This window comes from Oryctolagus cuniculus, chromosome 5 (assembly GCF_964237555.1).
Source record: "Oryctolagus cuniculus chromosome 5, mOryCun1.1, whole genome shotgun sequence".
In the NCBI taxonomy this organism is placed as follows: Eukaryota; Metazoa; Chordata; class Mammalia; order Lagomorpha; family Leporidae; genus Oryctolagus; species Oryctolagus cuniculus.
Genome location: NC_091436.1, coordinates 90,213,569 through 90,357,747, shown reverse-complemented (window position 1 = coordinate 90,357,747; position 144,179 = coordinate 90,213,569). Strand labels below are relative to the sequence as shown.

Here is a 144,179-nt window from a genome sequence, read left to right as displayed (position 1 = left end):
GAAAAGCACAAAAGCTGTCTGTGGTTTATAAAAGCAATACTTCACTTCTCATTCACTTCACACGGCAGCTACTGCCTGTGGCTCTGTTCAGCACTTTCTTCATTCTTGGATCAAGGCTAAAAGAGCAGTTTCCACCTGGCTATGTCAGATCTCCTGGGAGAGGCAAAGGACGATGATAGAACCATGTAATGGTCTTGAGGCTTTTGCTGGAAACGGCATCTAGCCCCTTGGATACCATTTCATTGGCTGAGGTATCAGGTGGCCAAGCCTGATCTAAATAGGGTGGAGGTCTGTAATCTTCCCACAGGAAGCTTCAGCAGCACTGGTTCCAGGAACGCACTCTGAGAAGCCCTCCAGGAGGCATGGACCATCTCTGGGCTTAGGGCACCCTGTGCTGCCCATGGTAGAGGAAGCAATCAGAACCACAGGGCGGAGCAAAATTAGACCACATAGCAGTGGAAGACTTCATCCCAAATCTGCTATCCTTGCAGTTTATGCTTTTTCTCCATTTGAGAAAAACAAAAAAACAAAGTAAAGATGGTATTTCACTTCTTTAGCTTGATATGCTTAAATATTTTTTTAGTCAAACTTCCGTGTAAAAGGTCTGCTTATCAGTCATATCCAAGAGAAACTACAGAGCTGCCTGCTTCTCTTGGACAGACACAGGTTTGCTTGATTTTGTGCCTTATGCTGCTGTGCGCTGGAGTGAGTGCCTTGCATTCGAGGTTCCAGTCGGACACCAGGCTGTCTCCTCATCCTCAGCTCATCTTTGCTGACAGCGCTGCCCGTGCACGCTTTCCCACTGGGTCCTGCCGATGTGTCACTGCAGATAGGTCCGAATGACTTGATGAAAAGCAAATAGTTTGTCCAAATAACTCCTTGACTCTGGGCTATGTCTGAACCAATTACAAAGCTGACGAAAGGCTTCAAAATCCCAGCGCTAGAGCACAGCATTCTCCTACTGGGAAAAAGAGGGCTGGAGAGAAAAGGCACACGTTCAACGTTAATGACTAGGACTCTAGTTTTGTTTTGTTTTGTTTTGTTTTGTTTTGTTTTTTTCTTTCTTTCTCATGCTCTTCTCTCCTTTACCTCTGCTTACTAGACAGAGGACATAGGTAAATTGTCCCAAGTAAAAAGTGAAAAATAGGCATATTAATTACTGACTGGCTACTTACCAATGCTAAATGTCACTCTCTTGATTGCAACCTGAAAGCACATTAAACATTTTAGTAATAATTCCCACAAATAACTCCATCCCAACAAACCAAAACAAAGTATTTCTAGAGAAAGAATTACTTGGTAAGTTTCACTTAAGCAACACCTGTACACTTATTATTGGGAGCTACTGACTCACTGCGTGTAGTAAGAGAACCACTTGCAAAGTCAGCTTCCAAAATCTGAGCTCAGTAATTCAGACTCTATTTCACCTCCAAAAAAAACGAACCTCTGAATTAAAAGTTACATATGGGGGTGGATATGTGGTGTGGCCGAGCATTTAAGCCACTGCTTGGGATGCCTGCGTCCCATTTCAGAGCACATGGTTTTAGACCAGGCTGCTCCACTTCCAACCAGCTTCCTGCTAATGTACATCCTGGGAGGCAGCAGGTTGGCTTGGGCACTTAAATCCCTGCCACACATTTGGATACCTGAATGAAGTGCCTGGTTCCTGACTTCTGCCTGGCACAGCCCAGGCGGTTGCAGGCATCTGGGGAGTGAATCAGCAGATCTCTCTCTCTCTCTTTCTCTATCACTCTCTTTCAAACAGCATGGAAATATAAATAAACAAAAGTTACATATACACTACACATTCATATATGTATGTACATGTATATATATGAGTTCTTTAAAAAGTTTATGAAAATGAAATTAAAATATATATTTGTTTTGGTACAAAAATTTTGAAATTCATGTATAGCATTTCTTTTTTTTTATTTTTTATTTGACAGATAGAATTATAGACAGTGAGAGAGAGAGACAAAGAGAAAGGTCTTCCTTCCATTGGTTCACTCCCCAAATGGCCACCACAGCCGGTGCTGTGCCAATCCGAAGCCAGGAGCCAGGTGCTTCTTCCTGGTCTCCCATGGGGTGCAGGGCCCAAGCACTTGGGCCATCCTTCACTGCCCTCCTGGGCCACAGCAGAGAGCTGGTCTGGAAGAGGAGCAACCAGGACTAGAACCCGGAGCCCATGTGGGATGCTGGCACCGCAGGCAGAGGATTAACCAAGTGAGTCACGGCGCTGGCTCCCAGCATTTCTTATTATATGAATTTTTCATGAATTTTTGAAAACCCTATAAATGCGCAATTTTAAATGCAAATAGCTATATATTGATGGCTAGAGGGGTCGTGATTGAAATCTTCTATTAAAGCAAAACAGCTTTCAGGGAGTTTTAAGGGATGCCCTTTCAAAAAACCAGGAACTGGCCCTGTGACTGTGGTTTCATTCTCTTCTGGAGAATATGTTGTAAGCAACATAGTTAATAAACCTTGTATTTTCATCCTTTCCCAAAGCTTCTTTTGTTTTTGGATAATGGGACTGACCTGAATGTGGCTTCGCTTGAATGAAACTAGTCCTTGTTCTCAGCAATCAGGATTTGAAACCAATTTTGCAGGTAGGGATGGACACGCTGGCTTTTCAGAAATGGACAGCTAGAGAGGTTGCCTACAAAAGAAATTTATTTCAAGTCCCTTCAATGGCTTTATGCAAATCAAGCTATTTTGCGCTGTATAAAATAAACACAGACCCATTAGAGTGTTCACAAAACAATAAACAACACTCTTTCCTCCTCCAGATAGCCTTGATAACAGTCTAATTAAATTATTTTGTTAGCCAAAACCTATAACTGAGATGTAATGAGAACCACCCATTAACTTATAACTAGAAATCATAGCTAATCATCTTGAGACATTGTGCAGTTTCTCAACTTGAAGCTTATTATAAAACTGTCCAGAGAAATTGAATATGATATTTTTTTCTAAGTTATTATATCTATAGTATCTATAATATATACAATTAATTATATACTAATAACTATTAGTATATGATATATAATATATATTTAGTTATAGCATTGAATAATTGTTATAAATTATTTTTCCAACTGTTAACAAAGTTCTTCTGACTAAATAATTGGAGGAAATTTAAAGAAAGAAGAAAAGGCTGAGGCTGGGTCAATGAAGATCATGGTGTACCTGACTCCCTGCTCCGCCCCGATCACAGAGAAACTCCTGAAACTTGTATCCCTTCACTTCCTAACCTCCTTCACCTCAGCCTTCCCTTGCCAGTCTTTCTTCCTATCCTCAACTGACATCAACAAGCTCCCTGTTGCATTTCCAAGGGTTACTTTCTGTTTTCTTGATAGCCAAACCGCTAACAACTTACAACAAGGTAACCACTCCTTCCTTCTAGAAGCATTTTCTTCTGCAGGAGTCCCTAACTCCATTTTTTTCCTCATTCTTCTACAAAAGCACTTAAAAAGATTCATGGAGAAATGGAACTAAAAGATAAGTCAATTTTGGTAGAAAAGTATTTTGAAGTCCATTCATAGTTTTTTCATAATATGCATTTTCTACTAACTATTTGAAGATCTTAAAAATTTTGGCACCAAAATAAAACTTTTCTTCTAATTCCATTTTACACAAGCTTTTTGAAGTTCTCTCATATGTACCTGCTTATTTCATGTCTCTGTGCCCCACTTCTTCAGCCTAGTCTCTTGGGTTAGACTGCCTCAGGAATCAGCCTTCCTTCTTGGGTTATCTCATGCTGTCCTGTGATGTAACATGCTATTTATATGCCAATGACTTAAGAAAGATCAATTAGGACTCTCACATTGCAAAATAATTAAAAATAATCTTTGTCAAATAATAAAGGGGTATTGGCTCACATAACTGAAAATTCCAGAAGCAAATTCTTTGAGGGTCAATGATCACCAAGAGATCAGTTTCTGGTGCTGACGCTGTGCTGTGGAACATCAAGCCTCTGCCCACAGTGCTGGCATCCTATATTGACATGGATTCAAGACTCGGCTGCTCCACATCTAATCCAGCTCCCTGCTATTGCACCTGGGAAAGTAGCAGAAGATGGCTCAAGTACTTGGGCCCCTGCACCCATGTGTGAGACCCAGAAGAACCTCTGGCTCTTCATGTAAGCCTGGCATAGCCTCAGCCATTGCGACATTTGGGGCGTGAACCGGCAGATGAAAGATATTCTCTCTCTCTCTCTTTCTTCTCCCCTTCTTTCTCTGTGTCTCTGACTTTCACATAAATAAATAAATCTTCAAATAAGAGAGAGAGAGAGAGAGGTCAGTTTCTTTTCAACCCTCCGTCTTGCCCTTTGTGCTGACAAAGTGACTGAGGCAGTTTCAGACTTCACATCCACCAGCTATGCCATCCAAAATGAGAGCGAAGGTTGATTTATAGTAGCTTTCTCAGTGCTCTCAAAGGTATAGAATCAATATTTCCTTATCATGAAATGGTACCACTATCAACCAATTTGCTAAAGACAGGAATTTAAAGATTACCTTTGAGTTTTTGCTTTTCTTTACCCCATAATCTAATCCATCAGTCAGTTGTATTGGTTCTGTCTCCTAACTGTATGTAAAGGAATTTATTTCTCTGTCTGCCTTCACTGTCATCTCCTCGATTTTTATGTCATATAGACTTTTCTCTCCTTTGTGTCTTTTTTTTTTTTCCTTTGGACAGGTAGAGTTAGACAGTGAGAGAGAGAGAGACAGAGAGAAAGGTCCTTTGTGTCTTAAAAGCAATTTCAGGCTATTTTACAACTATAATCACTATAATCAGAATCTTTTTGCACTTAAACATTAACAAGGCATGAAAATATGATTGCCTACGAGGGGATGAATAAACTTTTCATGTAATTTTTCTCAAAAAACTACACATCAAAAATCATATAGTTATTAAATTCAGCTCCAAGTAAATAAGGAAAAGGCATGCCTAAATTATGTCAAACTCAGGGAGAATGCAAATATGCATAATTACAGGAATGACTAAAGAATAAATGTCAAATTTGGGCTGTTTTGTGGAAAAGTTAATTTTCAAAATCTGCATCAATTATTATTTTATTTTACACTTCACATTTCTTTAAGGAATTATTTGAAATATTTTGGACTCCTAAGAAATGGGGTCATTTTATACTCACGTTACTTAAAACTTCTTGATTGGTAATCTACTTGGTGAAAAGTTAATAGCATGGCCATTTACCATTTTGACTTTCTTCACCCGAAGGAGAGTCTCCTTAAAGAGAGTGCAGACCTAACAGAGTTAAAATTAAGATTAAATAGATACAATTTTTGTAGTGCTTATGAATAGAGCTTTGCAAATTACAGATATTATGAAATAAATGAAGTTTTAACAAAATTTTATCCCAGCTCAGTACACAAAAAGGAATAAGAAAAAAAAAGTAGTTCTGACTCTTCAACTTGTCTGTCTTGAATTCTCCCAAGATAGAGAGTTATCCAAACTTCTTTTTCATGTAATTATCCCCAGATGGAGATGGAATAGGACTTGTGCTCTGAGATTTCCTTTTGGAGAGTGGAAGAGGGATTCACGGGAAGAATTTGGGATGAAGAGAGATGGGGAAGGAGAGAGAAGGGAACTCCTCTAAAACTTATAAATATTAAGACACCACCCCATAAACCTCATGACAACAAATGGGAATAAAAACTATATTCTATTTAATGTCATACAATATCCTCTCATGTCTTCTGTCTCCCCTGTCAAGGAGAGATCATGTATACTTAATACTGTTGACTGGTGACTATGTAGAAGGGTGTGGGGTTAGAAAAGAAGAGGATAGTAAATATCACCATGTGTCCTAAAGCCTCATAGATCCATACTCTGTTGGTAGATTTTTGTTTGTTTTCAAACTAGAAGAAAAAACTAAGACTATGAGATTAAAACACTGATTGGTTTATCCTACTGTTCAGAGTAGACAAGTAGTGGCAGTGGAGATAAGGAGAAGAAATACCTTTGTGATACAATTTAGAAGTAGATCCACATATCTTGTGGTTGGGGTAACAGTAAATAAGAAAAGAACCAATCAACTACCCTGAGAATATTTTTTTCAGTGGCTTAGTTGATGGTGCATGCTGCTGATGGAGAAAGAGAAAAATATCAAGAAACAGATTTCAATAAAGAATGAAAATTAAGGGGTCGGCAATGTGACAAAGTGGATTAAGACACCACCTGAGACACTAGCATCCCATATGTCCACTGGCTCATGGTCCAGCTGCTCCACACATGATCCAGCTCCCTACTAATGGTCTAGGAAATCAGCAAAAGACACCCCAAGTGTTTGGGCCCCTGCTACCCACATGAGAAACCCACATAAAGATCCTGGCTCCTGGCTTCAGCCTGGCTCAGTGTAGACCATTGCAGCCATCTGGGAAACCAGTATATGGAAAAATCTCTCTCTCCCTCTGTCTCTCTCACTTTCTCTGTAACTCTAACTTTCAAAATAAATAAATAAATGTTAAAGGAAAAAAAAGATGAAAAAATTAAGAGTTCTGATTTGTCCATGTTGACTTTATAAGGTCTAGTAGTTTTAGTGAGTGCAGACCTCACCTCATAGGCTCCAGTTCTGCATATAGGCTGCTGTATTCCTAATCTCAGAGGAATGTAACTACCCCCTGCTCTTTTCTCCAGAATGGAAAGCTTGAATGTCATCCAAGACCATGTCTTCCCCCACCTGCCACTCGCCTCTAATCAGTTCAAATTCTCTACATTTTGCCACCCAGTTATTATATCTGAATTCTCATACTCTTCAATGTAATTCCCACTATTAAGTAATCCTTCCAATCATTAGCACCACAAGAGTATGGTTGCCTAACTGCTACTGTGTGGTACTCATAATAGAACAAGACACAACCCGACATATGATGAATATTGTTATCTGGAGTTTAATAGAATTTTGTAATTTCAAGACTTTCTTTTTGCATCCTTTCTATGCATCCTAGTTCCAGTTTATTGCCTGCATGCTCCAATAATTATTAGGTGACATCTACTGCATTGCTCATTGGTTTACTTGACCAGGGAAATGGAGGATGATGGTAGATAGTATTGCTGAGAGCCCAGCAGAAGTCTGATTAACCAGAGCTTCAGTTAAGACATCAAAATTAGTTTCAAAGTTTGAAAAATCTCAGCATTATCCAGCTCAGTACAGTTATTCCAGCCCAGGTTTTCCTAGGCCAGCTCCACCTTCGCCTAGTATTTCCCTTATCATTCTTTATCACTTTCATACTATGAGGTGGTAGAATGAGGAGGGGTAGAGAGGAAGAAAGAGAAGAAATGTTATGTGTATGCCACCTTCTTTCTACTCTCTCAAACATTATTATCATTTTGCCACAGTGTGGTCTCCAGAGCAGTTTCCTGTTCCAAGGACTATCAAAATGGATCTCCCAAGAACACCAATGGTTTGCCTTATATATGTGAGGACTTTAAAAAAAATTCATGGAAAATGGAATTAAAAGATGCATTTATTTTGGTGCAAACATTTTGGAAAGTCATGCATAACTGTTTCATGATAGACATTTTCCATGAACTTTTTGAAGATCCTTTGTCTAATGAATGTCATTTACAGAACAAAAAGAGAAGAGGCGAGCATAAGGGATTAGAAATGGTTCAGATTTCTTTGGAACATGTTCTTGGAAACGAACATTGGATTGACATGCGAAACAGAGACACAGGACAAGGCAGAAAGGAAAATAGAAATTAGAACAGTTCTTGAGATGAAACCAGTCAGATTAGAAGCATGAGAAGGGGTACATTAAGAGATAGGGGCACTAAAATAAAGGCTGGTGTGGGTATTCAATGAAAGTCATTAGAACCCATGAGCAGAAATTTCAATTTCATGCCTAAGATAGTTGGAAAATCCTCAGAACAAATTTCTCCCATTACAACTAACCCTATTGGACCAGCCAGGGTCAGAGATACACTCCCACTCTGTTTTCCAGATTTCATCTCCATCAGAAGTGACTCTGCATTGCACAACCCCAGTGTTCTGGTTTAGACAGAAATATTTCGTTTTTTTAGAAATTAGCAAAAATATTTATAGTTTGACTAAGCTAATTTAAAACACACAGCAAAACATGCCATGCCTTAGGTTCTCTGGACTGCAGCTGTGGGAGTGGCTGCCCATCTCGAAGCCAGGGATGGCTGGGTCTGGAACACTGTTAAAAGCAACGCTCGCCATTCATCAGAACTGCTGCAGCGGCTACAGAGGACCTCTTTTATCCATGAGGTAACTGTCTAGCATGGAAATCCAATTGTTTCCAGCCACGTTTTCTTCAGAACCTAAACTTTCGAGGTATTTGGGACTTGGACAAGGGCCTGAGCTCATCTCACGATGAGGTCTTTTTGTGTCCTGACCCAACAAAATATTTTACGATCCATATCCTAATCCAGGAAAAGCTGAGTCTTACCCTTGTATAAACCTAAAATTTGCCCTGAAAAACAAATGCGATTAAATAAAACAATTGGAAAAAGATTTCCTTTGTTCTGCTGAGAATATTCAACATTCGCCCCAGGGTCACAGGCAGCTTGGCCATCAAGGATCACGGCCAAGGTATGAAAGCCGCGAAGCTTGCCCTGAACGCCCGAAACAGACGGCACACATGCCTACGCGTCTTCTCCTGACCCTTCCACAGAATCAGTGGCTGTTAGTAGCTTCTTTAATATCCTGAGACACCAGAAGATCCTCAAATCCCCACAGAATATGAAGTGTATCACTTACAGGTTAAGGGACAAAGTCTTTTTTTTTTTTTTTCTGATTTAACAGGCAATACTTCTAAAAGAACTATTTCATCATAAATGAGAAATAAAGAATTTTTTTTTTTTGCTCCAAAATGTACATGGAGAAACTGGAGAAATAGAAATGGAAGAAGGGAGGAGAAGGGAGGTTATTAGGAAAGGGGAACGACCACCAGCCATAATGGTTCTGGAAACTTCCTTAAGCAGATGTTGACTTCGCGTTCTGCATTTGATGCACATATGTCCCTTGATAAAAGCAAAGGGAACAAAATTACAAAGTCCAATATTGTCATCACCCTAAAGCAATATGCAAATGAAGGTCTTAAAATAAGTTTCTGACAGGCCTGGGTAGTTTCACCCACACCAAGGCAATTCCTTTGTCATCTTCTTATTGTTTAATTACACTAATCTGCAGTGAAGCAAGCATGGGGCTGCTACAAAGTGCAATGTTGTGATCCATGACATTTAACAGATGAGGAAAGGCCCTCTCCAGAAACGAGCCACTGGGCTGAGGCTGGGCAGAAAATAGCCTGAAATGAGTCACACAACGTAAGACGGCACAAAAGATGATTCACTAGGTCCCAAGGAAAATAAATACGGTGGAATAAATAGGCCTGTGTACCCAGGGAAACTCAGTCCCAGTGGGCAGAGTTTATTGGTCTGCATCACACTGAGCCCCGTCTGAGCTGATGGCATGAGGCGATGGTGCAAGATGCGGCGGATGGGGGCGAGGGAGCGGCTCTCTTTGGGGAGGGAGCAGTGCAGTGGCTGCTTGTTTGCACTTACAGAGCTTAGCGGCAGAGGCGTACGTCTGTGTGACATGTTCTGAAGGGTCTGTGTGAAATGATTTATCCAGAAGGCTGCACAGCTGGCATCAGATAAACCATGTGGAGTCGTTTGCATTGTATGTTACCTAGAGGCAGCATTCCCTACCCGATGCTAAATTTAAACCATTCTTGTCATTTCAGACTCTCTAATGAAGTCTGTTTCTCATAGGATGTCTCTGTCCTGGAAATAGCATGTGATACCCCTCCCTTCAAAATAGAAGGGGATTTGAAGTAGAAAAACCACCTGTTCTCCCTACACGCGTGCAGGTACACACACACACATAGACACACATGAACACACACACCTCTTTTAAGAAAAAAATTTCCAAACAGACGAAGCAACACATGAAAGTGATAAAGCTGCATTTCCCAGGATAAGGAAAGGGGAGGAGGGGGGACTGGTGCCTGCCAAAAGCTCACAAGCAGCCACGCTGACTGCTGCCTGACTCATGCAAAAACCCCAGAGGGAACGCTTTCCTCAGTCGCCCTTTAGGGGAAGAGGGACAGAAAATGTGATATTATAAATGTTCCCACAGAGCAACAGCTCTCTGCCAGATGCAGGGCAGCCACAGGCTTAGCCCGCCGCTCCCCACGCGGGAGTGTAAATATGCTGATATGCCCCACATAGCTGAAAACCTAGCAGAAAACATTCAAAGCACACACGCACAAGAGTCCAGATCCAGTGGGAAGAGGGACACAGTCAGCTGTATCTATCCTGTTGTATGCTTAACTAGTAAAATAAGCTTTAAACCTTTCAAATGTGGAGAAACTTTTAAGTTAGGGAAAATTGAATTAAAAGACAATTTTATGTTGGTGCAACACAATTTTGAAATTCATGCACAGTTTTTAATAATATGAATTTTCTATTATCTCTCAGAAGATCCCTTGTATGCATGAGTTTTGAAAGTTTTTGTGCCAAAATAAACACATCTCAATTCCATTTTCCATGAACTTTTTGAAGTATCTTGGTATTTCTTGATGCAACTTAAAAGCAAAATAAATATTATGATATTAACATCCTTATCTCAACTATAGATCCCAAAACTATTTCAGGAAATCAAAAACCAAATTTATGCAGAACCCAGAAGGAGTTCCAATTTGAAGTCCAAGCACAGATTATCTTTGCTATTGGTAAATAAGGGCTTATTCACATTGATTATAACCCATAGTCACAAGAACACCACATCTGTAATTGTTCTCATATGGATTGGTTTAGTATGGTGGCAATGCTACTGCTTACCAGAGTTCTCCACCTCGCCTGGAACTAGTTAGCCAAAGAATTGGATGCTATTTCAAGCATGCCAGGAAAGATGCTTAAGATTCTGCCTAATTAGGAACAGTGCTTATAAATGCCCCCAAGTGCATGAAAGAGTTAGCGAGCCATGTTTTGTCCGGGTGACTCTCCCTCCTCATGGTGTGGCTCAGAAAGAGCAGTTTCCCTGCCCCTCTTTCTAGGTGAGCAGGCAGGCAGGACACCAGCAGCCCTTCTCAATGATGATTCAGTAGAGGTGGAAAAGTCACTGGTTATTAAATGCCCAAAGCAGTGGACTCCTTTGAGAGTGCAAACCATTTGAGATGCTTGGGTTCTTGCATTTCCAGGGTTTTCTACCAAGGTTTTAACCAAACCTGTTGTAACCACCATGCAAGGTGAGATTACAGTGCTCAAATAGTTAATGTGGCTATAAGCTTCCACTTGACATTTTGTGGGAAGTGGTATAAAAACACTGGGGAAGAAACTGGTTGTTCCTAGGAAGTCCTACATCATAAATCACATCAAGTGTCAGAATGGCCTCTTCCTAAGCCACATCATCAATGCTTCTGGCCTTAATTAACGTGGAAAAACACCTGCAGTCCTGACAGCCAAAACTAACAGCCATAGTCTTCCTGAAGTTCTACCATGTTTTTCATCCATATCAAATATGGCTGTAAAACCTAATACCTCACACATTTCTGAATGTAGGATTTGCCACGCTTATGAAAAGCCAGGCAGCTATTGATAACACAGTGTTTGTCAGTATAGACAAGTGGAAGTAAATTACTGTTTCATAGTATTTTTAAATTTCTTATAAAGAATTTGAATTGATAACTGTGGTTAGTCTAGCCCATGTGCTAAAAGCATAGGCTCCTGCTGAAGTATCGCATCATGCTTTCATGCAACATACTTTCCATGGTTTGGATTTATCCTCCAGAAGTTCATGTGTTGGAACCTTGGTCCCCAGTGCAGCTGTGTTGAGAGGTCTGACCTTTGGGAAATGATTGGCAGAGCCCTCATGACTCAACAGATTAAACTATTCAAGAATGAATTGATGGGGGCTGGCACTGTGCTGTAGCGGTTAAAGCCACTGGCTGCAGTGCCAGTTGGAGTCCCAGTTGCTCCTCTTCCAATCCAGCTCCTTGCTGATGCACTTGGGAAAGCAGTGGAGGATGGCCCAAGTCCTTGGGCCTCTGCACCCACTTGGGAGACCCAGAGGAGGCTCCTGGCTCCTGACTTCCGGTCGGCCCAGCTCTGGACATTGCGGCCATTTGGAGAGTTTATCAGTGGATGGAGGACCTCTCTCCCTCTCTCTGTGACTCTTTCAAATAAATAAAATATACCATTTAAAAAAGAGAATTAATTGATATATTAGTGAGTTATTGTGGGAGTTGACTTTGTCATAAAGCTGAACTCTCCCTGGTTTACTTGCTCTGCTTGCCATGTCCTGCCCTTTGCTATGCTTTGATGTAACAAGATATTTTCTTCAGATGTCAGCTCCATGCTCTTGGATTTTCCAGCCCCCAACCCATGAGGGCGTCTTCAAAAATAATAGAAGCTGTATATTATGCAAAAAAATTATGCATGGATTTAAAAACTTTTTATACCAAAATAAATTTATATTTATTTCCATTTTCCATGCATTTTTGAGTACTCTCATGAATCTCTATAAATTACCTGGTCTCAAATATTTTTTGCTATATAACAATAGAAAACAGACTAAGACAACATCTTTTAAATAAGTGGAACTAAATTCAGTATCATCTCCCTGTTAAATTAGTGTTTAAATCTTTTGCAAATGGAAATCCTAGCTCTTATAGTCACATTGTTGAAGTACAGCTATGTGATGTTTGGCACTACAGAATTTCATTCTAATGGAAATACCTATATGAAATAAATGCCAAATTTGAAAGTTGCAAGTTCAATTGAGCAAATGCATTTCTCACTAAAAAGTATTATTTATAATTGCTTTAGGTTTTATTCTTCCAGATGTTCAACTCACTGGTATATTGGACCAATCCAAGATTTCAAAGCATTTTTTTATTCAGTAGCTAATGACACTCATCTGTTCATTTTTCTCATATGTGTGGAAAAATTAACTGTCAAGTTGATTTTTATCTCTAGAATTAAAATTAGTTACTAAAAAACATTTGGCTGATTTGAATATGTTTACATGTTATTCTGATAGATACTTTTGTGTGCAGAACTTTCCAGTAACAGAAATAACACAATTCCATTTTCTGTATGTGTTTTGGAAAAACTTGGTATAGGAGAAGTGGCTGCCAAGGACAGAAGGTAGCATGAGGTCACAGAAAAAGCACGAATCCAAGATTATACAGAGTGTAACTCATGAGGGCCTTACAAACAGAAGCTTGGTCATGGGCAGCCGCAAGGCAACGGCACTCCATGCAAGGCAGAAGGAATGCAGTTTTACAGGCGAAGGTCACTAATGGCTAACTTGAATGCACCTGTGCTTTCCCAGGAGCTATTAACACTCTGCATATTAGTTAAGAGACATTCCAAGCATCAGATGAGAATAGCAGGTTATCTTCATGTGTGTATTTACCCATAGAACTTGGAAGGATCTCCAGTGTCACTTGGTGGGTAAGGTGGTGATTATGAACGAGACAATGACAGTCAAGTTAAGCTGCCTCCTGTGATCTATGAATACATACAGTACATTTACTTTCCAAGCAAGGGTAAGAAACAGCCTGAGAAGTAGAGGATTACATCAGGTGGTGTGGGAGCAGACCAAGTTGTCTCAGCCATCTCATGGCACTGGTGGCTGCAACAGAGCAAGAACACATTCATTCTCCTCCATGTCCTGTTCACATATTCTTTCTGCCCTACTCTCCTCTCCATAGAATATAGTAAGGTGGAGAAGCTTGGAAAGTTTCTGGACACATTCCCTTCTGCGTTTATGCTTACTGACACTTGTCCAGTGCAAAAAATGCATGCCTAGTACTTAACGTTACTATTATTTAGGCAGGAATAGGGGTTTATGTCTCAGCTGTATGGGCATAAAGATCACAGTGTTGGGCAACTGTAGATCCATGGAGATTTTTTAAGAGTTATTTATTTATTTATTTAAATAAATTTATTTGAAAGGCAGAGTGACACAGAGGAAGATATATATAGAAAGATATCTTCCATCCACTGGCTCACTCCCCAAATGTCTTCAATGGCTGGGGCAGAACAAGGTAGAAGCCAGGAGCCTGGAACTCCATCCAAGTCTCTCACATGGGTGGCAAGGGCCCAAATACTTGGGTCATCTTCCACTGCTCTCCCAGGAACATTAGCAGGGAGCTGGGTCAGAGGCCACGCAGCCAGGACACAAACCTGAGCTCCAGTATGGGCAGCCAGCATTGCAAGCAGAGTCCTAATCCAGTGTGCCACAGTGCTGGCCCCATGGAGTTTGTTCTATACAGCATTTCTTCTCAACAAAGGAATGAAACAGAAAAGACTGTGACAATCAACATTTATTCACATGAACATTCACAGTTTAGCATAACCACTCACAATTACTGGAAACACTAATTCAACCTATCTGGTGGTCTACTCCCAGTATCCTGGGATATAGAGCCTGAAAATACAAGTAATTCACCTTTTTATTATTTTTGGAAGTGAACAAAAAAGAGGTTTGAAAAATTTTAAGTCCAAACACTTAAATGTAACAAAATAGTTCACATTGAGATGTGATCCTTTAACATCCTTTAACATGTGCTTCTTTTCTTGTTAGTTTAAAGAAAAAGGGACGGTGACCATAAAGCAACTCTCTTGTAGTAAATCCTCCTCCCCTAAAGAAATAGAATGACCTCATCATCATGTATGTTTGATTCCATCTAAACATGATCTTAACATTTCTTAGTTAAGCAGTATTTGAATTCTGTAAAAAGAAGGATGGTACTTTGCAGTCATTTCTTAATCAAAAATGTGTAAGAGATGCAATGGTAAAGAAAAGGAGGTAAAATAGGTTTCCTTGGGAAAAAGAAAGTGTCTATTTTCTCCCTTTGCATCAACTCTTGCTTGACTTTCATTGTCTGCATTCAAGAGCCCATTACCACATCTTCTGGGAGCCCCAGCCTGTCCCAGTTCCAGAGCTCTTTCTAGAGTCTGTGCATTTTGTATACTTCTGAAGCTCACATTGTAGGACTTGGTAATAAGTCACACAGACCAACACAGTATCTACTAGCTCATATTCCCCCTACTGAGTTAACTTGCTGCCAAAACTCAAGTCTAGATAACCCTTGAGTTTCCTGTTTCTTTATATAATTTGACCTTGTTCTCAAGACTGGGTCTCTTCCTAGATTCCCCTCTAAATTTCACCAGATAAGGGCTCCATCAGTAGATTCTTCACCTTCAAAGACAGGTGCTGATGGAATTAACGGAAATGGGACCCTAATGGTTCTTGCCAACCAATATCTAGAGCTGGCTTGTGTCCCCTACACACACTGAACAAAATAAGGACACATCATCAGAGATTATTCTTGTTTCTCAGCTTCAGATCACAAGTTCTTGGTCTCTGTACCATGACTGACTTACCCTGGAGGACTGAGAAACTTGTCTCCAAGATGGTGGAATAATACTTCCCATCTCATGCAACTTTAGAAAACACTTTTATTTTGTAATAATTATAGACTCACAGGAAGGTGCAAAATAGTTGTCCTAGGTGGCCTTCAACAAACTTCCATCAGTATGTGTGTGTATATGTATGTATGTGGATCTGTATCTCCCAGGAAGTTAGTATCAGTATATTACTGGTAAATAGAACACAAACCTTAACACTTTCAATTTTAATCCATATTTCACCTGTATATATGTGCATATTGGTCTATGAAATTTTATACCAAGTATATTTTCATATAAAAACCACCACAATTAAGATACAGAACTGTCCCATTATCACCAAAGAATTCCATTGTATTTGTATTCCCTTCTCCCTCCACTGGCTAAAATTAATTTACTAAAAATTTTAAAATAAAGCGTGTTGTCAAACTCCATTCATGAGAGTCTATATATTGAAGTTTATAAGAAGTCCTACAAAGAGAAAGCTTTGTTTAACCCAGCATTTCCAAAATTAACCAGAGTTGTTAAGAAAAATAAAACAGAGTAATCCCTAATTAACATTTTGGGGAATAGGGATTCCTGCACTGAACGTATATACATTCTGTGTATTTTAAAATACTTTGGTATTTCTGTAAATTATCTGATTCTGATGTGGTACCAAAGTGTTATAGTTTAAAAAAACACTATAAATAGTTTAATTTATGGCATTATAACACATTATTAATTTCAATAATATTTCCTGTTACAAATTTAGTGGGATGTAAAAGATTTATATATAAATGTAATATTTATATATATGTAATCTTATGGATTATTAAAATAACACTAGAATTGTAGTAGCAAGTTTACAACACAGACTGAAGTCAAATGATCTTAAAGAGTACAAAAATCTCCCTAATTAGCCTGATTTTCATTCTGAATGTGTACTTCTGAAAAGTTTAAAATCACAAGGTCATTTTAAGGCCTCTATGTAAATAATAATGCAAAATGAAAAATAAGCTTGTTTTCTTTCAATCTCAGTCACTGGCTTTAATTCTAGTACTTACTGCCTGTATATCAACGTGGCTTTTAGAGCACTACGTTGTATTATTTCCTGCCTAAATATAACTCCCTACATAGTCCCCACACTTTCTATTCCCTGTCCTTAAATTCTATCCTCCACAGAATGGCCATTTAAACAAATGCTTTATAATGAGTGTGATGATGATGGTGGTGGTTATAGTTACAATGTGCTGCACATACATCCAACATGGAATCATACCAAATGCCTTTTTTTTTCCTAAAAGCTTTCCATTTCTAGTATGATTGTAAAGTGAGTCGAATACACTATTCTATTTTATAGTAACAGCATTAGTAGAAGGAGCAAAGCTGGGCTGGTCACTGCTATGTTACTCTTAAAAGGAAAAGGAAAATTCAGCTTTTCTTTCCAGCTCACTGGTATTTCCATTTTGCTAGGTGGAAATAAAATGGACATGAAAGTTCTAAAACTTGAATGCTTTTCTCCTGGTATTGATAAGTGCAGTTGGTTGATTTGTTTTAAAGATATTTTTAAAACCCTCAAATTATTTAGTTGGAACAAAAAAAACCATTTATAGAAACAGAAATAGCTACAAAATATTCATTTTTCTAAAAATTAACTGAAGACACGTTTTATCCTCTACATGCAATAAAAGCTAAATTGAGTTAAAATCACTAAAACAATACTTTGGTATTTTTAATAGAATTATTTGTAATTTCTACCTATACAACACTTTATGAAGGTCTAAACTAATGTACTTAATAATGTTAAGCATAGATTGTTATAAGTTGAACTTAAGACCCTTTTATTTTCTATTTCATTATTAAATATTTTTTCTACTAATAATCATTACTTTCTCTTTGTCTTAAACTACTTAAATTACATTAATACACTTTTTAAAGTGTTTCTTTTCTTTTTTTTTTTTTAACTTATTTGACAGGTAGAATTAGACAGTGAGAGATAGAGAGACAGAAAGAAAGGTCTTCCTTCCATTGGTTCACCCCCCAAATGGCCGCTACAGCCAGCGCTGTGCCGATCCGAAGCCAGGAGCCAGGTGCTTCTTCTGGTCTCCCATGCAAGTGCAGGGTCAAAGCACTTGGGCCATCTTCCACTGCCTTCCCGGGCCACAGCAGAGAGCTGGACTGGAAGAAGAGCAGCTGGGACTAGAACCCAGCGCCCATATGGGATGCCAGCACTGCAGGCAGAGGATTAGCCAAGAGAGCCATGGTGCAGACCCCTAAAGTGTTTATTTTCATCTACTTGAAATACAGAGCAAAGAGAGAGATGTTTCATTTACTGGTACACTCCCCAAATGCCCAGAACAGCAAAGTCTGGGCCAAGCCAAAATCAGAAGCCTGGAATTCTATTTGGCTCTCCCTCTTGGATGGTGGGAGCATTGGCACTTGAGCCAGCATCTTCTGCCTCTCAAGATGCATTAGCAGGAAGCTGGATTGGATACAGAGTAGCTGGGACTTGAACAGCACTCTGATAGGGGATGTAGGTGTCCCAGGTTACAGCATAACTTGCTACATCACAACACCTGCCCCCATAAAACACACTTCTACAATATTCCAGGACTTACTATTTCCGAGAACTCTAAGATTGGGTCATAAGATTAAGCCACATGCTAGAGTGGAACAAAAATCTACTTCAATTTGAAATTCATGATTTGGCTTAAAGATATAAAAATTCATTTTGACCTGTAATATTTTAAATTTGTAAGGCTTATTTGGATCACAATAGCATTAAAACAAAGAAAAAAATTGAAAAATGTACTTTATATAATTGTTTAAACACGCATCCAGGAAATTGAGACATTTTCATATAGAATACAAACATGTTGTTACCTTTCCAATTCTCAAGCTAACAATTGTAATACAATTCACAAGTTAGAAATCTAAATTCACATGCCTCTGTTGCTATGAGGCTAAGTGAAAGATATTGTCTTATTTGAAAATTCGTATTAAAGCATGCAAATTTGATCTATTGAACACCCAGCAATCTGTAAAAAGAGCTCTGATTTCAAAGATGAGAATACCTTTAGAATTCATATGTTCCAATGACTCCAAAGAGTTTGAGTCTCAAATGAAGCACAAAATTAAAACCAATTTTAAAAATGTTCAAAAGAAATCAACACAAACATTCATAAATCTTACCTGATTTGGATTAACTTTCTTTACTGATTCGTAGATCATATAAGGAGACTCAGCAACTAATGTTTATTAGAAATGGGTTTATTCAAATCTGCTATAACTATATGACATATCTGGGTCATTATTCAGATCATACAATCTGTTTTTACAAATTTCTAATACATGGTACTAGGATTCAAGACCTTACCTTTGCCAGGGCTATGAAATAAGATATATCCAACCTCAATACTTTACATTTTACCACAGATTTTGGGTCAAAATATCTGATAGTTACAAGATACAAGACAGGTGTATTTTCTAAAACTGAGACTTACTTTATGAAGGAAATTTGGCTTAATAAATGCGGCTTTCCTGTTAACCAAATTCAGGTATGTAATAGCCATAAACTCATTTCATATTAAAGATTGTATTGATTTATTTGAAAGGTAGAGTGACTTGTGGGTGGGAGTAGTGGGAATCTTTCATCCCTTAGTTCATTTCCCAAATACCCAATGGCCAGGTCTTCTACCTGGGTGGTAAGGATTCAGATACTTGGGCTACCATCCACTGCCTTCTCAGGCACAATAGTAGGAAGCTAGATTGGAAGTGAAGTAGCGAGGACTCAATCTCAGGCACTCCACTATGGGATATGGGTATCCCAAGTGGAGGCTTAACCCACTGCACCACAGTGCCCACCCCCAGACTCAAATTTTAAGATTAAAACAATAATTTAAATCAATATTTATATTCAGAATTATATAGAGTTCCCTTGTCAATAACGACATCTATTTCTTCATTATTTTATTTCTTCATTTCTTCCTCCAGTAGCCCTTCAAGAAAGGATATATGGTAGGTTTACTAGAGATCTTCTTTATTTGAAAATATCTTTATTTCACCTTTATACCTAAAGAAAAGCTCAGCAAAATGCAAAATTAAAATTGGAGAAATTAGTATTTTTCCTCCAAATCAAGGTGGAAATTCCATAATGCCCAGTACTGTTGTTAAAATGTCCAAATCTGAATCCTCACATTTTTTTTCTAGTGCTTTCACTCACCTCTTGCTCTAAGTTCTAAAAACAAACCTTAAAAAAAAAAAAGAACAAATCTTTTTATTCCTGGTATTCTAAAAATTCGCAGTATTGGTCTTGACGTCAGTCTTTTTTATTATGCGATTCCCCTCAGCAAGCTCTCCCAATCTGAAGAATCACACCCTTCAGTTCTTGAAATATTTTCTGTTTTCCCTGATAATTTATTCTCTGTTGCTTTCTCTGTTCTCTTTCTGAAGAGAGTAGGATGCTATACCTCTTAGGTTGATAATCTAATTTTCTTACAATTTGCTCATATTAATACATCTTGTCTGGTTTTTTTCCTACTGAGAGGATATTAATTTAAATTTTTTAGCTTTTTATTTATTTAAAAAAATCAGTTACCAAAATTTATTCATTCCCCAAGAATTCATTCTTGTTTCAGAAAAATGCAACGTATTAGAACCAGTTGCTAAGGACAGAAGGCACCAAAGAAGGAGACCATAAGAAGGAGGCAATTATTGAGACCAAAGAAGGAGGCATTAAAGTTCAGGAGTCCAGAGTGTAATATATTAGGAACTTATTAACAGAAGTGTGTCTTGGGCAGCGGCAAGACTAAGGGATCCTTCTGTTTATTTCATAGGGTTCGGGATGACTGCCAGAGTCACCTGGAGGTAAGATGGTAATTACCACAAAGAGGGCTACAAGTATGTCAACCAGCAGTACTATATTTCATCTGTCATAACTGGCTCTTATAGTCTCATGTGCCTCCCTTCTTCTGCAATGTGCTCTGAGCCTGTGAGGGTTTCTTCAACATTATCTTGGGTGTACCCTGAGGCCATTTGTCCAACTTATAAGCAAAGTCCACAGCAGTAAGAGAGGCACATGCATGAAAAGAGACAAAAGATGATTATTCCCACAACAGATACAGTCAACATTTCCTATTAGGAGTATCAGGAACCCAATCAACAATTTAGCATATCTTCTAAAGAAGGTATAGAGTGAGAAAGAACATTGATTTAGGTCTTCATGTGTCACATGAGCATTGTAACATTAGTGTTGTCATCAGGTATGTACACACAACTGTCTTAGTACAGGTTCCTCCTTGGGATATGGTTATAATATCAAGGCTATGCGATTTTGTGGCACCACTTTTCTCGTTTGAGTTACCAGATCATTGATCATAAGCACTGCCTATCCACAATCACTGAGAGTGTGCTCTAGAAAAGTAGTTAGGGCCTCAATATATACAATGACATCTTTAAGTTCCAACATGCAATAACCACTTTGTGCATAAAGGCAAGAATATTGAAGGAAAATATTGGCTTTTAAAAGCAGATAACAGCAAAAAGAACAGTGATAACAGCATCTGGTCACAGCTATGGATGAAAAAACAAATGTTTAGTGAGACTTGTGATGACAAATCAGCACAGTACAGCAAAACAATACTATAAGCATCATCTGTGCTTGACAATACAGCGGCAGCAATGTGCAGTGGGGTGTAGTACAAATATGTTGGCCAACAAGATGGATTCATCAGTGATTCCTAAAATTAACACCCAAAGGATATGCCAGACCAAGTGGCTTGAGGTATTTCCTTTAGCCCACTAAGGGGATAAAACATAACCATAGGTACCGAGATCAAGAGAATCAGTGAAGACCAATTTAGGCGGGACAGACACTCTTCACACCCTGGCAAGAAATAACTGATCCACCCTAGGGGAAAAAGCCAGTTGAATCTCACTTTAATTATGCTCTCCCTTGGGCTTAGCATATGTAGTGTTCAAACAGCATTGCTTGAGGCAGGTGTTACGGCACAATGGATTAAGCCAATGTTTGGGACACTCACATCCCATATCAGAGTACCAGTTCTAGTCCCAGCTCCTTCAATTGCAATCCAGCTTCTTTCTCATGCATCCTGGGAAGCAGAAGAAGATGGCTCCTGCCACCATGTGAGAAACCCTATAGTTCTGTGCTTCTGGCTTTGGACTATCCCAGCCTTGGCTGTTGCAGGCATATGGGGAGCAAACCAGCCAATGGATTCTCTCTCTCAGTGCACATATCAAGTAGATGAAAATAAATAAGCATTTAAAAAGCACCAGCAAACAGCAATGTTCTCGGTCCATTTAACAACTTGGACTGCATGGCATCTGGATGTTCAGCTTAGACACATAGTGTTCAAGGCTGGAGCTGGAGCCTCCCAGGGGCTCATAAGGGGTAAGCAGGCCAGCCATGAATATTTAAATTCACTAATCTTCTCCAAGGAATACACTCCTCCAAGCATTTGGGTTTACCTAACAAGTCCTGTGTTGAGGTGGATTCATTCTGAGAGGAGGAGTATGGTGGGGGCAAGAGGTGCGGAATCACCACACAGACCCTGGGAGGCAGGTGAAAGCAGGCCAGAGGCAAGCAGCCCGCAGACTCATTTATTTCAGTTGGTACCGCAGCTTATATAGCCAAGGCAGCCAATCCAGTCAAGGGGTGGTCTATGCCCTAACCAATCACAGCCTGTTGCCAGGCAGGCTCCATTGTCATGTGGTTTCCAAAGCCATCCAATCACAGCCTGTTGCCAGGCAGGCTCCATTGTCAGCGGCCATCTTGGCATGGCCTTCTCATTCCACCACAGTCCTGTATTTGTTGCTTTACCAAGCCTTTATTTCTCTCTACCAACGCTGCTGCTGCCTGGGGGTAATAAAGCAGATGCAAGTGCCATGATATAACATGAGTTTGAGCCCGATCTTAGACAGTAAGTCATGTAAAATGGATGTTTTTGTTACTATTGTACTGCAAGGGTATCTTTACATCACACTTAACATTGGGACATCTAATGATGGCAGTTTAGTTAGCTCTCTTGCCAGGCTAGGCTTGTATAAGGCCAGTAGCTGATTCCACCCAGGTCAAAGTGAACAAAGGCATGTCAAAAAGTTCCTGGGAGCATGGAATTAAATGAAGTTTATTTTGGTGCAAAACAACTCTGAAATCCATGCAGTTTTTAAAAAATATTTTATTTATTTATTTCATAAGTAGAGTTACAGTGAGAGGGAGAGTCAGAGAGAAAGGTCTTCCTTCCATTGGTTCACTCCCCCAGATGGCTGCAACGGCTGGAGCTGCGCTGATCTGAAGCCAGGAGCCAAGTGCTTCTTCCTGGTCTCCCACGCAGGTGCAGGGGCCCAAGGACTTGGGACATCTTCCATTACTTTCCCAGGCCATAGCAGAGGGCTGGATCAGAAGAGGGGCAGCCAGGACTAGAACTGGCGACCATATGGGATGCCAGTGCTGCAAGCAGAGTATTAACCTACTGCACCACAGAGCCAGCCCCAACAGTTTTTTTGGCAATACACATTTTTCATAGAATTTTGAAGTCCCCTGGTATTTGTGTCCCTTACAAAGAAGCAAGGTAATCAATGTTCCAGTCCTGCACAGGTTGGATGGCTTGGTGTATCTGTAACTGCATGTGAGCCAAGCAACAGAGCCAGAGGCAGGAACTTGCTGACACTGGGTCACAGATGGCACCAAGTCACTGTATCTTAGGGGTAATCCTGCCCCCTTCACTCTGCTCTACTCTGCTTTAACACTGCTACATCAATTCTTGTTATGCAACCACAGGAACCATCAGCTGCTTGGGTCAGGATCAGGGCCAGCACTTTAGTCAAGGTGTCTATCTTCATGTTCCCAAGGTCAGAGATTTTTCTCTTGAATAGATAGACGCTTCCCAGGTTTGTGTAGCTGTTCCTGTAAAGGTCTCAATGGAGACCTTTCCATGAATAGACCATTATCCTACTTGTCCCTGTGCTATCCACAATGGGAGGCCTTGATTACAAACAGCGACTATGGCTCATTAGTTACTATCAGTCATACTGCCCACTGGCTATTCTGATCTCCCCGCCCAGCCTCATTTCAAACCAGATAGTATCAGCGAAGGTTGTATGAGCAGTGGGAGTCTCCCTGTTGGACCAACCTGTTTACCAATTTGGAATGTGTGGGCCACTTCTCCTTGAATTTGTGAAAGAATAGGCACTGGGTAGCCAGCCAGGATGGTGAAGTGGTTTCATAAGGAATTGGGCCCAAAAGCAGCCACAGCTTAAGAGTCAATAAGCTGTTGGATAGGACACTTACTGTTGTAAATATTTATGCTACTTATTTAAGGAAGGGGTTTGTACTATAATGGACTAAGGCTGATGAGACAGGCCATCTACCCATGCCTTTTTTTTTTTTTTTAACAGGCAGAGTGGACAGTGAGAGAAAGAGACAGAGAGAAAGGTCTTCCTTTTGCCGTTGGTTCATCCTCCAATGGCCGCCACGGCTGGCGCGCTGTGGCTGGCGCATCGCGCTGATCTGAAGCCAGGACCAGGTGCTTCTCCTGGCCTCCCATGGGGTGCAGGGCCCAAGCACTTGGGCCATTCTCCACTGCACTCCCGGACCACAGCAGAGAGCTGGCCTGGAAGAGGGGCAACCGGGACAGAATCCGGTGCCCCGACCTGGACTAGAACCCGGTGTGCCGGCGACGCAAGGCGGAGGATTAGCCTAGTGAGCCGCGGCGCCGGCCATACCCATGCCTTTATAGGTAGGCCAGTGTGCTCTGTGCCTGTAATATGGCATTGAACACCAGTAGGAACTGTCACTCTAAAGGGAAGATTCAGTTCCCTTCCAGAGCTGAGACCAAGAACTCAGAGGTAACTTTTTCCTTTTTTGCTCTTCACAGAGGGTCCAACTCATCTACCTGTTACACTGGTAATATCTAATGGCATTGGCACATCTGGTAGAGAGGTATCCAAGTGTGTGCCTGTACTATTTTTTCCTTTTGAATATTAGCTGTTGGGAGACATCCCAGTCCCATGTGCTCCCCTTGCTAATGCTGATATAGTGAGGGTGGACATTGTGCTAAAAGAGAATGAATGCCCACCAGTGACCCAAGAGCCCTCCAAATGCCTGTACATCCTTTACTGTATGGGGTATAGGGAAAGTCTGCACTTGAAAATCATTGCAGGTACTGACAATGGGTCTCACCAGACCAGAGCATCCTCCCAAAAAACTGTGAAGTCTGGGTCTTCACACCTTTTGGGGCTTGATAGCCCACCCTCTCACCTGGACATGGGTGTAAAGGCCATCTACTATGACCTGTAAAAAAGCATAATTTTCTCTCTTTTTTTCATATTTATTTGAAAGTCAGCGTTCACACAAAGAGAGAGAGAGAAGGAGAGAATATCTTCCATCTGCTAGTTCACTCCCTAAATGGCCGCAATGGCTGGGGCTGGGCCAGGCGGAAGCCAAGAGTCAGGAGCTTCCTCTAGATCCCCCAGGTGGGGGAAGGGGCCCAAGCACTTGGGTCATCATTTGCTACTATCCCAAGCACATTAGCAGGGAGTTGGATAGGAAATGGAACAGCTGGGTCTCGAATTGGCAGCCATAAGTGATGTCTACATCACAGGTGGCAGCTTTACTCGCTGTGCTGGCCCTGAGCATAATTTTCATTCATTAGCATGATTTCAACAATATAAGGATACCATTCAGTGCTGATAGAAAATCAGACCAGGGCAAGGTCTTGGGCCACCACTTTAGGGCAGCACCTAACATCCACTATCTACCTTCTCATGTGAAGGCCACTAGTCTTGTGCATCTGCTTGTAACATGTTACCAGACATTAGCTAAATCTAAAACAGTGTGAACAGAACCTAGAGAGGAGGTCGGTATTTACCCAGGTACTATGGGCAACTGCAGTATGTATGCGAAGCACAGCCTTGTTAAATTCCTGATAATACAGTCATTCTCCAAGTCCCATCAGACTTTTAAGTGGCCAGACAGGACTATTAAAAGCACTGTGGGTAAGGGAAAAAGCCACTGTGAGGAGCGGGCATTTGGTGCAGCAGTTATGTTGCCACTTAGGATGCCTGCATCCCAAATTGGAATGCCTGGTTAGAGTCCTTGCAAACCTGCTTCAGTACAGCTTCCTCTAATGCACACCGTCACACCCTGCAAGACAGATGATGCTTAAAGTACTTGTCCCTGCCCTGCACACCAAAAACCCCAAGCAAGTTCTGACCTCCTCTCTTTGGCCTGACTGAGCCCTGGGAAGTGAATAAGCAGATGGAAGCTCTCTCTCTCTTTCTCCTTTTCAATTGAAATGAAAACATAAAAAAGCACCATGAAGGGGGGGTCATAGGATTTCAGTCTTCTGGTTCTATGCCAATGACTCTGCTGGATAGTTTGTACTGCCTTGGATCGCACTACCTTTAGGGCAGGGAGACTGACAAGCTCACACTTCGCCTCTTCCCCAGTGCAGCCTTTGTCATCTTACAGTAAGCAGAAATTCCCCCTAGAGATGTTTGCAATGTCTTTCCTGACAATGTATCCATTCTTAGGACTGAAGAAATATGCACTAGCTATGGTACAGGGGCTGCTCTCACCTATTACCTAAATGTAATCAATATTTGCATTACCCTAATATTCTTGCTCACATATGCATCTATGACTATAAATGCACATAAAATGTTCCAGGTTGTCATAGTTCAAAGTACATTCAGTACCCATGTCTACTGAGCGACTATTTTTATGCTATGAGGAACAGGAGATGGTTCTCTATGAGGCCTTTGGTTGCTCCCAGTTGTGCTCAACTTAGGGTGACCTTGACTCCACCTTCATTTCAGGGAGTAGGAGGAATCCATGCCGTATAAACTACAATACCTATCTGTGGAGCCCAATCATCTACCTATCTCCATGGTGGGGAGCAGATGGGAGGGGTCAGAACTATTGTTCAGGCTTTAGGTCTTTCCATAGAGCAAACAAAATGGCATTTGGTTATTGATCTATGTGCTCTCAAGAAATATCAGAGCCATGGATATTGTATCCCATTTGTTATCAGTTACCTGGATTGAACTTATTCCTAATTTTTGCAGAATAATTTGTGCTTCTATGCTCCTCCAAGGGGTTGTCTCCTTTGGCAAATCCCCCTCATCTGGCCATCTCTAATTTCATTCCCATTATTATGCAGCCCAAAAGGGAATGATCTCCTTGTACCGGTAGGTATTAAACAAACAATGCCTAACCAGTGGGTGGTTATTAGTCTTTTTTTTTTTTTTCCCAGCTTCATTTCCTGCCAAATAAATATAGCCCTCTCTTTTACTCTAGTCACATTATCCAAGTGGTCAGACTCTCACAGGGCAGGTGTTTGGAAGTTTATGTTGTGCGCAGCAATTCTACCAAAGTATATTCTCAGATCATTGAGGTTTCCTGTACAAGGGTGCTCCATCTCCAGCCAGCTGCTGCATTTGCTGGGCCTATGCCTTCTGCTGCAGAAGTGGCAAGATGGGAAAGCATGGCTCATAGACTTAACTCTTTTGCTTCGATGACCTCAGCATCCTCCTCCCCCTCTAGCTCCGCTACCTATGACTCTGCAGCCAGTTGTGCATTGGTAGCCAGCAGAATGACCCACCATCCTTCATTACCACTGTGGGTCATGCCACATTCACAAAACTCAGTGATGTTATCACTATGTTCAGATAGCAGATCACAAGTGTCCAACATATGGGCACCATACTTACATACAGAAGTAGACGGTCAATCTGCAAGTTTGTCCATGGAGACTTCATTCCTCTTGTCCATTTTTTCCAGTCTCTTGGTTAGTTCACCAATTGCTTTGGGGAAAAAAAAAATATGGGGCTGGTGTTGTGGCACAGTGGGGTTAAGCCACTGCCTGAGATGCTGGCATCCCATTTGGGCGCAGGTTCATGTACTGGCTGCTCCACTTCAGATACAGTTCTCTGCTAATGCGCCCAAGAAAGATGGAAGATGGCCCAAGTGCCTGGGCTCCTGCCACCCACACAGGATGTGGAAAAGTTCTTGGCTCCTGGCTTCAGCTCTGGCCAATGCAGCCATTTGGGGAGTGAACCAGCAGATGGAAGATCTCTCTTTGTCTCTCCCTCTACCTCTCTGTAATTCTTTTAAATAAATAAATAAATCTTTAAAAAAGATAGTACATGAGAACAAGCTGCCAAGGATAGAAAGCATCAAGATACTGAAGATAGCAGTAGACAAATACAGGATTTCAGAGTGTACATTATTAAGGACTTATGAATAGAAGCATGTTTGGGGCAACAACAAGATTATAGGAACTCCCATACTCTGAGACAGGTGAAAAAGGCTTTATATGCTAAGCTAGCAAAAGGTGGTCTGTGGCCAACCAGAATGAACCTAAATTTTTTCAAAACAGATTAATATTTATAAGTGATATTCCAGTTGTTAGAAAGAAAAGAGATTATTTTAACTGTTTACCCCATAGGATTTGGGGTGAGTGACAGGATCCTAACAGCAAAATGACTATACTCACATCAAGTTTGAGCTTTACAAGTCTGGTTCCATATGGTTCATTTTGTATAACCTCATTTTTTTCACTGTACAGATGTAATTTCTAATACTTAAAGATATTACCTTTTTTTAAGAGTTTTCTTCTTAGAGTTGATCTTTGTCAAGTGAGTTCACTTTTTCTTTTTGAAGACGGGACTCTTTCACATTGATGCTTTCCCTAAACATTTAGTAATCCATTTAACAGACTCCAAAAAGCTGAAGTTCTAGATGGGGCCAGGAGCACCTCTCATTAGTGTAGTTCAGTATGAAGTGAAACTACTAGGTTTTCATTAAGGGTTTGAAAATGTCAGAATCTCTTTGTCTGAAGTATTCAGTTTCATTATAGAAGGGTATTGCAATGTCATATCAGAACTGGCCATGGGGCCGGCACCCTGGCCTGAAGTGTCACCATCCCATATGGCCGCCAGTTCTAGTCTCGGCTGCTCCTCTTCTGATCCGGCTCTCTGCTATGGCCTGGGAAAGCAGTGGAAGACGGCCCAACTCCTTGGGCCCCTGCACCTGCATGGGGGACCTGGAGGAGGCTCCTGGCTCCTGGCTTCAGGTCAGCTCAGCTCTGGCTATTGCGGTCATTTGGGGGAGTGAACCAGGGGGATGGAAGACTTTCTCTCTAGCTCTACTTCTCTCTGTAACTCCTCTGTCTTTCAAAATAAATAAAATAATTCTTTAAAATAAAAAAATTTTTTTAAAAAGTGGCCACTTTCAGAAGCTGCATGGGGTAGGGAGGCTGTGGTTGCATAGGTTAGTTATTCAACAACAATTGCTTACGTCTCTGGTGAACTAGTCTCTGAAATTCAGTTTCATCAGAGACTAAACCTCTTATCTCTGTTGCCAGTAGGAAAAAATATAATAACCTAGACCTGCAACAACTACATATGTAAACTATCAAGTACAGGTCTGCCTTTATCCACTGCCTTGTCTGACACCTGCTAGCTCTGATTCGTGAATCTGTAGAAGTTTCTGTGAAACAAGATCTGCTCACTCAGTACCTTCCTCAAGTTCTGCAGGTGATTGATTTGATCCTCCTTTACCAAAAATTTCCTTTCAGCCAGACACATTCTGTCTTCTTAACACTGTGGTTTAGCCATACAGACATCTATGGTGGCCAATGATAATTCTTGTTTTTCTAATGGTTTGGGGATAAGTTTCAAGAAGAGGTTGAACATGTCTTTTCTCTGCAGGGAAGAGATAAGATATTTTGAAAGTATTGGTTTCAAAGTCAGGACTTATAATGGATTGAACCACGGAAGAGAAGGAAATAATAGCAGTTAAGTGACTAATACACTGATTCTCAATGTTTCACGTGTTAGTAAATTCAAAATTGTTTTTGTAATAATGCTATCAGCCTTTTTAATCTCAGCAATAGAAGATGGCCCAAGTCCTCGAGCCCCTGCACCCACGTGGGAGGCCCGGAAGAGGCTCCTGGCTCCTGGCTTTGGATGGGCAGAGCTCCAGCTGTTGTGGCCAATTGGGGAGTGAACCAGTGGACGGAAGACCTCTGTCTGCCTCTCCTCTCTGTGTGTAACTCTGACTTTCAAATAAATAAATAAATCTTAAAAAAAAAAAAAAGACACAAGGAAACTACAAAAGATGAAAAAGCTTGGGGTGGCAAGAATGAGTTTCATCATAGATGATAAAGCTGACTAGGTGATGAAACAGAAATATCTAAGAAAATGAAATACCTGTATATAAAAGCTGACATACAGTTTTATTGTCATTTGTATATAAATGGCCAAGTTGTTTTGGTATCTTATATAACTTGAGCATTACCTCAAACAAAAAATGGATACATAGGCATTACCCATGGAAATCTTTGATTACTTGTCCCTAATTCCTTGGTTGAAGGTTGTTGACTTTTTTTCTAAAAGCATCTCTTCTATTGCCAACTCTGGAAGTTTCTGGATAACATTTATTTTTACTAAGTGGTTTTTATATCATATTTAAATATATATTTATATACTATTAATATAAATATATTAATATATTTATATTTTATATTTCAATAGTTTGGGCTAACTTGCTGTAGACAATTAGTAATGTCAAAGAGGCAGTCTGGTGTAGCTGTTGGGCAACCATAATAAAGACAGGAGACTTCATTCTCATTAGTCATTTCTCTAGAGTTCACTTTCTTCAATTTATAAATTGAAAAGACTATGCATAAAGTTAACAGATAAGACTTCTTCAGATCTAAAATTTTATGGAATCCATATCAACCACTTAACATGAACAAATATACATATTTGTCTCCAAAACAGTTACAACCAATTAAGATATTAAATAGCAATACCTTTTCAACTGACTGCATCTGCACCTAGTATTTGCCAACAAATTTGATATCATCTGATTGCTAATCTTCTTGATTTTGTAAATTTTAGGAATAACTGTTTATGATATTCCCTCATCCAATGTTCCACCAATCATCAACTTTAAAAAAAAAGATTTATTTATTTGAAAGGCAGAGTTACAGAGAGACAGGAAGAACAGAGAGATCTTCCATCTGCTGGTTCACTCCCTAAATGGCTGCAACGGTCTGAGCTGGGCTGGTCTGAAGCCAGGAACTTCTTCCTGGTCTCCCACATGGATACAGGACCCAAGCACTTGGGCTATCCTCTGCTGCCTCCCAGGCACATTAGCAGGGAGCTGAACTGGAAGTGGAACAGTCGGGACTTGAACTGACATCCACGTGGGATGCTGGTGCTACAGATGGCGCCTTCACCCACTACATCACAGCATCGGCCTCCTATCATTAACTTTCTAGTCTCCCAAGCTCTACAGTTGTTTTAGTCAACCCTAAAGACCTCTTCCATCTCCCTGATCAGTTAAACTGGCCATTTCTAGATTTTCTTCAATCCTATTAGGTCTTCCTAGAGGTTATGGGATTAGCTATGAATGAATTCCTACAGAGAGAGTAATGGTAGTATTGTAGGGTAAAACCCATCTCTTTCCTGGGCTTTTTGTTGGCAATGTATCATGTCATTATCTTCATGGAATCATTTAGGAATAAATAGTTTACAGTAGAGCTGATCTTTTACTTTACTAGCAAAAAAAAATTCCTTTTATCCAAATGAAATTTTATATAATGGAACATTACATAAAACAGATCATAAAATTCAATTGCTCTGGTTATAATTCATAAAGGACTAATGCCTCACAGACTGAATCAGCCCTTGCCTTTCCTTCACATCCCCATCCAACAAAGACCCCTGAGGGTGCTTCCCAAGCAGCACGGAGTACACAAGAAAATCACCATTTCATAGCATCTTTAAATATTAAAGATGCCAGTATGCATAGAAGAATCAAAACTCCAAATGAAATAATTCAATTATTTCGAAGGCCTCTTTACTCCAACATCAATAAACATTATAAAATCCATTTTTTTCTTAATTTACTCAATATAAAATATAAAACTTTAAATAGTTCCTATTTGTAAAACTGCCCTTTTTAAAACAATGTAGGAATGTACACAGCATCAATTTACACACAATTAGTAATTTTTCCCATAAGATGTTGATATAGTATAAGATATCAAACACACATTGGTGAAATGAATCAAGATTATTTTTTATTGCACATTTGCTTACATGCCTGCTGCATTTTCAGTAGGGCTAGAGCTGGAAATTCTGAGTTAGTTTCAGCCATTTTTCCATCAAATGAATTATTGCAGTGAATTACTGTATGTTGCCTTGGGTTTATCTTCCAGAAACTAGAACATTAAGCTTTCCAATTTATGTTGGTACTGGAACACAGATTTAACATTTGTTTTTAAAAAGTTAAACACTCAAAAACAAACCAAACAGTAGACCGTGAAGAAAGAAAAGTAAATTTTATGTCTCTAAATATTATCCAGGCTCAGAGAACTTCTGATTATACACTAAGGTAACATAATTATATACTAACTCTTTTCCAAACTGTTCAACTCCCATATGAATTTAATTAGGAATTTATTTTAGAAAATTTTAATATTTGGAGAAATTATTTCACAATTAAGTTTTATAAAGTCCTCCCTCCCCACAAAGAAATCAATCCATACAATGACTCCAAATCTTATAAAGAAACTATTGTTCTAAAATATCCTGAACAGCTCAGAGTTCCTTTTTCCTTCCCACTGTAATCCTTTGCTTAATGCAAAATGGAGAAGAAATGAGTCCCAAGTGAAATATAACTGGTGCTCCTACTTTAAGTTCATCAATGCCATTTTTTAAAAAGCACAGTGACAACAGGTATTTGGCAAAATCTTCTAAATTATTGATCTCAAATTCTCAGAAGTTATTTTTAACATACAACTGTTAAAATTTTACACTCCACTCATATTTTCCTTTGTAAGATCATTAAGAAACAATTCTATTTAATCTTAACCTAATAAGTTTTCCTTTCACACATTTTTACCTAAAAAGTTACTAAAATCACAATTCTGATTAATTTCAATCATACAAACATCATATGCTTCTTATTCTATTTAGAATGATCTGTTACCAAATCTGTAAGAACTTTTTCCACAGATTTTCTTTATACTATTATAACAATCACAATTATGAAAACTGCATCTCAACCCCACAGTGAACTAGCATCCATGCTTATTCCACATAGGTACTGCCAGTGGTCCCTGCGGTGTCCTTTCAACAATGACAAACTCATCAGGGTTGCCAAATGCCTCATAGAAAACCAACAAATCTTGTATTGCACGCTCTTCAATCTGAAAGGAGGGAGGGAGAAAAAAAGAAGTCTTGTTTTATTCTTTTAAGTACTAACTAAGCATTATATGTTTTCCACTTTCCTTTTGAGGAACTACCACTTTCCATGAGTACAAAAACAATGGAATTACATCAGGTACCCTGCTACTCCCTGGACCAGGAGAAGCTTGCAGCTTGAGCTACAATATATCAGATACCCACCCTTCCTTGAATTTGAATTCTGAGCAAAAGGAAAAAGAAAGTGAAACTATTTATTGGGATGCATGCATTCCTGTAGCTGGATGCTGTGAGACACTTTCTCTTATTGTACAAGTCTTCTAAATCTTGCATGTGAGCTCTCCAGCACAACTATGGGTCCCAAATATTTCTGTACCTGGCTCTGTGACCCATTAGCTAAGTTGGTGGAATCCTACCACTCCTCAAATAAATTCCCTTTTTCTTAAGTTAGCCTGAGTTGGTGTTTGTTGCTTACAACCTAAAAATTCTTAATTAAACAGAAGTATACCACTAAATACTGCTAATTCTTTTATCGGTTACTTTTAAAACCTCAAACAGTCCAAGAGATTACCAAAGCTAGTTCTAAATTAATCATCCTGAGCACCTTCAGTGTATACTTAAATCGCTGAATGTCTCGGTCTAGTTTTACATGGCATCTAAATTTAAACTTGGTAAATATATGAGTTTGTACCTGTCCAAAGCAAACAAACATAATTTTCTTAAGATCTTAGTATGAAATGTAAGTGGTGGTGTGGTTATTTCCTAAGTGAAACCCTAATAGGTATGTGACTTACCTGAATAAGAGCCAAGGGTTTTTCTCGACTTCTGATAAGAGCTGCTTCTTGTTGTAGCTCTTCTTCTACAATAGATGCGAAAGTGACTGGAGCTACTACTGAAGGAGCAGTCAATGAAGAAGATAGCCAGGGACTGAAAAAACAATAACAATGAGGTTCACTCATCTTCCCTACAAAATACTTGTTGGCAATACTATCTTTTTTTTGTTTGTTTGTTTTCCCAGTGACCTATGACATATGAGGACCTAGAAGCTTCTGCAAAGATTACAAAATGATGAGGTGAGCAATACAAAAAAGGAACACAAATGTTTTATTTGAATGAGGGTTACAGAGAAAATCTTGAAAAAAATGTCACAAAGTGGAGATGGAGCAGAAGCGATATAAATAAGCAGCCTATGCAAAAGAGAGCATTCAAATAACACATTAAACTCAGCAAAACACTATTTCTAGTTTTGTAGCATTCTTTTTTTAATGCTAAGCAGCAGCTTAGCTTTGGAGATCCCACAACTAATAAATTAATCTTACTTGGGACTGTCTAGAAGAGGTAAATCTGAAATATGGTTGCATTCTGGTCCTGGAGTACCATGGGGAGAGCCTCTGCAAAACAAATCCCAAAAATGTAAATTAAAATTTCTAGTAATGTCAGTAAAACAGCTTATTAATAGATACAGATTAGGAACGTCAAGTTCCTGACAAAAAAGACAAATTAACATGTTCCATCAAGCTTACCTTTAAAATTACAATAAAATAAACTATAGATATTTGTTTACAAAACATATAGAAAAACAGTACAAGAAATGAACAATTTTCCAACAATACAATAGAGGAAAAACAGAACTCTGAAGAATGTTTTCATATTAATATTGCTTTTAAATAAAAAAAAATCAGAGGACCACATTCCAAAACACAAAGAAACCAGAACATTAACCATTTTGGTGGATAAATAATATAGTGAGATAAGCTAGTTATTATAGACAGAACAGGAATATAAGATATCCTCTCTATCTTCTAAATAGGAGTGAGGAACCATTTTTGTGCCAAGGGCTATTCGGTATTTATAATATCATACATGGGCCATATGAAATTATCAACTTAAAATTAGCCTGCTAAAGATTTACTAAATTTTGAGTGCTGTCTGCAGTTGCCTTGGCAGGGCCAGGCCAAATGATTTGTGGGCCTTATATGACCAACAGGCCAGAAGTTCTCACTCATGTTTTGAGAGTTCACAAGTTGATGGGGAAATAGTATATAAAATGGCACATAACACGAGAAAGAATTTTAGACAGAATATAAATGCTATTGACTATACATAAGGACTATAAAAATCAAAATGCCTTAGTCATGTGAGAGAGACTCATGGAGAAAAAATAAATAGAGAAGACAGTTATAAAGGGGTGTGCGATGAGGGGGCAGAAAGCATTCCAAGAAGAGGAAAAATTAAAAATGGAACTGCAGATGATGGCCTAATTGTGGAAGCTTAGAGCTACAAATGTCCCTAGAGATTATCTTGACTGCCCCTCTTTCAGCAATGGGGGAAATGAGGCTTAGACAGGCAAAGAGTAAACAAACAGAGCTGAAAATATTAACTTCCTAGCTATTTTCACATATTTACAGGTCAGATCTTAGGACTGTGGTAGGTGCTGAAAATCGAGGCTGATTAAAACTCAATCCTGGAAGATCCAATATGGCTGAATAGGGTACAGGCACACTAACTTAAGCTGTTATGGGATATGAAAAGAATGAAGGAAGGACAATGTTTCCAGAGGTCTGACTGACAAAAATTTTCAGCGCAGAAGCAAAAATAACAAAGACTCCATGGGACAAAAGAGAAGACAGAGCCACCACCACAGCCAGCCCATGGAGCAGAGCTGCTGGCTGTGAGCATGCTCTTACATCAGGTAGGAAGAAACTGCTGTGTGCCCTGCCACGTGCAGTTGTAACTGAGAGGGAATTCCAAGTCAACAACTGACTTTATTTTTTTTTTTTAAGATTTTATTTATTTACTTGAGAAGTAGAGTTGCAGAGAGAGAGAGAGAGCGAGAGACAGAGAGAAAGGTCTTCCATCCACTGGTTCACTCTCCAAATGGCTACAATGGCTGCAGCTGAGCTGATCTGAAGCCAGGAGCTTCTTCCAGGTCTCCCACATGAGTGCAGGGGCCCAAGCACTCAAGCCATCTCCTACTGCTTTCCCAGGCTATAGCAGAGAGCTGGACTGGAAGAGGAGCAGCTCGGACACAAACCAGAGACAACCACTGACTTACTTAAGCTTGGAGAGCTGACTGGAGTCTGAGCAACTGCCAGCCTTGCAGCAGGGAAGCTGCGATGCTCTCCTTTCCTCCTCTCCCTTACTCACACAGCACACCATACTCAAGCAGCAAAAAGCCATCGGCACATCTCTGTTCTGTTCCTATCAGCATCACAGTCAGCCAGGCAATGTGTGAGGCAAAGGACAGATCCCCTCCCTGCATTAGCCCAGAGCTACGCTCAAGCATCTACATGAGCCAGGGGGATTTGCCTAAGTTGCTGGGGGCTAACACAAAAAGCAGCCCATAAAAAAGCCCTGCTCCCACCCTGGGAGATCTGGGAAATGACCCTGTAACACCAGGACTATAAATTCATTCTAAATTTCTCAGTGCCACAGGAATCTACCCAGTAGGCATAGGGAAGAACCTACCTGCATTCCACCTCTCTGGAGTCATATCCTTCACTGTAAAATCTCCTGATACCTTAGAGTCACCTTGTAGGACTGGAACAGGGTTCACTTCACATCCTTGAGTCCTAGGACTAGGACTGTTGGTATTATAAGCCACAGCACCAGTTGAACTCTCCTAGCAGGATCTCAGAAAGGGTACATCTGTATCACACAGTCCTATGGCCAGAGAAGTTGAACTCACAAGCCCTGGTTGAGGATTCATTCAGGATTGCCACTAGGATGAGGGGGCAGTCACTCTTGTCTCCCTCAGCACCCAGAACAAGGCCCTAGCTATCACATTCGCCAAGGAGACAGATAACAAATTCTCTGTGGGTCAAAGATACACACCCAAGGAAACCCTTATTTATCTGAAAGCCATACCCACCCTACAAACTGTAGCAGACTAGATCACTGTGTCATTTCCAGATGCATCTGACACTGATTAAGACAAAGACAACAGAAATCACTGCGACTACATCACTGGGCTCACTTAGAACCAAAGCCAAAGCAACCAGCCAGTGACACCTTGCATTCCAGCTAAACCATAAACTCTTTTCCACTAACACCTACACCATAAAGAAGGAATGGGCAGACATCGATGTAGACACACAGGAGACATGAAGAAGCAAAGTAACATGACGCCTCCAAAAGAACACAGTGACCCTCCAGAATTAGATCCTGAACTGAAAGATATCTATGAAATGACAGAATTAGCCTTCAACATAATGATTGTAAGGAAACTCAATGAGGTGCAAGATAATACAGATACACAGGCTAAAGAAATGAGGAAATCAATGAGTGACATGAATGAAAATATTACTAAGGATATAGAATTCAATAAGAAGAACCAAATAGAAATTTTGGAGGTTAAATCTTCAACCAATGAAATAAAAAATACAATTGAGAGCTTTAAAGCGGAATAGACCGAGTGGAAGAAAAAAATTTTTGACCTCAAGGACAAAACTTTTGAAATATTTCAAACAAAAATAAAGAGAAAAGAATTTAAAAGAATGAAGAAAGTTGACATGAAATAGGGGATACCATTAAGTGACCAAACACTGGTATTATAGGTATTCCTAAAGGAGAAAAGAAATGGTCATTGAGAATCTGCTAAATGAAATAACAGTTGAAAATTACCCAGATCTTGAAAGACATGAACATCTAAAAATAAGCTCAAAGAACCCCAAGCAGACAACCAAAAAAGGTCTTCTCCAAGGCACATTGTTGTCAAACTGTGGAAAGCTAAAGAAAAGGAAAGAATCCTAATGACAGTAAGAGAAAATCTTCAAGTTACATATAAAGGAAAACCGTTAGATTAACATCAGACATCTCAGGGAGAACCCTACAGGCCAGAAGACAGTAGGATGATATAATCAAGGTCTTAAAAAGAAAAAAAAAAAAAAAGAAAGAAAGAAAGAAAAAAAAAAACAAACCTTCCAACCAAGAATAGTATATTCTATTATCTAGAATAGTATATTCTAGAGAAGCTATCCTTTAAAAGTGAAAAAGTGAAGGAGAAATAAAGTATTTCCCAGATAAAAAAAACTAAGAGAATTCACCATAACCAGACCAGCTTTTACACGAAATTCTGAACCGTGTCCTGTATTAAGTAAACATGAAACACATAACACCACAAAATTCATTAATAGAGCAGGTAGAATCATTAATCAATCAACAAAATGACAGGTCTTAGTACTTATCTATCAATACTAACCCAGAATGTAAATGAATTAAATTCACCAACCAAAGACTGAAGTGGGTTGCATGGATAAAAAACTATAACCCCACTATATGCTGCCTATAAGAGACTCACTTCACAAAGATACACGCAGACTGAAACTGAAAGGTTGGAAAAGATATACCAGGCAAATGAAAACCATAAGCGAGCAGGCATAGATATCCTGTTACCTGATAAAACAGACTTTAAATCAAAAAGCGTAAAAAGAAATAAAGGAAGGCACTATATTTTGACAAAAGGTTCTATTTGGCAAGAAGACAACAAACATAAACATATATGTTTACCAACAAAAGACCACCCAGATATATACTATTACTACATACTAAAAGAGCTAACGGGAGAGAGTGACTCCAATACAATAATACTAGCTGACTTCAACACTCCACTCGCATCAGTCAACAGGTCTTCCAGAGAGAAAATCAATAAAGATGCATTGGAATTGAAAATACTGTCAAGCAAATGGACCTAACAGACACTTATAGGACATTTTATCCAACAGCAACAGAACATGCATTCTTCTCATCTGATGGAACAAAGACATAAGCCTCAGCCATTCTTGCTCACTGCCCAAAAGATGGATAAACACTGGAATTTATTCCTTGCCCTTGAATTTCTTTTCTTTTTTTTTTTTTAACTTTTATTTAATAAATATAAAGTTCAAAAGTACAGCTTTTGGATTACTGTGGCTTTTTTCCACCCTATAACTTTCCTCCCACCCGCAACGCTCCCATCTCCTGCTCCCTCTCCCATCCCATTCACATCAAGATTTATTTTCAATTATCTTTATATACAGAAGATCAATTTAGTACATATTAAGTAAAGATTTCAACAGTTGCACTCACACAGAAACATAAAGTGTAAAGTACTGTTTGAGTACTAGTTATAGCATCAATTCACATTGTACAACACATTAAGGACAAAGATCCTACATGGGGACTAAGTGCACAATGACTCCTGTTGTTGATTTAACAACTGACACTCTTATTTATGGCGTCAGTAATCACCCTAGCTCTTGTCATGAGTTGCCAAGACTATGGAAGCCTTTTGAGTTTGCCAACTCCAATCTTATTTAGACAAGGTCATAGTCAAAGTGGAAGTTCTCTCCTCCCTTCAGAGAAAGGTATCTCCTTCTTTGACGGCCTGTTCTTTACACTGGGATCTCACTCGCAGAGATCTTTCATTTAGTTTAGTTTAGTCTGTTGTTGTTTTGTGTGTGTGTGTTTTTTTTTTTTTTTTTTTTTTTTTTTTTTTGCCACAGTGTCTTGGCTTTCCATACCTGAACTACTCTCATGGGCTTTTTAGCCAGATCCAAATGACTTAAGGGCTGATTCTGAGGCCAGAGTGCTATTTAGGACATCTGCCATTCTATGGGTCTGCTGTGTATCCCACTTCCCATGTTGGATTGTTCTCTCCTTTTTAATTCTAACAGTTAGTATTAGCAGACTAGTCTTGTTTATGTGATCCCTTTGACTCTTAATCCTACCATTATGATAAATTATGAACTGAAATTGATCACTTGGACTAGTGAGATGACATTGGTACATGCCACCTTGATGGGATTGATTGGGAGTCCCCAGGCAAGTATCTAACTCTACCATTTGGGGCAAGTCTGATTGAGCATGTCCCAAATTGTACATCGCCTCTCTCTCTTATTCCCACTCTTATTTTTAACAGGGATCACTTTTCAGGTAAATTTAAACACCTAAGAATAATTGTGTGTTAATTACAGAGTTCAACCAATAGTATTAAGTAGAACAAAAAAAATACTAAACAGGATAAAGTATTAAGTTGTTCATCAACAGTCAGGACAAGGGCTTCATAGTGTCCATTTCACTTCATCAGGTTTCCTTTTTGGTGCTCGGTTAGTTGTCACCAATCAGGGAGAATATATGATATTTGTCCCTTTGGGACTGGCTTATTTCACTCAGCACGATGTTTTCAAGATTCCTCCATTTTGTTGCAAATGACCGGATTTCACTGTTTTTTACTGCTGTATAGTATTCTATAGAGTACATGTCCCATAATTTCTTTATCCAGTCTACTGTTGATGGGCATTTAGGTTGATTCCTTATTAATTAGCTATTGTTATTATTAATAGCTATTATTAGCTATTATTATCTTAGCTATTGTGAATTGAGCTGCAATAAACATTAAGATGCAGACAGCTCTTTTATTTGCCAATTTAATTTCCTTTGGGTAAATTCCAAGGAGTGGGATGGCTGGGTTGTATGGTAGGGTTATATTCAGGTTTCTGAGGAATCTCCAAACTGACTTCCATAGTCTCACCCTTGAATTTCAAGTGGGTCTCACATCCTATTGGCTTTATATGACACCCAATATGGCCATCTGAAAGATCAGTTCTAGGAATTCACCTCCATCTGCTGGCCCTTACCCCCAACCCCATCCCTAGCCTTCCAAAAATATAAAAAGATCTGGCCCCTGAAGGTCAGAGCCTTCTGCCATGCATTCCATCATATGCACGCTAGTAGCTGGTCACCTACCTCTGCAAATTTATTTTCTCTGAATAAATTCGATCTGGTTGTAAATTCATTCAATGCCTCCTCTCTATTCTGCACCTCTTTTCCTAACGTTTACGGTGCCCTGTGAGGAGGCACCAATCTGCAACTCTTTTTCCTAACAGCATCAGCACATGGAACATTTTCTAGGATAAACCACATATTAGGCCACAAATCAAGTCTCAGCAAATGAAAAAAGGTTGAAATCATACCAGGTATTTTCTCAGACTATAAAGGAATAAAACTTGAAATCAACAACAAGAACAATAGAATACACATAAATACTTGGAAATTAAATAATATGCTTCTGAATGATTAACAGGTCATTGAAGAAATTAAAAAGGAAATCAGAAAGTTTCTTGAAGTAAATGAAAATGAAAACAACATATCAAAACCTGTGGGTTCCAGCAAAAGCAATATTAAGAGGGAAATTTATAGTATTAGGTGCTTACATTAATAAAGAGAAATGTCTCAAATTAAGGATCTAATGATACATCCTGAAGACAGAAAAACAGGAACAAACCAAGCCCAATATCAGAAGGAGGCAAGAAATAATAAGGATCAGAGAAGAAATAAATAAAACTAAAAAAATAAATAAATAAAAGATCAACAAAACAAAATGTTGGTTTTTCAAGAAGATAAACAAAATATATAAACTACTAGCTGGACTAACAAAGAAAAAAAAGAGGAAATGATTAAATAACTAAAATAACATATTATTGAAATAACAAAGGATCATAAGAAACTACTACAAAGAATTATATGCTAATAAAGTGGAAAACCTTGAAGAAATGGATAAATTCCTGGATTCATATAATCTAACAAGATTAACTCAAGAAGATATGGACAATCCATACAGACCCTTCACAAGCAATGAGATTGAAGCTGTAATCAAAAGTCTTCCATCAGGAAAAAGTCCACGACCTAATGACTTTACTACTGAATTCTATACAACATTTAAAGAGGAAGTAACACCAATATTCTTCAAACTATTCAAAAATATTGAACAGGATGGAACTATGCCAAACTCTTTTCTTGATGCCAACATTACTTTCATACCAAAATCTAGCAAAGGCACAACACAAAAACTATAGACCTATATCTTTAATGAACATAGATAAAAAGATTCTCAACAAAATACTAGCAAATTGAAACTGAAACCACATCAAAAAGATCATCCATCACAATCAAATGCGATTTAACCCAGAAATGCAAGGCTGGTTCAACATTTGCAAATCAATGTCATAAATCATATCAATAGAATGAAAAATAAAAACCATGATCATCTCAACAGATTCAGAGAAAGCATCTAATAAAATTCAACACAATTTCATGATAAAAACTCTACAAATTAGGTATAGAAGGAAGTTTCCTCAAAATTATTAAGGTTTTATATGACAAACCAACAGCCAATACCCTCCTGAATGGGGGAAAGCTGAAAACATTTCCCCTCAGAACTGGAACAAGACAAGCATGTTCACTTCACCACTCTTATTCAATAAAGTACTGGAAGTTTTAGCAAGATCAATTAAGCAAGAGAAAAAGAAAGGGCATCAAAATTGAAAAAGAGGAAGTCAAACTACCCATGTTTGCAGATGACATGACGTTGCACATGGAAAACCTTAAACATTCCACCAAAACGCTATTAGAATTGATAAACCAATTCAGTAAAGTTGTAGGTTACAAAATAAACATACAAAAAGCAGTAACATTTTGTATGCCAATGGTGAACTCATACAAAGAGAAAGCAAGAAAGAAATCCCAGTCAAAACAGAAACAAAAAAAATCAAATATTTAGGAATAAGTTTAGCCAAAGTGAAAGATCTCTGCAGTGATGGTTATCAAACATTGATGAAAGAAACCTTCAAAGACACCAAAAATGGAAACATATTCCTTGCTCATGGATCAGAAGAATCAATATCATTAAAATGTCTATCCTACTTAAACCAATCTATAGATTCAATGAAATCCCTATCAAAATATCAATCACATTCTTTAGAAAACTAGAAAAAGCAACGCTATGATTCTTATGGCATCATAAAAGATCCAGAATAGCCAAAGTGATACTGAACAAGAAAAATCAATCTAGAGGCATCAAAATACCTGATTTCAAAGCATACTACAAAGCTTATAGTAATTAAAATAGCATGGTTGGGGCTGGCACTGTGGCCATTGTAGTGGGTGAAGCTCTCTGCTGTGGCCTGAGAAAGCAGTAGAAGATGGTCAACGTGTTTAGACCCCTGCACCCAAGTGGGAGAACCAGAAGAAGCTCTTGGCTCCTGGTTCCAGATCAGCCGAGCTCAGACCATAGCAGCCATTTGGGGAGTGAAGCAGCAGATGGAAGATTTCTCTCTCGCTCTCTGCCTCTGCCTCTCTGTAATTCTGCCTTTCAAATAAATAAATCTTAAAAAGAAAAAAAAAAAACAGCATGGCAGTGCCTAAAAACTGATACACAGAACCATGGAACAGAAAACAGAGCCCAGAAATTAATCCACATACATACAGCCAACTGATTTTTGATAAACAGACCATACAGTGGAGTAAGGACAATCTCTTTAACAAACAATTCTCGCAAAACTGGATTTATATATGCAGAAGAATGAAATTAGATCCATACCTCTCTATATATACAAAAATCAACTCAAGATGGAACAAAGACCAAAATGTTAAGGCCTGAGACTATGAAGCTGCTGGAAGAAAAAGTAGGGGAAATACTCCAAGACATTGGTGTAGGGAACAACTTCTTGGAAAAGACACCCAAAGCACAGGCAACAAAAGAATAACTAAGCAAATGGGACCATATCAAACTCAAAAGCTTTTGTACAACAAAGGAAATGATCAAAAGAGTGAAGAGACATTCAACAGAATGAGAAAAAAAAATTGCAAACCACCTATCTGGCAAAGGATTGTTATACAGAATATATCAGTAACTTAGAAAACTCTACAACAAAAAAATAACCAATCCAGTTGAGAAATGGACAAAGGACTTCAATAGACAGCTCTCAAAAGAAGAAATACAAATGGCCAACAAATATATGAAAGAATGCTCAACATCACTAGCCATCAGGGAAATGTAAATCAAAACCACAATGAGATATCACCTCACTCCTTGTCAGAATGTCTCAAATCCAAAATACAAAGAGTAACAAATGCTGGGGAGAATGTGGACAAAGGAGAACACTTATACACTGTTGGTGGGAATGTAAAGTAGTGCAGCCACTGTGGAACACACTGTGGAGATCTGTTAAAAAACTAGGCATAGACTTGCCCGTATGATCCAGCAATCCCACTACTGGGTATATACCCAAAAGACTTGATCACAGTGAATCAAGGAGATACCAAACCACCATGCTCATAGCAGTACTGCTCACGGTAGCCAAAACTCAGAATCAACCACATGTTCATCATCAGATGAATGGATAAAAAGATGTGGCATATATACATAACAGAGTATTATTCAGCTATAAAAAACATGACATTCTACAATTTGCAGTACAATGGATGCAACTGAAGAGCACTGTGGTAAGTGAAATTAGCCTGACCCACAAAGACAAATACCATATTTCTGCCTTAAATGTGGGAGGTAAAATTTAAAAAAAAAAAAAAAAGAAAAGAAAGAAAAAAGAAAGAAATGTCTGTGTATATCAGTATTGCTTCAAATACAGCTTTGTAAAACTTTGTTTTATATCTTTGTAAAATCAATAGTTAAGAATGTCATGCGGCCGGCGCCGTGGCTCACTAGGCTAATCTAATCCTCCGCCTTGCGGCGCCGGCACACTGGGTTCTAGTCCCGGTCGGGGAGCCGGATTCTGTCCCGGTTGCCCCTCTTCCAGGCCAGCTCTCTGCTGTGACCAGGGAGTGCAGTGGAGGATGGCCCAAGTGTTCGGGCCCTGCACCCTATGGGAGACCAGGAGAAGCACCTGGCTCCTGCCATCGAATCAGCGCGGTGCGCCAGCCGCAGCGGCCATTGGAGGGTGAACCAATGGCAAGGGAAGACCTTTCTCTCTGTCTCTCTCTCTCACTGTCCACTCTGCCTGTCAAAAAAATTAAAAAAAAAAAAAAAAGAATGTCATGCTACTATAGTTTTAATGATCTATGATTACTTTAAGTGTTACTGTACATGGGTGAAATGGTCATTTTTCTATTCAATTATTGTTTATAGCCATTATCTATATTCTCACTAACCTAGGGTCTTTTAGCTTTTTATGTGTTAAACTTCTTATTCAGCAAAATATTAAGCCTTTTTACTGTAATGTAAATTTAAAATATGCTATCCTAAAACTAAAAACAAGACAGAAAAAGAGGATCAAGGAAGGTGGGGGAGAGGAAGGGAGGGAGAGAAGGGAATATCATTACATTCTCTGAACTGTGTCTACAAAACACACTGTATCTGTTAAAAACTAATTCAAAATTTTAAAAAACTAGAACCATATATTTAAAAAAAAAACCTTGATCCCCTCCTTCAAAAAATTCTGATTGAGGAAATTTTTTAATTTTTAAAACAACACTATGCTTGTACAATGATAAAGCAGTGTAACTGATACCAACACTAACATGTACAAAGTACTATGGATTCATGGACAAGTAAACATAACTGTATACACTGATGGTTTCAATGAGGAAATGACATTGAGTCTAAGGAAAGTAGCAATAAAATAGTATTTCGATTGCATAAATACAGAGAACTGTAAATGGTTTTGGTTGCTTACTTATGTGCCATTCTCTTCAATAAATAAAAAATGATTAGATTGAGGTTAAGGAGGATATTTAAAGAGAAATAAAATAAAAAAGAAAAGAAACAGTAGGGCCAGAGTATAAAAATGAATTCAGTAAAAGATAAAATGTTTAGACCTGATGTGTGCGCAAACAAATTTACTGAGTCTAAGTACTTCCATGTAGATTATTTCATTTAATCCTTGCAGTTCTCTATACTGCATTACACATATCAGGAAACTAGGACTCAGAATATTATACAATTTGTCTGGTTCACAGATTGGATAAATTGCAGAGAGAGAATTCAAATCCAGGTCTTTTTTACTTGAAATATGTTTCCCATTATGACACAGATGTCTTTATTTCTTTATTCCTCTTCATCTGGAATGCATTCCATTTCAAATGTCTCCTTGTTCCTTAAATATTGGCTCAAATATCACCCTCTCTTTCCTCCTACAAAACTTCAGTCACTATTAAAAAGCTTCACATACTGTTATTATTGTTTACACATCTGTCTTAGCTACTAGACAGTCTCTCAGGATATAGAACTGTGTTTCATTCTGTGTTTCATTCATTTTTGTATCTCAATGTCCAGCAGAATATCTGGCACATAGTTGTTTGTAAAAAAGTTATTACAGAATAAAAGATTGAAACACAAAGTTAAGAAGTTTTTTTTTCTATATACAGGGTAAAATAGAAACAGAGTTTGTTGTGGTTTTTGTTGCTATTGTTATTTATTTTTTTTTTTTTTTTTTTTTTTTTTTTTTTTTTTTTTGACAGGCAGAGTGGACAGTGAGAGAGAGAGACAGAGAGAGAAAGGTCTTCCTTTGCCGCTGGTTCACCCTCCAATGGCCGCCGCTGCAGCCGGCGCACCGCGCTGATCCTGGCAGGAGCCAGGAGCCAGGTGCTTTTCCTGGTCTCCCATGGGGTGCAGGGCCCAAGCACCTGGGCCATCCTCCACTGCACTCCCTGGCCATAGCAGAGAGCTGGCCTGGAAGAGGGGCAACCGGGACAGAATCCGGCGCCCCAACCGGGACTAGAACCCGGTGTGCCGGCGCCGCAAGGTGGAGGATTAGCCTATTGAGCCACGGCGCCGGCTGCTATTGTTATTTTAAAGCTCCAATTCCTTTAAATTACTGATAACTTTTTCTTCCATATATAGATACTTAAATAAAAATGAAGTGAGAATGGGTCTAGTTATAATTCTTAGTTTTAATGCTGTTCTGTGACTTAAAACCTGCTAGATCTTAACTGACCTGTGACACCCAAATAACAGAAATCCCAGGGCAAAGCAGATGAGAACACTGGACAAGGAGAAAAATGAAGTACAGAAGAAATGAGCTAGAAAGCTATTGGGACAAATTTGTTATGAGATGATAAGACTATAGACTAGGATGACTATAAAATAAACAGGAAAAATTCTACATTCAGATAGAACTATGTTAGAGACTAAATACAAATTGTCTTGATCGGTAAGTCCCTTGGAATGTCTTAAAATCATTCTAAGGCTAGAAATTAAAGGCTAAGACATTAAAGCATAACATAGAACAAAACACAGATAACGATTTAAGTGCTCAGAAATCACCCTGGTGTTCTAAGGATCAAATAAAATGTTTTGAAACTGTCCAAGAAACGTGAAAACATTATAGAATCAATTATTATTTAACTCCTAAGTAACAAGCAGCAGATAGACTGTCCTTGAAAATGATAAACCAAAGAGAAGCAACCAGAATTTAAGCATAAATATTTATGCAATGTTTTATGACTGTTAAAGTACTTTCACTGTTAAAAGCCTCAGTGTAAATCTGTGCAATTGGTATTATTATTATTATTCTCATTTCATTTATGATGAAACTGAAGCTCAGAAAGGTTCAAAAAGGACAACAGTGTTAGAGTGAATCTCAAGTATGCTTCTTAAGACTACAGCCCCAGAACTCTTTCCAGTAATGATTTTTTCAGTGGATAATCACATTAACTTGGAGCTTATCAAAAGTTCATCTTAAAATAAAGCAAAGTTGTGGGGCCAGAGCTGTGGTTTAGTAGACTAAGCCTCGGCCTGTGGCACCAGCATCCCATATGGGTGCTAGTCTGTGTTTCAGCTGCTCCTCTTCCAATCCAGCTCTCTGCTACAGTGCCCGGGCCCCTGTACCCATGTGGGAGCACCAGAGGAGGCTCCTGGCTTCAGATTGGCCCAGAACTGGCCAATGCAGCCATTTGGGGAATGAACCAGTGGATAGAAGATCTTTCTGTCTAAAACTCTACCTCTCAAATAAATAAATAAAATCTTTAAAAAAAAAAAAATTGAACTATGATTGAACACACATCTAAAACATCCTAAATTTTCAAACAAAAAACATAGCATTAGATTTTATATATTAGTAACAAAGACAAACACTAAAATAGAAAATGTGTATAAAATTTAGCCTTCTGGTAAAGTTTTACTAAAATTTTTGTAATATTTTTGTTCAAACTGAAGAATGTTAATATTGATAAATTTATAAATTCAGAAAACAGTTAACTTATTTTTTGCTCATACAGTTGGCATTTTTTAAAAATAGAATTTTGTACTAGCTAATGTAATACTTTATCCATTTTAGTATTTTTTTTTTTGTTCTAGTACTATTGGTTGAACTCTGTAATTAACACACAATTCTTCTTAGGTGTTTAAATTTTAACTGAAAAGTGATCCCTGTTAAATATAAGAGTGGGAATAAGAGAGAGAGGCGATGTACAATTTGGGACATGCTCAATCGGACTTGCCCCAAATGGTGGAGTTAGAAATGTGCCAGGGGATTCCAATTCAATCCCATCAAGGTGGCATGTACAGTACCATCTCACTAGTCCAAGTGATCAACTTCAGTTCACAGTTGATCACACTGATAGGTCTAAGAGTCAAAGGGATCATACAAACAAGACTAGTGTCTGCTAATACTAACTGATAGAATCAAAAAGGGAAAGAATGATCCAACATGGGAAGCGGGATATACAGCAGACTCATAGAATGGCAGATGTCCTAAATAGCACTCTAGCCTCAGAATCAGCCCTTAAGTCATTTGGATCTGGCTGAAGAGCCCATGAGAGTATTTTAGGCATGGAAAGCCAAGATACTCTGGGGAAAAAAAAAAAAAAAAAAAAAGGACCTAAATGAAAGATCTCTGTGAGTGAGATCCCAGTGGAAAGAACGGGGACATCAAAGAAGGAGGTACCTTTCTCTGAAGGGAGGAGAGAACTTCCACTTTGACTATGACCCTGTCGGAATAAGATCGAAGTCGGCAAACCCAAAAGGCTTCCATAGCCTTGGCAACTCATGACTAGAGCCTAGGGAGATTACTGACGCCATAAACAAGAGTGTCAGTTTGTGAAGTCAACAACAGCAGTCACTGTGTACTTACTTCTCATGTGGGATCTGTCCTTAATATGTTGTCCAATGTGAAGTAATGCTATAACTAGTACTGAAACAGTATTTTTACACTTTGTGTTTCTGTGTGGGTGCAAACTGATGAAATCTTTACTTAATATATACTGAATCGATCTTCTGTATAAAAAGAGAATTGAAAATGAATCTTGATGTGAATGGAATGGAAGAGGGAGCGGGAGATGGGAGGGGTGCGAGTGGGAGGGAAATTATGGGGGGGGGAGGGAACCAATGTAATCCATAAACTGTACTTTGGAAATTTATATTTACTAAATAAAAAAAGAAAAAAAAGAATTTTGTACTAGCTTAATTACAAAGATTTTATATAAGACTAGAGTTGCTAGTGATTACTTTTGTTTGTCTCACAAAGAGTTTTCTTACTACTAAGTTCATTGTCTGTCCAGAATTACATAACAGGGTATTTAAGTGAAATGAAATAAGAAACACATGAAATGAAGACATAAATAAAAGTTGCCCAAATCCCTCTCTTCTACATTTTAATACTCCCAAATGACATTCCCATTCCTGCCTGAGCCTGAAAAAAAATCACATTTTCTACAATTAAAACAGGAATGTATAATCTGTGGAATTTCCCAAGATGAGCCCCTTCCCCTGCCACCCTCACTCCCAAAGGATCTACAAGCATTCCTGTCTTCTGGCTTTAACTCCCACTACTTCCTATGTTTATATTGCCTGTCTTTCAAAAACCCCATCCTATGTTCAAAAGCTTGAGACAATGAAAGGGATCAGTAATGAATTGATCTAGGTTTCCTATTCTTAGCCACATGATCTTAAATACAATGAACAGATATTTGGAGTTGAATACAAAGTGTTTATGAACTGAAACAGCTCTAACCCTTCTTCCTCAATGAAGTCTTTCCAAGTAACTCTAGCCCATGGTCATTTTTTCTTTACTCATTTGGCACTTAATTATATTTTTCTTTGTGATCTCTTTAGTACTATTATATTGTAACTGTAATTGCATTCTTGCTCTGTCATGTAACAACCATATGTGTTTATAAGCATTCAGATTTACCAACCAGATTTCAAACACACTAAAGCTGGGCCTGTGTATTATTATACTCCTATATGAGGGAAATTTATGGAAAGTGGAGTTAAAAGACGAGTTAATTTTGGAACAAAAATAATTTAAATCCATACTTTTTTTTTTTTTTTTTTGACAGGCAGAGTGGACAGTGAGAGAGAGAGACAGAGAGAAAGGTCTTCCTTCTATTGGTTCACCCCCAAAATGGCCACTACGGCCGGTGCGCCACGCTGATCCGAAGCCAGGAGCCAGGTGCTTCCTCCTGGTCTCCCATATGGGTGCAGGGCCCAAGCACTTGGGCCATCCTCCACTGCCCTCCCGGGCCACAGCACAGAGCTGGACTGGAAGAGGGGCAACCGGGACAGAATCCGGCGCCCCAACCGGGACTACAACCCAGGGTGCTGGCGCCGCAGGCAGAGGATTGACCTAGTGAGCCGCAGCGTCGGCTCATACATATTTTTTCATAAAATGCCTTTCCATTACCTTTCTGAAAGCCCCTTGTGTGTATCCAACAGAGATCAGTAGAATATTATGTATATTTCAGGTGTTTCATTAAATATTTTACAATGTAATATTTGATATTTCCTTTTAAAACAAGCTCAGTTGTCATTTATATTTTTTCCATGATAAAGTAAGTGAAACCCAAGCTGTGCATTTTCTTTCTGAGGCTCATTATAGTGATAGCCACAGCTATTTAAAACATTAACTCTCATATCAACAACTACGCTATGAACATTTGATACTGTCATACACCCATTCAATTCAAACTTCAAAGCAGGGCAAGGCATGCCTTCCGAATTAAAAACACTGATGTTACAGCACCATCTAGTGACCAACTATGAAAATACAGGTCCTTAATGTATTAAGAATTATGACAACTCTTTATCTGAAAACTGAAAAATTTTCAAAATATATTAATATGTAAAATACAAAAGCATTGCATAAATGAATTTAATTTTCATATGTATCAAAGGAATACAACATAACTCATTATACTAGAAACAAACCTTACTTGAAACAGAACTACAATTTAAATTCATTTAGTCGGCTGGTGCCGTGGCTCAACAGGCTAATCCTCCGCCTAGCGGCGCCGGCACACCGGGTTCTAGTCCCGGTCGGGGCGCCGGATTCTGTCCCGGTTGCCCCTCTTCCAGGCCAGCTCTCTGCTATGGCGTGGGAGTGCAGTGGAGGATGACCCAAGTGCTTGGGCCCTGCACCCCATGGGAGACCAGGAGAAGCACCTGGCTCCTGCCTTTGGATCAGCGCGGTGCGCCAGCCACGGCAGCCATTGGAGGGTGAACCAACGGCAAAGGAAGACCTTTCTCTCTGTCTCTCTCTCTCACTGTCCACTCTACCTGTCAAAAAAGAAAAAGAAGGGAAGTTTTAAATTCATTTAGTCATTCACAAAATAATCATTGACTGCCTACCACAAGGCTCAACATACTGAAGGAAAATAAAAGAAGCAGGAAATGGCAAGACCAGTGTAGAAAAATATAAAATATGAAAAGAAATGAGATGATCTATAATTGAACTTATCAAGTATTATAAGTCACATAAAAAGTTCATGTTGTGCCAGCGCCGCGGCTCACTAGGCTAATCCCCCGCCTTGCAGCGCCGGCACACAGGGTTCTAGTCCCGGTCGGGGCGCCGGATTCTGTCCCAGTTGCCCCTCTTCCAGGCCAGCTCTCTGCTATGGCCAGGGAGTGCATTGGAGGATGGCCCAAGTGCTTGGGCCCTGCACCCCATGGGAGACCAGGAGAAGTACCTGGCTCCTGCCATTGGATCAGCGTGGTGCGCCGGCCACAGTGCGCCAGCTGTGGCGGCCATTGGAGGGTGAACCAACGGCAAAAGGAAGACCTTTCTCTCTGTCTCTCTCTCTCACTGTCCACTCTGCCTGTCAAAAAAGAAAAAAAAAAGTTCATGTTGTTGGCAATATGAAGGTCATTGCTGAACTTAGCTTAAAGTGTTTTGAGTTCAGTAATATGGCTAAAAGGCAAAATGAATCAAAGAGTGGGAATTGACAGCTTCCTTGAGAAATGTGGCTGTGAAGGGGGGGAGTACAATTATTCAAATCAAGTATGGAGGGATTGATTTTCCCATCCAGACCACATAAGACAGACCCAAAACCAGATGGGAAGAAACTAGTAAAAGAAAAGATTGAATCTATTCAAGAACAGAATGGGATAATTAATAGCTTAAGTCCTCTGAAGTGGGAAAGCGTAAGATAAAAGCAGACGTATAGGTACGGCTATACATGGCAGGGATAATTTTTCTATTACAAAACTAGAAAGGAGGATTAAGATGATGAATACAAACAGAGGCAGATTTGTGTGACTCTCATTAGGAAAATAAAGAAGCTATATGTCTTGCTATTTAAAAATATGGTCTACATGGGGCTGGTGTTGTAGAACAGTGAATTAAACCATGGGCTGCAAAGCCAGCATCTCACATTAGAGTGACAATTTGAGACCTCGCTGCTCTGCTTCTGATCCACCTTTCTGCTAACGGGCCTAGGAAGGCCAGCAGAAGATGGCTCACAAGACACTCTGGCAAAAGATCTCTGCGAGTGAGATCCCAGTGGAAAGAACAGGTCATCAAAGAAGGAGGTACCTTTCTCTGAAGGGAGGAGAGAACCTCCACTTTGACTATGACCTTGTCTAAACAAGATAAGAGTCGGAGAACTCAGAGGGCTTCCATAGCCTTGGAAACTCATGACTGGAGCATAGGGAGATTACTGATGCCATAGACAGGAGTGTCAATTGGTAAAGTCAACAACAGGAGTCACTGTGCACTTACTCCTCATGTAGGATCTCTATCCTTAATGTGCTGTACATTGAGATTTAATGCTATAACGAGTACTCAAACAATATATTTCACTTTGTGTTTCTATGGGGGTGCAAACTGTTGAAATCCTTACTTAATGCATACTAAACTGATCCTCTGTAAAAAAAAAAAAAAAAAAAAAAAAAAAAAGAAATTATCAATTCCCAACTTGACTCTCACTGGGATTAAACATGACAATAGGTCTGCTCTGATTTCATCATCATTTAAAAAAATCATCTATTATTTTTCACTTTATGTTTCTGTGTGGGAGCAAACTGTTGAAATCCATACTTAATGTATACTAAGCTGATCTTCTGTATATTAAGATAATCGAAAATGAATCTTGATGTGAATGGAAGGGAGAGGGAGTGGGAAAGGGGAGGGTTGTGGGTGGGAGGGACGGTATGGGGGGGAAGCCATTTGTAATCCATAAGTCGTACTTTGGAAATTTATATGCATTAAATAAAAGTTTAAAAAAAAAAAAAAAAAGAAGATGGCTCAAATGCTTGGACTCCTGCCACCCTGCAGGAGACCAGGATGGAGTTCCTGGCTTTTGTCTCATCCTGACCCAAACCTGGCTGTTGTAGCCAATTGGGAAGTAAACCCCTGGATGAAAAATCTGTCGCTTCCTCTCTGTTGCTCTACCTTTCAAATAAATAAATAAATCTAAAATAAGGAGGCTAACAGTGATATTAAAAATTAAAAAAAAGTCTAAACATTTCATCTAAACCACCAGTTTCCAAGCAATGTTGTTAGAAGACTTTGACAGTTCCTCAGGAGCTGGGGACAGAATGGGTAAGGTGAGGTTCAACTGGTATGGTTCCTAGTCCCTCTTCTTGTCTGAGTCATAAGTTCACCTTATCTGCATAGTATACTGGAATTGGACATGGATTTCATTTTATAAAGGGGGCTTAAGATGAAAAATTGTGTGACATAGAAATAAGAGATTTACCATTACATAAAACAAAACATTAATCTGGTAACTAACATTTTAAATTACATTTCGTTTTGTCTAAAACATTTTAGTGATTAATATCTTTGGGAGATGTCATATTAGCGGAAACCAGGAAGAAAAGATCATTATTTAGTCAAGTGATTTAAAATATCTTCTTCCAACACTGGACTACCTAAAGTCTCAAGAACATTCCCTTAGGAACAATGACTAAGAAGAAACTTTATATGTCATGTTGGAGAAGCTATTTTTATTAAAATAATGCTTTTAAATTATGGATAGACTTTTATGTTTCATGTAACTATTTAAAATATGAAACATCTTTTTAGAATATATTGGACAGTTAAAATCACTTACAAAAATGGCTAGAGAAAATACTGAAAATAACCAAAGGTCCATCAGTAGACACAGAATAGAGATGATGGTATATCCATACAATGAAAACTACCAATTAAATGCAATCAGCTATTGATACATTTAACAACATGCATAAACCTCAAAAAATTATACTGAGTAAAGGAACACATTTTTCAAAAGAGTACCACTGAATGATTCCACTGAAATAAAACTCTTAAGAGATAGAAGCTATTTTATATTGTCAGATGCATTTTAGTAGTTGTTTGCAGATTACAGGCAGGAGGAAACATCTGATGATGATGATGTTCACTATCTTGAATGCTGTGATGATCTCCCAAGCGTTATATATACATACTCCAAACTTCCTATTCCATACCTTAAATATATGTAGTTTGTTGTAAGACAAATTCCTCAATAAAATTGCTTCCATAAAAAAAGTGGTAATATACATGCTTATTTTAATTTTGAATGTAAAAGAATATACTAAAAAAAACTGCCTCATAAATTTTTTATGATTATTTCAGAAAATAAAACCACCACAGAATATCTTAAGACAGAAAATATACTGGGTTTAAGTTCATTACCTTACAATTTTTGATGCCTGAGAATATTCAACTCCTTTAATAGAAACTTTCTTGACATAATCTCCTAAACTATGTCCAGTAACAGATTTCTTTTCTTCTGGTAAGAAATCCCGGAATGATTTGGATGAAACTGTATGCAGAGAAGTAGTCCTGCAAAAGAAAGTGATATCATATTTAAAAAAAATCTAAGAGAACCACCTTCCAAGGGCATGACCTCAGTGAGCTAAAGACCTCCCATTTAGCCCAGTTGCCAATTTAGACAAATGATTCAGGCTTCCACCCTTAATCCAGCAACCATTAATTGATTAATTACCATTATTCAATTAATCATGAACAGAAGAATCTAGTAAAACAAACCAGCCCCATAAATTTTAACACTAGATGGTCAAAATCATAAACAATAATAACATCAACAATTTTCTGGTCTAATTTTGATTTTTCTCCATGTTTAATTACATAGAAAACAAAATGGCCATGTTCGGAAACAAACACAAATGTTAATCAATTAATCAAATAATATTGAAAAGAGTTAAATTTATATTTTGAAGCCATAAAGTCATATCAGATTAAGTTCATAAACTATTTTAGATCCCCTATAAAAAAGAAAGGCCTTCTAAAATCTTACATTTTATTTGAATAGCTAATTCATATCTGTTTCTGACCAAACCATCAACTATACGTACAAAACACTTTCACACACATTATCTAATTTATCTTCATAACTGTAATCCAGAAAGATAAATATTTCCATCACATCTAGTATGAAGAATAAAGCCAAAGTTCAGGCTCTTAATGACCATAGGATCATCAGAGATATGGCACAACTGGTATCTATACTAATTTTTATGACTTCAGATCTCATCATAAAAAAAAAAAAAAAGACTTCTTTTATTTACTTGAAAGACAGAGTGACAGAGAAGACACACAGAGAGAAATAAATCTTCCATCTTCTAGTTCACTCCCCAAATGGCCACAATGGCCAGGGCTAAGCCAGGCTGAAGCCAGGAGCCTGAAACTGCATTTGAGGTCTCCCACATGGATGGTAGGAGCCTAAGTATTTGGGCCATCATCCATTGCTTTCCCAGGAGCATTAGCAGGCATCTTGATCTGAAGCTGAGCAGCCAGGAATCAAATTGGCACTATAACAGAAATACTGGTGTTGTAGGTTGAGGCTTAACCTGCTGCACCAGCACCAGAACTCATCCTTTGCCATCCATCTACCATTACCTTCAATAAGAAGTCAAGGCAACAACATACTTCTTATAAAGAGCCAAATATAAAATAGATAAGAGGAAATGATGACTAACACTTTATTTCATTAGCATATGAACTAAGCATTTAGTCTTAAAAAATATAAAAGAGGTAAGAAGAAAATGATGACTAATACTTTATTTCATTAGTATATGAACTAAGTATCTATTCATAAAAACATTAGTTGAAAATCTTGACCACCTTTTCATTTACTCAGTAAATACTAAACAACATAAACTGCCTTACAGATTTTTCTAAACGAAAACAAAAATCACTAAAAAGATATAATAAGGAGTTAATTATGTGAACATATCATAAATTGAGTTATAATTTATTCAAGTAAATAATGGTTAACATTTATTTATTTGATTACACAGTATAGAAAGTGCTGTGCTAAAAATGTTCCATGTACTAACTTGGCTTAATCTTTACAGTCCTGGTGAGTAGTGGTATTAAACTCATTTTATGGGCAAGGATACTGAGACAGAGAAAGATTAAATAGTTGATTTAGATATTTAGATTCACACTGCTGTCAAGCAACAGAATCAAAATTTAGACTCAGGCAAAGCTCACTCCAGAACCCGGATTTAATCACTACATTACTTCATCCACATTCAAAAGTCATTTACCCTAGTCAATCTTATTTAATATGACTGAAATGGTCTTAATTTTTATTTATTGTCTTCATTTTATTTGAAAGGTAGAGACAGAGAAGGGGAGAGAGAGAGAATCAGAAAGAGATCTTCCACCTGCTGGTTCACTCCCCAAATGTCCACAACAACTGGGGCTGCAACAGGCCAAAGCCAAGAACCCAGAGAGCTCAATCTGAGTCTTCTACATGGGAGGCAGGGACTCAATACCTGAACCATTACCTACTACCTCCCAGGATGCACATTAGCAGGAAGCTGGATTAGAAGCAGCAGCAAGATTCAAACTCAACCACTTTGATATGGGAATGTAGGCATCCCATGTGCTATGTCAAACACTTGTCCCCAAGATTAGTCTTCTTTATAGATTTTTTTCAAAAACATGATTTACTAAGCTATTCATGCTAAAAACATTTCTTTAAAAGGAACAAATTTGATGAACTTTTGTCACAAAAAAATCCCCAAAACCAATACATACACAGAACATAAAAATCAAATATACATACAATAAACCCCTCCCCATTTCCTTCCCAACTCCCATCCTCAAAAGCACACTTAGCTGAAAGTTTCTACTAAAAAAACAAAGTAGTCAGGGTATAACTACAGACTACCTTTAATCAACTGAGAACACTCCAGGTAAATATTTTTGTCAGAAAACTCCCTGAACATTCCCCATAAAACTAATTTCTTTAAATACAGAAGCATCATAACCATTGTTAGTAAAAGCATAAGCTGTCAGATCAATTCTAGTGGTTAATTTAGGGATTTCCTGATTTAAAAAGATTTATAGTCCAAAATGGTATCTTTTAAAGTTACTGAGGACAAAATCTCCTCAATTCCCAACTTGACTCTCACTGGGATTAAACGTGACAATAGGTCTGATCTGATTTCATCATCATGTAAAAAATCATCTATTATTTTTCACTTTATGTTTCTGTGTGGGAGCAAACTGTTGAAATCTTTACTTAATGTATGCTAAACTGATCTTCTGTATATAAAGAGAATCGAAAATGAATCCTCATGTGAATGGAAGAGGAGAGGGAGTGGGAAAGGGGAGGGTTGCGGGTGGGAGGGACGTTATGGGGGGGAAGCCATTGTAATCCATAAGCCGTACTTTGGAAATTTATATTCATTAAATGAAAGTTAAAAAAAAAAAGAATAAACATAGGGTAAGTATACAAATCACGTCTTCATTCTTTGAACTAAAATAACAGAGAAAAGCCACTTATGAAGGGAATTTGCTTTGGCTCACAGTTTGGAGGTTCAGGCCAAAATTGAGTGGCCCCTCAGCCTGGCATCTGGTAGAGACTGGCAATGGTAAAGCATGTGCAGAGGATCACATGGTGAGCCAGGACACAGAGCAGGCATGGCTATACTCTGCTTATATAACCAACTCTCTCAAGAAAACCACCTTCCAAGGGCATGGCCTCAGTTACCTAAAAACCTCCTACTAGGCCTCCCTCCCAGTCACCACAAGTGAATCAAGCCTCTATCCTTCAGCCAGCCACTGTTAATATTAATCTCTTAATGATTAACATAAGACTTCAAGATTTCAACGTCTGCATGAGTGGGGAGTCAGATCTTGTCCAAATCAGAGCACTAAGATATTTACAAAATATCTTAAACTCATATATATTCGCTAACCCATACCTATAAAATGTCTTATATAAAAGTCTTTAAATAGGTTCTATTATTCTTTCCTCTGATTATGCCATAATTTGATACTGTGTTTGAATGTCCACAATTTTACTTTCCCAACTGAGAAGTTCTGGCTATTTTCTATCTTAGCAACCATAGGACTTTACAAAGTATTCTGTAGACATTTGTGTCCACACAAAACTTAACCAGGATTTTGTTCCTCATCTAAAGCAGTTCTGAAACTTTTGCTTTCAAGAGTAAAATCAGTTTACAATATATGTTAGCTCTAGATGGAAACTGGAAGAATTTACATTCATATATGAAGCCAGGTCACAAAGAATGTGCATTCTTCCACTCAAGATGATTGGTAAGAAATATTGTATTGTTTCTCCAAGTAAAATATTTGATAACGCAAAGTAGCCAAATCCCATATATCCTTGGTGTTTCCACATTAGACCTAAAATTCTACTAGTTAGAACTTCAATGCAAATAAAACAGGTATCTTAAATACTTTTCCATTGCCATACCTAATAGCAAGCACAAGGAATATAATTATATACTGGGAATTGTATAAACAGGTGAATAAATGGTAACCAGATTAGGGAAAAATCCTACCACAACCATAAGCAGACTTAAGGACTAATTTGTAATTTGCAGACATTAAATTTATATATAAATTTATATATAAATTTGCAGATATTAAAATAAATATAGTATAACAACATCTTCTAAAAGAATAAAAGGGCATCAGATAATTCTTTAGGTGAAGAATATATATCTTCATGAAATATTTAAAAGTCTATAGGTAAATCACTATAGTCATGAATCATTCTATAAATAAAATCTGTAAATTGGACTAAAATGCTTTTCCTACTTCTATTTTTCTCAGGAAGCCACTACTATCAGGAAAAGTCCCTGGCAAAGTGTTCGACCTTAATGGGAGAGAGTCTTACTATATTCCACGAAGTTGCTTTAAGAAACCTGTCGGCTGCCTGGGCAACACAGCACAAACCACTGGCCAGGCTCGAGAGCACAGTTCTGTGGATTCCCTAGCTTCAGTGGTCATAGACAACTGACTGACCCTAGAACACCTACTTGATGAGGCTACATATGCACAATGACTAATGAAATCTGTCATCCGTACATTATTTATGGAGACAGATATCAAAAGGATTTAAAATTAAGTAATTGGTTTTATGATTTTGGTATGGGAAGCCTGTTAGCTTCTGCCATCTGGGGAGCAATAAAAAATGATCTCCCTTCTTTGACATGGTTCCTTCCCTTATTCCTTCTATGCCCATTTGTATTCTTCCAATAAAATCTGTCTCTTCCCGAATTCAATAGTTCCATACCAAAACAATTGTCATGTAGGGAATCCAACCATTGCCAACGGCTGGTGGCAGATCTCGAGCTCCTCAAACAACATCTCTAGATCAGCCAGCCAGGGATCTGCTCTCCCTGGGTAGGCCGATATGACAGCCCGACACAGCATAAAGAAGTGACAGATGCGGGGCTGGCACTGTGGTGCAGTAGGTTAATCCTCCACCTGCAGTGCCAGCATCCCATAGGGACGCAGGGGTCTAGTCCCGGCTGCTCCACTTCTGATCCAGCTCTCTCCTGTGGCTTGGGAAAGCAATACAAGATGTCCCAAGCACTTGGGCCCCTTTGCCCACGTGGGAGACCCAGAGGAAGCTCCTGATCAGCTCAGCTCCGGCTGTTGCAGCCAACTGGGGAGTGAACCAGCAGATGGAAGGCATTTCTCTCTCTCTCCTTCTCACTATTTGTTAACTCTACCTCTCAAATAAATAAATAAATATAAGTGACAGATGGACCTTCCTCCCTTGACCTCCCATTAAGATTAAAGTAAAAAAATCTCCAAAGGGGGAAATGATGTGGGCAGGTAAGTCAGCTAACGGGACTTGAGGCTTGACAGCTGCAATTAGCCACACAAAAATGCAGCCTGCATTGGCCGGCGCCGCGGCTCACTAGGCTAATCCTCCACCTTGCGGCGCCGGCACACTGGGTTCTAGTTCCAGTCGGGGCACCGGATTCTGTCCCGGTTGCCTTTCTTCAAGGCCAGCTCTCTGCTGTGGCCAGAGAGTGCAGTGGAGGATGGCCCAAGTGCTTGGGCCCTGCACCCCATGGGAGACCAGGAGTAGCACCTGGCTCCTGCCATCGGATCAGCGCGGTGCGCCGGCTGCAGTGGCTATTGGAGGGTGAACCAACGGCAAAGGAAGACCTTTCTCTCCGTCTCTCTCTCTCACTATCCACTCTGCCTGTCAAAAAAAAAAAAAATGCAGCCTGCAGTACTGACAGCAATGTAGCTGACCTGCCTTGTGAAAGCCCCAGCCAACCTGTGTGGCAACAAGGCCCATAGCATGACAACAGCTACTGCTGGCATACTGCATGACAGCTCCAGCATGGCTCATGCAGAAGCCCTTGCCAGTAGACCCAACAGCCATGGTTGGCCCCTGCCTGACAGCCCAGCCCAGCCTGAGTGACAGTTGGTCTGCACTATCTAAACATCCTTTCTGTCACCATCCAAATCTCCCTTTCTGCATACCTCCCAATACATGCAACAGCATCCCACCACCTTCCATGTAGCAGAACTCACAAGTTCTGTAATGTTGCAAACTTAGAACCCACAATACACTCCCATTATGCACCTGATACCATGGTACATCTGAGATTTCCAAGAAGGCATGGAAATGGGTGGTACTCAAATCCACGTCTAAACTCAACCCCTTTTATATATTCAATTAAGCTACACCCAGATACCACCCCCATGTATAGGGGACAGGGAAATCTAACCAGTACTTAACCACTAGAACAAATGCCCACCTGCTTATGGTATATATCTATTAAGAAAATAAGAAACTAAAATTATTTTAAATAACAGATAAACTAATTGAATATCAAGAAAACATTATTCCATATATGAAAAAAATAGACATTATGATTTTCAAATGTGGATGTGAAAACATCCAAAATTAAAACAAAAACAAAGGAAAAAATGAAGTCTTTGCTTCCCAAATTCCAATTTTTTTGTTTTGTTTTGTTTTGTTTTGACAGGCAGAGTGGACAGTGAGAGACAGAGAGACAGAAAGAAAGGTCTTCCTTTTTCCATTGGTTCAACCCCCAGTGGCCACTGCAGCCGGCGCACTGCGCTGATCCGAAGCCAGGAGCCGGGTGCTTCCTCCTGGTCTCCCATGTGGGTGCAGGGCCCAAGCACTTGGGCCATCCTCCACTGCACTCCCGGGCCACAGCAGAGAGCTGGACAGGAAGAGGAGCAACCGGGACAGAATCTGGCGCACCAACCAGGACTAGAACCCGGTGTGCCGGTGCCTCAGGCGGAGGATTAGCCTATTGAGCCATGGCGCCGGCCTCAAATTCCAATTTTTAACTTAAAAGCAAAAGAGGGAATACAATATTTGAAAAGATTTTAGAAACATGGTGGGATACAGAGTAAGGTTCAAAAGTGAAGAAATATCTTATAAGCTATCTTTAATAACAAAAAGAACATACCATGCATTCACTGGTTTGGGGGCTTTTGAAGGAGGAGTTAAAACTGTCTCCATGCTGTTCACTCCTGCATTGTTTTCTTTGGTAGTCAGTGCAATCATTTTTCGCTGCTTCTGAGAAAGCTTAACTCCATGAGAAATCACTTTGCTAGAAATTAAATCAATTAGCATTAATTTCTGCTTAATGAAGGCTATAAATAATAATGTTTATTTATTTGAGATAATTGAATTGAATTAAAATAGTCACAAGTTTCAACAGTGACAATATCAGTGTACACTATCAATGCTCAAGTAATAGCTAGGTATGAATTCTCTTACATATCCTACTTTCAAGAGGAACTTGCACAAGGCTTCCATCTTCAGCTATTCTCTTTTAGAGGTTAAGTACTACATTCCACAAGAGCTGGTCTATCACCTTGACTTAATCATTAGCAAATACTTCAGAAATAAAGGCTAAATTATCCAGAAAAAGACTCATAGTTAACTATAACATAAAGCACAGAAAAATAGTAGCAGAGATACAGGTAGGTCTGTACATTTCTTTGGAGCAAAAAATACAACACAATCTTCTTTTGAATGAGTTTATAACCTACCCCAAATTTGATTTTGGTGTAGCTCCACATTTTTGTCTACTTTCTTCTATTTCCATGATGGTTCTGAGATCCACGACAGGAGGGCTGACAGGACTAAAAGACATAAGAAAGTTACTTTATAAAGTATTCATTTACCTAGAAAGCTCAACTCCCAAACTACATTGAAACTAAATTTAAAGATTTATTTATTTATTTGAAAGGCAGAGTTACAAAGAGGCAAAGAGAGAGAGAAACAGAGAGGTCTTCCATCTGCTGGATCACTCCCCAAATGGCTGCAGTGGCCAGAGCTGAGCTGATCTGAACCAAGGAGCCAGGAGCTTCTTCTAGGTCTCCCTGGACCCAAGGGGTCCAGGAGCCCAAGGACTTGGGCCATCTTCTACTGCTTTCCCAGGCCATACCAGAGAGCGGGAAGTGGAGTAGCCAGGACTTGAACCAGGACTTTACCTACTACACCACAGTGCTAGCCCCCCAAAAAGTTCTTATTACTGCTAATATTAAAAAACAAACACTTAACAGAAAATCTGGTGGAGGCTCAATAATATTAGAGATTCTTATAAGGAGCTGTACCTTAATCACCCACCCAAAAATTGTATCATTTTTAGAAATAAATGATAATAAATCATTTTTAGATTATAAATTTATGATATAAATAAAGCCTATGACATGGTTAAAAATAAGTCTTATTATTACATCATAAAGAGTAAACTGATTCTTTTATTCTCTTATGAAAAAAGAAATTATACTTATTATTCCTGCTAGACAACACTTTAGAGAGAATGTAGAAGTACTTCTATATGTATTAATATTGTAAATGCTTAGGACACAGTGCTAATTGTCAGTAGGCATTCTGCTGCAGGAAAAGGAAACCTACACTGCTGACTTTATACCAAGTTCTTATTAAAACATATTTTAAAAGTATTCCCATGGAAAGCACTTGGAACAGCAGTTTTTTGTTGTTGTTGTTGTTGTATGTATGTATGTACAAATGCCTTGCTTTCTTTGTTTTTTTGTTTCTTTTTCAAATTTTTTTTTTTTTTTTTTTTTTTTTTTTTTTTACAGGCAGACAGGCAGAGTGGACAGTGAGAGAGAGAGACAGAGAGAAAGGTCTTCCTTTGCCGTTGGTTCACCCTCCAATGGCCGCCGCGGCCGGCGCACTGCGGCCGGCGCACCGCGCTGATCTGATGGCAGGAGCCAGGAGCCAGGTGCTTTTCCTGGTCTCCCATTGGGTGCAGAGCCCAAGCACCTGGGCCATCCTCCACTGCACTCCCTGGCCACAGCAGAGAGCTGGCCTGGAAGAGGGGCAACCGGGACAGAATCCGGCGCCCCAACCGGGACTAGAACCCGGTGTGCCGGCACCGCTAGGCGGAGGATTAGCCTAGTGAGCAGCGGCGCCGGCCTCTTTTTCAAATTTTTTAAAATTTTATTTAAGGTACACAAACTTCAGGCATTTCACATATATAAATTTAGGAACATAGTGATTCTTCCCACCCTAACTTCCTTCCCACCCGCACTCCCCCTCTTCTTCCTCTTGACTCTCCTATTCCCATTCTTATTTTACACAAAGATCTATTTTCAGTTAATTTTATACTCATAATATTAGCCCACACTGTGGCATGTTAAAGCAAGGCCAACAACTGTGATGCTGGCATTCCATGTGGGTGCCGGTTCGTGTCCTGCCTACTCCACTTCCAATCCAGCTCCCTGCTGGTGGCCTCGGAAAAGCAGCAGAAGATGATCCAAATACTTGAGACCTTGCCACCCATGTGGGAGACCTTGATGAAGCTCTTGGCTTTGGCCAACGCTGGACATTGTAGCCATTTGGGGAGTGAACCAGCAGATGGAGTATCTCTCTCTCTCTCTCTCTCTCTCTCCATAACTCTTTCAATAAATATTTTTAAAAATATATTTATTTATTTACTTGAAAGGCAGAGTCAGTGAGGGGCAGAGGCAGAGACAGAGAGAGAAGCCTTCCATCTGCTGGTTTATTCCACAAATGTCAGCAATGGCAGGAGATGAGATGAGCCGATATGATGCCGGGAGTCAGGAGTTTCTTCTGGGTTTCCCACACAGATGCAGGGGCCCAAGGTCTTGGGCCATCTTCCACTGCTTTCCCAGGCCATAGCAGAGAGCTGAATTGGAGGTGGAATAGCTGGGACCTGAACCAGCACCCATATGGGATGTCAGCACTGCAGGCAGTGGCTTTACCCACTACACCATGGTGCCAACCCCAATAAATAAATCTTAAAAAAAAAAAAAAAAAAAAAAAAGATGTCATTTGGGATGCCTGCATCCCATATCCAGGTCCCTGAGTTTATCTGTGATCTACTTCTAATCCAGTTTTCTACTAATGGATGCCCAGGCTGAAGTACTCAGGTCCCTATCACACATGCTGGAGACCTGGACTAGGTTCTAGGCTCCTGGTTTTGGCCTCGCCCAACCTACAGGCATTTGAGGAGTGAACCAGCAGATGGAAAATCCCTCTGTGTTTATGTGTATATGTGTGCATGTGTGCCTTTCAATTAATTAAATACAGAAAAAAATTTTTAAAAAATATCTCCAATATTAGTAATTCAAAGGTGCCAGATTTGCCCACAAATTATGTTCCAATTTGTTCACTCAGGCAAAAATTTGAGATTTATTTATGAATACCTATCCAATGAAGCAATACAAACTGGAGTATAATATCATAAGCTTTGTTTCAACTGAGTAAAATACAGTATATTTCATGAGGATCATACAAAGTGCTCTGATAACAGTATCAGAAGTCCAATAACAGTCTTCATCCTGTTACAAGCCACAGCTGGCACACAAAGATGAAGCACAAGCTCATGAGGCACTACGAAAGAACACACACCGCATCCTAACTACTTGTCTTCCTTCATCTGGATTTTCCAAATGAGAGAAAAAATGTGTAAAATACAGGCAAGTGAAAAAGGGCAGTACAACATTAACTAAATAGCCTATGAAAATTAACAGAATAACAATACCATCTGTGAGATTTTAAAAATCCCTGAAAGTACTACAAAAGATACATTAATTCTACAAATGAGAAAATGCTCTTCTTGAGTAGAGGTTTCAAATATATTACCTAAAAAATGACTAATGTAAACATACATATGTATATATCATTTGTTTATATTCCCACATATTTTTATACATATATTAGTTATATATATAAATACAGCATTTGCTACTATTCACTGATGATAATACAAAGGCAACTAAATTTTTTCCAGAGGGAAAAAAGCCTACTATAGGTGGTAAGCAATTCATATGCATCTAGGGAATTTTTTTGTGTATCAGAAATCTATGAGTACATTAATATTTTTCCGATGTTCATCATTGTTTCATTTAACTAAAAATAAATATTTTTCAGACTAACAGACACAGAACAAAATGAAAACCATACCTGAAAGAGCCAGTAACCCAACTGGAAGAGCTTGCATTATCAATTCTGTAACTGGGAATGGGCTGTGGGGCAGATATTTTAAGTCCTGGTGATTTTTCCCCTGGTTTAAAATTTTCCCTAAAATGAGTAGCAGGTGTACCATTAACATATGGTTTAACTTTCCCCTGGAGGAAGGAAAAAAAAAAATTGAAAGAAGTTAATAACAGCAGGCACCTAGTTTACTAGCTAACATATAGTTGGTACATAAAAATTACTAGTTGTATTATAGTAAGGAATAAAATCTTCTCACTTTAAATCATCTAGTATTCTCAATTCATGTTCTTCTATAGCTTAATGCCTTAATTCTCAAACCACACCATTTACTGTAACCTGATCATTGTGAGCTTTGAGAATAATTTTTAGGGAAACAAGTTTACATGTTAGGTTGCTGTTTACACAAATAATAAATAGAAATGTTAATAAATACAAGTTGTCCAAATAAGATATTAAGCAGTAATTTAAAACTGGTTTCCAATACTTCAGTATAAAACAAAATGAAAGTCTGGTATAAAAGTCATTTACATCACTCTGAATACAATTAAAGTATTCTTTTTTTTTTTTTTTTAATTTGACAGATAGAGTTAGACAGTGAGAGAGACAGAGAAAAAGGTCTTCCTTCCATTGGTTCACCCCCAAAATGGTCGCCACAGCCGGAGCTATGCCTATCCGAAGCCAGGAGCCAGGTGCTTCTTCCTGGTCTCCCATGCGGATGCAGAGGCCCAAGCACTTAGGCCATCCTCCACTGCTTTCCCAGGCCACAGCAGAGAGCTGGACTGGAAGAGAAGCCACTGGGACTAGAACCCGGTGCCCATATGGGATGCCGGCGCCACAGGAGGAGGATTAACCAAGTAAGCCATGGCGCTGGCCCCCAAAATTAAAGTATTCTGAACAAAATTAAATAATATTGACACTTCAAAAGGAACCTTAAAACTACTGCTTTTCTAACAGGTCAAGGAAACTATTAAAATGGTATTTCCAACTTCATAACAGATTACTTTATTTATGGAAAGCATTCACAATAAGCCTTCAATCTTCCTTTAAATCTCAATTGTCTTTTAGATCAACCTTATTTGAGTAATTATTCCTAAAATTCTACTCTACATTAAACAAAATTTAAACAAAATATCCTGAGACTTAAAAGGTAAATCCCCATTGTTTCTAATGGTTCCAATATGTTCTGTACATGTGCAAACAAGAGAAAAATATTTTTCTCTAATAAGTTGGATTTTTTTAGCCTTACAGATGAACAACTATGGAACAAAAAGTTAAGAAAAGTCAAAAAAACACCTTCCTCAGAGCTGACCACATTAGGAATCCTGCAGGTTAATGTCAATTGTGCCTAACTAGAAGAACTCAATCATTCTAGCTTGTTTTACTCCAGTTAAAAAACACCATGGAGAAAGACAGTACATAGAATTTTGTTTTCAAAATCATTTTTCTTTACTAACTTTTATCTAGTGTTTGCTGACATTTCAGAAACCATATATCAATAATTTATCTATAAATATATTTTAATATGTTTACGCAGTGTTACTATATTTTACATCGATATTATACTTAGAGAAAGAAGATTAGAAATATAAAAGCTAAAAACTACTATTAAAATTTCCAAAACCAGGGGCCAGCGCTGTGGCACAGCGGGTTAAAGCCCTGGCCTGAAGTGCCAGCATCCCATCTGAGCACCGGTTCAAGTCCCGGCTGCTCCACTTCCCATCCGGCTCTCTGCTGTGGCCTGGAAAAGCAGTGGAAGATGGCCCAAGTCCTTGAGTCCCTGCACCCACATGGGAGACCCAGAAGAAGCTCCTGGCTCATGGATTCGGATCGGTGCAGCTCCGGGCATTGCGGCCAATTGGGGAGTGAATCAGTGGATGGGAGACCTCTCCCTCTCTCCGCCTCTCCTCTCTCTGTGTAACTTTGACTTTCAAATAAATAAATAAAAAATCTTTAAAAAAAATTTCAAAACCAGAAAGGTTATGTGAATTTTAGAAAACTAACACAACAAATATTACATAATTAGTTATATTTCCTCCTAAACCAACCAGGAGAGTGTTTTAAAGTTAGACCAAAGTTAATAAAAAACAAGATGAACTGTCAGCATGTCTGGAAACTGCTTTTAAGAAACAAACCTCAATTTTATCCAAATGAAATCCGGTTGTAAAATCAGGGGACTGTAAATCTCTAGGACTACCCAGTCCTACATAGCTTCCTTCAGAGTCTGACGTCAATAGTTCTGGAAGGGAGTCCACAGAACTGGTCTTACCAGCCTTTAACAATCCTAAAACATGGAATTAAAAAACAAAAAAATTAAATAGATATATATGAAATATATATGCATTATATTCAATTAAACAGAAAGCTAAAGCTTCCATTTATCCAGATTTAGTAATACTTTAATTATTTTTATTGCATCAAAATCTTAATAATGTAAGCTAGCTGAAAAAATCAGTTTAAGTGAAAAAATAAAATGAAGGAGATTATAAAACAATAGCTTTATTCATTATAATTACATGCTAATTATTCCATAAACCTGAGGAAGATAGTTCTTTGAGAATACTTTTTTTCTCATAAAAGATAATGACAAAGAAATTAATAAACTTCAGACACAGCTCTCTTTTCTCTTTCTCCTTTCATAGGGTGGCTGGCCATATTCTGTGTGGGAGGAAGCATACTGCCGATTTTTCACTTAGCCTGCAGACTAGCACAGTAGCAGAGGTTTCTACAGAAGCCAATTTTGGCTTCTTTCAGGTTTTATTTTTTTCTATAAAATAACCTCTGCAAATTGAGAGCTATTTTAAATTAGCTTATCACATGAAACAACAGAGTTGTTATGAAATTGATAAATGCATGCCTCCGTGTCCCAAGTGGATCAATTTTTTTTAAAGATTTATTTGTTTATTTATTTGAAAGTCGAAGTTACACAGAGAGGAGAGGCAGAGAGAGAGAGAGATCTTCCATCTGATGGTTCACTCCCCAATTGGCCGCAAACGGCCGGAGCTGCGCTGATTCAAATCCAGGAGCTAGGAGCTTCTTCAGGGTCTCCCATGTGGGTGCAGGGGCCCAAGGACTTGGGCCATCTTCTGCTGCTTTTCCAGGCCATAGCTGAGAGCTGGATCAGAAGAGGAGCAGCCGGGACTAGAACCAGCGCCCATATGGGATGCCGGCACTGCAGGCCAGGGTGTTAGCCTGCTGCGCCACAGCACTGGCCCCAAGTGGATCAATTGTTTAAAAATTGTGTGTGTGTATGCAAATGTGTGCAGAATGTTTAGGGTCAGGGAGACAGCAAGAAACACACTGCCAACAAGAAAAAGCAATGTAGTTAAGAGATTAACAATCAATGTAAATAAAGAGCATATAAGGGGCCAGACTGTGGCACAGCAGGTTAAATCCCCGGCCTGCAGTGTTGGCATACCATATAGGTTTCAGTTTGAGTCCTGGCTGCTGCACTTCCAATCCAGTTCTCTGCTGTACCCTAAGAAAGCAGAAGATGGCCCAAGTCCTTGGGCCCCTAGACCTATGTGGGAGACCTGGAAGAAGCTCCTAGCTCTTAGCTTTGGTCATTTGAGGAGTGAACCAGTGGATGGAAGACCTTTCTCTCTCTCTCTCTGTAACTCTTTCTTTCAAATAAATCTTAAAAAAAAAAAAAAAAAGATTAGCTATGTGCTAGCTCAGAGTATTATTTCAAAAAATAAATAAATAAAAAAGACTCACATATGGTCTAGATATAAAATATGTTATATTCTACTATTAGATTATAACCTTCTTACAGACACAAATAGTACCTTGCTTAGAGCACTGACATATTTGAATTGAATCTACATAATGGGATTTTTCTCATGACTTGACCACCTCCAATCTTCTATGCTCTATCCCACTGTACAGAGTGGTCTCTATAAAACATAAATCTAATCCAGTTGTACCTTGTTTCAAAATCTCATCAAGAGCCACCCATAGCCTGTCAAATAAAATCCAAATTCTTTATTTGGAAAATAAAATCCTCTAAAATGTGACCCAATCTATTTCTTACCTGCATACATCCATGTGGCTTAGCCTTGCTGAACTATATGCACACAAAATATGCAGCTCATTCTATTGTCTCCATGCTTGGGAACATATTGCCCCCTTTGCATAGTATATCCATCTGCTACTTTGTTAATTTAACTTCATACTTCAAGATCCAGTTTAGACATCACTTTCCCCTAGGAGGCCTTCCCTGACCTCAGCCTAGTTGGGAGGGCTCTTTTGTGCTCCCAGGGCAAGAAAGTCTTCTAATTGGAATATTCACATTAATACACCATCATTTCCTGAAGCCTCTATACAGACTATATCTATTTCAGTGGTCCCTGCTTATGGCACATCAAAATATTTAATACACATTAAATGAATTAGATAATGAATAGCGATATCAAGGAAGGATTAGAACTGGAAATATTTGCTAAAATACTTTCCACTAACCTGTAGCAGGTGGACTCTGAATAATATCTGAAAGGTTATAACCTCCAGAACTATCTGAACGCTTACGTGGCTTCTTTTTAGCTTTTGTTTTTGCCTTCTTGAACATAGTTTCCCTAGGAAAAAAACAAACATAAAGTGACTTATTTGGAAAATGAATTAAGTTAGAAATGAAATGGTAGAACTTTGGAAATCGACAGAACATAGCATTTTGGTCAAATAGAAACCAAATAAGGATATGTACACTCTAGTCACACTTATGTATGTGGCCCTAAAACAAATTAAATTCACTGGACCTCAGTTAGACATTATTACTTATTCTAACAAAAGTCATGAACAAGAAGGTACAGAGGAAAATATATCAAAAAGTAAAGTCTAATCTTGCTGGAACAAAGAAGGAGCAATCACTTGGTTGAATGGAGTTGTGGACAAGATCAAGAGCTAATGCTCAGGGCCTGCGCTGTGGCACAGCAGGTTAAAGCCCCAGCCTGTGACGTTAGCATCCCATATGGACACTGGTTCAAATCCCGGCTGCTCCACTTCTGATTCAGCTCTCTGCTATGCCTGGGAAAGCAGGAGAGGATGGCCCAACTCCTTGGGCCCCGGCACCTGTGTCAGACACCTGAAAGAAGCTCCTGGCTCCTGGCTTCAGATGAGCTCAGCTCTGGCTGTTGCAGTCATTTGGGGAATGAACCAGCAGAATGGAAGACCTCTCCCTCTCCCTCTCTCTCTGTAACTCTGTCTTTCAAATAAATAAAATAATAAATAATATTAAAAAAAACCCTAATTTTCCATTGTGAAAAAAAAAAAAGCTAATGCTCCTTCAATCAAAGCACTGACCCTAGCCTTAATAAACCCAATATCCCTAATTCTCAAGCAGTTCCGGAACTGTTTTATCTTTGCTCTTCTAAGTCAATAGCACTGGGCAATCACTTTCCCAATGTCCAAAGCTGTTATCATTTCTTGACTGCTGTTTGCGCCTTTCTTGTTCTCTCTGCTCTAATGTAATATGCCTCCCTAAATTTCTTTAAAATAATCTCTACAAATCTGGGGGAGGCAACAATGCAAATACACTTATTTAACCCAACATGTTTAACCTGAAGACTACATTCTTTTTATATTTACATTTTAAATTTGATAGATTGCAAAATATTAACTATATACTTAATATGTATTATACCAAACTTAATGAATAGAACACTTCTGTCAAAATTTCATTTTTTCTTTCACTATCAAAACAAAGGCGTCAAGTATCCAAATTAAAGTGAGGCAAAGAGAAAGAAGGAATGAAAGCAGGAAAACAAAAAACAAACAAAACAGAGCTTACGAATAATTTTGTTCCACATTTATTTCTTCTTTCAAAAAAATATCTCCATCTTCTACTTCCAAACAGCTAATATCTGGGCCATCTTGATATGGTGTAATGATTCTTCTATCCATTGCTGGAATCTATAGAATTAAAGATGTCATTTTTAAAGAATAAAATTTGTAAACATTTTTAAATAGATAAAATATACCATTTGTTTTAGTATGTGGTTATATGAAGTAGAAAAAGTCTAGAATGCATAATGAATTCAATCAAATGTTTAAATCATTACGTTTTTTTCTACAAAACAGTAAAAAAAAAACTTAAAATTGTCACTTTGTTTTTATACTGTCCTAATGTAGTAAATAATGAAAGACTTTCTCAGTAAATGTCAGTAAACAAATTTAAATAGATATTAATTTTATCATTAAATACCTTCAACATGTATTATCATGTTTATGAGACCTAAACGAAATCCTAAGTCCTCACATAGCAGGTTAAGCCATCACCTGCAGTGCTGGCATCCCATATGGGCACTCATTAGAATCCCAGCTGCTCCACTTCCAACCCAGTTCCCTGCTAATGCGCCTGGGAAAGCAGCAGAAAATGGTCCAAGTCCTTGGGTCCCTGCACTGATGTGGGAGAGCAGGAAGAAGCTCTTGGCTCCTGGCTTCAGTTCTGGCCATTGCAACCATTTGGGAAGTGAACCAGTGGACAGAAGATCTCTCTCCTCTCTCCTCTCTCTCTCTCTCTGCCCCTGCCTCTTTGTAACTATGCCTTTCAAATAAAGAAATAATTTTTTAAAAAAATTCTATATATATATTTAGAATTTATTAGGAAACTATTCCATTCAGAAGTCATATCTAAATATGTTGCTTTAGATGGTAATATTATGTCCACTGTAAAAACCAAAAACGTACCATTTTTCGGTAGAACGCAGAAAGATCCTTTAAGACATCCTCACTTAAAACATCAAGAGACCTAAAAAAATAAGATATAACATTCTCTTTTTATGTTTCAAGTAAATAGCAAACATATCAGAAAAATATCTTGAATAAAACTCGGCAACTCATAAATAAGAGTACAAAGGATCTTTTCCATCATAATGAAATAAAAGGTACAAATTTTCCAACCTTCATTTTCCAGAAATTACCATCTTTAACTACAGAAGCAGTACTATACTCACAGAACAATGGCACAAATATCCAGATACTTGATTCTACATAAAATTATCATTGCTACAAATTACATGTATATCACTGAACACATTACTTCTCTAGGCCTTAGCAGCTTAATGTGTACAATAAGACTTAAGACTAGAGCAGCTGAACTCAGGATAGACTTTAAGGATCTCTCAAGTTTCCAAAGAGATACTTCAAGATTTCAGTGAAAACTCAAATCGAAGTATACATCCTAATACATATATCTTAAACTATTTCTACAATTAATTCAAAACAACTTACACATTCAAATGTGTACCATACCAGTTTTAAACACTGGGAGACAATTAATACATTAACTTGTGATGCTAAGTAAATTTTAGTGCAGGCATCTTTTCCTAACATCTCTACACATGTTATTTATACCTCTAGCAAACACATAACTGATTAAAAGTGGTTAAGTTTGTGAAACATTTGCTTTAATTCAAGTTATACATATCTATTCATGCAAAACGGTACAAGTAAAAACACTACAATGGCAGCTGCTACCCTTAAATGACTCAATTGACAAACTAACCAAAATATAATGACTAGCTAAACAACAGTATTGTGATGCATCATTTTCCAATATCTTATTGTAGAGTTGATGTGTTTTTTAATATTTGATTGATTCTTATCTGAATAAGTGAATGAGTTTAACTTGGCAATGCAGAGTAATAAAACTGGTATGAACAGAACTACTAAAGCAATCTCAACAATGAAATTTAGTTTAGCAGATTCTGACACTAAGATATCTCAGGCACTTTAAAATGACATTGTATAATTCTCATAGTACTGATTTACATTTAAAAGCATTTTTTCATAAAATAATGAAGTCTTAAACTGCAAAAGCATTTTCTCTAAATGAACCCTGACAACCATTAAGTTGTTAGTAATTTATCTCCAAAATACAATAAGACTATTTTATGTGCTTTGAAATTAGTTTAATTCAAGATCAACCTAAATTTGAAAGTGAGCCATTGAAAAACTATTACTATATAGATGAAGATTTTCTTAGTTCTTTGACAAACAAAAAGAAGTTTTCTATCTACAAGAAATTAGTAGAATCTACTTTACAAAGTTTTAATAAAGGGTATTAGTAGAATCTACTTTACAAAGTTTTCATAAAAATAAACTGCATTAATCTTTATACCATTTTTAGAACATTAACACATAGTAAACCACAAAGCACTATTATTACTACTATTAAAACACAGTACAGAAATAAACTGGATAATCAAAACTTAAATTACAAATTCACACCAAGAACTCTAATCCCAAATTCCTTTGTTCACCAAACTAGTCTCATTTTTCTCACCATTATTTTATAATGATTGAAGTAATATCTTGACCTTATATTAAAAAATAAATGTATACTTCTACATGTGGAGATCCAGTTTTTCCAGCATCATTTGTTAAAGAGACTGCCTCTGCTCCACAGATTGATTTTAGCTCCTTTATCAAATATAAGTTGGCTGTAGATGCATGGGTTGATTTCTGGAGTTTCTATTCTATTCCATTGGTCTATAAGTCTGTTTTTGTGCCAGTACCAGGCTGTTTTGATTGTTAACTGCCCTGTAGTATGTCTTGAAATCAGGTATTGTGATGCCTCCAGCTTTATTTTTGTTATATAAGATTGCTTTAGCTATTTAGGGTCTCTTGTGTTTCCATATGAATTTTGGCATTGTTTTCTCTAGATGTGCAAAGAATGTCATTAGATACTGACCTTACATCCTACACAAAAATCCACTCAAAATGGATCAAGAACCTAAATCTAAACCCAATGCTATCAAATTATTAGAGAACATGGAGGAAACTCAACAAGGCATTGGCATAGGCAGTGACTTCTTGGCAAAGACCCCTAGACACAGGCAATGCCAAAATTGACAAATGGGGGATTACATCAAGCTGAGAAGCTTCTGCACCACAAAAGAAACACTCAGCAAAATGAAGAGGCAGCTGTCAGAATGGGATAATATATTTGCAAACTGTGCAACTGATAAAGGGTTAACATTCAGAATATATAAAGAGCTCAAGAAATTCAACAACAACAAAATAAACAACCCAATAAAAAAAAATGGGCAAAAGACTTAAACAGGCATTTCTCAAGAGAGGAAATTCAATTGGCCAACAGACACTTGCAAAAAATGCTCAGGTTCACAGCCTTCAAGGAAATGCAAATCAAAACCACAAGGAGGTTCCACCTCACTCCAGTTAGAATGGCTAGCATACTGAAATCAACAAACAACAAATGAGAGGATGTGGGGAAAAAGGTACTCTTCTCCACTGCTGGTAGGAATGTGAACTGGTACAACTACCGTGGAAGACAGTATGGAGATAACTCAGAAAACTGAATATAGATCTACCATACGATCTAGTCATCCAACTCCTGGGAACTTACCCAAACCAAAAAAGAACAGTACATGAAAGAGACATCTGGGGGCTGGAGCTGCGGCACAGCGGGTTAACACCCTGGCCTGAAGCACTGGCATCCCATGTGGGTGCTGGTTCAAGACCCGGCTGCTCCACTTCCAACCCAGCTCTCTGCTTATGGCCTGGGAAAGCAATAGAGGATGGCCCAAGTCCTTGGGGTCCCTGCACCTTCTTGAGAGACCTGGAAGAAGCTCTTGGCTCATGGCTTCAGATCGGCTCAGCTCTGGCCACTGCAGTCAATTGGGGAGTGAACCAGTGGATGGAAAACCTCTCTCTCTGCCTCTCCTCTCTCTGTGTAACTCTGACTTTCAAATAAATAAATAAATCGTAAAAAAAAAAAAAAGAGAGACAGAAAGAGATACCTGTACTCCCATGTTCACTGCAGCACAATTCACAATAACTAAGATATGGAATCAACCAGATGTTCATCAACTACTGACTGGATAAAAAATTATGGTATATATACTATGAAGTACTACTAAGCTGTAAAAAAAAAAAAAAATCCCGTCTTTTGCAAGAAGATTGTCGCAACTGGAAGCCATTATACTTAGTGAAATAAGCTAGTCCCAAAAAGACAAATATCATATTTTCCCGGATCTGACAGAACTAATAGCATACCTGAAATGTAATGTATTTGAGTGAAATAGTCAGTTGGAGAATCAATGATTGTTTATAGCCCCTGTGTCTTCCACTGAGGAATAAACTTTAGTTTTATTTTGTTTTGTTTTCTTTCTCTTTATACTATTTGCTTAACCCCTCCACTTAGAGTAGGGCTAACTATAAGATCACTAAGTAAACTGATAATAGATCATTGTAAAAATTAAGAATGGAAATCCAAAAGGGGTGGGATTGGAATGTGGACAGAAGGGAGGGGAAGCCCACTTTGTTCCTAAATCTGTATATATGAAATAGATGAAACTTATATACCTTAAATAAAAAAGAAAATAATTAAATGTATACTTTTTTCGTTAAAAAAAGCACTGCTACATTGAAAAGTGTCTAGGATCCCTCAAATCCTAAACATCTATAACTCATAAATCTTATTATCAAATTCTTTCCATCTAGGTAAACCTTATAATTCACTTTTAAATTACTAACATATCTGCTACTAAACATTTTTGCAAAAGTCATGTAATACAGGCATACTACCTACCTTGCTTCAAGTAAAGCTGCCATATTCAATCCTATAAACTGTAAACAAGATAGCTTCAATTGTTCAGCATTATACATTGCTGCAAATTCCAGTAGCATAGCAGCATTTTTAAGGGTAACTATAAAGGAAAAAAAAAGATTTGCAAAATTAGATGAAGACACAGTAGTAGAGTAAATGAATATAGTTATTTCTAAAATTGCAAGATTAAACATTTGGAACAAGAAAAATTAAGTATTTTCTTGACAAAACTAATTTACTGGGATATAGAATTCATTTTCCATCCCAACTCAACAAATTAAGTTCAAAAGAGTGTTTAAACAAAGTAAGCTTACATATACAGAAATTTTAGGCACAACAAAAAGTGTATTAATATCACCTAAAATCACACATATAAAACTGATAATCTTCTACCAAACAATTTTTGAATATTTTTACTTCAATTCATGAATAACTTGCCTTTTCACTTATATAGCACATAGCAAAACTAAAAACAATGTTTCTTAAAACTAAAAGAAACTGGTAAAACTGGTTAAATAACCTATCAGAATTTATTTGGACACACACATGCACAAATAAATACACTTGGAAAATTAAGTACATTTAACTCATAGCATATAATTCATGATAATACAGAAACTGATATACTGTGCAAGAGTCTGAATTTAGTTGCAATCCCAGTAACTTTATATATGAAACGTTCTGCTCAGAATATCTTGTACACAGAGCATGTAACTATAGTTTCCCAAACCCCTTTACTTTTGTTCTTACTTTCTACTGTGAGTTCCAGCCAATAGAGGAACATGAATCTTTTCTACTCTTGGCTTATTCCATTTCTTTTTTCTTTCTCTCCTGTAACTTTGTCAAAAGCTGCAACTATAGTCAATAATGGTCTGTCTCACTTCTAACATAAAATTTCACATAATGATGAAGGCATCTCACATTTTGCAGAAATAAAATTGGATCATACAAAATCTTCCATTGGGCAAGGATCTACACACTGTCCAATAATTAAAGAATAGATTTTTGTGGAATCATTTAATTGCTAGCTTCTAGAAAGATTTAGGAGTTCATAAATACAGAAAATTGTGCAGCAAAGATCCAAAATACCCAAAGTACGTCAGCAATGCCAATTGAACAAGTGAAAAATATCACCATGCATTGTATATTAGATGCTGTGTCCTTTAATATATTTTTGAATATTTTTTCTTTCCTTACCTAAAAGGAAATCAGGGCTATTATTTCTCTTTGGCTAACTAAGAAGAAGATATCCTTAATGCTCAAGAGTGTGTAAGTAAGATGCCAGAGCTAAAAAAAAATCCTAGCAAATACAAATTAGAAAATTTTGATAGGCACTCCCTTGACACTTCCTGAGTTAGCAATGAAGTAGAACAAATATAAAATTAGAAAATGAAAAAACTCTTGTCAGATTAAGGAAAATGAAAAAAACTCATGTCAGCTTAAGGAAATTTAACCTTTATTCTAGAGTAGGCAATTAAAAAATATCTAAACTAGAAAAAGGCATAACTACTTCCTATAGAAAGTAGAAACATCATTTAAAAATTACTGTGATACCACACAGACAGAATGGCAAACAGTGGTCAGAACTAATACAGTCAAAATGAGAATCCAAAGGTAAGGGAAATTTGACCAACAAAGTTAAAATGAATCAGTTTCAACACCCAAAAAATATTGGGTATAAGCAGCATGTAACAAAAAATAACTTTGGATTTCAAAGTTAAATGTTCAGGAAAAGAGTCATGCAATTAAGTGAAATAATGAACAGAGAAAAGTCTGAGAAAAAAATGTGGTTTGCTGAGATATTAATGAAAGAATTACATAAAAACTGAAGCAAACCATAAGAAATGGATAGCTGGAAAGTTACATGAAAGATCATGGCAAAGGTAAAAAAAACTCACAAATTCTTGCACTTAAAAATACCATAAATTTGACACCATTCAAATAATTCAAGATTTCATGACATTTCAGTATAAATTAACATTATATGTCAAGTCTAAGATACACGCATTTTCACATATTTACAAGATAAAGTATATCCTTACAAACGATGGCATGTCACAATTTAAAAGTTTTGACACTTTATGTGATACAAAAAAATAATGGTGTAGTTTACCATAATGACATCATAAAGTCCATAAAGCACATTAATCCTGAATCAACCTGAAAAAACACTAACACTCTAATTTAAAAATACTCATGGGGCCAGCATTCTGGCATAGTGGGTAAAGCTGCCACCTACAGTGCCAGCATCCCATATGGGTGCTGGTTCGAGTCCCGGCTGCTCCACTTCCAATCCAGCTCTCTGCTATGGCCTGGGAAAGCAGTGATAGATGGTTCAAATACTTGGGCCCTTGCACCTGCGTGGGAGACCCAGAAGAAGCTCCTGGCTCCTGGCTTTGGATCTGCGCAGTTCTGGACGTTTCAGCCAATTACAGTGAACCAGCAGATGGAAGACCTCTCTCTCTTTCTCTCTCTCTCTCTCTCTGCCTCTCCTCTGTATAACTCTTTCAAATTAATTAATTAATTAATTTAAAAAACTCACGTTTCTCAGTTAATGCCACTTCACAAATTTCTTTCAATCGAGTTATGAGAAGCTGATCAGCTACCACAAGAACACGACAAATAAAATCCACATTTTGAGATTCTAAAAAAAAAGATAAAAAAATAATAGCATCAAGGCATTACTTTGTAAAATTATACCCAGGAAGAAAGTTTAAAGTAATAAACACATTAGAAACACAGAATTATGATGACTTTTTAAATGTTGGAATAGTAACTATGATAAACAGTAAATATGTCAAAATATTTCTCTTTTACATAAAAATCTGAAAAAAAAAAATGCTTTGGCTCACACTGAAACCACCAAATGCCCAACATAAGGTGACCATTTCAGTCTTGAAGGCTTCTTTCTAGAATGCCTGATTTGTTTATAATCTATTTTGAAATGTTTCTCAAATAAGGAAAGGGGAAGTCAAATTTCAGTATCTACACAAATATACATATTTCTGAAACTAGTAATTACAGGGAACAGTCAAATCTCAGTATCTATACACACACACACACACACACAGACACACAATACGTAGATTCACAGGTAAGCTCTCAGGCTTTCTTATTTAAAACAAAATACATTATTTATAAATACTTTAAAAAAATTTTTTAGAAGTTCCTGAAGTTAAAATTCAACTTCCTGGCTCTCAGAGTTACTAATGGTCTCAAAGGAAGCCCCTTAGCTGCTGCTAAAATAACAACAAAAATAGAAATGAAAACAAACCAAAAACAAAATGACAACATGGAAGACAGGTAGGGAAGAGTTTAAGAAAAAAGAAAACAAAAAGAGATTCCAAGATGGATGAATATGCTAGGGATAAATAATAAAAGTAAAAAGGAAGTACATATATAGGAATACATTCTCAGGGGAGAATAAACAGAAAACCACAGTGGAAATTCTACGGAAGGAGGAGGAACGCCACGGACCTGTGTGGAAGGTGCAGACATGTAACATGAACACAGACCACCATACAACTCCAGCAGCCGAGAGCCGGAGAAAGCACCAGCTTTGGAGACTGAGTTGAGATCATACTGCAGCACCCGTGCCACTGGTGATATAGCTGAAGGGAGAGTGCGGTATGAGTCTGACCGAAAGTCCCAAGGCAAAGGAAAAGAGGGTACCTGTGGACCCAGTTAAAAAAGGGGGGGCACGTTTCTCTCACTCCATCCTCCCCAAAACAGCCCACAGCAACTGACTGAGAGGACAGGTGCCATTTTGCATATACGCAGCAGCCACGGAAGCCCTTATGCATGTGCACAGCAACTGGCTGAGACAAGATGCCATCTTCTCCGTACTGACAGCAGCAGCTCTGCTGCAAGTGGTGAGGAGAAGGCAACATTTGGCCAACGGATCTTGTATGCGTGTGATCCAGAGACTAGCAGAGAGAAATCTGTGTTCCTCATTGACTTTGGGTCTGGCTGTAAGGACTGACAGGAGGCTGGGCACCCTCGTAAGATTGTGAGGGAACTCAAGGCTCCCAACATACCACAGGCTCACAAGCCACCTAGGCAGAGCACCCACAGGCAGCTAGCTCTGAGACAGTCTGTCTCTCTGTGGACTGGACAGGCTGGCAGGGCAGAGCAGATCCTCTGCTCCCTGTGACTGTGGAAGCCTTCTGTGCTGAGACTGTGGTGACTCTGTGGCTTCATGAGAGGGCACAGGGTGGAGCTGGGTCTCTGGACAATCTCTGTGAGAGGCTCCAAATGCTTGGAGCTCCCTGGTTGCCTACAGTGGGTCACTGCAGTAGGATCATGCTCACAGTGCAGACTCTGCAGATCCTTTGTGTGGTACATATAGCAGCATGTATGAGTACTGCACTCACTGGGGGCTATCACGTGGGATCTGATCACATTGGAGGAGAGAAGGCGAGGGTGTGATCACAACAACAGAGTTCACCATACCCCCACCCCTTCTGTTAACAAGAGGAGAGCTCCCACGTCCAACTTGGGTGTCAACAAGGATGCTCGCCCCACTCTACAGAGCACTGACCACAGCTCCTTGGCCAAACGCACCATATACCTCTGACTATTCCCTGAAAGCGCACACATTCCACTAAGCCACAGAGGCATAGTTCAAAGATAAAAGCCATCAGAGGAAAAAACAAACAAGTATCTCTACAAATGCCTAAAAATAAATGCAGAAATTCAAGAAACAAGAATAAGGAAAATAACATGACCACGCAAAAGAAACACAACAATATTCCAATATTAGAACATGAAGATGAAGACATTGATAAAATGCCTAAAAAGAATTCAAAAGACTAATCATAGGATTATTTAGAAACAATGAGAAGCAAATCCACGAATTAAAGAAATAAATACATGACATGAATAAAATTCTTCCTATGATTAAGATTTTAAAGAGAAATCAAAATGAAATATTAGAAATGAAGACTGAAATAGATCAAATAAATAATACAGTGGAAAACCTTAACAACAGCCTTGATGAGGCAGAAGAAAGAATATCTGAGTTAGAAGACAAATTGAAAATTTTACAGTCAGACTAAAAAAAAAAGTATTAGAAAAGTTAGAAAAATTAAAAACAGTGTTGAAGATTTCTGGGATACTATTAAATGACCCAAAATACAGGTCTTAGGAGTTCCTGAAGGTGTGGAAAGACAAAAGGAACTAGAAGGCCTTTGTGGTAAAATAATTAAAGAAAAATTCCCTAATTTGGAGAAAGAATGGGACATTCAAGTATAAGTAGCACAAAGAACCCCTAATAGACATGAGCAGAAAGATCTACAATATGACACACTGCAGTCAAACTTTCCAAGTAGAACATAAAGAAAAGATTCTAAAATGAGCACAAGAGTAACGCCAGATTACTTTTAGAGGATCTCCATTTAGATTCATAGCTGACTTTTTAGCAGAAACTCTACAGGCTAGGAGAAAATAGCAAGACATGGCTCAAGTCTTAAGAGAAAAAAAACTGTCAACCCCAAAATACCATACCCTGAAAAGCTCTCATTTATGAAAGAAGGTGAAAAAAATATCTTCCATAACAAACATAAATTGAAAGAATTTGTTACCACTCATCCAGCCTTACAAAAGATACTTAGGGATTTGCTACACATGAAAACACAGAAAGATAGTCATCATCATGAAAGAATATGAAGGCAGAAAATATCCCAGTAAAAGTACAAAGGAAACCCATACTAGTCAATAGGAATATTTATGGAAAAATGGCAGGGCCAAGTTGTTACTTATCAATAGTAAATCTGAATGTCAATGGCCTAAACTCTCCACTTGAAAGATACAGATTGGCTGAAAGGATTAAAAAACAAGACCCATCTATTCACTATATATGAAACACAACTCACCAACAAAGATACCAGCAGACTGAAAGTGAAAGGACGGAAAAAGATATTCCATGCTAACAGAAAGCAAAAGAGGACAGGTTTAGCCATCCTAAAATCAGCCAAATAGACTTTAACACAAAAACTGTTAAAAGAGATAAAGAATGGCACTATGTAATGATTAAGAGATCAATTCAGATCTCTTCAGGTGTCTGGCTGGTGAGGACTCTGCTGTGGAACTCCCAAGGCCCGGGCTGAGTCTTTGCCAGGAGGTACTGCTTAAGTGATCTGTGCCAACGTCATCCGAGCGAAGCTCCTGGAGTACCTGCCCCAGGAGGTGCCCTACAATGTGCAGCAGGTGCAGGCAGAGGGAAGGGATCTGTGGGCCTCTGTGCCAGGCATACACCCAGAGCAGTACAGCTTGGTACCAGAGAGGCAAGGGGATGGGCTGATTGTCATGATGTCTCCCTGTGCAGAAGACAGTGGTGTGGGAGGAAGGACCAAGTGGGGAACTGGTGATTCTACAGAAACTTCTGGTGCCTAAAGAGTCTCATGTGGCAGCCGGCGCCGTGGCTCAATAGGCTAATCCTCCACCTTGCGGCGCCGGCACACCGGGTTCTAGTCCCGGTTGGGGCGCCGGATTCTGTCCCGGTTGCCCCTCTTCCAGGCCAGCTCTCTGCTATGGCCAGGGAGTGCAGTGGAGGATGGCCCAGGTGCTTGGGCCCTGCACCCCATGGGAGACCAGGAAAAGCACCTGGCTCCTGGCTCCTGCCAGGATCAGCGCGGTGCGCCGGCTGCAGCGGCGGCCATTGGAGGGTGAACCAACGGCAAAGGAAGACCTTTCTCTCTCTGTCTCTCTCTCTCACTGTCCACTCTGCCTGTCAAAAAAAAAAAAAAAAAAAGAGTCTCATGTGGTAAGTGCAGCCAGGCTTAGGGGAAGGACCAAGACTGTGTTAGGGAGGGGGTTCCTCCCCACCCTCAACATGGAACCCTGCCAACATGACTGTGTCCCTCTCTTTGACCTGCCTGCAGAGGATCCTGATTGGTCAGAAGGGCCAGGTAATCTCCCAGATTGCACAGGAGGTGGGCCGTGACCTCATGAACATCTTCCTCTGTGACGTTCAGATATGCCTGTCTGTGAAGCTCCTCACATGAGGAGCTCCCTGCTGCCTCTCCCAGGGCATCCCAGCTCAAGCTGCTAACAGAGGTCATTGACCAGCACTGTCCCTGCCTCAGGGCCCACAAAAACTGATGAGGGGTATGGGCACTGCACAGCCCCTGCCCAGCCATGTCTCCTGGAGGAAGGAACCTGCCTTAGCTCACATCCCAAGTCGCTCCTCTGCCTGGGGCCACAGCTACTTTGGTCTGAGAAGTTGGCCCCTTCATGGGAGCGTGCCACCCTGCCCATAGTTTCTCCCAGATCGCTCTTCCCCACTCCGTATTTCCACCAGGAAGCCATGGAAGGTGAAACAGCACCTCCCACCTGCTCCCCAAGTCCCTCCTACCCCTTCCACTCCCCAGTCTCAGATGCTAATTAAAATAAAATAAGAAAAAAAAAAAAAGAGATCAATTCAACAAGATGTGACTGTGAAAAATGTTTATGCGGCCGGCGCCATGGCTCAACAGGCTAATCCTCAGCCTTGTGGTACCGGCACACCGGGTTCTAATCCCAATCAGGGCGCCGGATTCTGTCCCAGTTGCCCCTCTTCCAGGCCAGCTCTCTGCTATGGATGGCCCAAGTGCTTGGGCCCTGCACCCACATGGGAGACCAGGAGAAGCACCTGGCTCCTGCCATCGGATCAGCGCGGGGTGCCAGCCGCAGCGCACCGGCCGCGGCGGCCATTGGAGGGTGAACCAACGGCAAAGGAAGACCTTTCTCTCTGTCTCTCTCTCTCACACTATCCACTCTGCCTGTCAAAAAAAAAAAAAAAAAGTTTATGCACCCAATTACAGGGCACCTGGCTATTTAAAAGAAATGTTAATGGACCTAAAGGGAGACACAGACTCCAATACAATAGTAATGGGGGACTTCAACATCTAACTTCATCAGTGGACAGATCAACTAGATAGAAAATCAACAAAGAAACAACAGAGTTAATTGACACCATGGACCAAATGGACCTAACTGATATATACAGAACTTTTCGTCCCACACCTGAAGAACACACATTCCTCTCATCAGTGCATGGAACTTTCTCTAGGATAAACCACATGTTGGCTACAAATCAAGTCTCAGACATTCAAAAAAATTAGAGATCATACCATGTATCTCCTCCGATCACAATGAAATAAAGCTGGAAATCAACAATTCAAAAATCTCTAGATCATAGGCAAACACATAAGACTGAATAACATGCTTCTAAATGAACAATGGGTCATACAAGAAATCAAAAGAGAAATCAAAGATTTCTAGAAGCAAATGAGGATGACAATGCATCAAATCAAAACTTAGAGGATACACAAAAGCAGTGTTAAGAGGAAAGTTTATAGCTATCAGTGTCTACATGATGAAATTGTAAAGTACAAAATAAATGAGCTATCAATACATCTCAAGGCCCTAGAAAAACAACAAACCAAACCCAAAATTAGTAGGAGGAAGGAAATAACTAAAATTAGAGAATAAATAAACAAAATTAAAGCAAAAATAATTAGTGAAATGAAGAGCTGGTTTTTTGAAAAATAAATAAACAAAATTGATAAAGAACCAATTCAATAAAATCAGAGATGAAAAAGAAAAGAAATGTAACAGATATCACAGAAATAAGAGGAATCATGAGGAATTACTACAAAGAGCTGAATGCCCACAAACTGGAAAACCTAGAAGAAATAGAGAGATTCCTGGACACATACAATCTACCAAAATTAAGCCATGAAGACACTTAAACTCTAAACAGAACAATAAACAAGATGTAGACTGAATCAGTAATAAAGACCCTCCCAACAAAGAAAAGCCCAGGACCTGATGGTTTCACTGCTTAATTCTATCAGACATTTAAAGAAGAACTAATTCCAATTCTTCTCAAGCTATCCAAAACAACTGAAAAGAAAAAAATCCTCTCAAACTACTTCTATAAAGTCAGAACCACCTTAATTCCTAAACCAGAAAAAGATACAACAGAGAAAGAGAACTACAACCAATATCTCTGAGGAATATGGATGCAAAATCCTCAACAAAATACTAGCTAATCGAATCTAACCGAACATCAGAAAGATCATTTACCTGAACCAAGTAGAATTTATCCCTGTATGCAAGGATGGTTCAACATTTGCAAATCAATCAATGTGGTACATTACATTAACAAATTGAAGAACAAAAATCATATTATTATCTCAACTGAAGCAGAGAAAGCATCTGATAAAATACAACATCCTTGCATGATGAAAACCTTAAGTAAATAGAGTGTAGAAGGAACATACCTCAAGACAATCAAAGCTATTTATGACAAACCCACAGCCTGCAACTTATTGAATGCAAAAAAGCTGGAAGCATTCCCATTAAGAACTGGAACCAGTCAAGGATGCCCACTCTCACCACTGCTATTCAATATAGTCCTGGAAGTTCTAGCCAGAGCCATTAGGCAAGAAAAAGAAATCAAAGGTATACAAATTGGAAAGGAGGAAATCAAACTATCCTTATTTACAGATGGCACGATTCAATATATAGGGGATCCAAAAGACTCCACTGAGAGGCTATTGAAACTCATAAAAAAGTCTGGTAAACTGGCAGGATATAAAATTAACATAAAAAATCAAGAGCCTTTGTATACACAGGCAATGCCATGTTTGAGAAATAACGTCTAAGATCAATCCCATGCACTATAGCTACGAAAAAAATTAAATACCTTGGAATAAACTTAACCAAGGATGTCAAAGGTCTCTACAATGAAAATTATAAAATATTGAAGAAACATAAGACACAAAAAAATGGAAAAATCTTTCATGTTCATGGATTTGAAGAATCAATATCACCAAAATGTCCATACTATTCAAAGCAGTTTACACATTCAATGTGATATAATTAAAATACCAACAACATTCTTCTAAGATCTAGAAAAAATGATGCTAAAATTCATATTGTATTACAGAGAGCTCAAATAGCTAAAGCAATCTTATACAACAAAAACAAAGCCAGAGGTATCACAATACTACAGTGCAATTATAATCAAAAAAGCCTGGTAATGACACAAAAACAGACATGTAGACCAATGGAACAGAATAGAAACTTCACAAATAAATCCACACATCTACAAACAATTTATCTTTGACAAAGGAGCTGAAATCAATCCCTGGAGTAAGGACAGTCTCTTCAACAAATAGCACTGGGAAAACTGGATCTCCACATGCGAAGTAGGAAATAAAACTCCTATCTTACAAAGTATACAAAGATCAATTCAAAATGGATCAAAGACTTAAATCTTTGACCCAATAGCATCAAATTTCTATAGAACTTTGAGGAAACTCTGCAGGAATTGGCATAGACAAAGACTTCTTGAAAGAGACCCCAGAAGCAGTGCCAGCACTATGGCACAGCAGGTTAAGCCATCATCCGCAATGGTGGCATCCCACATGGGCACCAGTTTGAGTCCAGCTGCTCCACTTCTGACCCAGCTCCCGGCTATTGTGCCTGAGAAAGCAGTGGAAGATGGCCTAAGGCTTTGGATGCCTACATTCAAGTGGGAGTCCTAGAGGAAGCTCCTGGCTCCTGGCTTTGGATCAGCCCAGCTTCAGCAATTGCATCAATTTGAGGAGCGAACCAGGGGATGAAAGATCTCTCACCATCCCTCTTTCTCTCTCTCTCTCTCTCTCTCTCACTCTCTGTAATTCTGCCTTTCAAATAAATAAATAAATCTTAAAAAATTAAAAACAGCAATTATTTGCAAACTCTTCAAAAAATAGAAGATGAAGCTGGCGCCGCGGCTCAATAGGCTAATCTTCCACCTAGCGGCGCCGGCACACAGGTTCCAGTCCCGGTCGGGGTGCCGGATTCTTTCCCGGTTGCCCCTCTTCCAGGCCAGCTATCTGCTGTGGCCAGGGAAGGCAGTGGAGGATGGCCCAAGTGCTTGGGTCCTGCACCCCATGGTAGACCAGAAGTACCTGGCTCTTGCCTTCAGATCAGCGTGGTGCGCTGGCCGCAGCGCGCCAGCCATGGTGGCCATTGGAGAGTGAACCAACGGCAAAAAGGAAGACCTTTCTCTCTGTCTCTCTCTCTCACTATCCACTCTGCCTGTCAAAAAAAAAAAAAGAAGAAGATGAGTAACACTTTCCTACTCATTCAATAAAGCCAGTATTATCCTGCTAATAAACCAGACAAAGACATAAAGGAAAGCTAAGACAATATCCCTTATATTTAGAGATGCAAAAATCCTCAACAATATGCTAACAAAGTGAGTTCAGTCACATGAAAAGGAATTACATATAACCAAGTGAAATAGTCCTGGAATTAAAGGATGAGTCAACATAGGAAAATCAGCAAATGTAATATACAAAAATAGAATGAGACAAAAAAAGTCATGATCATCACAAAATATACAGAAAAGTATTTAACAATATCCCATCCTTCTTCATGATAAAAACATTCAAAATTAGGAATAAAAAGGCTCTTCTTCAACCTGATACACAATAGTGTATGTATCTATCTTTTACAGGATTATGCTGATTTATGCTTGTTTACTTATGTTTGTTTTCTCCACTAGATTGTAGGTTTCCTGAAAATAAAGTCTTCATTTTTTTGTCCCCAACATACAGCAGAGGTTTAAAAAACCAAAGGTTAAACGAATATCACAGAACAGGCCGGCGCCACGGCTCACTAGGCTAATCCTCTGCCTGCGGCGCCGGCACTCCAGGTTCTAGTCCCAGTTGGGGTGCCAGTTCGGTCCCAGTTGCTGCTCTTCCAGTCCAGCTCTTTGCTGTGGCCTGGGGAGGCAGTGGAGGATGGCCCAAGTGCTTGGGCCCTACACCCACATGGGAGACCAGGAGGAAGCACCTGGCTCCTGGCTTCGGATCGGCGCAGCGCCGGCCCGTAGCAGCCATTTGGGGGTGAACCAACGGAAGGAAGATCTTTCTCTCTGTCTCTCTCTCTCACTGTCTAACTCCGCATGTAAAAGAAAAAATGAATACCACAGAACAGCCAATAGCACACACCAATGACTAAAGAAAGACACCTACTAACTGAAACATGGTATCTTGCTTGACAAAGTTTACAAATGCACTCTTTATAAATTTTGGTTCAATTCTTAGTCTATCTCTTTTGCTTCTGATAGGTTATCACAAGGCAGGGAAATAAAGGTAAGAAAGAACTTGTGAAGAATATTTTCTAAAACTTCTTTTTTGATCATTCATGTCAACTGAAAAAGTAGTAGGAAATGGAACTGCTGAATCAGCTATTAAATATAATTCTTAAAGGGTTTGTTTTCATGAGTGATGAAAATTTCTTTCTCTGCTCCCTCACTGTCAGCAATCATTTATTCTAACTTAAGCCTCTGTTGACAGCTTACGCAGAGTAGAAACTAAGATTCATATTAATTTTATCCTTCTCTCATTATACATGATACAGCTAAAATGTCCTGTTATTAATACCTTTAACCACCACTGCTTCATCAGTATAGAGGTAGTCCAAAATAACTTTCAGTATGTCAGAATGTATTGGCATTTCCAGAGCTGCACAACTGGAGGCCTAAGTAAGATAAAAAAAGTAAATAATTAAATAAAATATTATCATATTCTAATTTAGGTTATTGGTATGAAAAATATCAAATAAGAAATCACATTAAATATAGAAGAACTTAAAATTTGTTTTAAAAAGCTAAAATGAAATATATATACATATATATATATATACACACTTTCAAAACACAACATGAAAGACAAAGAAAAATTCAGAAAGCAAGAAACACACTGGAATTCCCAGAACATTTCTAAATAATGAGAAAATTTTGCAGCTTTTTAGCAACAATTTTAAATTCTAAATAATGCTATTTCCAGCAGCCTTTACCATAAAGTTCAATACAAATGAAAAAGTAAACTAAAATATTAAGTTCTAATTTCAAAAGTACAAAGTGTAGTCACCAGTCTAAGTGTTTTCTATTAACATCTTACCTCCTACACCCTGACACCATCCTAGGCTCTAGCCCTCACCGCCATTGCTAGAAGCCAGGCGGCCAAGGGGCCCAGCCACTGGTGTAAAGCTCCGCCCCCAACCTAATGGGATTCGCTGCTCCTACTTCCCTGCCTGCCCTCTGGCAAAGTTTTAAAAGGACCTATTCCTGAACACGTGGCTCTCTGTCACTCCTCTTCTCTCTCTCAGCTGTCTGCTCCTCTCCTCTCTCTCACTTCTCTCTCCCTCCGTCTCCTAGATCTCTCGGTCTATCTCTCTCTGTCTCTCTCTTACGCTCTCCTTCTGCCTCTTTTTCCTTCCTCGCCCCTTCCCTCCGGCCTGCTGGGTTTTCTCCAATAAACCCTTTCCCTTAACAAAAAAAAATCTTACCTCAATCCATGAGCTACTCAGCATGCTATGAAAATATTCTGAAAGAAAAAGATGAAGTATAGTAAGAATAGTAAAACAATAATAAAGCAAATAAATCAACTAACAAATTGGGTACCTACCAAGTCTAGCACAAAGAACACACTTATGACAAGGAAATTCCTTTCCATCCACTGATTTCATGGTCACATCACACAGAAATGAACTGCAAGAAAAAATTTTAACTGAAGCAAGAGCAATTTCTTCAGATATTTAGCAAATAAGTACATTTGTTATAGTATCTGGCTTAACTAGATTTTCTTAGTTTCTCTATTTTCTTAAAGTTGTACCTACAAAAAGAGTATTTTATCCACTTCCACCTCAGGGAAGATAATAACCGTCTTACAACCAAAATAGTATCTGAAAAGTCAACTGAATAAAGAAAAATACTCAAAAAAGTCCCATCTTCTAATTATCCTTTTTTATCCCAGGTAAGATGCTACTAATATAACAGTAAGTAGCATCATACTTGAAGCACTTTAGTTCACTTATTTATACAATTATTCTGTGTCAAGCATAGTATAGGTGCTTCCACAATTTCTCTCTCCCCGTAACTATTACCTAAAAAGTACAAATGCCTATACACGAAACTATTAATAACAAAGATATTTAAAACAGCGTGTTTATTATTAAAGATTTACACTTGTTCTGTGGCATAGCGGGTAAAGCCACTGCCTGCAGTGCCGACATCCCATATGGGCACCAGTTCAAGTCCCGGCTGCTCCACTTCCCATCCAGCTTTCTGCTATGGCCTGGGAAAGCAGCAGCAGATGGCCCAAGTCCTTGGGACTTCCTCCACATAGGAGACCTGGAGGAAGCTCCTGGCTCCTGGATTCAGATCAGTGCAGCTCTGGCCATTGAGGCCAATTGGGGAATGAACCAGAGGATGGAAGACCTCTCTCTCTGCCTCTGCTTCTCCATAACTCTGCCTTTCAAATAAATAAATAAATCTTTAAAGAAAGAAAAAGATTTACACTAAAGGGAATAATTGGGGCTGGAACTGTGGTTGAGGGGGTTAAAGCCCTGGCCTGCAGCGCCGGCATGCCATATGGGCGCCAGTTCTAGTCCCGGCTGCTCCACTTCCAATCCAGCTTTCTGCTATGGCCTGGGAAAGCAGCAGCAGATGCAAGTCCTTGGGACTTCCTCCACATAGGAGACCTGGAGGAAGCTCCTGGCTCCTGGATTCAGATCAGTGCAGCTCTGGCCATTGAGGCCAATTGGGGAATGAACCAGAGGATGGAAGACCTCTCTCTCTGCCTCTGCTTCTCCATAACTCTGCCTTTCAAATAAATAAATAAATCTTTAAAGAAAGAAAAAGATTTACACTAAAGGGAATAATTGGGGCTGGAACTGTGGTTGAGGGGGTTAAAGCCCTGGCCTGCAGCGCCGGCATGCCATATGGGCGCCAGTTCTAGTCCCGGCTGCTCCACTTCCAATCCAGCTCCCTGCTATTGTGCCTGGGAAAACAGTACAAGATGGTCCAAGTTCTTGAACCCCAGCACCCATGTGGGAGACCTGGATGAAGCTCCTGGCTCCTGGCTCCTGGCTTCGGCCTGGCCTAGACCTGGCTGTTGTAGCAGTTTGGGGAATGAACCAGCAGATGGAGGATCTCTCTGTCTGTCTCTTGGTCTCCCTCTGTAATTCTGACTCTCAAATAAATAAATCAATGAATATTCAAAAATTTTAAAAAAATTTAAAGGAAATAATCATCATAATGATGACAATGGTTTGGGGGCTAAAATTTCCCACTAAGAACATGACACAAAATTCAAGCAAGAAAAAATAAAAATCAAAAATTTCTTTCTTCACTAGAAATTAATTAGAAAGAATGAATACCATTTAACGTTTCATCAGTTAACATTTTACCCATTAATTCAACAGCTTAGCTCCCCAGAAATGAAAACTAGAAAAGACAACAGGATAGCAACCTACACATTTTGCTTCACATGGGAAAAAAGAACTCCATTTCTGCACTTACAAGATCAAAATCTAGACATGAAAAATGTATCTTCATTTCCTAACTTACCATTTTTTCTGACTTAACTTCAGTTTGTTACCAGTTTTCTTGGCAATCACATTAATTTTCTCATTTTCAAATCTGACTCCCTCTAACCTATCAAAGAATAGATAAAAATTAACAAAATAAACAAATATAACATTCAACAATAAGCATATATATGAGCATAATTATAATTATATTATCTCTTAGAAAAGTATATCAACTAACCCCCACTCCAGGATAAAAAAATCATATTTTTTTCGTCAATTTTAATTATAATTCAAAATAAATATTCTTGACTCCTCCAAAAAACTAATCAAAGTCATAGCACTAAGTTCTTTCATATTTTATATAGAAACACAATATACACTACTTCCCTGCTCCTACCCCACAACAAAGGTTATACTGCCACAAGCAACATACATGCCTTTAAAAATGAGAGAGAATTCTAGGAGCCAGCATTGTGATCAGCAGATTAAGCTGCTACTTGCACCACCAGCATCTCATATCAGAGTGCTTGTTCAAGTCCTGGCTTCTCCACTTTTGACCCAGTTTCCTGCTAAAGTGCTTGGAAAGGCAGCAGCAGATGGCCCAATTACTTGGGCCCCAGTTACCCAAGTGGGAGACCAGGATGGAGTTCCTGGCTCCTGGCCTATGCCTGGCTCAGACCTAGCTGTAGCAGCCATTTGGGGAATGAATCAGCAGATGGAAGATCTCTCTCTCTCTCTCCCTATCTCTGTTGACCTGTCTTTCAAATAAATAAATATATCTTTTAAAAAGAGAGAGAGAGAGAACTCCAAAGAACCAGACTTACAATGTGACAAACACTGCTGGGCACTTTACACACGCTATATGACAAAGCTTTACCAACAATACAAAGTGAATATTATCTCTACCATTTTATAAAATAAGAAATTGAAGGTCAAGCAAAACTTTCCCCCAGCCAGTAACAGAATTAAGAGACAAATACTGCATAAATCTTCTAACTCCAAAGAACTTCCCAGCATACTACATTCCTTGCCACTCCAAATCCCTGTTACACACTCACACCCTAAAAAGTTGAAACCCACTTGTGTCCTAATTCAAGGAGTCCAACAGAGAGATAAATCTACCAGAAAATAGAGGAGGAATGAATTTGTGTACCTCTGCCCCCCAAAAAGGAGGAGGAGAGGTGGGAGAGTGAGAAATAGTGGGAGGGGGTAGAAAGGAAGAGGAGGAACTGATATGGAAGGAAAAGAAAGACAAGCAAACAGGGAAGAATATTTAAAAGGAGGATTAAATGAGGTAGGTACAATAAGATAGCAAAGAATTCATACCTACTACTCAAATTACTGAAGCCAAACTTCTTTGCAACATTTTGCAACATTCTTACAGGATCATCTTCCCCAGCACCTTTTCCTTTCCTAGAAGATTTTTGTTTGCTTTTCTGTCTTTCACCAACTGTATGAGCTTGATTTTCAAACATTTCTAATGTTGAGTTCTGATTATCATCTTCATGACAATTCATTTTATTCATATGAGAATTCAGAGTACTCTGATACTCTTCTGGTTTTCTGTTTAAGTGTATTCTTGGTTTGAAGCCATGAGTTAAAAAGTCACAAGTATCTGTGTATACAAACTGTAAAAGGTATTCAAACAAATCAGGATGAACCTTCTCTACCACAAAAAGATGGCATCCTGCTGAATCTTCATCTTTTCGGTAAATATCTGTAAATTCTAATGTAGTACCATCTGAAAGAAACAATTTCTGGAAAAAGTCAGAACGGACTGCCAGAATATATTTATGTGCAGGGAAGATTCTATTGCCAACTTGAAATGTCACATCATGGATATTGTCCATTTCATCTGTTTCCCTCAACAGTTTGCCAAACTCTTCAAAAAAGGATGATGAGGACACAGCTGGAATTTCATAAAGGCTAGAAATGAAATAAAAATAAGTTTTACTTTAAAGGAAATAGGTAAAAATATCCCTAGCCAATTCTCCTTTTCAAATGTAGCAATTATTAAAATTAGAAAATCTAAAATATGACAGTTCTGGGACCGGTGCTGTGGCATAGTGGACTAAGTCTCTCCCTGTGGCACCAGCATCCCATATGGGCACCAGTTCTGTAATCCTGGTTCTTTCAGTACTTACCAGAGAAACACAATAGGTAGAGGGGTCACCTCTCCTGATCTGCCTTGGCCTGAGAAGTCTCCCAGGAGATGAGACTTTTAGTGTTACAACTAGGGCATATATGGACAAACCAAAATGGGTGATCACTCTACTTCCAAGACTTCCTCCCCCTTAACCTCTAATCTCTCTAGTGATGTGACAGGACATTTGCACTAAGATTCTGCCAGCCAAGTGGCTCTATACTACCTCTTCTTTTGTCAATTCTCACCATATTCAAGGGTCAGAAAATTTTACAAACTGCCCAAGGAATATTTATAATACATTTCTCAAAATCAGAATCTAAGGTACACCATGAAGTACTAGAGACAAATAAGTTTTCCATGTGCATGTACACATACCTTCAATATTTTCAATAAACATAAGGTTGCTATAAACTAAAGAGAATGCTAATCATATCCAGTATAACAAATTCCACCTTTGAGTTATCCTGGTAACATAGTTATTTTTCTAAGATCTCTACAAGACTTGGCAAAAGCTCTTCAATTAAATTTGCACTAGGAGCTACTGAAAACACAGACAAAAAACCCCAAATGATTATTCTACCCAAAAATGAAATTTAACATATACAATATACCTTGTTTTAGGATCTGACTGCAGGATTGCAAAATTACATCCACTTGGATCTGTGCTGACACTAACAGCTCTATGGGCAAAAGTGAGTTTCTCAAGTCGAATTCTTTCATACACACTATTTATATCAGAGACACAAGACACATCTGATGAGGAATTATGAAGGTTTGATAAAATCTCTGCTAAAAAGAAAAAACAAACTATCATTAATTAAATCCTTACTACAACTATAAAAAGGATTTAGGAGTAAATGGAACAAGAAAACAACTGGGAGAGCATGGAAATATCTTTCGTGTACAGGAAGCACTTCAGAAAAACTACATCCTCTCTCTCTTCATCACATTTTACAACCTATATATACTAGTTCTTTTTTTTTTTTTTTTTTTGGACAGGCAGAGTTTAGACAGTGAGAGAGAGAGAGACAGAGAGAAAGGTATTCCTTTCCGTTGGTTCACCCCCAAAATGGCCACTACGGCCGATGTGCTGCGCCGATCCAAAGCCAGGAGCCAGGTGCTTTCTCCTGGTCTTCCATGCGGGTGCAGGGCACAAGCACTTGGGCCAACCTCCACTGCCTTCCCGGGCCACAGCAGAGAGCTGGCATGGAAGAGGGGGCAACCGGGACAGAATCCGGTGCCCCAACTGGGACTAGAACCCGGGGTGTCGGCACCGCAGGCGGAGGATCAGCCAAGTGAGCCGCGGCGCCGGCCTATACTGGTTCTTATATGGAGAATTTTTGGTGGGTCAATCTCAATTATGCATGATTTTGTCTTTTAACAACCACATCTTCAATACTGCTACCAAACTTACCTTTCTAAAAAACAAATTTATTGTATTTTAAATTCCTCAACTTGCATTAAAAACATGTAAGCTTAATGTCTTCAAAATCTATGTATTTGCTCCCTCATTTTCTCTTCTCCCTTTCTTGCATGTATTCAGCAAATATCTGAGGGACCATACTATGCTACTATGATGGAGTTTTGGTGAAATAGTGACCATCAGTAGTGAACAAGATAGTCATGTCCCTACACTCATAGAGCACACAGTCTAGGCAAGGACAACAGACATTTAAGAAATGATTATAACATGACAAGTCAAATCAAGCCTATGACAACAAAGTATATGGTGCTTCCACACAGACATGAAATTTGTATGTAAAGAAATGATTCTTTTACAATGTGAATAGTTTGTAAAGAAAGGGTAGATATAAAGAAGTCATTTAGTATATCATTTTAAGTCCAAAAAAAGGATAGAAAAAGATACAGATTAAGACTGTCATAATCAATCTGGAGAAAAGTACAAGGATTTCAGAAACATTTAAGACAGAAGTAACAAAAGTTGGTGATTGACTGGATGGGTATGGGAAGGAATATGGGTACCAAAGATAACAATTTGCCAGTAAAACACTGAGAAGCAGATGCCAGAGCATGAGATCATGAATTCCATTTCAGATAACAAGATGTGACTAAGACACAATTCTAAGGACAACATAGCAAACCTAGGTTCTGGTGACTCATACATTCACTCTATATAAGTCTTAGCAGGCTTTAGTACTCCGCTCTCCACACTCAGTTATTCCAATTTCTATACTCTCAAGAAACTTATTGTGTACATATTAATACCTACATCTGTGAACTACAATTATATGCATGTCTATTGCCCTTATGTGCTTATAAGTACCTGAATACAGAAGCCCAACTTATATTTTTGTATCATTAAACCTCACCCTAGGGGCGCTGCGGTGCAGTGGGTTGATGCCCTGGCCCAAAGTGCCGGCATCCCATATGGGCGCCAGCTCGAAACTACTTCCAATCCAGTTCTCTGCTGTGGCCTGGGAGAGCAGTGGAAGATGGCCCAAGTCCTTGGGCCCCTGCACCCATGTGGGAGACCCAGAAGAAGCTCCAGCTCCCGGCTTCGGATCGGCGCAGCTCCGGCCACTGCAGCCAATTGGGGAGTGAATCATCGGATGGAGGACCTCTCTCTCTCTCTCTCTCTCTCTCTCTCTCTCTGCCTCTCCTCTCTCTGTGTAACTCTGACTTTCGAATAAATAAATAAATCTTAAAAAAATAAAAAACCCTCACCCTGGGGCCTGCACTGCGGCATAGTGGGTAAAAGCCACCACCTGCAGTGCCGGCCTCCCATATGGGCCGGCAAGTCCCAGCTGTTATACTTCCAATCCCGCTCTCTGCTATGGCCTGGGAAAGCAGTAGAAAATGGCCCAAGTCCTTGGGCCCCTGCACCTGCATGGGAGACCTGGAAGAAGCCCCTGGCTCCTGGCTTTGGATCTGCACAGCTCCAGCCATTGCAGCCAACTGAGGAGTGAACCAGCAGATGCAAGACCTTTCTCGCTCCCTCCCTCCCTCCCTCTGCTTCTCTCTCTCTCTTTCCCTCTCTGTGTAACTTTGACTTTCAAGTAAATAAGTAAATCTTTAAAAAAAAAAAAAAAGACCTCACCCTGTCAAGTATATTGAAAAACTATTCTAAATGTTTACAAACTTGAATAATTTATGAAGAAATAAAAGAAATACAACTAATCAGTAAATTAATAAAAACTCATTTCTTTGTGGCTTTATGATGTTCAAGAAAATGTCTAATTTTGAGTAATTAGAAACACTTTTAATATCCAATAAATAATTTATTCAATCAATAGATGACTTAATGAGGGATGACAATGTGCCAGCAAATATGCCAAAACTAAGGATACAGAATATGCATGGTCTTTGTCATCATTGAACTTACAGCCCAATAGGATCTAGGCATTAAACTAATCACAAAATAAACACATGAATGCATAAGGATAAAAATTTAATTATACTTGTAAACCCGAATAATACTTGTGAAATTAAAGGTTAACTGAAAGGCATTTTATGTGCTGTCTACATATATGAACTGACCTTTCTTTTCAGCACTCTTTCTTTTTTCTTCAAACCATTTCCCTTTAAATCCTTCCCCTTCCTGTGTGACAAACAGAATTTCATTTCTATTTAAAGCAATATCAGAAATGAAGACTTGGCGTGGATAGGCCCATCGACACTGCTTCAGAGAACTGCTAACTGATCTCCAGCAGAACACCTATAATAAAATCAAATTACATTGGAATATAAAGCAATATAGCAACCAAATCACACCAGAACATAAAACAACCTGAAAAACCAAAATCTGAAACTGTGATAATACTGTCAAAATAAAAGCTCTAATTAATATGCTTCAATAAACATTCTTCCACACAAAAAGACAGATAGTATGAAAGGATGACTTTAACGAACTGTGTCTTTCAGAAAAGTATGTAAAGCAAATATGAAGCATTAAAAATTATTCCTACACTAATCTTGAGGCCAGCACTGTACCAGAATCTGCAACATCAGCATCCTGTATCAGAGTAAGAGTTTGAGACCCAGCTGTTCCACACTTCCATCCAGCTTCCTGGGAAGGCCCGGAAGGTAGCCCCAGACCCATGTGGAAGACTAGGTAGGATGGAATTGCTAGCTCCTGACTCTGGTTTAGCCCACCCTTGGCTGTTGTGGCCAGCTGGGGAGTGAACCAGTGGATGGAAAATCTTTTTGTCCTTTGTCTCTCCCTCTCTGTTCTCTTTCAAATAAATAAATCTTAATAATAATAATAAGGAAAGAAAAAAACTTCTTTCAGGGAGAAGTAATTTTCAGTATTAAAGCTAAAACTCAGATTTGTTATAGCCATTTATTTCCAGGAAAACTGAAAAACCACACTAAATATCTAAACTTCACTCTCTCAAGAAAAAAAGACACATGCTTACATAACTCAATTATACAAGATAACTAAAAATCTTAAAGAAAAACCATCAGAGTTCAAAGGTTCTAAATGGTTCTGAAAACCTTAGCAGTCCTACAAAGTGGATCAGGAATTACTGATAAGAGAGGGAGAGGGTAATAAAGCTAAGAGTATTAGGCTTCCCAATTCAGCTTAAATAGAGCAGCAACTCATTTTACATTTCATATATTGGCAACCCAAGTATACTTTCACTTGAAAAACTAATCAACTAATCTTTTTCTGCAAAAAGATTTATTCATTAATTTTATTTATGTATAATTAATAATGTATGATTTATAATACAATAATAATTATTCATTAATTTGAAAGGTAGAGTGACAAAGATAGAGAGAGAAAAATCTTCCATTTAGTGGTTCACTTCCCAGGTAGCTGCAACAGCCAGGTCTGGGCAAAGCAGAAGTCAAGATCCAAGAATTCTACCCTGGTCTCCAGGTGGGTGTCAGGAGCCCAAGCACTCAGACCATCATCTGCTGCCTTTCCAAGGAACTGGACGGGAAGTGGAGTAGTCAGGACTCAAACCAGCACTCTGCTATACCATAACTCCTAAAACTGCTGATGTTTTAAAAGTATAATTTCCTAGGGCCATGGCGCAGAGGGTTAACGCCCTGGACTGAAGCGCCAGCATCCCACGCAGGTGCCGTTAAAGACCCGGCTGCTCCACTTCCAATCCAGCTCTCTGTTATGGCCCGAGAAAGCAGTAGAAGTTGCAGCCAATTGGGGAGTGAATCATCGAATGGAAGACCTCTCTCTCTTTCTCTCTCTCTCTCTCTCTCTCGCTTTCTCTCTGCCTCTCCTCTCTCTGTGTAACTCTGACTTTCAAATAAATAAATAATATAAGAGTGGGAATAAGAGAGGGAAGAGATGTGCAATTCGGGACATGCTCAAGCTGACTTGCCTCAACCGGTAGAGTTAGAAACATACCAGGGGATTCCAATTCAATCCCATCGAGGTGGCATGTACCAATGCCATCTCACTAGTCCCAGTGATCAATTTCTGTTCACAATTGATCATAATGATAGGACTAAGAACCAAAGGAATCACATAAACAAGAATAGTGTCTGCAAATACTAGCTGATAGAATCAAAAAGGGAGAGAATGATCCAACATGGGAAGTGAGATACACAGCAGACCCAAAGAATGGCAGATGTCCTAAACAGCACTCTGGCCTCAGAATCAGCCCTTAAGGCATGCGGATCCAGCTGAAAAGCACATGAGAGTATTTCAGGCATGGAAAGCCAAGACACTCTGGGGGAAAAAAAAAAAAAAAACTAAATGAAAGATCTCCGCGAGTGAGATCCCAGTGGAAAGAATGGGTCATCAAAGAAGGAGGTACCTTTCTCTGAAGGGAGGAGAGAACTTCCACTTTGACCATGGCCTTGTCTAAATATGATCAGAGTCAGTGAACTCAAAAGGCTTCCATAGCCTTGGCAGCTCATGACAAGAGCCTAGGGTGATTACTGAGGCCATAAACAAGAGTGTCAATTTGTTAAGTCAACAACAGGAGTCACTGTGCACTTACTCCTCATGTAGGATCTTTGTCCTTAGTGTGCTGTACATTGAGATTTAATGCTATAACTAGTACTCAAACAGTATTTTTCACTTTATGTTTCTGTGTGGGAGCAAACTGTTGAAATCTTTACTTAATGTATGCTAAGCTGATCTTCTGTATATAAAGAGAATCAAAAATGAATCTTGATGTGAATGGAAAGGGAGAGGGAGTGGATAGGGGAGGGTTGCGGGTTGGAGGGACGTTATGGGGGGGAAGCCATTGTAATCCATATTCTGTACTTCAGAAATTTATATTTATTAAATAAAAGTTAAAAAAAAAACAAAAGCAAAATAAATAAATAAATCTTTAAAAAAATTAAAAAATAGAAAGTATAATTCTCTCATAATTAAGTTAGGAAAATTAATACACAGGATATTATCTACCAAGGTCACTCAAAGGGTATTTACAAAAAAGACTATATTCATTGAGGTTGATTCCTTCACAGCTTGTTTTCATAGTGAGACTCCATTTTGAAGGAAGTAAATATTCAGAAATACAAGCTATATCTACATTAATATATATGAAAATATATTCCAAAGTTAAATATAAGTTTATTTCAACTCTTTTATGTAATCTTTCTTTCCATTAGTAAAAATGTTCTAATTATTAAATGTAGTTCCATCTGTTAAAATTATCAGTGATACAAATTTAAGCCTATAATGAATCTGTAGCTGCAGCTTTATAATTGCATTCAATTTCTAAAATGTCAAATTTTACAGTACTTTTTAAGCCTCAGAAAACATTCTTAATATATTTTTATTTTATAAGCAGATGATAGAAATCCATTTTTACTTTTCTAGTCATAGTGTGTAATTTTCCAGTGTTACTAATGTATAACATGTGTTTTAAATACATTTAAATTTTATAAATTATTTGTTTTAAGTTATTTTGTATGTAAAATACAATTATTTATATATTAAGTGGTATTTAAATATATATAATTTTAAAACATTTTAAATTTTTAGTAGAGAAATTTATTGATTTGTTTGCGCAAGTAACTACAACTTGAATTCTATTTATTTAAAAGATAAAAGATTCTTCATGTACTATATTTTATATATAATATTAATAATTATAATCTCTACTTGTATACAAGGAAGCTTCAAAAAGTTCATGGAAAATAACATTTTCTTTTCATATATTCTTTCAGGAACTTTCTGAAGCATCCTGATACATACACTATATGTATATTTATATGAAACTGAATCTGGTGAGAAAATTTCCAATTATGCACTAAATCCATAATATTGCCTGCTTAGTCTTTACTCTTTTTAAAGTAGTTATATATCTCATATCTACATAATTCAACATCATTTGTCAGTATTCAGTTTATCTACCAAATAACTCATCAAAATCCCTTATTTATTTTAAGCAAAATAAATGAAATTTTAAGTTACAATTTAACAAAGCAATAGTGCACAACACTGAACATCATAATTTCTCTAAAATAAGAGTTCCTCACTACTTAATGTTGGATCTCAAAATAAGTATGGAAACAAACAGAAATCATCACTCACACAGTCAGGTCTCTAAGAACCATCAACTGAACCTAGACTACTACACTTTTTACACAAATCTATTACTTACCCTTCCAGCTCCATCCATTGCAAGAATGCAAATTTTCTGACCCCCATTTTCTTTCAAATGTTCAGGATCAACCTTGTATTCCATACGACCCCCGGATACAAGAATCTTTTTCAAGTTCAGTTGTCTGGGTGAAAAAAATAAAAAAGATTCTAGATGAATATTTTTTCTAGAATACCTGTGCTAAATTTTAGAGAAATTACCAAACAATAACTATAGGCAATTACAGGGAAAAGTGAAGTAAAATGATTTGGTTATTGGTATTCCTCATCTTTCTTTTCTAAAAGTATTCCCTACAAGGTGGCCATTACTTTCTGAAGGAAATCCTTCCCACTCAAATGCCTCTATCCACATAACCATTAAATACCTAAACCCACTTGTTACTCCACATATTCACCAAGGGCTTTAAATAACTAGTAAGGCTATAACCTCTTACAAATAACTGCATTTCAACAGAAAAGAAAATGTTAACAGATAAGAAAATTTTCAAACCTCAAAATGAAACAGAAACACTAAATTTGAAATGTGGCCAATCCTAAATAGATATCCTACCACGAAAGTCATCACAATTGCTAATTAGTAACTCATCCATTAGCCACACATTATATCTGTTTATCTGATACGCAGAGCATTGTGTGAAACCTGCCTGATGCTATTCCAATCACACTCCTAACTTTCAGACAGTTTGCCAACATCACAGAAATTAAAATTACCATGTCATAACTTATTTTGTAACAAAGGAATTTTCTTTTAAAAACTTGAATATAACTTACATTTATAGAATGCACTGTTTCAAGAGCAAGTCTTACAAATGTTAAGCAAAAATACAACCTACTATACCACAAATCACCCCATGCTCAAGAAAAAAAAATTTTTTTAATCAGTTCTAAGAAAACATGTATTTTCACAATTTCATGTTTCTATACAGAAATATGAATTATAATTATGTTAAAAGTAACATTCTGGCCGGCTCCATGGCTCACTTGGCTAATCCTCTGCCTGCGGCATCGGCACCCAGGTTCTAGTCCCAGTTGGGGCACCAGATTCTGTCCCGGTTGCCCCTCTTCCAGTCCAGCTCTTTGCTGTGGCCCTGGAAGGTAGTGGAGGATGGCCCAAGTGCTTGGGCCCTGCACCCGCATGGGAGACAGGGAGGAAATACCCAGCTCCTGGCTTTGGATCAGTGTAGCGCTGGCCGTAGTGGCCATTAGGGGAGTGAACCAACGGAAGGAAGACCTTTCTCTCTGTCTCTCTGTCTCTCTCTCACTGCCTATAACTCTCTCTCTGTCTCTCTCACTGTCTAACTCTCTAATTGATGGACACAGAAGATAGCTTGTGACAAACTGATGTCTGACATTTTCTGAACAGGAGCTAACTTCATAGAGGGTACCTGTTTAAGAAGCTACCAACTCTTAATTAGCAAAAGCACATTTTGTTGCATTTAAATTTAAATTCCTAATTGCTTTCAAAGTTAGACAGTTATTCTCTAGAATTCATGTTCATAGGGCCAGTGCTGTGGCATAGCAAGTAAAGCCATCACCTACAGTGCCAGCATCCCATATGGGTGCTGGTTCAAGTCCCTGCTGCTCCACTTCCAATCCAGCTCCCACGCTAATGCATCTGGGAAAACAGCAGAAGATGGCCCAGATACTCGGGCCCCTGCACCCACATGGGTGACCAAGAAAAAGCTTCTGGCTCCTGGCTTTGGATCCTCCCAGTTCTGCCCAGCTCTAGCCGTTGCAGCCATTTGGGAGTGAACCACCTATGGAAGATCTCTCTCTTTCTCTGTCTCTCTCTCTGTTACTTCAGGTAAATAAATAAATAAATGTCTTTAAAAAAAAACAGAATTCACGTTTATGACTATTTCCACTAATAAGAGTCATATCTTCTAGGAATCAGTTGTATTTATGCAACAGACCTATTTCTATGCGTTCATTTTTTGCTATAATTACATAATGAAATATTATCTAAACTAATGAAATAGTAGTATAAAAAGAACAAAAGCATTTTCTATAAAACTGCTATAAAAATAGATATGGATTCACCAACTATAAAAGATTGAAATATATTAAAAACAAAGGATTTTGCACCTAGATTTCTTCACAACAGTTTTTAAGCACTTTCTCCTTAAACTAATCAAAATGAAATCACAGGTGATACATTATAAGTACTGTTTATACACAAAGAACAAGGCATTCCAACTGGTAAATCCATTCATATTAAAAATGTTATGATTCTCTGATCTTTTTGCTTAGTCAACTAACCTCTAGCTTATTGCAATTAAAAAGAGACTACACAAATATAAAGATTATTTTTAAAAATGCCAGATAAATACTGAACCTGTATATAGAGTTCCAAGTGTACAATTATTTTTTAAAAATATGTGTATAATATCAAAAAGGCTACATATGAGCTGATGATGATATTGTCACAACCAAGAATTATGAACAATAACAAAAAGAAAAATCACATAGATCATATTTAACCACATGTTAAACACAATTCAGAAATACTGCTTTACAATTTACAAAGAGAAATTTCATATTTACTGGATCCTTGCTAAAAGATTAAGATGAAAGGAAAAGACTTCTGACTCTCCCCAACACATTTCAACCTTTCCCATCGGACATTTACAAAACATAGCATTAAGCTGATACTCAAGATAATTGCTAGAAGAAGAGAACTATTATTAAATAACTATTATTAAATAACCCATATTATTAAAGTTATGCTTCTTTCACAGAAATATACATACTTAGATGCCATTTTCTTGCACTGGTAGTCTGCAAGTAAATAAATATCTCCCCTGGTGGTTACACAGACAGTGGCCCCATCACTTGCAGCAACCAAAGACACACTAATGTCCTTATGATGAAGAGCAGAGACTTGACGAGGAACAGTTACACATTTTTCTCCATTGGGATCTAGCAAATAGCCTAAAAAAAATCATACAAATAAACAAATCATAAAATATCTGTCCAAGAGCCCATTTTTTTTTAAAAAGTCAATAACGATTTCTTACCTAGTTGTCCACCGTTGAGTCCCATAGTGTAAACAGCTTCTCGTGTCCAGAGCACTGTGTGAAACCTGCCCGCTGCTACCCCAATGATTGTCCTTCCTTTCAGATATTTTGCCTGCATCTATTCAAAAAGACAAATAAGACTGCAGATTACCTAATCTAGTACAATGTTTCAAAGATCCAATAAACCAGGATGGTAAATACTTATACAGCATATTTGCTGCTAGCGTCCCTCCAGTGTTAATGGCAATCATTGCTAACAGAGCTTAGCACTCATACTGAGACACAGCCTCTTCTCAAAACACAATGTTCCCATGCACTTTCAGTCGGCAGTTTTAACATATGGAAAACTGACATGGCACAAAAACCAAATTAGTAAACTTTTAGTTACTTATGTTTTTCTACCAAGTAATATACAAAACAGGCATTCTCATTCTTTATTAGAAAATGTGATACTTTCAAATTTGACATACCCAGGTTGTTAAAACAGTGGCACTATTAAAACTTGGGCCAAACAAGTCTTTGTTGTAAGGGATTATGTTGTGTGCCATATGTTTAGTACTATCGCTTAACTCTACTGACCACCTGTTAGTAGCACCACCAACTCCCTCTAGTTGTTAAGAATACAAATTTCTCCAGGCATTGTCAAATGGCTACCAGGGGTCAAAGTTGATCCCAAATCAGAATACCAGGTATTCTTTTATCAACAAGAGCTCCAAGACTGCCACACAATAAGAATATTTTTGCCATTCTTAGTTCTATAAAATGCTTAATGACTAAAAAGAAATTGTAGGGGCTACAGCTGGGGCATGGCAGTTAAAGTTGCCTCCTGTAGCACAGGCATCCTTTGTGGGCTCCAGCTGGAGTGCCAGCTGCTCCATTTCCAATCCAGCTCTCTGCTATGGCCTGGGAAAGCAGTGGAAGATGGCCCAAGTGCTTATGCCCCTGCACCCACGTGGAAGACCCTGAAAAAGCTACTTGCTCCTAATCAGCCAAGCTCCAGCCGGTGTGGCCATTTGGGGAGTGAACCAGTGAATAAAGACCTTTCTCTCTGTTTTTTCTCTCTCTATAATTCTACTTCTCAAATAAATAAATAAAATTTTTAAAAAGAAATTACATTTCTTCTAAAAAGTATCAGGCTGAACACCTCCAATTGTTTTGAACAATTTCTATTGATCCATTAATCAAAACAAATAGAAAGGTTCTGAATTTAAATGTTCATTTAAAAAAGTATATCTAGAAATACTTTTAAATCAGAACATTAAACTTGCAAACAACTGGATAAAGAAAATGTGGTATGTATACACTACAGAATATCACTCAGCAGTAAAAAAAAAAAAAAGGAAATCCTGTCTTTTGCAACAAATAGATGCAACTGGAAACCATTATGCTTAGTGAAATAAGCCAGTCCCTAAAAGACAAATATCCCATGTTTTCCCTGATTTCTGGTAATAATACACACAGCACAAAAAATGCAAACTACATGAACATTTTAAGATTTGATTATTGTTTACAGCCTTTGTCTATACTCTCATGTAAGTGTTTCTACTAAAAAAAAAAAAAGAAATTTAACCTCTGAAACGCAAAAAGTTTAAGGTGAAAACACATTATCAGTGATGACTCTTCGTATTAATTTAGAGCACCAATCTCAGTTCTATGTATTATAGGGCCCTGAATGTTGTAAAGGGCACTTTCTGGTGATGGTTGTGCAGTTCAAAGTCAGAAAGAACTGAGAATGTGGCTTTTAGACCCATGTCCCCTCTCATCAACTACCAAATATGACATTCACACACAGGCAGACTTGCTGAAGCAAAATAGAAGTTGAGTTTCTAGATGCTTCACTTGCACTGGCCCATTTTGTACTGATAAATGAAATTTTTCTTAAAGAGGATTTAAAAACTCTAAGCTTCAAATCCTCCACATCTCTATTATGAATACTTCAACACTGAATCTAGGGTAGTTTGGAGGCTAATCTATGGAGTACTTCATTTCCTAAGTGCTTTCTTTGTTATTCCAAAAAAATGCTAATTTATACTAAGCTTAGTTTCACCTGTGAAAACTTAAATACACACACACACAATGAAGATGAAGTTAAATAAGTAAAATAAGTTGTTCTGTCAACATCTTTCATATAGGTTTTATACAAAATAGTCACCTTATTGTATAAATAGAGAAGTTTACCTGTCTGGGGACATTACAACTGGCAGGTGGAGGAACAATTCCCAATTGATGAAAAATATTTAGACCAAATGTATAAACACATCCATCTTCAGTTAATACAACAGTATGATCCTTAGCAGCTGCCACTTGGGAACAATTATGACCACTCAGTCCTTCCACAAGTCTGGGGACCTATAAAATTAATTTTGATGTAATATATTAACTACTTATATAAAAATGCAAGTAGAATATAATACTACATCCAGAATGACATTACTGATGTATACCTATATCTATCACAGATAAACTTTATATTTCAGCAAAGAGCAGATATGTTTAAAATGATATGTTCAATGGTTTATAAGAGAAATAAGTGAACCCAGAAAGACATTTTGATAAAATAATTCAATAAATGCTTTTTAAGTCCTTACGATATTCCAAGTACAAATTTGTTTAGTATGAGTAGGGCTCTTCAAAGTATTCACTGGTATTTTTTAAGAAGTAAATAAAGGAATCCAGGCTTTCCTTCAGTAAGTAATCAAACATAACAATATATCATATTCTTTTGGAGTCATCTGTCCGAGTTTAAATCTTATTCATTATATTCATAATACTTTTCCCTTGGGTGAAACCTCTGATGTGTTATGTGACTTCCCACTTATAAGCTATTTAATCTCAATCAAATTCCCTAACCTCTCAGTATCACATTTTTCTCTTCTGAAGAAAGCAGCAACCAATAAATGATCACTTTATTAGTATTATCAGATATAAAAAGCAAATAATAATCTCTGTAACTCACAAGGTTGTTGTGAGACTTAAGTTATATTAATGATAGTTCATGAAAAACAAAAATAATACCTGGAACACCGCAAACCTTCAAAAAAAACATTAAAGCTATTGTCACAACAGCTTTCTCTCCTTTTGAAAGCCAACCTTGAATAGTTCATAAATATGCCAATAATTACCTCAACAAAAAAAATCTTAAAAATACACTGGCGAGCCAATTTTCTGGTATGTAATAAACTAGATTTCTTCCAATACACTGTTGAAAGCTTAAAAATCAATTCAGCAATTATACAATGAACATATTGGTTCAATTTTTAGATCAAAGACACTTTAATGAGAAATTCAAAATAAAAAACCTGGACTGCCTCAGGAAAAGGGTTTTACAGTTAGTCTGCCTTTTTTTTTTATTTTAACTCTGGAAATATTGTGAAGTTTACTTATATACTCTCCTGACTCAGTATTTGCTGCAAAAAATTATTTCTCCTTGATATCTCTGTTTAAGTCCTTAATTTGAACATTATATATTAGGAAAATAACTAAGTTATCATAATTTATCACCAGTTGGTATATTATTTTCTCCTAACACTTGATAAAAAAATTTTTTTAGCTAACTAAAGCTTCCAGTTTACCAATGTTTTACTGAAGTTACCTAAACAGTGTAATAACATTTCAGTTACCAAGCATGTCTGTTCATCTCCATGTCCTAAACGTCCTCCAGGGCCATGACCACAGGTATAAACTTGCCCTTTCTGGGACAGAAAGACTGAGTGAAATTTACAAAGCACCACCTAAGGGAAAATAAGAAAATATCATGAAACTCTGTAATTAAATATTTTATTTTATAAAAAAAATTCAAATACCTAATTGTTTCAACAAGCTGATATGTACATGTAGATTCATTATACTATTATCTCCACTTTGCACTACATGTTTAAAATTTTTTATAATAATCATATAAATATGTATGGTTTATTTTAAAATTATGTCTAAAACACTAACATGCAAAAAGAACAAAAAAGGTAATTAAACATGTTACTTAGAGAAGAGATTAAACAAGAAAAACGTGTTTAACCACAAGAGGTAGAAGCTAGCTGTTTCCAAATTAATGAAATACCAAACAGTAAAAATTGAGCAGAGTAGCATAAAGATTGCTAAGAGTGATAAAATGGTGGCAAGGCCTTACATAATTTATTTATACACAGGGATGAGAAAGCAGAATGCCCTTTTTCCACCTCTAGTTTTATCCAATACATCTTTAATACATTATATGACATCAACTTTATATTTATTGATTTATATTTATTTTATAGTTTTTCTCCTTCCTACTTCCTTTTTTATCTGCCCCATTTGCACCATCCTCTCTGTACCAAAATACACACCTATAATACCTACATCTTCCAGACAATAAGAATAAGGAAATGGTCAAACTGCATGAGCAGTAACAGGAACCAAAAGCAGCTTTAAATCTACATACACCTAACCCACCAGGTCACATTTTGCTGTTTTCAGTGCATTTAATATTCATTAAACTCATTTTATCTTACTACCATTTAAACATTTTTATTGTCTTAAAAAATCACTTGTATTTATATTTCTATCTATAAATATTTCTAAATTAGGATACAAAAAGATGACTGAGAAATAAAGAAATCCTAGAGAAATTTTTCAGAAAGTGAAGATCCTTTGGAAAATAAGAAAATATAAAATGAACTATAAGCTCCAGATATTTACATGTATCCTTAGACCCCCTCAGAGAACTCTCTAAACACAACGTGCCACTCAAAAAAAAAAAAAAAAAAAAAGAGTTATTGGACAGGTCTTGTACCACAAATAACTTAAAAGGAAGTCTAAAATTAAAAACCAAGTTTACACTTTAAAGTTAGAACTTATAAGGGAAAAATCATTTTATGAATCAAAAATTACACATTTTATTCATTATTAGAATGCTATTCTACAATCTATAATTTCTACTATTAACCAATCAGTGATACCAGAGAGCTTAAGTCACCCAACTTGAAAGTCTCTGAATTTTTTTTTAAAAGATTCATTTTATTTATTTGAAAGACAGAGTTACAGAGAGAGGTAGTGACAGAGAGAATGAGGTCTTCCACCCACTGGTTCACTCCCCAGATGGCTACAACAGCCAGAGCTGCGCCGATCCAAAGCCAGGAGCCAAGAGCTTCTTCCGGGTCTCCCACGTGGGTGCAGGGCCCCACGGACTTAGGCCATCTTCTACTGCTATCCCAGGCCATAGCAGAGAGCTGGATGGGAAGTGGAGCAGCCGGGACTAGAACTGGCGCCCATATGGGATGCCGGCGCTTCAGGCCAGGGCATTAACCCACTGTGCCACAGCGCTGTTCCTGAAAATCTCTGAATTTTTAAACAAGGCAATTCAATGTGTCTTTTGAATTACTGGTCATATGTAATGATAATATTAATACTCTATGGTCTGTGGTAGTTAAGTTGGTACTGTGCTACTGAATCAGCCCCTTTTCAATAACTAATAGCGCTTTCTGTATCATTGGTCTTCAGTAAATATTATCATACTTGCTTCTTCTTTCCTGATTGAAATTCACACTGTTTTCCTTCTTCTTTTTTTTTTTTTTTTTTTTTTTTGGACAGGCAGAGTGGACAGTGAGAGAGACAGAGAAAGGTCTTCCTTTGCCGTTGGTTCACCCTCCAATGGCCGCCGCTGCAGCCGGCACACCGCGCTGATCGGATGGCAGGAGCCAGGTGCTTTTCCTGGTCTCCCATGGGGTGCAGGGCCCAAGCACCTGGGCCATCCTCCACTGCACTCCCTGGCCATAGCAGAGAGCTGGCCTGGAAGAGGGGCAACCGGGACAGAATCCGGCGCCCTGACCGGGACTAGAACCCGGTGTGCCGGCGCCGCAAGGTGGAGGATTAGCCTATTGAGCCACGGCGCCGGCCTACTGTTTTCCTTCTTCTAAAACCTATGCATAGTATACTCCCTAATATTCATTTTGTGGTAGATGAAATCTCCATGATCCTTAAATACTCACAAAATAATCTTATATCCTTGCCTTAGCTGAAATGTGGCTTCCTTTCTGAGTACACTGTTTTACCTATAATGCTGTCAAGTGGAATATCTCAATTCTTCTATAGCACACATATTTTAGAATCAGAAGGTACCATCAGTCTATTTTCCTAATGTCACCATTATTGTTTCACTCTTATGTAAAAGCCTCTGCTCCCGAAGGGTTCATGAAATTGGGCTGCACTATGTACTAACTCTGGAAAAGAAAAACAGGCATCTTTCTTATGCCTCAACTCTAATTAATCATCACTGGTTGCTAAGGTGTGAATCACCATTTTAAGGATTCTCAGTACCTGCTCAAGCTCGGTGTATATTTACTTAAGCTCTGGACTGCATTCGGGCAGAACCTATTAGCTGTAAATGCTCACTACACTGCTCATCTCCCTCACAGTCACTAGACTCAGATACCAGGCTTATGATTCCTGCCCATCTCCAGAACTTTCGTAATCGTTAATTCCTTCCAGGTATAGGTGGATGGCCTGCCAGAATCCTAGCTTTTAGGACACTGCTCTTTCTCTAACATCTAGCTACTTTTCATTCCTATATGGGCTCTTGTTCCTGATCTCTCAAAACTTAATATTCCCTAATATTAACTGTTCTGTTTCATAATTGATGGTTGTAAGCCATTAGATCACGACTTTAAGTTTAAAAAAAATGCAAAACTCTAGTGTCCTACAGAACTCTAAATATGATAGCCATAAGTGATCATCTAAATATTTTTCAGAATGCAATGAATGATATCAACAGTCACACTAGGAAAAGAATCATAAACCAGAACTGTTCTAGGCAAATCAGGCATATGTTGTCTAGGTAGCTCTAAAAACTTTCTGAGAATTCAATCTTAAAACTTGAGCTAAGAGTTTATAGGTATGTGATATATGAACATTTGTTGAAAGCTAAGAAAAAGCAGTAGGTTATTAACAAAAAAGCTCCAAGCTCATATTCTGCACAAAAACAGCTTTTTTAACTTCAAAATGCAGAAAAAAATAATAATAAGTTATGAAAAATATGAGCAGAAATGTTAGTTTAGGAAGACTGAAAAAGGCCTTACATTTCAAGTCAGAGTTTGGATTTAATCCAAAGGTGAAGTAGCAGGAAAAGACATAATTAGCTTTGTTTTCTAAAGACAATCAAGTCTAGAGAAGAATATTAATAGAATATTAATCGTTGGAAATGAATGCAGCCAAGGAGTCAAGTTAGGACACTGGGGGCCAGTATTGTGGAGTAGTAAGTTAAGCCTCCACCTGCGGTGCTGGCAGCCCATATGGCACCATTTCATGTCCCAGCTGCTCCTCTTCTGATCCAATTCTCTGCTTATGGCCTGGGAAAGCAGTGGAAGATGCTCAAATGCTTGGACATCGGCACCCACATGGAAGATCCAGAAGTTCCTAGCTCCTGGCTTCGGATCGGCTCAGCTCCAGCCAGTTTGGCCATTTGGGGAGTGAACTAGCAGATGGAGGACCTTGTCTCTCTGTCCATCCCTGTCTGTCTGTGACTCTGTCTCTCAAATAAATAAATAAATCTTAAGAGAGAAAAAAAAAAAAAAGGATGTTGTTACTGTTCCAAAAAAGAGCCTGAAAAAGCCTTGGGACCTAGGCTCCCGAGACAGAGTGAAACACAATAATTATGTGCTGAGGTACAATCTTTAAGATTTAGAAACAGATTTGTAGCATTAAGAATTAAGTTGAGGAAGTTAAGAAGGAAAAATCACGCTTCAGCCAAGGTAAATTCAAATATCTAGTAAGACAGTCGAGAGAACAAAGGAAATGAAGCTCATGAGAAAGGTGGAGGTTAGAGACACAACACTCAGCCACACACCAAGTATTACATATTACAGAGAAAGACTGTCAGCAGGAGCAGAATCTAAGGAAGCAGAAGACATGCAGCATGAAGATGTAAGATCAAAAAGCAAACCTTTACAGTTGTATCACTTAAAGCTTTACAATTACTTACATTTAAGAACTCAGGTTTGCTAACCAAAAGTAACACTGAACTTCAACAAATTCACTTGAGAAACAACTTAAGAATTCCAATTTTTTTTAAAATAGAAACAAAAAAAGCTAGAAAATTAACAGAAGCTTTATCTTCTGAAAATTAAACTAGTATCTGTACAGTCTCTTCTAATTTCTAACACCGTTTACACAAACATCTCATTTTGGGAAAGCTATACAATCTAACTAGGAGTAAAGATAATGAAAACTAAAACAAAATTAGTAAAGTTCTACTGACACAGTTCTTCATTAAAATGTTATTGTACCTCCAACAAAGTGAACATAATTCAAATGGAATGCAGAACTATCAAACACAAAAGTTCTTTTTAATCTCTAAAAGCACAGACTATACTTCAAAATACCTGCTTGATGTAAACACCACTCCTGGAGAAGAGATCCACCAGCTCAGGATGATGCTTGCTATTCTGGCTTCCATGACCCAGAGTAAAATTTGTATTGTCACCCCAAGTATAGACATCTGTGGGATCTACAATGAAAACCAGTTTTAGAGTCATATATTTTAAAACAAATATCAGTTTAGTTCAACTACAGACATACACTACTAATAAGTTCACCTAAAACATGACTCTTTACAAGAACTAATGTAACTACCATATTTAGACAGACGCCAACATATTTTTCAACTGTGAATACATAAATACATAATTCTAGGAAGAGAAATAAGAAAATCCAAATCAAAGAACAAGTCTGTCTCAGCATAAGCAAACAGCTGTTCTTTATTCAAATATATAAGTGTGTGTGTGTGTGTGTGTGTGTATATATTCAATTATTTGAAATGCAGAGCAAAAGAGAGAGAAAGAGAAAGCATCCATCCAGTGGTTCATTCCCTGAATGACCCAAGGAGCCAAAACTGGGCCAGGCTGAAGACAGGAGCCAGGAATTCCATCCTAGTCTCCTATATGGGTGGCAGGAGCCCAAGTACTTGGGCCATCTTTTACTGCCCTCCCAAACACATTAGCAGGAAGTTGGATAAGAAGCTTAGTAGCTGGGACTCGAATCAGCACTGTGATATGAGATGCCAGCCTCACAAGAGGCAACTTAACACTGTACCACAACAGCAGCCCCTGTTCTATGTTTATAAGTGGCTAAAGTTAACTGCTAAATGAACAAACCACCATCAGCCATAACAAATAAATTTCCATGAAAATAATATATAGTTATTTTAAATGTAAGACACTAAGATGCTATGATATAAAAGCTCTAAGTAAATTTGATGTTATTGTTTCTATAGAAACATTCACTTTCAGTAGTTTGTTCTCTAGACACAAAATCACAACAATAATTAGGGTAATATTCTAATAAACTGGAATAATACTAAATAATACTAATGCTAATGTACTATACATTTCTCTATTTAAAAAAATGTTAGAAGATAGGATTTTGCATTTTTCACGATATGGAAACATTTGCATTTTTCACCATAAGGATATGTTAAATGTCTGAGGTGATATATATATATTAACTCTACACTGCATAATGTATACATATACCAAAACATCATATGGTAATCCATAAATATGTATAATTCTTAAATGTCTGTTTAAAAACTTCTAAAATTTTTTTTTAAGATTTATTTATTTTTTTGAAAGAGTTACAGAGAGAGAGAGAGATACAGAGAGAAAGAGACATTCCATCCACTGGCTCACTCCCTGGATGGCCACAACATACAGAGCTGGGACCGGCCAAAGCCAGGAACTTCATCTGGGTCTCCCATATGGGTGGCAGGGGCCCAAGCACTTGGGCCATCTTCCACTGCTTTTCCCAGGCCATTAACAGGGAGCTGGAAGGAAGTGGAGCAGCTGAGACACGAACCAGTGCCCACACTGGGTGCCAGCATCACAAGCAGTGGCTTATTAAGAGGCTACACCACAATGATAGCCTCAAAATTTCTAAACTCTTAATCAGAAAACTTAACCATAATTAAGAGTATGCTATAAATCTACATTTTTTATTTTGGGAGGCTGATAAAGTCTGAGAGTGGTATAGTGTCCAAAGTAAAAATAAAAACGAATTACTGAACCTAAATGCAAACTATGCAGTACCCATTGAAGTCTATTCTCCTTTTCTGACAATTCCCCATTTAAGCTTAAAAGGCAAACAAACCAGAGGGAAATGTAATTAGGGTATGTGGGTAAAACAATCACTTTCATTTCTTTTTCCTTCTACCTAAATTCTGATGATACTTTCTAGATGCATATTAATTACTTTTAAAGTAACTACAACTCTGCCTTCCCGTTGTAGGTTTTATTTTCACTCTTAAAGAAATAAATATGGATTGAAACTGGAAAATGCAAAATAAAACAAAGGGTTCTAACAAAACCAAAACAGCAACCAACATATTTCAAAGTAAAAGTTCTTTGCAGATATCCACACAAAAACAAATCTCAATTATTTTACTAAAAATAAAATTTCACTAAAATCTTCTGAGCTATACCTTAATGTAATATATCTGTGGAATTTTCTTACCAGTATTCTTGAATACTACATGAGTTGGTCTATCCTTCATTACAAGATCCAAAGCTGACAAGCCTTCTTTATCTTGAATATACAGACTAACACCATGCTAAAAAAAAAAAAAGGAAAGAAAAAAATGCATACATTTTTGTGTTTTACCAATTTAGCAAATCAATAATTTCCTATTTTGATATAGCAGGAAATCAGGTGATAAAACCCGTAAAAACATTATAAGAAAAATAAACATTTATTAACCATTTTCTCTCACAATCACACACTTATTTCTCTCACACAGAAGAGAATTTATTTCTATGAGAGAATTCTTCAAAAAGTACGTGAACAGTGAGTGGTATAAGTAAGTTTTTCTTGGAACAAAAAATTTTGAAATCTATGCAGTGTTTTTATTACACCTATTTTTCATGAATTTTCTAAAGACCTCTTGTACGCATAGATTACAAATTTTTGGTACCAAAATAAATTTATATTTTAATTCTATTTTCCATTAACTTTTTGAAATGCCCTCATATTTGTGTTGTCTCAAATCACATATAGTCAGATTGTATTTTTCAAAAAATAGGTGAATATTTGTGTGTGCTTAAGAAGAAATTCAAAGTGATCTGTAATTTTTTCATGTCCACAATTCAAACATCCAGAAGAATATTTTCTTCTTTATTATACAAGACAGCATAGTCCAATCCTATTAGCACACTTTGTTTTTGTCTCTGTAAAAATAATTGAGGTTCAGGGGAAAGGACAGAGAATATTAATTTCAGATTATTATTATCTCATTACACTTTTTAAAAATATAAAATGTATGCCTTTCCAAGAATAATTTTAAATGTTTGCTGACAGTTTAAGACTTTCAACAATAATTTAGACTTACCTGTGTTAACTGGTGTGAGTTATCACTGCCTATCCAAATACAGTACACCAACACAGCTAGAGGTTGAAATGAGCCACAAAGTTTTTAAACTCTGAATGGTAACATGGTAGAATATTCTGTTTAACTACTAATAGAAGAATTTCCTCTTACCTCATAACAAACTAATAATCTTATAAAACTAAAACCAATTCTACCTTTGCTGTATTCCACAGGGTTCAAATACCTGATTTCACAAAGGCTAAAATTAGAAGTGTTCTTCTAAAATGTTAATAAGTTTAAGACTGTATGTTGTCCACTACTTTGAAAAAAGATATAGTAACCTCTTGTGGGAGAAACTGAGCTTGGCTTTTATAAACAAAAGGGTAGATTCTGAAGCATAATGTTCCAAGTTAAGAATATGTCAAATTAGAACTTCATTACTTAGATACCTGGAGGGTTTATGTCGGCAGTTTTGTAAATTGTCCCTGAAATGTTATACATACCAACTAAACTCTCCTAAGACCTTAACCCTGACATATGAATGGCAACCCCTTGGGATAGCAGAAAACCCAGGGATACTCTCAAGACTGACAGAACAACTTGTAGTCATACAATATTCTAGCAGACACTTGAGAAAAAAGGCAAGGATATACAGGTGGGGAAGGATAAGAATGGAGCTGATAGATGCTGTAACTCTTACTAACCCAGCTTTCCCTGTAACAGATATTAGTAAGGGAATTAATCAATACCCAAAGGTTTTAGAAATAAATTTACTACACTTTTAACAAACTCAAGAAAAGCGTATTTTCATTGCAAATGTACCTGAGGGGGTGGGGGACAGAGGAGGAATAAAGAAGGGTTTTATCATTGTTATTCTCTTTCTATAAATAAAACTGAGATTCAATATTAGGTAACTTCCCCAGGATTACTAAGTAATAAACCTAGACAGTTTACCTTAAGAAAGTGTATTTTACTATTAATATATATTGAAAATTACTTTGATTAGTAAATATTACTAAAGCCACTATGTTAACAATCTTTTTTTTTTTTTTTTTTTTTTTTTGACAGGCAGAGTGGACAGTGAGAGAGAGAGACAGAGAGAGAAAGGTCTTCCTTTTGCCGCTGGTTCACCCTCCAATGGCCGCCGCTGCAGCCGGCGCACCGCGCTGATCCTGGCAGGAGCCAGGTGCTTCTCCTGGTCTCCCATGGGGTGCAGGGCCCAAGCACCTGGGCCATCCTCCACTGCACTCCCTGGCCACAGCAGAGGGCTGGCCTGGAAGTTTAAACTTTTACAACATAAAAAGTTTAAGTAAACTGCGTGGTAGCTCAGTGAGTCCAGCCCCTGCCTGTAACACCAGCATCCCATATCAGAGTTTCAGTTTGAATCCTGGTGCTCTGCTTCTGATCCAGCTTTCTACTAGTGCACCTGGGAAGGCACTAGGCTTGTGCTCCTGCCATGTATGTGGGAGACCCTGATGGAGTTCCTGGCCCCTGGCTTCAGCCTGGTGCAGACCTGGCTGTAGTGGCCATCTGGGGAGTAAACCAGTAGGTGAAAAAAAAAAAAAAAAAAAAAACTAAAAATGAATCTTAATGAAGAATGAGATGGGAGAGGGAGTAGGAGGTGGGATAGGCTGGGGGTGGGAATGCAGGTATGGGGGGGAAGAACTGCTATAATCCAAAAGTTGTACTTATGAAAGTTATATTTATTAAATAAAAGCTTCCTATAAAAAAGCAAAAAAAAAAAAAAAAAAAAAAACCAGTAGGTGGAAGATTTCTCTCTCTCTCTCTTATTGTGCTTCTAAAATAAATAAATATATTAAAAAAAAAAAAAAACACAACATGTGAGATTTTAATCTCAAGAAAAAGTTAAAATAGTAAAGAAATAGCAAACTAGTGATAAGAACAAATGCATACCCTTTTTAAAAACTAAATGATATATGAAAAAGATTAAGGAAAACATATACCTTACAAAACATAAGCTTTCAGTAAACAGATGACACTTACCTTTAATAGAGACCAAACACAATCAATATGTCCATAAAAAATGCTTCTGTGCAATGCTGTCCAGCCCGACTCCTTGTCTTTCACTAATGGATCCACTCCTTTCTCCATCAGCCAGTCTAACACTCCTTTCTTGCCACAAGAGGAAACCAGGTGGAGGGCATTCCTTCCAAAGGCATCTCTGATAGTTGCAGCATTGTAACAATGACTAGAGAGAAAAGCTTTAATCTGGTTTTCACTCCCCTTTGTTACCACAGAAATGACATCCAAAGCATGTTTCAGTGACTGACACTTTGATGTGCAGTCAGGGATGGAAGAATTCATCCTAATTGCTTTTATACTGCTGACTTCTTCAGAATAGTCAGTTAAGACTAATTTTAAAAAATGAAGAAGCCAGGACACAAAGTGCTAGTTAGGAAGAATCACAGAGAATAAATGGCCCTTTTTGGATTATAATGTAAATCCTCACAGCATTAATACAAAACTATATATCTTTGTACAATTTTTTGGCACTTAAATCAAAAAATTATAAATAGCTCTATAAAGTTCATATCAAATATAAGTTCTTCATTTAAAAATTCCACAGTCTATAAATTATTCCTGGAGTCGAGCACCAAGGGGGAGTGAGGAGGGGACTCCCCCTCCACACTGTCTGATCTGTTTAAAAATCCATAATTGCAAGGATGACCTGTAAGAGAAGGAGAAAGAGAAAGTAAAAATATAAAATATCTCACTAGTACTTCAATATTTATATGCTTTTAATTCCCATTTAAAAAAAAAAAAAGCCGATCAACTTTTCATACCTTGCTTTCTATATCTGCATTAGTCATTCTTAACTCTTTTTTTTCCATTCTGTGTCTATACTGTGGAGTCAACATCCTTCCTTCTAGAATAGTCACCTTTTTATTTATTTGCTTATTTTTTTGAGGGGCAGAGAAAGAAACCTCTTATTCACTAGTCACTCTCCAAATGCCTGCAACAGTTGCAGCTGGGCCAGGCCAAAGCCAGGGGCCAGGAACTCAGTCCAAGTCTCCCACACGGTTAGCAGAGAGGCAACTACTTGAGCTACCACCTGCGATCTCCCGAGTGCCCATTATCAGGAAGCTGGAATTGGAGCAGAGCCAGTACTCAAACCCTGGCACGCTGACACCAGATGCAGGTATCCCAAAGAGCAACTGCTATACCAAACAACCTCCTCACCATGCCTTCCCTCCTTTACTCCACAAACTATGTCCTCCCAAACTATAAACACACTTAGATCTACATTCTTTGGGGGAATTCTGTCCTAAAACTTTACCTCCCAAAACTACATCATCATCCTCAACACAGCAAGCAACGCTCTCACCAGTTACTCAGTTTTTACTAAGAGCATGCATCACGCTAATTCTCTGCCTGGAAGGTCCTTCACCACAGAAGGAGATGGTATTTAAACAAACAGTATTAAAACACAGGATAGCTAAATGAAAAAAGTAGCTTGAGATATTTACTTTATATCTTATAACAATATAAGCTCTAGGCTGTTCAAGGACCTAATAAAAGATGAAACTTACAAAAATACTAAATGAAAACACAAAAGACTCTTCATAATTACAAAGTACAAAAAGCCTTTCTATGTATGACATTAAATACAAAGTCATAACAGATGAATAAATTCAGTATAGTTTAAAAACTACACCTACATCCCATATTGGAGTGCCATTTGGGTCCCTGCTACTCTGCTTCCGGCTTTCTGCTAATGCATCATGGGAAGCAGTGATTATTGGCTCAAGTGCTTGGGCCTGTACAGCTTTGTGAGAGACCTGAATGGCATTCTGGGTTCCTGGGTTCAGTCTGGTCAGTCCAGGCTGTCATGACCATTAGGGGAGTGAACCAGCAGAGGAAGATCTCTCTCACTATGTCTCTCTCCCCATTGCTCTGCCTTTCAAGTAGATGAAAATAAATAAAAAACAAACATTAGAAATTAATAAAAATAAAAACAACAGAAAAATCTTCAAAGATAAAAAGGAGAAAAACTTTCTAATAAGACTATTTAGAGGGATTTATTTCAGTTTACTATGTAGGAGAAACATTCCAAATCTGTGTTTTCCACTCTGTCGCTCCCCCTCTTCGTGGAGGAACGACACTAAGCCCTGCCTAGGCTTCATATCCGAGTCACGGCACCATTATGTCGCTCCCCCTCTTCGTGGAGGAACGACACTAAGCCCTGCCTAGGCTTCATATCCGAGTCACGGCACCATTATGTCGCTCCCCCTCTTCGTGGAGGAACGACACTAAGCCCTGCCTAGGCTTCATATCCGAGTCACGGCACCATTATGTCGCTCCCCCTCTTCGTGGAGGAACGACACTAAGCCCTGCCTAGGCTTCATATCCGAGTCACGGCACCATTATGTCGCTCCCCCTCTTCGTGGAGGAGCAACACAGGACCCTGCGCTGTTCTTTCGTCTGCTCGGCCCTCCCCGGGTTTGCTGCTGGTTCTTCCCGGGTTGGCTACTATCCCTTCCACCTCCGTGGAAGGGCAGTTCCCCCTGGCCGCATTCCCCACTTCCGCAGGGGAGCGGCACACCGCCGGCCGGTTCTCTCGGGGGCTGCACGGGTTCCCTTTAGATGTTCCCCATAGATGTTCCTGGTGCATGCCGTCTCTCTCCTCCTTTATAGTCCTCCTCCGCCAATCCCAACTCGGCTGAGTACGCTGCTCTCCAATCAGGAGCAAGTCCTACAGTTAATTGGTTGAACTGGAGGCAGCTGTGCGGAAGCTGTTTACTTCTCTCCCAGCGCCATATTGTGGGAGAGCAGATGCATAGAATAAGTCCTAATTCGAGTAACTTAGTCCAGTCCGGATTGCTCCCCACACACTCCTACTTCAAATTATACTAAGTGTCAGAAGTCTGAGCCGTATTCAGTTTCCTAAACTTCTGATTCCTCATCTGCAAATGAAAACACGGAACTAGATAATTCCTAAGCCTTCCTAGTTCCAAGTCTGTTTCTACTAACTTATATGTTTTGTAATTTGATATTATCCTTATCAAAATCATTCTCCTTTGAAATGTTGATTTGAACCAGAACTGAACAAGTGTTTGGCAACTAACTGCCACAAAAAAAAGGTACCAAAGACTCAAGTAGTTTAAAATGTCAGAACTGGAAAACATCACATATGACAAAATAGTCACATATAGTTCATTTTATTCTTTTGAGGCTCTAAAATACTACTGTCTTTGTATTTTCAGTGTATGCATAATATCCAAAAGGAACTATTTACTGGTGAATCACTCATACTTTCCATGAAAAGAATTAAGATACAACAAAAGAGAATCCCCTAATTGTTACTACAGATTCTTATATACATTTAAAAGGGGGATAAAGGTACTAAATATGTCATACCATACCATCATAGAGAAAAATACACACAGTATACTATGAATATAAATATAGAAGTGATTAAGAGCTAAGGTTTCTTAGAGTTCTACATATTTGAATTCAAATATAGCAATGACGGCTGTTACTAGTTATATAATTCAAAATTATATAATCTCTCCAAGAACTCATTTCTTCTTCTGAACGTGGAGATAATGCCAGAAACCTCACAGGGTTATTGTAACAACAAATGAAAATGCCTACCATGGTGCCTGGCACTAAATATGCACTCAACAAATAGTAGCTTTTACTATTATTTCTTCAGTAATAAAGATAGTAAATTTTAATCTTAAAATTCATATTTGAACTTCAATATTACTGTTACCTGCATACTTCTCTAAAGACATCATATGGGTGAGAGGGACCCTACTATCTGAGGTACCAGCTGCTGCCTACCAGGGTACACATTAGCAACAAGCTGGATTCAGAAACAGAGCCCAGACTTAAACCCAAGCACCCTGATATAGGACACAGGAGTCTCAAGTGTTATCTTAACCTCTGCATCAAACACTGTCCCCTTTAAGTCTTTTTCTCTTCAGGAGTCTTGAAAGGGTTCCTAAAATGACAAAGTCCTTGAGGCAGAGTGACACTTCTCTTCCTACCTCTTCCTAGGGCACTATCCCTTCCACTGACCTTCAAATGCTGTACTTCTCTAAGCTTCTCTACTTCATTTTCTCCTTGGATGATTTCAGTTCCTTTCATGCTTTTAATTCTATCCTACATGCTCATATTTCTCAATCTGTCTTCTGTCCACACACCTCTCCTCAATTCCCAGCCTGTATTTCCAATGCCTATTGCATGTCTTATTTATGTGTTCAAAAAAATGCTTACTGAAGAGAAAAAAAATCAAAGGAAATATTTATTAATTACCTATATACCATAAATTTTACATCACATATGGGTTAAGTAAAAAAACCTAATTCATTCTATCAGTAAAACAGGGAGTTAGAATTCAAACACAGATCCGCTTAATGGTAGAGCCCATGCTGTTTCTGTTATATTACACTGCCTTTTCCAGTGCATCCACAGGTTACACAGCATTGGGAATACAAAAACAAACAGGAAATAAATATCTTAAATAAAATACAGATTTATGAATACTTAGGTGAATATATAGCAAGTTTAACAACTACATTGAACAAAAAATATTATGTTACACAGTCCCTATTGTTAAAAGGGTCACAGTTTGGTAGAGAAAACTGATTTACTTAAGCAAGTAATAAAACTATATTATGATTTTAAACCTATGGTCCAGATAAAATGAGTGACACACAGGTGTATAAACTAAGACTTGAAAGATGAGCATGTGCTTCTCTGATAAAACAGGGACAAAGTAGATATAAAAGCACTGTTACCATGGTTCATTCAGAAAATTTCAAATAATTCAAAAAACAAAAAGCAGTGAGTACTAATATACACACAGGTTGAATTAAATTTTGGACAGACTTAAGTGCCCAGGGATTAAGAAAGTATTTAACCCAAAGACATATTTAGAATCCTGAATTAACAGCATGGGGCAATAATGCATATGTTTCTAGGTTGGATGACAGGCTAACAAGGAAGGGGTAAATACTCTGAAAATAAGAAAAACAAGGGTCTCTCAAGTAAATAAATACATTTTTAAAAATGGATATTGGTTCATTTTGGTATTGGGTATATTAGGGAATAGCATGATCAAGTTTGTGATTTAGGAAGATAACTATATTCTTAACTGAGGGTAAGTAGAAGGATTGTGAGCTGTTTTTCAGCGCCCAACTTGGATTGGCTAAAACTTTGATAGTGGACTAGTCTTCAGCGCTGAACAATTGCTTCACTTCACCAATTCAGTTTCCTTTCAGTACTTCATACTGATCACATATAATACAGAAAATTTCACACGTAATTTTTAGTTGTTCATTTTTCTTTTCTTTTTTTTTAAGATTTATTTGAAAGTCAGAGTTAGAGAGAGAGAGGGAGAGACAGGGAGAGACACAAGGAGAGACGGGGGGGAGGGAGAGTAAGAGGGAGAGAGAGATTTTCTATCCCCTGGCTCACTTCCCAAATGGCCATAATGGCAGGCCAGAGATGGGCCAATCCGAAGCCAGAAGCTTCTTTCGGGTCTCTCATGTGGATGCAAGGACCCAAGGACCTGGGCCATCCTCTCCTACTTTCATAGGCACATCAGCAGGGAGCTGGATCAAAAGAGGAGCAGCAAGGACTCGAACCAGGGCCCACATGGGAAGCTGGTGCCACAGACAGCAGCTTAACCCGCTATGCCACACCACAGGCCCTGATTATCCATTTCTTTCATGTTAATAGCCTGTGACCCCAGGAAGATGATTTCAGTTGGGCATGGGGAATCACACAGCACATGAAGTTCAAGACACCAAATTGAGAACACAGAGCCAGTAACCCAGGTACATCACTTACTAGTTAAGTGATCTTGGCACATCACTTAATTTTACTCCAAGCTTCAATTCTTTCATTTGTAAAAAAGGGGAGAACTATTATCTCCTGACTCGTTTTGAAAAATGAAATGAGACAATGCATTCGTATGATAAGCACTTAACAAATGTGAAAGAAAAAAAGGGGAAAAGGGACACTGATAAACAGATGAGAAAATCTCTGAACTATATTCAGCTTGGAGTGTTTTTCACTGAAATTTTTATATGGTTGCCACTTCCTCATGGCTTTCAAACACACCTACTATCATTTGAACTTTCACATGGACATGCATAGAGTTTTACATAAATTAACTAATGTACTCCTCATTATCATCCTTGTAAATATGATTACCTTCATCGGAAAGTTTAAAGTAACCTGAAACTTAAAGTGATCTAAAAATCACAGCAACAGAAAAGAATCCTCTAGATTTTGTATATTCTACCCTAACAAACTGCTCTCTCAAAACACCGTTAAGTCTTCAATGAGAAACGGTATAGTGTAAGTAGTCATATGAATTGCGGTCCTATCATCTCAAACCTTGGATGAGTAACTTAACCCAACCAATTCTCAATTTCTTATGAAATGTTAACAATAATAACCTGCCTCACCTACACATTAAGATTTTAAGCTTTTTTGGGGGGGAAAGGAGAGAATGCTATATTTCCCCATGTTTCTCACAAAACAGTACATATTAAATAAATAGGCTTATTGTTTTTAAAATGCTCTTTTGAAACTAAAATATCTTCCTTCTACTTCTATTTTAAAATAACAGGTATAAGCTACAAATTATAGTGACTCAATCAAAAAACTTCAGAAAAAATTTTATAACTTCAAAAATAGTTCATATAATTTTAAAATACAAGTACTTAAAACTTTAAGAAATAAATATTTTAGCTTTATTAATATCATAACTTTTTTCAAATATTCATAGGGAGAAAAATACATGGAGACATAAGTTCAATAGTCTATCAATGCTATGTCTGATTTTACAACAGAGAAAATCCCTAAATTTTAGGGGCGAGCACAACTCTAGATGTGACAAAGAATTGCTGCACTATTTAGGATAGTAAAATTAATTATTTTGTATCATTTATAACAATAACCAAATAATATGGAGCTCCTTTCATTAGCAGTATTTTCTCTTTTGGTCTATAGTTTGATGGTCCAGAAGCACTTTGAGGGTTAAAAATATGTTCTTTACATAGAATTTAGCATACTAAAAGACCCTAATACAAGTTAGCTGTTTTAAATATAAAACATAGCCATTCTTTAAACTCCTTGAAGTGAACAGTGGTGATGAAAGTTTCTGCAAATGCCTGTATTAATTCTTTTTCGAAAACATTTTATTGCTGTCCTCGGCTACATTGCTTCAGTTTCTAAAACAAATAAAAATCAAGGAATTCAAAAGAAAAAAAGGAGGGAAATGATCAAAAAGGGGCTATTCAAGTGTGTGAACTTGCATCACATTATGGGTACAGATATTCTACTACTCTTTTCAATAGTTCTGATAAACTTCGAATTTCAAATGCTCTACTTGGAAGAGTAAGAAAACATGCTACATCAACCTCTGCTTCCTGAAAAATATCCCACCTGGCTAACACCCTTTAAGTTTTATGAACTACACTGGACAACAGAAGTCATGGATGGCCTGGGTACCTGTTCAGCAACTTAACTAAAAGTCTTTTCGAACCTGACAGCTCAGCTAGATACCAGAACAAAAGGCCTCCAGCCTGTTTCCCCCCACCTCCCCAAAGCTGGGGCCTTTTTAGGTAGGTCCGTTCCCACTCAGCAGAGCGACACTGCGTCAGTGTTCCCAGAATGAACTCAAACTCTGATTCCACCAAGGGGTCAAGGGTCATGGGCGAGCCCAGGAGTGGCTTCAAAGCCAAGATTCAAAGGGAAGTGATGCCACAAGACTAGAACCAGGAATACAACATCGCTGGAGGGCGTGTCCCGCAGGACAGCAACGTAGCACGTCGTCCCGACAGGCCATTCATTAGCCGAGGGGGGCGGTGGAGAGGCGGCCGCCGGGACCCGGGCCGCTCGGCCGGCCCCGCGTCGCCTCGCGCAACGCCGCCGTGGAGTCCCCTCCCCGCGGCCCACCTAGGCCACCGGTGTCCGCGACCATCCGCACCCTCCGGAGAGCGAGTACTCTCCCACGGTCCCCGGGGTGATGGGACACGGTCGCCTCAGCCCGCTCGGCGCGGTCGGGCCGCCCCGATCCCTCCCTCACCAGTCGCTAGATGAAACTGCGCCGGTGGTCTCCGCGGGGTCGACACACAGCAGCGCAGGGACTCATTCTCAGTGAAGGAAACAGAAGAAACCCAAGAGCGCCAGAGGGGAGCCGTCCACAGACGCAGATCAGCTCTGAAGGCAGCAGCAGCTACAGCCGCGTCTACAGGCACCGGGAAGGGGGTGGGGAGAAAAGGCCGGCGCGGGCGGTACTCAGGAATAAGACGGGTGCTGATTGGCTGGAGCTCGTGTATGCCTCGTGACGATTGGCTGCTGCCTGCCCAGAAGGCTTCGCGTGGCACTGTCTCTGGCGCCCTAAAGGAACTTGACCCTTCTCGGTCTTTGGGGCCGCCTGCGCAGACCAGGGGTGGTGGAAGGCAATCGCCGAGGACTCTAAGCCAACGGCGGCGGTGAGGGTATCCCTTTGGTGGTCCTTGTGCTTCGCCCAGGTAGACACGTCTCTCTCAGGGCAGAAGAGACGATTAAACCTGGGTTGGAGAGACCCGACTGACACCTGGCGAGGTGTTGGGGGCGCCCAGTCACCAATGGAGCAGAAGCCAAGGGCATAGCGTCATGTACCAAAACGAGTTTCCTCCCATGGCTTTACTTGTGGGGTCGCTGGAAAATCAAAGGCCTCGTCTCCCGAAAACAAAGCCTCGCCCCTCTCTGGCTCGCCCCGTTCGCCCGGATTATCGGGGAGTGACTCCTTTTGGTGAGAGGCGTCACTGCCTTCTGGGATCGCCATGGGACCAGCTGCTGACTGGGATCACGCCACTTGGTGCCTGACACCGGGCTTGCACTAGACTCCCTCCCCACCCCCTCCACCCCGCGCGCCTGTAACTCTGAATCTAAGGACATTTTAAGAAATGATGGAGTGAAAAATATTAGGGAAGAAAGAAAGCCAAAATCAATACCTAATGGGAAACATACTGCTGCTGAATGCTAATAGAGTAGACTCTCAAGTAAATATTTGTTCAAGGAGGGGTAGCATGACTCAGAGTTGGCTTACAGCTGTGCCACGTTGTGGATTATACAAGCTGTTTAGTCTGTCAGCTATAAAACAAGGAAATCGGACTAGATGTCTTAGATGTCTTAGGTCCTGTTCAGTTTTGCTCCCTTTTTTTTTTTTTTTTTTTTTCTGGTGACCTTTATGGAAGGTTAAGTTCCTAGCTCAAAGGCACACAGTTTTGCCGGTTCCAATAACGTCCTGTTTTCTTTGCCCCTTATTCTAAGTTCTCTTCTTTGACATAACTAAATCCGGTTTGCAATGTAGGAATGGAGTGATTTTGCAAACAAGCCACACATAATGACTTTCATGAATAAAAGATCCAGTAATGGCAGATAAAACTGAAAGTGTAAATGAAGTAAAAATGTAAATGACCTGAGTTCAAATCTTTTATCTCTTACTTGTATCTGGGAAAATTTATTACTGTTTTGAAACCTCAATTTTCTCATTTATGAAATTGGAGCAATGCATTTTGGACTGGAAGAAATGTAATGATAGATATGCATAGGGTAGGTAGCACGCAGTAACACTTGATACATGGTGCTACTTCTTTAATAAATAAAGTATTTCCTTGCAGGTGAATTATTCCAGTCATTCTTTTATTTAAAAAATTGCCAGCCCTCAGGCACTTGTGTTGAGTACTAGGGTTCCAACAGTGAGCAACAATTCCTATAATCTGGATAATGTCAAACATAATAAACTGCAACTTTTACAAGCATAGCAAAGAATACTTTTGATAAATTTAATCTGACTTCTCAAAGACGTTGATTCTTGAAATAAGATCTGAAGAATGAATAGGAAACAACTAGGTAAAGTAAAAAAGAAAGAACATTCTAGGCCAAGGAATGAGAAATTACTTCCTTTTGCCCTAAAAATTTAGTTTTTTTTCAAAGGCACTAGTTATTTTCCAGACAGAACATGAAATCATTGGAAAATAATGAAAATGAAATACAATTCAATCAAAAAAATACATTGTAGATGTGATTAGAGGATGGAGAACTCAAAATTAGTCATTTTGGTTTTTTAAGTTTATGTTTACAAAGAAAGGAAATAGATCAAAATATATCAATTACATTATTTCTATATGGTAAGGTTTTAGGTGATTCTTCTATCATTTTTCTTTTTGTAATTTTTCACTGCAATAAATAAGTGCTATTTGTGTGATTAAAAAATCTGAAAATTGTTAGTTATAATGTCCAAGGCTGACTTAAAGTAAAAAATAAAACTGGGGAAGACTTTGGATGATTTCAGTAATATGGTAAGTGGGGAGTAGGACAGTAGTTAGGCATCAGAAATGGAGCAGCCACACACTATCTGTACAACAAACTCCCTAAATTCCATTTTTTCAAAATAAAATGATGCTGTGCTTCATAGTCAAAAAGATTAATTCAAGGCCGGCGCCGTGGCTCAATAGGCTAATCCTCCACCTTGCGGCGCCGGCACACCGGGTTCTAGTCCCGGTCGGGGCGCCGGATTCTGTCCCGGTTGCCCCTCTTCCAGGCCAGCTCTCTGCTATGGCCAGGGAGTGCAGTGGAGGATGGCCCAGGTGCTTGGGCCCTGCACCCCATGGGAGACCAGGAAAAGCACCTGGATCCTGGCTCCTGCCATCGGATCAGCGCGGTGCGCCGGCTGCAGCGGCGGCCATTGGAGGGTGAACCAACGGCAAAGGAAGACCTTTCTCTCTCTGTCTCTCTCTCTCACTGTCCACTCTGCCTGTCAAAAAAAAAAAAAAAAAAGATTAATTCATTATTATGTGTATTTTGCTATCTTTCAAGTTATATAGCAGTAAGGAATGGCAGTGCCACCTCTAGTTCAGCGGGTGGCAGAGGAGAGATTATCAGAATCTGCATCGATACCAAAACCTAGGTAGGTTCTACAGTTACAGCAGGGTCAGCAGTGAAACTGGCCTAGAGATAACTGGAGTCTTATTGTTTGGCCTTATTTTCCTCTGTACCACACCATCTCCCAAAGAACCCTTGACTGGCCAAACCATTGTGATGCACACCTTAACTTTTCCAGTAGGAAAGATAGCACTGAGCCCTCTACCTTAAATCCAGCAGTTCCTGAACTCCTAGTGACTTGGATTATGTGAGGAGTCAGGGATAGCATGACTGACAACCTCTGTTAAAGAGATCTTAGTATAGTTAAAGTAGAGTGAGGAATAGTTCCCTGGAAGAAGGCAGTGTGTGAGGAAATGGGATGTTTCTGTACTCTTGGATCCAAGAGATAGGGTCCCAACTGCATTCTTCCTTCATAATGATTATTCTTCAAATCTTCCAAGGGGACACACAGTTCTATGAAGCCTTCCCTAATGATTTTTCCTAACAGTGTTCTCTCGGTTAACTTACTATGTCAGACTGTTTTGTTTTCAGAGTTACTGTAGGCTCAGTGAAAGCAGAGACTCTAAGAGACAAACTACCTATTACTCTTATTACTGGTGAGAGATCAGATGTGTTATATAACCCCTCTAGGTCGAGTATCCTCATCTCTAAAATGACAATAATATTTCTTTCAGAAAGTTCTTATGAGGTTTATTTATTTTTATTTATAAAAAGGGAACAAATTTTACATATTTCATATATATACTTTTAAGAGCATAATGATACTTCCTGCCTTAGCTGTCTCACTCACTTCTTCCTTTTCTTCCTTTTCTTTTCTTTCTTTCTTTCTTTTTTTTTTTTTTTTTTTTTTTTTTTTTTGACAGGCAGAGTGGACAGTGAGAGAGACAGAGAGAAAGGTCTTCCTTTGCCGTTGGTTCACCCTCCAATGGCCGCCGCTGCGGCCGGCGCACCACACTGATCCAATGGCAGGAGCCAGGTACTTATCCTGGTCTCCCATGGGGTGCAGGGCCCAAGGACTTGGGCCATCCTCCACTGCACTCCCGGGCCACAGCAGAGAGCTGGCCTGGAAGAGGGGCAACCAGGACAGAATCCGGCGCCCCGACCGGGACTAGAACCCGGTGTGCCGGCGCCGCTATGTGGAGGATTAGCCTAGTGAGCAGCGGCGCCGGCCCCTTTTCTTTTCTTTTAAAAAAATTATTTTATTCAAAAGGCGGAATTACAGAGAGAAAGAGGAAAAGATAGAGATTTTCCATTCACTGATTCATTCCTCAGATAGTTGCAATGGCCAGAGCTGGGCCAGGCTAAAGCCAGAAGCCAATTAATCTGGGTCTCTCAAATGGGTGCAGGGGTCCAAGGACTTTGGCCATATCCCTCTACTTTCCCGGGTGCATTAGGAGAAAGGTGGATTTTAAGTGAAGCAGCCGGGACTCAAACCAGTGCCCATATGGGATGCTGGTGTTGCAGGCGGTACCTGTCTCTGTTACACCACAATACCAGTCCACCTTATTTTTCTTTTAATTTTTACTGACACACTTTCAATTTTCTTTAAGTTTAACCCTCCACAAAGAATTGAATAAGTAGTAAGGAGAAAACCACCATTGCTCAAGAGGACTATAAACTATTCAAATTTCAAAACGTCAGTTTCACTCATGTACATTACATTTTTTGTACTCTACATTAGTTACCACAGATCAGGGAAAATATATGATATTTGTCTTTTTGGGACTAGCTTATTTCACTTAGCATAATGGTCTGCAGTTGCATCCATTTTGTTGTGAAAGAAAAGATTTCATTTTTTTTTACTGCTGAGTAGTATTTCATCATGTGTGTATATCATAATTTCTTTACCCAGTTATCAATTGATAGACATCTGCATTGATTCTATATCTTAGCTATTATTTCATTTTTCTAAAAGGAGATGGTATATGTAAAGCTTTCAGTACAGTATGGCTCTTAGCATTTAGTTTGCATAGCCTGAACTCTTCTAGATTGCTCTGTTTTTGCTTGAAGAGGGGATGGGACAATATAAGGAAAGATGGCAGTTTTTGAATAGGACTTCAGAACTGTATAAGCTTGAAATCATGGTCCATCAACAAACATTAGAAAATCAAGGCAGATACTAAAAAAAAAAAAAAAAAGATAAATTCAAACCCTACATGAAACAAGCAAGATATCAACCCTATATCAAACCTATAAATTTTGTATCAGATATCAAACCTATAAATTTGGTAGGCTTAACATTCTGTATATTCAGAACATTCTGAACTCCCCAAACCTCACCTCTTTACTAAGAATGTGAACAGTTCCTTTCTTGGTCCATCTTATTTATTTATCTTATTTGATAGGGTGGGAAAGGAAGAGAGAGAGAAAGGGAGGAAGAAAAAAGGAAAAAGAAGAAAAGAACGAACAAAAGAGAAAAAGAATTCTCCCATTTCTCTCGTCTGCTGATTCACTCCCCAAATTCCCATAGCAGCTCTAGGTCAATCTGAGGCCAGAGGAGCTAGATATCCAATCCAGGTTTCCCACATGGATAGCTAGAACCCAATAATTGCCATCATTGCTCCCTCTCAGGGTTGCATTAGCAGGAAGCTGGAGTCAGAAACCAGAGCCAAGAATCAAACCCAGGCACTCTGATATGTCATCTAAACCTCTAGGCCAAACACTCCTCCCCCTCCACACACACACTTCCTGTCATATTTAGAATTGCTTGTATCTCTTCTCTACCTAGCTAATTAATTTAATCTAGCTGTTCTGAACATTGTGAAGGAAGGAAAAGAGGTGGGAGGAAGGAAATGTAAAAAAGAAAGGGGGAAAGAGAGGGAGGAAGGAGCTGGTACTGTGGTGCAGTGGGTTAAAGCAGTGGCCTGTGTCATTGGCATCCCATATGGGTGCCAGTTCAAGTCCTGGGGTATGGGTTCAGTGCTCCACTTTTTTTCCCCCCAGTGATGCTATATATTTTTTAGAAAGTTTTTATTTAATAAATATAAATTTCATAGGTACAGCTTTTGGAATATAGCAGTTCTTTCCCCCATACCCGCCCTCCCACCCCTACTCCTGTCCCACCTCCTACTCCCTCTCCAGTCCCATTCTTCGTTAAGATTCATTTTTAATTATCTTTATATACAGAAGATCAACTCTATACTAAGTAAAGATTTCAAGAGTTGGCACCCACACAGACACACTCTAATCTAGCTCTCTGCTGTGGCCTAGGAAAGCAGTAGAAAATATCCCAAGTCCTTGGGCCCCTGTACCTGCTTGAGAGACCCGGAGAAAGTTCCTGCCTGGCTCCTGGCTTTGGATCTGCTCGGCTTTGGCCATTGTGATCATTTGGGGAGTGAACCAGTGGATGGAAGACCTCTCCCTCTGGCTCTACCTCTTTCTGTAACTCTTTCAAAATAAATATTAAAAAAAAGAGGAAGGGAAAGACATGCTTCAAAACATTAAACTCAAAAATGCAGTAGAAAACAAGAAGTTGAGTCCAGAACCTGTAAGAATTCCCCAAAAAATTAAGGCTAGATGAGAGAAAAGAAATAACTACCCTAACAACAAGACAGGCTTGTTACAAAAACAAACAAAAATCAACTGCAGCATGATGAGAGTTCTACATGTAGAGGTGGAAAGAAGTCTAGACTAAACCACAAAGCAATTAATTGGGGTTATACAGCAATAAGAGGTAACCCAGTAACAGGTAACCTACCTGAAGCTTCCTTATCTCCCACCCCATAATAACAACAAAGGTATTTGTTTCTATTTAGAGTATAGGACCTTGAGTTTAATAGGACAGGTGCCTATCTGTGGCTGGTGAAAGCTGGAATAATCAGGAAAGACCACACCCAGAACACTGAGTAGTAGCTCTTCCTGTTCAGCAATATAGCCCTAACTCTTCCCTATAACCTTGAAGAAAGACAAGTATGACAGAAGTAGTGTCAGGTCTTATTACTCCCTCCACTCTTCCCACTCCCAGGAAGGGCATGCAACATACACAGCCTCCTCAATAAACATCTTTTTTTAAAATCTCAAATGCACAGATGAGCACAAAATAAAAAGGCACAAAGTATTTGGAGAAAGTGGACATACTGAGAGACATAAATGAGCAGATCCAGGAAGCTCAGCAAACCCCAGGCAGGATGAAAGATGAAAGATGACAGTGCCTAAAATAATCATAGATTGCTAAAACCCAACTGAAGGAAACTGGAAAGCATTCAGAGAAAAATGGTGTAGTATATAAAAGAAATAATGATTGGGGCTGGTGCTGCGGCTCACTAGGCTAATCCTCCACCTGCGGTGCCGGCACCCCGGGTTCTAGTCCCGGTTGGGGCACCGGATCATGTCCCAGTTGCTCCTCTTCCAGTCCAGCTCTCTGCTGTGGCCAGGGAGTGCAGTGGAGGATGGCCCAAGTGCTTGTGCCCTGCACCCGCCTGGGAGACCAGGAGGAAGCACCTGGCTCCTGGCTTCTAATCAGTACAGTGCATCAGCCATAGCGGCCATTTGGGGGGTGAAACGGAAGGAAGACCTTTCTCTCTGTCTCTCTCACTGTCTAACTCTGCCTGTCAAAAAAAATAATAAAAATAAAAGGAATAATGATTGGAATCACCAAAAATTTCATATCATAAACCATGAAAACAAGGTAATAAGTCAGTATCTTTTAAGAGCTGAAAAAGAAACTGTCAGCCCTGAAAATGTTCCTCAGTCATGAAGGTAAAATGAAGATATTTTCAGAGAATGAAAAATGAAGAGAATGAGTGGCTATCAAAATTCCCCAATAAGAAATGGTCAAAAAAGACCGTTAGCCTAAGGGGAACGAATGCTTCATGATCTAAACTTGACATTTCACAATAGGATAAATGACATGAGAAATGGAAATACAGTCAGTCCTCTTTATCCATAGGTTACAAATTTATGAATTCACTCAATACAAAAATTTATTCATAACCCACTAATTGATATAGTACTATCACTGCCATTTAGATACATGAGCAGGACAGGAAAAAAACTAGAATTTTCCAATGCTTACACTGCAGCAGAGACTGAACAAGGCAACTGCCTTCTTGTTTCAGCTTTCATAAACACATGTCTTCATGGTATATTTTGTGCCATACTTTTTGCAATTCCATGTTTTTTCTTGGTGATTTCATTGTTTAAAATAGCCCTCAATCGTAATGATCAAGTGCTACTCAATTTTCTCAAGGGGAAGTACTGAACGGCCATTTTTCTTAAAGGACCCAATTATATGTTGTCTAAAAAAAGACTTGCTTTAAATATAAAGAGGCAGATAGATTGAAAACAAATGGATAGGGAAGGCTATTCTATAAGCATAATGAAGTTAGATTGGCTATTATAATAGCAGAAAAATATACTTTGAAACCAAAAGTATCAACAGAGATGAAAAAGGATATTAAATCATGATAAAATGGTCAATTCTTCAGGAAGAAATAATGTAGATATGCCTGATCATACATATGTATGTGCCTGATGACAGAACTTCAGAATACATGAAATAAAAATCAATTGGACTAAAAGTAGAAACAGAGAGTCTCTTAATCATAGCAAGAGATTTCTTTGTTTTTCTTAAATTTATTTATTTATTTGAGAGGTAGAGTTTCAAAGAGCGGGAGAGACAGAGAGAGAGGTCTTCCATCCACTGGTTCACTCCCCAAATGACCGCAACAGCCAGAGCTGGACCAATCCAAAGCCAGGATCCAGGAGCTTCTTCCAGATCTCCCATGAAAGTGCAGGGGCCCAAGCACTAGGGCCATTTTCTACTGCTTCCCAGGCCATAGCAGGAACTCAATGGGAAGAGGAGCATGAACCAGTACCCATATGGGATGCCAGTGCAGCAGGCAGAGTATGCCACAGTGCTGGCCCCAGCAGGAGATTTCTGACACCCCTCTCTCATCAACAGAAAGAACAATTAAACAAAAAAGTCAGGAAACTGATAGCTGGTTTGTACACTCTTATCAACCACCTTGACCTCTATACTTTATGTGTCTATGTGACTGAGCCACAGGCTGTCCAGACATTTGGTCAAACATTATTCTGAGGGTGTCAGTGAGGGTATTTTTGGGTTAGATTAACATTTGAATTGGTCGACTGAGTAAAACTAATTGCTGTGCCTAATACAGGTAGGTCCCTTCCAGTCAGCTGAATGCCTAGGTTGAACAACAAGATAAGGAGGAGGGATCTCCTCCCGGGTCACTGCATTAGTCAGGATATTGATTTTCTTCCTGACTTTTTGTCAAACATCAACTCTTACTGAATTTTAGAACTGCTGGCTTTCAGACTGACACTGTACCATTAGCTCGCCTGATTCTCTGGTCTTAGGAACTACACCATCAGCTCTCCTGGGTCTCCAGTTTGCCACCTGCAGGTCTTGAAACTTGTCAGTGTTCATAATCACATCAAATAATTCCTCAAATAAACCTCTGTCTATAAATATACACATTCTATTCATTCCATGCCTCTGATGAATGCTTGCAAATGACAACCTCATTGATGCTTTATAGATCAGCACTTCCAACAACTGCAGGATATACATTCCTTTCAAGTTCACATGTAACTAAACAAAATTTTTAAAACCATCCATTTGTCAAAGAAATTACAGAGAAGGTTAGATGATATTTCATAATCAATGAAAATAAAAAGACAAAAGTATCAAATTTTGTTTGATGCATCTAAAGTAGTATTTATTCCAAAATTTTCAGCTTTAATGTTTATGCTAAAAAAGAAGAAATATCTCTAAAAATGATGAACTAGGGTCAGGCATTGTGGTGCAGCAGGGTAAGCTACCATTTGGGATGCCTGCATCCCATATCATGTGCCTGGCTTGAGTCCTGGCTACTCCACACTTTCTGATACAGCTTCCTGCTAATGTACCGGAGAGGTAGCATATGATTGCACAAGTACCCGGGTTGCTGCTACACACATGGGAGACCGGGGTGGAGTTTCAGGCTTCTGGCTTTGGTCTGGCCCAGCCCTTGCAGTTGGGAAGTGAACCAGTGGATAGCAGATCTCTCTCTCTCTCTCTCTCTCTCTCTGTTACTCTGCCTTCTGAATAAATAAATAAATCTTTGAAGAGATTTTTAAATAAAAATTTATTGACAAATTTCCATAAAAATATACATAAAACAAAAGTGATGACCTAAGGTTCACCTTAAGAAGCTGGGAAAAGAAGAGTAAGGTAAAGCTGCAGTGGGTAAAAGGAAGGAAACAATAAATATGACCAGAAATCAACACATAGAATATAGAAAAATAATATAGAAAGTTGTTCTTTGAAAAGTTCAATGAAATTGAACACTCCTTGCTATAGAATTAATTATTAGGGAAAAACTATTGAGAACTGTGAAGAATTTCAATAGTCTGAGCTTGTCTCCTACTTGCAAGGCTAACAAGTTAGCCTGCCAGTTTCATGGATGCTGGCAAACCAAGTGAGATTCCTGGGTCGAAACAAGGACTTGATTGTTCATGATACGGTCAGCAGCATGAGTGTCCCATTTGCATCAGTTTATTTGTGGCACTCAGTCCATGAGAATGCCAGAGTGTCCCAGGTAAGTGTTACAAACACACTGGGTTAACATCTCATCCAGGGAAACCCAAGCTTGGGGAAACTTAGCCTCTTAAAATAGACTGCAAACAAGTCTGTCTGACCTTTACCCCTGAGGTAGAAACTATCTTTATTACACCAGAAAGTGAAAAAAAAAAAGTGCCCTCTACTCTAAAGGGAGCCACTGTCACTATTTATGAAGGCTGTTTGCTATATAAGTACCTTGAAAAGGTGGTCCAGAACCATGGCAGTCAGGACCTCTACTGACACAATGTGCATCAGCAATTCTATGCCAACAAGAGGACCAGTGACCAGTATCAAGGATGAAAGAGCAGGGATAGGCATTTGTTCTAATGGTTAAAACCTCACTTAGGACACTTGCATCCCAAATTGGAGTACCTGGGTTTATTTCCTGGCTCCGGCCCTTAACTCCAGGTTCCTATGAATACAAACTCTGGCAGCCAGTGACGATAGCTCAGGAAAATGGGCTCCTGCTACCTGTGTGGGAGTTCTGGACTGCGTTGCCTGGCTTGGCCCTGGGGTTGTGAGCATCTGGGGAGTACGTCAGTGGATGAAAGCTTGTCCTCTTGCTCTGTGCATGTGTGTTTGTGTTTGTACATGTGCCTGTCTTTCTTTCTCCCAGTTTCTTTGCCTCTCAAATAAATTTAACAACAACAACAACAAAAGAATGAAAGAGTACTTATCACTGCAGACCCTACAGATATTGGAGAGAAAAAAAAAGAATTTTGTGAACAACTTTAATTTTAAGAACTTTAGTTTAAGAAAATCAGAATAGTAATTACTTTTGAGGAGTTGGAAATAAGGAAGATTGACTGGAAAAACTATGAGGTAACTTTCTGAAGTGGTAGAAACTCTATATCTTGACAGGGGTGTAGAGTATAGATGCATTTGTCAAAACTCAACAAATGTATACTTAAAATGTGTATATTTCATAATATAAATTTTACTTCAAAAGAAACAATGGTGAACAGTATGAAGAATCTAGGGGTATATGTGTTGAGGGGTAGATTGATACCTAGGAAATTTACCCTGAAATGCATTAATGCATCTGAGATGAATGAAGAGATGATAGATGACTGAACAGGTGATGAATATATCAAAATGCTAACAGAATAATCTTGGTGTGTATTTACTCCCTCACAACAAAATTCTTCCAAATTTATTATATGTTAAAAATAAAAATATGGAAGGGGCCGGCGCTGTGGCTCAGTGGGTTAACTGAGCCTGAAGCGCTTGCATCCCATATGGGCGCTGGTTCTAGTCCTCACTGCTCCTCTTCTGATCCAGCTCTCTGCTATGGCCTGGGAAAGCAGTAGAAGATGGCCCAAGTCCTTGGACCCCTGCACCCGCATGGGAGACCAGGAAGAAGCTCCTGGCTCCTGGCTTCGGATTGGCGCAGTTCCGGCCATTGCAGCCAGTTGGGGAGTGAACCATCAGATGGAAGACCTCTCTCTCTCTGCTTCTCCTTTCTTTGTGTAACTCTTTCAAATAAATAAATAAATCTTTAAAAAAATAAAAATATGGAAGAAAAGAGACAAAAAAACATGTCAAATCAATTACAATTTGTGGACCTATTGAAGGGTTAAAAAGTTAAAAGCCGCTCCCCATCCCCTCCTCTAGTGAACTTTCCCGACCTCACTAGACTTGCTCTGTATAGCCATTCTCTTTGAAGTTAGTTAGTCAGTAAATTACCCAATGTAGACGTAACCTTAGTTTCACCTAAATAAGATAGAAGGAGTCACTGTTTAGAAATTAACAAACTTTCACTGAAAAATCTCTTTGTTCCTGGAACTCCGACCCCACCATATGTCCCTTATCACCATTAGGCTGCATTCCTAGGTATCATCGAGGCAGTCGCCGTAACCTTGTTGTGTGATCCTCCCTTTTGGCAATAGGAGGCTTTTTTGATCCTCCCTGTATAGGCCATATGGTTCTCTGATATCTAATCAAGCCCTTACTCGATATCCTGTATTCCCTGTATTCATAAATCAACTGATTGTAAAATCACTTAACTTGTATCAATTGTTTACTCTGTACCGACTGTTTGGACTGTTTGATCTATACAATGATTGATTTTCTTTGTCTAAATGTGTATAAAAACCCTGACCCTCAACTCCTCGGGGCTTCTCTGTTCAGGGAGCCCCAGCATGCTGGTTCAATAAACCCCTTGCCAAATTGCATGAGAGAGTAAGTCTCTTGGAGCCATTCCTGGGGCAGTGGACGTTTCTCGACTCTAACACTATTTGGACATATAAACTATTTTTATAAAAAATAGAGAAACTTTATGAACTCCCAGGAGAAATTTGAACACTACTTGGTTACTTGTGAGTTGTGTTTAGTCCCGTATAGGAGATGCTGCAGGTCCCCAGGCCCATGGACCAGCATCCTTATCACTTAAGTACATGGTATCTAGCATTCAGCTGCTAGCATCTGCATTTCTTTGCTGGAGGCCTCTTTCTGCCTGCTCATGTTGCTTTCTGTATGTGCCGAGAAGTACATGCTTGCCGAGAGAAGCCCTCTGCCAATGTCTAGCCAGGACCTACAGCAACAACATCCTACATGGGCTGCTCCATTTCTCATCCAGCTCTCTGCTAATGCACCTGGGAAAGCAGTAGAGGATAGCCCAAGTGCTTGGGCCCCTGCCCCCACATTGGTGGGAACAGTGGGTGGACGTATGGATGAGAAAAGCCAGAAATGATGACCATTGTTGAAGCTCCATGATAGATGTGGGTGTTCATTATATGCGTTTTTTTTTTTTTTTTACCTTGTGTATGTCAGAAGTTGCATTGAAAATGGGCTATAAAATAGCTAATCATGATGAAAAAAGATCAATTAGGAGGATCAGGTATAAACTATTTCCTGGGTTCTTAGAAGCAAATTCACTTAAAGAAGACATTGGTTTAAAACTGACCAGAGGATCTGCACAGGAATATTCCTAGACACTTTATTTATATGGCACAAATTGGAAACAATCAAAATATCTTTCAATGGGTGAATGGTTAAGCAAGTTATAGCATATTTGTACCATGGAAGCTTACTCGGTAATAACACAAAAGCCTAAATGAAACTCAAAGAATAATAAGCTGAGCAAAAACGATCCAATCTCAAAAAGTATAGAATGGAGATATATTAATGGTTGTGAGGTGTTAAAGAAGGGAGGAGAGAGGTATGACTGTAAAGGTGTAGCATGAAGAAAACTATCGTGGTGACTGACCAGTGTGGTATGTTGATTATAGTAGTGATTATATGAGTCTGTGAAATTACACAGAACGCTACACACAAATACACACTGATGGAACAAAGACGTAAGCTTCAATCATTCTCGCTCATTGCCCAAAAGAAAGATAATGGAAAAGATAATGGAATTTATCCCTTGCTCTTGAATTTCATTCGGTCTCACACGCTATTGTCTTTACACCTGACCCCCTCATTCTCCCCCAGGTTTAGGTTCGGAGTCCCGGAGTCCCGGTGGCCACAAGAAACACCAGTTCCTAGGAATTCAACTCCTCCTGCTGTTCTTTAACCTCACCCCACCCCCACCCCCTAGCCCTCCTAAGGTATAAAAAGGCCTGGCCTCTGGGGTGTGGCCCTCCTGTTGTGTTTTCCTTTAATGTTTACAGGGCAGTTGCACATCCACCTCTAAGAATTTATTTTCTCTGAATAAATTCATTCTGGCTGTAGATTCATATTCGGCCTCCTCTCTGTTCTGCGCCCCTTTTTCTAACATTTTGGTGCCCCATGTGAGGTGACACTTATCTGTTCTATTTTCCTAACACACACATATACAATGAATACTTTTTTCTAATAAAATTTATTTAGTTATTTGAAAGTCAGAGTTACAGAGAGAGAGAAGGAGAGGCAGAGAGAGAGAGAGGTCTTCCATCCGCTGGTTCACTCCTCAATTGACCGCAATGGCTGGAGTTGTGCTGATCCAAAATCAGTAGCCAGGAGATTCTTTCAGGTCTCCCACGTGGGTGCAGGGGCCCAAGGACTTGGGCCATCTTCTACTGCTTTCCCAGGCCATAGCAGAGAGCTGGATTGGAAGTGGAGTAGCTGGGACTTGAACCAGCACCCATATGGGATGCCAACATTGCATGGGGCAGTTTTACTCACTACGCCACAGTGCCACCCTAGTGAATAATTTTTTTTAGAGATTTATTTATTTGAAAGTCAGAGCTACACAGATAGAGGAGAGGCAGAGGGAGAGAAAGAGAGAGAGAGAGAGGATCGGAAGTGGAGCAGCTGGGTCCTGAACCGGCGTCCATATGGGATATGATGCTTCAGGCCAGGGCATCAACCCGCTGCGCCACAGCACCACCTCCCCCCATGAATACTTTTAAAAGTAGTGAAATCTGAATAAGGTGTATGTATTGTGTCAATGTCAGCTTTCTTGTTTTGAATTTGTACTGTCTCTATGTAATATGCAACCACCGAAGGAAACTGGGTGAAGGCTTAACTCTCTGAACTACTTTTGAAATCTCCTAAGGATCTATGGAACAATGAAATTAGAAGATAAGTTTACTTTTGGACAAAGACTTTTTAAATTCATGCATAGTTTTTTCACGATATGCATAGACTTTTGAAAAATGTCTCATAATTATTTCAAAATAGGAAGTTTATTCAAAAAGTTAAGAACTGGGGAGAAGGCACATATTTCACACAGCAGTGAAGATACCACTTGTGTTAGAGTCCGAAAAAGCCCACCGCCCGAGGAACGACTCCAAGAGACTTTTCTCTCATGCAACCAGCAAGGGGAAGCTTTATTGATTATCCAGCATGCCGGGGCTGTCTGATCATACAAGAGCAGAGCAGCCCCGAATAACCAAAGGTTAGGGTTTATAAAGGCAAAAATCGCAAAACCGGGAAGGGGGGGAATACACGGTTGCTATGCACAGTTGCTATACACAGTTGCTAAGATCAAAAGAGAGTACATAAAATCAAAAGAGAGTATATGGTTACTGGGGTCAACATAACCTAAAACCTAAGTGAAATTAATATTCATCATAATCTTGACAATACCAGTTACAATCTTACAATTAGCAATCAGGACTTGACATTAATGTAAGACACAGACAAATCACATCTTCATTATTAGCCCAGGTAACCCAGGTGCAACCTTTCTACTTTTAAGCTTGAGCAATCATGCTAGGGGGTTTTTGTGCTCTGCCAAGGGTGATGTAGTGCACTGCTATTGTCCGACTATTTGAGATCATAGTTTCAGACCAGAGTCTCACAGTGGGGGGTGTGCTTTCTCAGAATGGAGTCTCAAGTGCTCCAAAATGGAGTCCCTACCGTCAAGGTGCTACTTCACTCTGTCTTATTTTCACAGCTGTACCAGGAAGGTTTAAACCTGTAAGCTTAAGCTTAACTTTTTACACCCGCACATATACAATTTTAACTCTTCACTTGGGACGTTTGCCCTCATCCCATATGAGAGTACCTAGGTTGGAGTCCTGACTCCACCTTTTTTTAAAGATTTATTTTATTTATTTGAAAAGCACAGTTACAGAGAGAGGGGGAGAGAGACAGAGAGAGAGAGAGAGAGATCTTCCCTATACTTGGTTCACTCCCCAAATGACTGCAGGGCTGGTCCGATGAAATCCAGGAGCCAGAAGCTTCTGGGTCTCCCATGTGGGTACAGGGACTCAAACACTTCAGCCATCTTCTGCTGCTTAGCAGCATTAGCAGGGAGCTAGATTAGAAGTGGAGCAGCCTCTGCCATGGCCTGGGAAATCAGCGGAAGATGGCCCAGGTCGTTGGGCCCCTGCACCTGCATGGGAGATCCGGTAGAAGCTCCTAGCTCCTGGCTTTTGATCGGTGCAGCTCTGGCCGTTGCGGTCAACTGGGGAGTGAACCATTGGATGGAAGACCTCTCTCTCTCTCTTCCTCTCCTCTCTCTCTGTAACTTTGCCTTTCAAAATAAATAAGTCTTAAAAAAAAAAAAAGTGGAGCAGCTGGGTCTGGAACTGGCACCCATATGGGATGTCCATGTTGCAGGTGGCTGCTTAACCTGCTATTCCACAGCACCTGCCCCAATAATAAAAGAAATTAATTTACAGAGTTTACAAAAACAGAACCACATGAAAAGAATTTTACTTTGGTCCACAGCAGAAATGGCCAGTTTTATTATACATCTTTCTCTTGATCTCAGTTTTATTTTAATAAAATATAGCTGAATGAGTATTTTTAAAATTTGTATAACTACCAAGTGGTCTTTCCCAAATTGAATATGGTAGAGGGAATTGTCAGAGGTACACTTGTGATGATTTGCATAGCAGTTTCTCCTTCATAGTTTTGTCTTGTTTCTTCTCTGTCTTCTAAAATTTCAACCTTTAGAAATGTATATTTTTTAAGGAATTTATTAATATATTAGAGTCTCAGGATGCCAATAAATGCATGATAATTACTACAACACATTCCTCACCAATTCTCGTTTTCATATAATATTAACACAAAGAGAACAGATTCCATGTAGTTCATATACAGAATTCTAAAACTATGATACTTTCTTTCCTTCCTCTCTCCCTCCCTCCTTCCTCTTCCTTCCTCCCTTTCCTCCTTCCTTCCTTCCTTTCTCTTTTTTCCTTTTAAATTTTTGAGATAACATTTTAAATTTACATTATAGTGACAGGCTTAATGCTCCACTAAATGAAGATTTCAAGGAATAAAAAGTAAAAAGAACAAGGGGCCGGTGCCTTGGTGCAGTAGTTAATCCTTCGCCTGCGGCGCTGGCATCTCATATGGGCGCCAGTTCTAGTCCTGGCTGCTCCTCTTCCAATCCAGCTCTCTGCTATGACCTAGGAAAGCAGTAGAAGGCCCAAGTTCTTGGGCCCCTGCACCTGCATTGAGAGACGGGGAAGAAGCACCTGGCTCCTGGCTTCGGATCAGTGCAGCCATTTGGGGTGTGAACCAATGGAGGGAGACTTTTCTCTCTGTCTCTCCCTCTCACTGTCTGTAACTCTACCTCTCAAATAAATAAATAAAATCTTTAAAAAAAAGAACATAGTCAGTGGGAATATAGGCAAGGGTTACAAATAATTACCAAATGAAAAGATGACTATTTCACCATATATAGTAAATTTAAAAATAAGTGTAGTTCATTAAAACTATAGTAGTATAGTTTTGTCTTTTTGTGTCTGGCTTATTTCACTTAACATTAGGTCCTCCAGTTGCATCCATTTTTATGCAAATGGTAGAATGCCATTTTTTATAGCTGAATAATAGTCCATTGTGTATAATTATATATGATTTTTTTCTTTATCCATTTATCTGATGATGGATACCTTGATTGATTCCATATTCTAGCTATTGTGAACAGTGCTGTTATAAATGCCATGGTGTAGATATCTGTTTGATGCAATGTGTTCATGTCTTTTGCTTGTTCCCCTTGCTGTGCATAAGTTTCTGAATTTGACATAATCCCATTTTTCTAGTTTTGCTTTTGTTGCCTGTGTTTTGAAAGTCTTATCCAAGAAGTTATCACCTACCTCAGTGTCTTGAAGTATTTCCCCTACATTTTCTTCAGCAACTTCATAGTTGCTGGTCTTAAATTTAGACCTTTGAGAAATTTATATTTTTCAGAGTCCAGAGTGCTTAACATTACACCATGGGGCCATGAAAAATTTAAATTTTTAACAAATAAAGCAAAACAAAAAAATCCAGGAAGTTAGGGTAGCTCTGGGTCTGCCAAGAACTACCATTATCATTCTCTGATTTCCTTTAGTGCTTTCCAGGTTGGAAGCTATTTTAATCCTTCATTTCTCAGTATAATTTTGATTCTCTACAGTAGTCCTGAGAAAGTAGGGCTATTGTAGAGATAAGGGTCTTATATCTTTATCAAAAATTTTAAAACAAAAGGATGAAGTTCAAAAAGGTTAAATGATGTGCTCAAGGTCACCGAGCTAGTAACAGATTCCCCTCTCACATCAGAAACAGAGTGAGCCTGCTGCCCTCTCTACTATTAGCACATTAACAGAGAAAAGAGAGCCCTGGGGAGTTTCTTCTAATCACCCCACATGTGCTGAACAACAGAGATTGCCTTCTACTTCTCAAATCCCATTGCACTTACCATCTGTAAAATGCACTTGAGCTTTTCCTCATATTTTGCCTTGCCTTGTTTTTAACCGTTTAATAAGGGAATGGTGAGTGGTGTATGTAACTCCCTAATGATATAGAACTAATATTAGAAAAAGGAATCTAGACTAGTATTCTCCATATTCTCACAAAATTCAGTACAGTATCACATATATAAATCAATTAATTTTATTTGTGTTTAATTCCATTAGATGATAGCTTGGAAAGTATAGACATTATCTTTAGAAGATAAGATAGAAGAAAATTATAATTTTAATGAAAGTAGGCAGAGTACTTTCTTACCTATTGAAATCATTACCTTCAT

General features: G+C 38.7%; 1 protein-coding gene and 1 long non-coding RNA gene across 3 annotated transcripts; one reads left to right on the top strand and one right to left on the bottom strand.

Moving 5' to 3' along the window:
* Positions 1-31,480: 31,480 nt before the first annotated feature.
* IBTK (inhibitor of Bruton tyrosine kinase) lies at positions 31,481-125,610 on the bottom strand. 2 transcript variants are annotated; one of them, XM_008263147.4, is made up of 29 exons: positions 125,375-125,610; positions 117,310-117,994; positions 114,456-114,552; positions 112,331-112,455; positions 107,600-107,710; positions 106,158-106,328; positions 103,980-104,097; positions 103,713-103,893; positions 100,964-101,087; positions 96,915-97,092; positions 94,028-94,202; positions 92,597-93,196; positions 91,308-91,394; positions 89,365-89,447; positions 89,246-89,283; positions 88,339-88,435; positions 78,456-78,557; positions 75,896-76,013; positions 72,031-72,091; positions 71,132-71,253; positions 69,808-69,920; positions 67,482-67,630; positions 65,317-65,480; positions 61,908-62,000; positions 61,319-61,462; positions 54,258-54,407; positions 33,948-34,019; positions 33,423-33,555; positions 31,481-32,633 (listed from the first exon to the last, which is right to left on the bottom strand). In XM_008263147.4, exons 2-29 carry the CDS (start codon positions 117,628-117,630, stop codon positions 32,502-32,504), a joined length of 4,059 nt encoding a protein of 1,352 aa, XP_008261369.1. In that variant the 5' UTR covers positions 117,631-117,994; positions 125,375-125,610; the 3' UTR covers positions 31,481-32,501. The 2 variants fall into 2 exon arrangements, with proteins under 2 accessions (XP_008261369.1, XP_002714594.1); XM_002714548.5 differs by having other exon boundaries at positions 94,028-94,205; positions 125,375-125,588.
* Positions 125,611-125,680: 70 nt separating this feature from the next.
* On the top strand, positions 125,681-137,324 carry LOC138849643 (uncharacterized). The gene is made up of 2 exons (XR_011388636.1): positions 125,681-125,783; positions 137,069-137,324. It is a non-coding gene; the product is annotated as an uncharacterized lncRNA (long non-coding RNA).
* Positions 137,325-144,179: the final 6,855 nt, after the last annotated feature.

What these genes read in the sequence shown, in the direction of transcription:
- IBTK (XM_002714548.5), bottom strand. Translation starts at nt 117,630, where the DNA reads ATGAATTCTTCCATCCCTGACTGCACATCAAAGTGTCAGTCACTGAAA. An exon ending in AAAGAGTGCTGAAAAGAAAG is followed by an intron (nt 94,206 to 96,914) that starts GTCAGTTCATAT and finishes TTTTCTTTTTAG; the next exon opens with CAGAGATTTTATCAAACCTT. An exon ending in TGAGTAGCTCATGGATTGAG is followed by an intron (nt 88,436 to 89,245) that starts GTAAGATTTTTT and finishes TATCTTACTTAG; the next exon opens with GCCTCCAGTTGTGCAGCTCT.